Here is a 120,579-nt window from a genome sequence, read left to right on the forward strand (position 1 = left end):
ATGCCATGCCTTGCTTCCTTTTCTGGACTACATTTTTCTGAACGTTTGTGTGCATTTTCCAGTGCCATGGAAAAAAGTATTTGTGCAGGATAGCACTTCTACAGGAACAGATACTTAAAGAGATTAACTACTCCTGGTGTCCCCCAAGAAGGAAGGTCAAGCAGACTATGTGTTACCTACTTTTCTCAAAAACAGAGAAGAGAGATAGAAATTATTTATCAGAGGCCAACAAGGACAGCCAATAAGGTTTGAATGCCTTGTCTTGGTTGGAACATGGTAGGACAACATGGAAACACGGAAACATATATCCTTCCCCTAGTCAACTAAAAGAGAAGACCACAAACCACTGCACACTCTACGATACTTAGCTATAACAGGCAGGCAAAAAAAGAAACAAGAGATCAGAACCCCCTTCCTTCCACTGGGACAAAGCTCTGTACACATTCACGAGGGTCCTACATAGGAAAGGGGAGAAGATCCCTCTTTTTGCTGTATCCAAGATGGTTTGAAGGGTAGGAGCACTGATGACAAACTCCCTGTAACAGATGCCCTGGTTGCCTCTGCAGAATGACTGATCACGAGTATTTGCAATTTCCCCTTTTCAGATAGCATGATTTCATGATCTTCTGTCTTAATCTTTGGGCCTGTTTTGAGGTCAAAGTGTTAATTTTCCTGTCTTTTTAAAATTTGATTCAGAAGTGGGAGTTGGGGTATCATCTTCTACAAATATTAACACACTCCAGACATTTTGAACTGATTCAAATCACACTGGACATTTCCAGATTAAAGACCAGAAAATTGCAAATGCCTCTGTGTGTTAGACTTAGAGCTTTTCCTAGCTGAAGAACACTTAGCCTTAATGCTCATATAGGCTTAATTCCATACACTGTGGTGGCTCATTCTTTCCTCCTTTTTAAAAATCCGAGTTGGTAACTGTCATAAAGCAGCTGTAATATATATGTTATGCCTGTGCAACAGGCCTAGGTACTCTAAAACTTAGTTTTAGGTACTCTAAAACTAAGAATACTGTTTTATGATACATTTATTGTTTGAAAATAAAGGTTCTTTACTTTAATCCCCGCCCCCCCCCCCCCCCCCCCCATTTTCCCCTGTTTTGGCAGTATCCCTTTCTGCAGCCCCAAACATACAAGTCTTCTCTTTAGGATTCCTTGGTATGTCTCCAGCTGTGTATGATTCATTGACATGTCCACGACTACAGCTTCCTGTACATGCAAACCATTTCACTTACGTGGTAGGTAGAAGATAAAAGAGATTTTTGCAGCCTCTCTATCTCTTTCAGTTTACCAGTTACTGATTCATCCTGAATCACAATAACCAGAACCATTTAGGAAAGTATCTCTAAGACTGAGACCAACTGTTAACCCAGCACTAAACCTTGTCCCTAAGTGCCACATCTACATGGCTTCTAAATACCTCTGGGGATTGTGACTACACCACTTCCCTGGGCAGACTGTTCCAGTGCTCAGAAACCCTTCCAGTGAAGAAACGCTCTCTAATATGCAATCTAAACCTCCCCAATGGGTATTACATAAAGATTTTCACCATCTGAGTACAAACTTTGTTTAGAAAAAGAACAGTCTTAGAATCAGGTGTACTCAGGAAGCACAAAAAATTATGTTAAAGTTTCTAACAAATTTATTACTGTCTCACTATTTCTACTTATAAGTGTTTCTTAATCTGCAGTAACAATGTAAAAGCACATCCTTCTTCTTTTGCTGTTGCAGACATATAGAGTGATCAAGTTACTTGTACTTCTTCTCCATCTCACAAAAAAAAAGTTGAAAAATAATATCCTTGAAGTCAGCTGATTCTAAAAGTCAAGCATGAGTTGATGTCTCTTCTCTGGGCAGATCTAAGTCTTTGAAATATCTTTTGTAAGGGCTGCAACCTTTGCCACTGTGGGTCTCCTTTTCTGAATTGCTTGATGTTCCTGGTGTTGTCAAGGAGACAGTGGGATGATTACAGTCCAAACCCAAGGAGCTCGAACATAATGTTGTGTTCCAGCCATTAAAAAGTACTAGGCTTGTGATGTAGGAGTTTAGAATGAGCTTTTATACTTCAGTTGTTTTGTCAAATGTGTAATACCTGTGGGGAATAATGGTTAGAAATTGGGTAGTGTTCAAATACTGTTAAGGAAGTATGAGCTCTTCATTTCAATCTAGAGAATAACCACACACGCCTATTACAGGCCAGTTCTTTTCTTTCACATTCTCAAGATACTCCTAAGGAAGCAAGTCAGTGAAGTCAGTGAACTTTTAAAAATAATGTGTCTGATGACTTTTTTTATTGCTAATACCTTAAAAAATGTTTTAAACTTTTTTTTTTTTAACTAAAAACAAATATATTTTAAGAAAGGTAAATCACTTTTGGGAAGGAGAAAGATGAGAAAAATATTCTTGGCTTTTTTGCAAAACTTTTGACCTTGAATTCATTTGACCCATTTCCTTGCTGGTCTCTCCAATCATTCCATCCAAGCAGGTGGATGTAGGAAATCCTCAGCAATTTGTTCATCTTTACTGACGAAGCAACTGATAAATGTTAAGAAAAGAAAGAAAACAGGTTTTAGGTAGGAACGTTTAGAACAGCAGGGTATGAAAATCTCTGACGTCAAGGAGGCTGCATTATTATTGAAAAGAAAAATATTATAATAGGAAAAAACTTGAGGCGTTAGTCTAAATTTATGCGTGGAGTAAGTGTGGATACCCCAATATCTCTTTTTCCATCTTTATACCAGATCGAAATGTAGTCCAATGTTAAAGCAAAAGTGAAGGTTTTTTTAATACTGACCAGTAATCTTGCACTTTCACACCAGATCATTTTCAAGGATACCAACTGATGTGATGCCAGCTACATAAGACAATGCCCTGAACTGCACAAAATCAATTTTTAAAAATGGAACTGAATTACATAGATACTTGGAATGCTGGCAGTAGAAATTAAACATAGTGAGAGATGAAGCATTCTGATTAAAGAAGTAAATTTGTTGTTAAATAACCAATGAAGTCCAAAATCAGCTACTGTTTTCTGCATGAGAAAGCAGTGGCAGACGAAGTTGCACAGTAAGTCCTCCTCCTCTCACTGCTAAGAAATTTGCTGCTTTTCCTGGTCACCAGGACAAGACCAACACGTATCAGTTCTGACTGTGCTGCAGGGATTGGGTCACCACACTGCTCCCCTGGTACCTTGGCACTGTGCCATTAGTTTTTATCTTCCTTCTTCCTCTGCCTTTAGTCAGAGTTGGGATTGAAAGCACGAGAGACAGATTTTCGTGTTTGGATTCAGTTTATTAATTCTTATCCATAGCACAGTGAGTGCTACAGCACTTCTAGCTAACAAGCTAAAAGAGAAAAAACGTAGCTGTATCTCGCTCATTACAAAGTCTTTTAAAGCCAAACAGTCCAATTAAAAGCTAACACCTACATTATTTTTACTTTTGACCCAATGACCAAACATCCATGACCTGCAGCGTGGCACCCTCCATCCAGTCATAAAAATGCCACCTAAAACCAAGAAGAAGGAACACGAAAGAAGAAAAAACAATTCCCCAAAATCTCTACCCTGTCCCATGCCAATTACTACATTCTAAAACCCCAAATTCCAAACCCTTCACTATGTGATATTACACACTTCCATTCAAACTACACACCAGTGACTCCAACTCCATCACCCAAACTTGGAAGACCCCGCCAAGGCCTAAAGTCAAAAGCAGTGTTCCTCTGAGGATCAGTGCCTGACAGCACAGAAAGTTCAAAATTCTCAGGCTTCAGGGTTTCAACACTGTGGGAGATATTTCATGTTCCTCAGTGTGTAAATGGGGGACACTGGAAGGCACCAACCTCCCCTGCCTATGTCATGCTGAGGGAAGACTCTAAAAGTGAATAACTCTGTATTGCCTGGACTGCTTTTCTTGATCTCCAGCAAACCTTGCTTTTCCTCTCCTTTCTGACCAAAGGTCAGAAGATTATATCCTGCAAGCAAGAATTATCCATTACAAGGCTTCATGCTAGCTTTCAGTTAACTTCCAAGGAAAGGAAAGTTTACCTTGATTAGTTAGGAGAAGATTTATAAAGCAGGTATGGCAGCACAAACACTGAAGTGATTGTCAATAGGATTTAGCAGTACAAATAGTGGATCTAAATAGAAATAATAACAATTTCCAGCTTACTTTGAATTTGTTTATTTCATGATATCAACAATGCACACTGAAATTTTAGTAATAACCCATTTACATTTTTAACAATTTAAGTTCTTGGTGCTGGAACTGCAGAGCACTAAAGAACAGCTCAAAACTATAATTATGAGTCCTCAGACTACTGCTAAATATTTAATGGTGTAATGAGAAGGAGTGTAGAATGGGCCAATTTAAACTCTCAGTGCTTGGCTAAGATGGCTCTTTTGTTATCCTGTGCATGTGGCATCAGCAGTCGTGTGTCATTCACCAGAGCAGTAGATAACAAGCACACTACTCCAATAGCCTCTTTTCCTACAGCTCTAAAGGCCAAGTTTCTTTCAGATATTTTCCTCAAGTGAAGAGCAAATGTCGGGTTGACTTGAGAACTGTTATTTTCTTAATTTTCTTCGTATGATTTTTCTTTCCTGGCTAGTTATAGGATTTTTCTCCTAGCCAGACAAATACAATTTGTCTTTGAAGATAGCTATTATAAACTACCTCCCTGCAACTTGCTGTGCCAAAAAATTCTCACACACAGGTTTTTAGATTTTGCCTTCCTCACTGGTGCAAATGGTTGAATGTACAAATGTATTACTTCAAGCAGCCTAAATATGATACATATGAAGTGGTGACTCTACAAGTGGAGCCCAATGCCTTAAGCATCCTAAGATACTTTCAGAAACAGCAGTCCCTTGGGATCAGCTCTGCTGTAGTTTATCATCTAGCATGTGTCATTTAACTTCATATTTCTCTTTCCAAGTAAAGGAGGAAGTTAATGCACTCACCCACAAATTGTGCAAAGGTAACACGGCTGTGTGCAGCAGCAAAATGTTTGATCCTAAGGTGATCAGGGGCTCTGACATACCTGGAGGCATGATGCTCCTGAACTGACTCTGACAGGCTCCTCTCTCACATCAACTCCCCTTTGCCCTGGAGATGGTCAGCAGTTAAAAAAGGAAGAGAAATTGAGTACCATCTAATTTATGAGAGGAACATAAGGAATTTTTCATGCTGCAAATATAATCCCACACTGAAAGCTGTAAATCAATCCTGCTGTATTCAGCCGTGTTTTCAATGATGACAAGAATACTCTAAATTACAGATGATGAAATCAGCTACAGATTTACACAGAGAGAAAAGTGTAATAAAGTCTCATTCATTCCCCTAAAGACCCAGGGAGAATTTGATATACTGTGTGAGAAGGTGTTTCAGGGGCAAACTGTCCATCGAACATCCTGAGATGCTCTCTAAGGCCTCATCAATTCTATACTTAATACTTTCACCAGTGGAAGTCTGCAATAGACATTCATTTCCACTAAAACTTCATGCTTTTGGTCATTATCAGACTGTAAGAGTAATCATAAAACTGTAATGGTGAATCCTAAAACTACCTCTATAATTTACCAGACAGCCTGGGAAAAAAAGGTTTTGGGAAGGACCCTGGAGGCAGAGAGCAGAGGGTTCTCCTGGGGCAGAGCATTCGGACCTGGGCTAAGCTTATGTGCTGTTAGGGGTAGGACAGCCTTGTTAACTGGGCAGATTGTCTCTCGTGGTGCACAGCTAAATACATCTGCAGGGCTGATGCCTCTTAAAGAGCTTTTGGCTCAGGCACCAAAGGCCCTGGGCCAGGCTCCCTGGAAAAACAACTGGATTTGGAGAATTTAGCAGAGGCTGTAGTAGGATAGCAGTGATATAAGGACCTGGCCAGGGATGTGACTTGGAGGATAATCCTAAAGTGTCCAAAGATTATCAGGCTGAGGCCATCCTCACACCCCTCATATAGATAATGTGTGACAGTTCTCTCTGAAAGAGTGCCTTGCCTGGGAAACAGTGTCTTGGATAACAAAATACAAAAAGCCAGTTTCTGCTGAATTACATATGAACCTTGAGACTAACCACCGCATGAAGAATCCAGAGTAAATCATCTGTCTTCAGTTTAGCCCATGCTTGGCTTGATAATTTATTCTTTTTTGTCCTGCTACAACTCAGAGCAGAACATGGCCCGCAGCCTGACAAATAATAAAAATCAGAAAGTTGAGAAGGGCAAAAACAGGTTGGTTCATACCAGACTAGGAAAGTTGTCCTGAATTATTTGCCCTGCAGCTTTTCCTTCACTGTTGTTGCTGCACTCCCGAGTTCATGTTGTGACACTTCCAATAAATTTACCTCCAGTAAACAAGTAAAAGATCTGTAGTGTGTGGAACCAGCACTAAAATGTTTGAGTTCAGAAAACTTTCTCCCAAAATCTGTATTTCAGCACTACCCAGCCACCTGCCTGTTGTTCAGAGGTCCCAGAGGACCTGTTTTACTGCTGGCTTTCCACTTGCCCAGCCTGGGAGAGCTGCTTCCCTGCTGTTCCTTATGCTGTGCCCGCACTGGGGGGACACACTGGGGACTGGAAGTGTCTCACTGAGCACCTGTACAAGAAGGGCATCCCAAAAGGAGCCCTTTGTGCCAGGAACCCAGGAACAGGAGCAGTTGCCCCAGCAGCTGCCCACAAAGTCTTTGCATGGGAATCACTGTCATTCCTGTCACTGCTCACCCCTCTTCACACCTCACACTTCAGAGCTCTTTGGGCACAAGCTTCTACTCATTACACGAATACTAATTACAGCATTACATGCAAAATAATTGAAGTTGCTGTAATACTTCCCCATTTTTTCCAGCTTTGCCCTGGAGCTTAGAAAGCCTCATCATGACAACTCCCGTATCTGCCTGTTCAGTGTCTTTCATGCCCAGGGTAAAATTGGTTTCTCATAATGAATGCACTCAAGCACAGCCATGGAGCTGTTAGCTTTATCCAGCAGGGATTTTTAATATTTTTTAAAATGAACTGCTATTGTAATCACTATCCTAAAGTGGAGTCCTAGAGCTCTTATCAACATGTTTGGGTAAAAGGGGACAGGTAGCTGTTGGGAGAGTTCCCCCAAGTACATCTTGGGATTTTGACATTTAAACTGTTTCAGGATGTGTTTATCCCATGAAGCACTAAAAGTTCCCGTCCTGGCTATGGGAGCCTGACTTCTATGTTAGTATGGCCGGGTTTCACTTAGGTCACACCTTGCAGGCAGCAAAAATGAAGCATCAGTGCAGGTTTAATTTTCCTTGTGGATTCAAGACACAGCTGAGGTACATAACTAATTTCAGGAGCCAGGAGGGACTAAAGCAATGAACTTGAAATACTTAAAATACTCATGCAAATCCACAGCTTGGCAGAGCAAGTCCCCAGCAGAAGAGAGGAGGGGGGTTGACATGGACTAGGACTACAGGAGGATGCAGTGCAACAGATGCAGCAAAAGTCCACAAGAGACAGCTCATATCTTCCCAAAACACACATCCACATGAGGCACAAATACACACCAAAACCACCAGGCAGGCTGGATATGTTGGTGTAGTTCATCCAGGGTCATCTTCTCTATGGAGATCTGCAGACCTTACACATACACAGCCAGTGTAGTAACTACAGCCCTAGCCACTCAGTCTCTCCTAATTGTCATTCCAGACATCCTGTATCCGATACATTAATAGTAAGAATGATTTTTTAAATTACACAGATCTCTCAAGAGGCGCCTTCTATTTCTAGGGGCACGTTGTAAGAGACTCCTTAAGCCTATTACTTCAAGAGACTCTTTAAAGGCTCATCAGGAAAGAACGGTATTTCACTTTATTTAGTTCTCTCTTTTTCAGTGGTACTATTATTTTGGGGCCACGTTAATGGATCTTGAACATAACTTTTCTCTTGTCCAGGTAGTGGATTTGCCTAAAAACCCCTGAAATTTCAACTCAGTAGTCTTTGAGTGAGAATCATGAGGCAAGGGGATGCATTTCCAACTTCAGTAGCTGTACTAGTTTGAAAGCAAAACCTGTGAGAGGCTCCAAGTCAGAAATACAATTTAATAGAAAAAAAAAAAGAGAAAAAAAAAAATACGTGCAAGAGTACAAAAGAAAACCACTGACAGAGTCAGAATACAACCTGACACCCCGTCAGTCAGTCAGGGTGTTGGTAGCAGTCTGATTAAATGGTGGCTGCATCCTCCTGGATGACAGATGTGGTTCAGTTGAAGCAGTGCTCCTGTAGAAGATGCAGTTTTCCTCTAAAGGTCCAGTGATGATGTGGAAAGGTCTGGTTTTTCCTCTGGAATCCAGTGGAAAAAGGCTGCCTTGGTGTTCCATATCTCAGTTTTTATCTAAGTAGGAAAGGCTTGGCTCCTCCTCCTGGCTGGAGCACCTCCCAATGAGATGATGCAATTTTATCAGTCATTCAGTGGGACCCAATGGGCCATTAACAGATGATATCTTCCTGGAGGAAGGATGGGTTGTGGAAAAGATAAAGATGACTGCCTCACCTGGTTTTTACAGATGGCCCATTAGCAGAGAATATTTCCCACAGAGATAAGGATCACCGTCCCACCTAGTTTCAACACATGGTGATAGAATACATACTTTTGCACACATCTTTACATTGTAACCCAGGACAGTAGCCCTCATTTCATGATATAAAATAAGACAATAAAGTAACTGTCAATGGCAACACATTGTTAAGAGGTTCACTCACCTTCCTCATGGGGCAGTAATCTTTGCAAACTGACTCACAGTGGAAAAAAAAAGAACTTTTATTTTTCTGCCTCTCATAAAAAAACCTTTGGCTTTACTTGATTCCTGTCTCTGGGAAAGCAATTTATCTCACTTTTTATGAGGATACTGGAAAACAGAAAGCTGTGTGTATCTTTCTAGCACAGGCAGGATCTTTATGTATGCACCTTTCAGGGTGAAGCCATAGCGCTTGAAGCCATTTTTTATTAAGAGTGTGATCAGACATACAACCTACAAACATTATGCCAGCACATGCATCCAAATCATATGTTGCCTTAAAATTAATAATTGGTAAAAAAATAAATCTGTTGTTTTAACTCTGAAAGGAGGCTACTCAGAGTTAAGTGTGCCACATTTTAAGATACACATGATGGTCTTTGTTTAGAATAAATTGTATTTCATAAACATGGGCCAACAGGCATTCACTAGATCTGCAAAATTAAGATTTTCAAAAAGGCATATGGTATTTGGGCAGTGTATAGAGGGCATACATACAAGTTTTAGAAAAGAAAAGATTGTGCAAAACTTATCAGAAGAATAATACAGCTTCTTTTCTGAAGATTCATGAGGCTGTATTTTCACCTTGCTATAAATATAATCAACATATTACATTGATCATTTATGCATAGACTACTGCCAAGTACAGGATTTTTATAGTCCAGTTCATACTGCTGATGAAAGATAAAATAAGCTGCAGATGGTTTGCTCAAAGAAGACAGCAAAACAAACAAAAAGCCTACACCAACATATACAGCCCACAGAAAATGAAATAGGAGTATGCACAAGTATATCTACATTATAAAACACATTCTAATTACAGTACTGTTTCATTTGTAGGACAACAAATTTTAATACAAATATTTGATTTCTTGCTTGGGAAAAAGAAGTGATACCTTTGATTCACTACATTTCCACATTTCCCAAGTCCTTCAAATCTAAAAAACCACAGTTTGTTCTTTGAAGCATAACTAAAATAAAAATAGCAGCCTGGAAATCTCTACCTGAGGCTAAATAGTTCTTTGCCAAGTCCTTCAAATTTACAACTAGAGCATGTATTTAACTTTTGTTCTCTCATTTCTCTCATTGCAAGTTTAACCTGTCTCATTATATCCTTCCCAGATAAAAATAATGCACCTAAAACCATGCATCTCTGGCCTTAGAGGAGCCTATGGCCATAGGCTCAAATTATTAGAAAAAGGCACCTATGCAGATGGTGAATGAACTTCTTGGTTAGCTCTCCTCCATTTCAATGTATATTTCTAGTGCTTAATGCAGCCAAAGTATACAAAAAAAAAAAAAAAAAATCAGAACACATTTCCACCTAGAGAAAGAAAAGTAAGCATCAGTACCCAAGTAAAACAGATGGCTACAGCATGCACCTCAAAGGCCAACTCTCCCCTGAAACTGGCAGTCATTTATTACCAGGACTTCACAAGTCCCACTTGGTCACTCCACAACAATCCATGTCCCTCTTTGTCGCTCCACAATAGTCCAGTCCCTTGTGCGAACATCAGTGGGAACGTTCCTGTTCTGCCTTTGTTCACATGATCAAGTGCAGAAATATTTTGGATTACATCTTGGGAGGTCTCCTGCCTCACCTGCAAGACGTAGGATGGTGTGGTAGAGCTTGCCAGCTCTAAACATGTTTCCTTACTAATGGCAAGCTTTCCATTTTCATTGTACTATTATCAGGACTGACAATATTAGTGACGTTAGATTCTTCTCCAAGCCTCTCCAGTTTTCTTTGTGTTTTCCCAGAAAACAACACAAACCTGTGTGGTTCAGAAAGATTCAGTTCTTGCATATGAAGAAATTGCTTATGTTTCCAGTTACTGGTATTTTATGACTATTTTCATATAACACAGGTATTCTGGTTAAAAAAATCCACTGTTTTCCCTACAGTTCATATATAAATATCAGAGTTTATAACTTCTACACTTACACAGCAACATTTACAGTAATTTTGCAAACTACTTCTAGTCAAATGCTGATCCAACTCAAATATAGTAGAGCTCCACAAACCACCCCCAATTCCAGTGACAATTTGCTCTGGCAGGATGGTAGCCCTGTGATTGCCCGAAGCAGATTCCCACAGTACTGCTTTGAAGTAAGTCATAACACGCAGAGACTGAACCTAAGGATACAATCTGAGGAGAAACAGTGAAGACAGAGGCTAAAATACACTATAAAATGTATTAAAATAATTTACTGTTTTATCTCTGACAGCACATAATAGCAAAAATGATATAATTGCTAACTCATTTTTACCTATTAAGTAGCAAATAACTCAGAATTTCAGTACATGTTATTACAGAAATCTCAAACGGCATGTGGAACCTCTGAGATGTTAAACCAGCACTGCAAGGTACTTTAAGTAAGTGTTGTGGTTAGGAAAGTATTATGACTCCCTACAGAGATAGGTTAAGCTAATGCTAGATAGAGTGGAAAGAAAGAAAGGGCTGTTTTGAAGCAGAATGGTCCCTAATTTCCCTTTCCACAGTAATTGGTCATGCAACCCTGCCACAGTGCAGAGGAGAAAAATGAGCCTTGAAAGGTAGAGAGAGCTGTAGGCTGGTACAACAGGAGTCCAGAAGTCACGACTCAGTTTGTGGCTGCTGGGCTGTGCAAAGCTCCAGACCTGTTCCCTTGGGTACTTGTGGACTAAGAGGAAGAGGCCAGGGCAGCCATCCAGCCACACCTTAGCCCACCCTACAAACCCTTCCAACTCCAATGTAAATTCTGCTAAAATAGTAGCATGGTGCTGGGAATCACTGATTTTAGAAACCTGCTTGTTTTTCTCCTTCTTTCAGCTGTGAATGCCCAGGGAACCCTAGCACACGCTGACCCGTGGTGTTTTGGACAATGAAAGCTGAAGATAATTGACCCCTTTGCCCTCTGCTGTTCAGTCTGTGTCTGACACTACCTCAGTTATTTAAGCTCCTCATGCTAACCATGCAGATGTCAGCACTGCTCAGCACACACACCACATCTTACAACTTTCACAGGGGTATAGGCACCAGGGTTTGGGCCCAGAGGTGAACTGGACAACATTCCAACCTGGGTGAACTGCTGAGGCAAGCGAATGGAGTGGTTCTTAATGGAAAAAACCGAAGTGCCTTTTCAAGGAAAAAACTTGCCATTCAAGCCCTACCCTCGGCCTTGCTGCAAGCTCAGAGAAACACAAACTCAAAACAAATGGTCTGCTTTTGCCTTGTGCCATGTATGCACAGCTACCAGCCATCACCCCTAAAGGTCAATCATCTTTCTCCTTTGTTTTACTGCCCATGACGGCTTTATAATATGAATATGAAGTAATTCAATATTAATATTATTCATAAAGAGTTTGTTGTTAATTTAACAGCTAACTTTCTAGACAAAATCTGTATTTCAACCTCTATTAAACTTATTTTAATAAGTATTTTTAAATTGTTACGTGCTAATATGCTAATGCCTGCCCCCTTTTGAATCGTGGGAATGTTGAATATTAACTCACATCTTGAACAATACAACATGAAGCATCATCTACTGATAAAACTGGAAGGAAAAGCCATAGTGGGTAATGGAAGGAATCAATCCACAGCCTGTGCAGGAGGACCTAGGAAAGTGTCTCAATGCACAGTTATTATTTTCTATCCTGCAGTAATTTTTGTCAATGAGGAATCAGTCATGCAAGACCTAGTACATGCAGCAAACAAACAAGGGCCAGAGTTCAAATATATACAATCAGAAAGACAGCAATAGGTTTTTTTGTGTTTTTTTTTTTTGGTCTGGAATATTTATTGGAAAGGGCTGATTTGTTGCAAGTAAAACACTTGCACTTTGGAAGTTAAAATTGCAAAATAACTCCAAACCAAACCAAACCAAGACTTGGGGAGAACAAGGAAGCTAGGAGAGGATACTGGTGAGCATGGCAATCACATAATTAATATAAATCCAGCACCAAGCTGGTTTTTAGACTTGTAGACATGCAATGTTAATAATCTAATGAATATTATTTTTGTGTCAGGTCTCCACTATTCTGCACTTATTAAAAGAAGGAATATATTATTAGCTTTTATGTAAGTGTTTATTCATTGGACATATTGTATGTGTGCTTGTGTGTGTGTGTGTGCACACTGTGAAGAGCCTAGATGCTTTCTCTAACAAACAGTAAGATCTCCATTTCTTTTCCTCTTTTCCCACAGAAGTATTAGTCTCTGAAGCAGGATGCAGTATCCACAGCATCAGCTTTACCAAAGAGACAGATTTCCATTTAAAGCCGCAGGAGACTGTACATAAACAGTATCTCTAAAAATCCTGCTCATCAAGCCTGTATTTGTTTCAGTGAAAGCAGTCAGGATGACATGAAAACAAAACATTCCCCAGATTAATGAAATGGTGAGCACTTTAAAACGATTTTCCCATTCCAATAAGGAACTAAGAAGTTTCCAAACTAATTTTCCTAAATGTATGTTGCTTCACAAGCTTCACAAGGGAAAGTATTTCATTATTTTACTCCTTAATAAAATAAAATTGCTTTCAATTTACAAATCCCCACAAATCTGGCTGACAGTAATCTCGGTAACATTCTAGAGGCTTACCAAATGCAGTAGAATAGAGGCCATGCTTTCAGAGAACAACAACTAGGTGCAGAAGCAGCACCTCGTGATCCACTTGGTAGCTCACAGCAGCAGCAGCAGAGCTCAAGTGCTGCAGTTGAAGCCCAGATTCTACAAGGGTACTGATGAGGTGCTGCTGTCAGTGTGCCAAGCACTGGAAACTCTCAGGAGAGCACAGGAGTAGCATCACTGTCAGGTCAAAGCCTGGCTGGGGGTTACTCTTGGCTTTGTAAGACATTTTCTTGACTTCTTGATTTAGAGTGTTGGAAGCCAGCTGCATCTCTGACTGTAAATTCTAGGTTTATCTGGTGAGACACATTGAAAAGTGTCAGCTTATTTTGATTTACCAGATATTTCCATGCCACAGTCATATGGCACAAAATCCAAAGTGGCTTTAGATCCCATTTGCTGCTGTATTTTATGATCATGAGAATACACCTTCCCTGTCGTACCATTAACCTACTTCCTACAAGGCTTTCTTTATAAGGTAATGGCCAAATTTTCTGGTTTTCAAGATTTAATAGTTATGCTATTTTAAAAAAATATTTTCTTGATTCTGAACAGACTATATCCCTCTGATAAGTATTAAGCCATCCTCTTAAACATCCACTTCACTATACCTTCACACAAGTGTACAAAACTGTGCAATGAGATTTCCACCAGCAAAAAAACATTACAGCTAGTGTTGATGAAGATACTGGGACTAAAAACCTGAAGATGTCAGCAAACGAAAGGTGTATGGAATAGAAATGATGTCTAATCTCAGCTATTCTAGGTACAGAAAACGTTATAAGGAATATCTGCAAGTTGACCATCACATTCAAATTATTATTCAAGTCTTAATTTTAAATGGTTCAGGAAGCAAAAGGCAATACCTGCAAGGGTGAGGAGAGAGCTTGCATGATTTATTTCAATTTATTCTTTTTGGGGAGGAAAAATAAGCAAAGAAGAAGAAGGGAAAATAGTGGCACGTACTTTTAAACTGTAGAAATGCAACAACAGGGAAACCTGCCTGGTTCAATAGCTGCCTTATTTCTAAAAGACTGCAGTACAAAACTGGATATGACAACTTGCTAGACACTAACATTTTTGTGTTTATTTAAAAGTATAAATTCTTGTGAAAATAATGACAGAGAGGCCCTCAGGTTAAAATCTTCATCTACATTTCCAATAAAACATCTCAAGAGAGGTGGTGCAGCTTCACAGATAAAAAAAATATTTTATAAGGTGATCGAAGAGCACAAGGCTGGGTACAGAAGAGGAATTTATTTGAAAACATGGCTTCTGAAATTGTTGTTGGCAACACAACAAATCCTCTAGCAAGAACATTTTAAATATTAATTGGGGAAGATAAGGATTTTACTTTTTCCTCAGCTTCGTAATTGCATTTAAGTTGGTAGTAGAGTTATGATGAGTCTCTGGCTTCAACCATCTGCTGCTGATGAGGAGGATCTGCCCTCATTGAGAAGTTCTGCTTTCACCCTTTGGCTTTCCAACAGAGCTGTCACTTCCCAGAAATGCTGCCTGCTGCTTGATCTGCCTGCAGGGCTCGTTACCTCTCCCTCCTGGGTCTCCGAAGGCACCTCTGGCCAGCAGAGAATGACACGGTCCTGCCATTGTCTATTAAACCAATTGAGTAAGATGTTAAAAGAATAAAGTGTTTAAAATATTAATTAGTTTTTAGAAGCACATATATCTTCTTAATTAGCTTTGTCACTGGATCAAATTAACAAGGTTTTAATGACAGTAAGTGATACATTCATTAATTTAGGAAATGATTCATTTTCTCTGACTTTTTAAATTACCTTCTAATAAAATAATTTCTGGCATGAGTTTTTCAATTAGGCATGATGTCCTTATTTCACAGTGTAATACTGCAGATTGAACACCAGGATAGGGTGAGTTCGTTCAAGCAAAAAAAGTTAATAATTCCATATAATTGTTTGATCTCTGAAGTAAAGTTTTTATTTTACAAAAAAATTGTTCTGTTTTATGTAAAGATTTATCAGCACGTTTGCCGTACTTAAAATTCTTCCATACCAACCTAAAATATGCTTAAGTATCACTTGATTAATATTATTTCTTAGGCATTTTTACATATACACAACATCAGCACTATACAAAGAAAGAAAGAAAGAAAAAAGAAACATTTATAATCATAATAAAGAGCCATTATTTTATCATTATCTGTCTTGACCAGCTTCCTGTCCAAATCGGTCAAACTGCTCACATTAGTATCAGGCTAGAGCTTAGTAAAACACATTTATTATGATTATGCATTTTGTCAGTATTTAGGCAGAAACATGGAAGAAGGTCAAGCTAGCACTCTTCCAGTAATTTTGAAAACCCAAGAATTTCTGTTACAAAATCTCCAGCCTAAGAAATCACATAAGACAGTCTGGTCTGTGAGGGGTAGGAACCGGAGGAGTCCACAGTTTTGCTTTAAGAAATACAGATTTTCATTTTATCACATTATATGAAAAAAAAATAAAGATACAGTATTAGTTATGGTATTAACAAGCAAATACAAGCCCTATATATTAAGGTTGCTCTGATTACTCAGAAAGTTCAAATGCTGTGGGGTCTTCCATTAGCCTTTAATCAAAATGTAAAACCTTAAGTCTTGGCTCCAGAAATTTATAGTGCTTCCCAGATAGCTCTTGAGGTAACATCTTTCCATCCTTGAGAAACCCTCTATAGTTAAAAAATCGGTAATGATCGATTACTGAGATGTTAGAACTACTTTCGGTGACTGATTCAAGTCTCAGTAGACAAATGTAGCCACGTGACACTTCTCTGTGATTATTCTTTTTGACAGATGAGCAAAATCCTGCACTCCTTCTGCACTAAGCTATGCAGAGGCTGCTTTACAGGAAAACCCTAACATGGAAATGGGGGAGTTCCTGTCAGCCTAAGAACCTGTCAGATCTTCATGACTGTCAGACTTTGGGTTAGCACTGTCACAACAACCCTCAGTACTGTGCCTTATAGTGGCTTTAAAGGCACCTTCTGGAAAGTAGGTGTATTTAATATACTCAATGATATGACAGTGACCATTTGAGCTTCCTGAGATAATGTTTTTTCCTGTCCTAGAGAAAGCAAAAAAAACCCAGAAATTCTTGGGAGCAAAGCAATCTCCAAAATTACTTAGGGCAATTTCATGCCATAGAAGTGAAAGAAATTTGAGCTTTGCAAACTGCAAAAAGCTGACTTGAAAGCAAATTTTTTTAACATATTTTTCAGTTCATGGCAAAATTTGAAGCCTTGTGAGTAGAAACATATTGTTTATGTAGCTTGTAAGAAGCCATATAGTACACATTTTTGTTATAGGTCAAGTTTAACTTGGTACATTTGCATCTAGTTATTAAAAAATTCTCCTTACTGTTTCAAGAAAAAGGATTCTTTTTAAATATTTGATTATGTTACATTTCAGTAGCAAGATCTATAATATCTCTACAGAGAGCAGTGTACTGGAGAGACTTTATTTTTCTGAGAAAGGCACTGCAAATCTGTTAAAAAAATGAAACACAGTTTTATGCTTGTTAATAAACCTCCTACTCTGCTCCAAAGTATTGGGATGAGATTTTATTTTAACTGAAATTGAAGTGAATTGCACTTTTAAATTGGGATCTTCAGATCTTTCTGTAATACCTAAGGCAAATAACAATGAAAAATGAGCCTGAAGTGCAGAGGCAGTGCCTGTGCCCAAACCTTTGGTTGGCTTTTGTTCAGCACTGTGAGAGGCATTTACATAGACCTCCAGACCCCCCAGCTTTGTCTAACTCTGACCTCCTTTGTTTTAGGTTTTACTTAGCTTTGTAGTTGTGTGTGGTACAAGGCATACATTACAGCATTTGCTAAACCTATCTAGTTTAGCATAATTAAACATTTATAGAGGTGTCACAATAAAATTCTCTATGTTAATAATTTTATCTACCCCAGTTTTCCCTGTGATTTACCCTTTTCCAACTGAGCAGCGGTATCTGGAAATTATGCTGTCATATGGCAAATGTAAGGAGATCTGCAAAGGAAGGACCAATGTACTCATAAGGTGCTTGATTCAATTCTTTTTAATATCCAGAAGCCACAAAAAATTTAATTTTTTGGGGCTTCTGTCCTGCAAAATCCAGACTATTTTTTTTTCTAAATTAAATTGGATCCAGGGAAAGGAAGAAAATCTCCCTGCAAAGATTAGACAATATGAAATAACATTAGAAATGACCTGCTAAATACTTTATGACGTCTAATTTCATGATACATCTGCTGCTTAACTAAAACTGCATTGCACTGCAAAGCAAAGGCAACTCAATCTGATAATTTTCCTAGTGTCATTCTTTATAAATTACTTCATTCTTGGGGCAGTATATTAGGGTCCTTAAAGCAAAAGGGAATCAGCAAAGATTGGTGCCAAGGCAATCCTTCTCCCATATATATGGTAAAAAAGGAAGACTCTGGGTGTAACAGTAGCAACTAGAGAAGTAGCATCTTCTGAACTGAAGTAATTTTGTGTTTTGAATTTCATGGCCAGCTTGGTGGCAAGAGGACCAAGTGAATTTGAAGTGTCTGCTTTGAAAGAACAGCTCAAGGCATAGATTCGCTGCAAAATTAAATTTGGTTCTCACATTTTGTTTCTCACACACATGCTCTCAACACACACTCACAGTTCCTTCCGTAATACAGGAATAAATTGTACCCATTTTATTCAATTAGGTGTGTCATTGCATCTATTTGGACTTTTGCACATCCTTGATAATCCAGCCACGAGGCTATCATCCAAGAGCCTCCCAACTTCCAACGAGACAACAGCATGCTCAAAGCTGTGCTTGATCATGCAGCAGCGAGTCTGTGATCTTGCCGTGGCTTTAGAAGAAAATTAACTCTATCCTAGCCACAACCAGAACAGATGTATATTGGTGCCATCAAAAATACTAAGGCTTTTTCCTCACTGTATTTGAACCCACTGACCTTGTCTAAGTGACAGGAGCAAATTCTGTAAGACAAAAGGTAGATGATGTTCCCATTGCTGAGATCGGGAAGCAATGTCATAATTTCAGAGGTCAGCTAAACCAGTTTCATATGAATCGGAGCAGAGACGTATGTTGGGGTTGGCTTGGCCACACCTGCTGCTGCCAGAAGGCAGCTCTGTTCCCTTCTGTTCCCTCCCTTCTCATAGCATCCAGATGGATCCATCTGGCTCAGTGCTCTGCCCCTGCTTCCAGCAGCTGCCTGCAAGCCGTGGGCCAGAGCCACGTAACTGCATTATCATGGACTGTGCCTGTGGGGGAGAGGGGCTCTTGAGCCCAGGATGGGCTCTCACCAGCAGCCCCTGTCCTCCCCAGGCAGGACATGTCAGAGCACTGGGGATGATGCTCTGGGCTGAAAGCTCAGGTTCTTGCATCAGTTCCTGAAGAAAAGTTAATTTGTTGCTGAATGCTAAGCGTGCCCCAAGCTGTAATTTTCTCATAAATACGGCTGCCACAAACAGTTCAAAGCGCTCCACAGTGCATACAAGTATTTACGTTCTGTCCTGGTTTCCCGCAAGGACAGGGCTAAGTTTCTGCAGTAACAGTGAGGGAGCAGAGTCTGAAGCTGTGTGGGCATGTCCAAGACATTGTGCTGTTCCTTTCCACTCCATATGTCAGGCTGGGGAGTGGGGAAAAGGGACTTTCCCTCTTCCCAGGTCCCTTTTCCAGAGGAGCAAGCATTAAATAGAGCAGCGCAGTAACACTGATCCCAGATGGAGGGTCTGTCCATCCTGTGTTCATTGTTCCGATTTGTGAGCAATTTTTTGTCTGTAAAGCATCTTCTTTTTGTATATTTTTATTTATATTGATGCTGTTGCTATTTGTTTTCTTATTTCCAGTAAATTGCTTTTATCTCAATCTGTAACCTCTACCTCTTGTGTCTCCCATCAGAGAGAGAACGACTGTGGGAGGGATGAGGCACTAAATTAGGGAGTGCTGGTCCTAAACCTTGACAGATTCTTTTCAGATTAAATGTATTTGATGCCTGTACCAAGGAACAATGGTTGGCCTTGGTCAGCTTTAGGTAAATTTCTCCCTAGGGACAGTCAAGGATTTTAAGCACTTCTACACTTATTCCATCATTTTAAGTGGTATATATCACCTTGTCTAAATTACTTAAAATCACTCATAGAGACAGCATAGAACAATCCTATTGGTTTCTCAGTAAAATATTTCATAAAATTGTCAAATATATTATTATGTGAAGCATTACACTTTATTACATGCAAATAACTTAGTCAAATGAAGATAAATATCTTAGCACAGACACAGTAGAATAAATTTAATGTCAAATGTGGAGAATAAAATTGCCTATTTTTTGTACTTATTGGTTATATCTAGAAAAACAATTGTCATACTTATTTTTTGAAAGCAAAACCCTTTTCATTTAGAAACTTATTACAGTGCAAATATTTTAAATTTTCAAGTGATTACTTGAAGTGCTTTTATTATTTTTCAAAATGAATGAATGTTGCAGTAGGAGAACCCCCACACAGAGAAACCAGACAGAATTAGCTCCTGCCTCAAGTAAGGTTTATCTTAAGGAGAAAAACAATCTACATCTGCTGCAAGTATTTCCACTGGCAGAGAAGCGAGCTCTAGGAGACAGTTTTCATGGTCAGTTACAGTCACTTTTCAGAAACTCATTTTCACTTGAATTTGTCTAGTTTCAGTTTCTGGTCACTGTGATGCTTCCCGTGCTCACCTGTGCCAGTCACTGGTTTGCCCAGGGTGCAGATTAGCTGTGACGTGGATGCCAAGGGAACAAACCTGGCTCTGCAGGAAAACCAGCCCAAGCCAGCCCCCCCGACTCAGGCCACAGCTACAAGGGCTCACCTCATTCCTCCACATCTCTGGGGAGTCCTACTCTCCCATTATTTGACACAACACCAGGCAGATCAGGTTTTCCTGTTCTTTAACCTTTCCTGCAGCTCTTCTTTCAGTCTTTCAGAATTTTCAGTGTTATTCCTTAACTTGGGTCTTACTTGACATTCCTCTGTTTTGTACATTTGCAGAGTAATATTGGCTTTTCTGGTTACATGTCCAGTAGTTTGCAATGGGATTTCATGGTCAGTTGGCTTTCTCTCATAAAGCTGCAGCACTTCCAAGTTTCCTATTTTGTAGGATGCTATGCAACAGCCTGTAAAAATGCTCTGCCTACTCTCAGTCACTCAGTGCTTTTTTCCAACATCTTTAGATTTGGTTGGTATCCTAACTTTTGCTCAGACAATATTAGCTGTCCTAAGACCTCTGAAGTGAGGATACAATACCATATTCTTTTTTAAATTACTCCTCATTACTCCAAGAATTAAAACAATTTCTGCATTATCACAGAAAATATTATCTCCCTTGTATGAACTCCTTCCCAGAAGAGAACAGAGATATGTAATAAGCAATTCTTCCCTTGGCAGATTGAAGTTCAGAATTCAAGCAATTGCACCTAAAGGGCTCCAGTATCATCACCAGACAATTCAGACAAGCAGAATTCCTTTTGGTCTTCCCTAATTTGTTCATCTTTACCTTTGTCTTTCAAAAAATGTTCTCTATTTTTTCTGACTGTTCCTTAATTCTTGCTTTATGATTTTAAACAATACTTCTGGAAGAAGTATTTATTTTTAAAAAATATCTGGATTGTGGGTTCAGCATCTTGTAAAATGCACTTGAGCGACTGTTAATTGGTATTTTCATTGCTCTGTTCAAGCTCCCTCTCTACCTGATTTTGTTAACACTTAATTTTGAGCTTTAGGAAACCATTCCTTGTAAACCACCAAGTACAACTGTTCTTTAGAATGTTCATTACACAGATCACATCAATATAACACACATATAGTAGACACCAGCTAATTATGCACCTTGACTTTTCTTTATAACTTTGTACTAAGAGTACTCAAGACCATTTGTTACAAAAAAGCAGACTGAAGATTTAGAGTTTACCAGCTAATAATTTCCTTGCTGGGACTGAAGTTAAACAGCATCATTTCTTCACTAGAAAATATAAAAATAGAGTGGGCAATGTTGATGCCTAGTGGTGAAGAATGAAATAGAGCCACAGAATTGTAGAATGTTAAGGTTAGAAAAGATGTCTGAGTGTCCACCTGTTGTGTCCAACCATTAACCCAAAACCTGCCAAGTACACTGCTAAAACATGCAGCCCTTTTATTTGACAGGGTAGTAAGGAAGTAATTGGTGAATTAATCAGGACAAAGGCTATTATTGTCAAATCTTTCTTTTTTCTCTGCGTATGTTGAAAAAATGGAAAATCTCAATTGGAAGAAAATTGGTGGTGAGAGTAGACAATGATACAAAAAAGTCTGATAGTCAAACAATGGGATTTGAGAAAAGGCCAGAGATTGTTATCACAAAATGAAAACGTCTCTCCTCATGAGAAATACCAGTGTCAAGCAGATAAATTGAAAAATCAGTGACAAATAGATATAGGATTTTCAGCAAGGGAAACTACTTGGGAATGAAAAAAAAAAAAAAAAAGAAGGAATTTTGCCACAAAATGGTGGATTTTATTGGAAAAAGGAAAACATTTTGAAAAATCAATTTTTGCCTGTCCAAGTCTCAGACTGACAAGGACACCGGCACCCAGCTTCTTTGGAACAACAATGAAATAGGATCCATGAGCCCACAAATTTCTGATTTTGTTATTGCCAAGAGATCACAAGATCTCCCCATCCCTTCATGACAGTTCTATGTACAAACAATAAAAAGGGGAAAAACTCAAAATGTGTTTTTCAGTGGGATTCATAAGGCTACCTAAGCCCAGCTTTTCAAATGGAACCTTTGCAAAATCATTAAATCACTGTCTGCTTGAGGCACTAGGACATGGATTAGCATGAGTTGAAACCTGAAAGGAATGAATGCATAGAAAACACCCTCGGATGACTTTCTCCTCACTTGCTTCAGGAGGAATGCAGATGCAGTTCAAATTCATTGTAAGACATTAAACAATGCCCGCAGACAGACCTCACCCTGGGAAGTGCTTCCTACCCCCTCCAGTGCTGCTGCAGGTGAACCCAACCCTCCTGAGGGTGCTCAGCTCTTGGGCAGGTGACATGGTGCTGGAGGGACCAGAAGGCGTCTTGGTGTCACACAGGTCAGTAAGAGCCCTGCAACTAAAGCCTTCCAAGAATCCATAAGAAAACCTGTCCAGCACAAGGAAGCTTGATGGGTGAGGAAGCACAAGCAGAAGATGAGATTGGACACGTGTCTCAATGGGCATTTGAAATTATCTGCACTAAAAACTCTGGAGGCAGATTGTACAGCGGTTCAGTTATTACCTAATGATTAATTCCCAATGACAGTGTGGACAGCAACCTTTTATTTTCATTGAACTATGAAGCTATCAGCCTTTCTTTTTTGATCAATATCCTTATAAGTTTATTGTAGCACATGCCACATGAATCAGATCATTCATCTGTGGAGAGCTGAGGCAGGTACAAAATGCAACATTAAAAGTTTCATGCTGAGGTCATATATTACACCAGATTTCATTCAGGAACAGCAGTGGCTTCTGCTATCGACATAAATATCTGTATTTAATTACAAAATCAACAGGATTTGACAAGTCTAAATTATCATAATGAGGTGATGAAGTGGTTAACTGCTAAATACGGTGAGAAATTTTTACAAAGAAGTATAAGAAAAATTTTCGTGAATGTAACTGTTGTCTACTGAAGAATGAATATGTAACTACAGTTCTTAGATGTAATTATGAATATAGATTTTTGTGTGCTTATATAATGTGTAAATTCCTTTAAAACACATTATTCAATAGAGTTGCAATTTCTGTTTGAAATATTTAATTCTGCAGAGTTGCCATTTTTGTTTACATCTGCTTTCAACAGACTTAGGACAATATTTGCTTGTAAAATACCACGTCAGTTCTAAGGAAAAAAAACTCGTGTAAGTGATTGTTTCAGTTCCTGCTCCAATGACAGGACTACAGTCTCATCACCATTCCTTTTAAGAGACCTCAAACAATTGGTTTTTTGCTTCTCCCTGCCCAAGATGGGTCCATGAACAATCAGGCAGCACCATCTGCTGGGCATTTTTTCCTCTCTATGGCATCCAATTGTCTTTTTTCTTACATAATTTGGCAAGCAGGTGAAAGCAGAGCGGATCAGCTGAGGTCTCTGCAAAATCAAGCATTCTCATGGGCTCTAATCTGTTCCCCCTGTGTCTCTTGGATAGTAACTTCTATGTCAATTCATGTGTTTAGGTTTATTAACTAAAAGCTAATTTTTTGTTCAGTTTCACAGCATTATTTAAAAATAATTGAGGTGACCTAAAATAATAAGATTTGCCCTGCTTTCTACAAAGATATATGATCACACAGAGTAGTATTTAAAATTTTATTGCTATTAAAGATGGGGGGAAATCGCCTTCTATAGGTTACAAGATATTGCATCTCAAAGCTAGCCATGTATAGGAAGTAAATAAAAAATTAGCAGAGAACTTTCCAGTGGGGCATGCATCTGTTTTGTAACATGAGCCTAATCCCAGGCATAAACCTTTTTCCACCCTCTCCTTGTTACGAAAGCAGCATCAGCTTTCATCTGCCACGGGAATCCTGTCTGTAATCTTGGCACCAGATGTCACCAGCTGCATAATTAAAAATTGCAACTGCGTGGAAAGAAACCACTCTTCTGCTGGGAATCCCACACATATTTAGTAGTAAAGATCCTCTACTAAATGTGGTTTTGCTGCTCACAAAGGAACACGTTCAGTGTGCACCTACTTCCTTTACAATCATTTAAATATTTCATCAGTATTAAGGAGAATAGGCCTAATGTAGTCTAGAAGGGAATAGGATGGGACACGTGGTCTCATATTGGAAAAATGTTTAAAAATACTAAGCCAGCAAAACATATAATCTGTTTGCATTAATGAGAAGGACCTAAAATCTATGATACTATGCAAATCACCAAGGAAGATTTTGTCCACAAACACACATTTCTAGAAGCTTGGTTGCTCACCACAGATTTACTTTAAGATCAAATAAGCCAGAAGTTATTTCACCTCCTGCTGCTGCTGCTCATTCCCACATCTACATCAATCTCTCCTGCTGGCAAAAGAAATTATGAGGCCAAACTGGTCTGGGGAGATTATTGCTTCCTGCTGCTGTTGGATTGTTTTCAACTTGGATTAAGCCCTCAGTTCAGTTTCCTGCACAGCCAACACTAACTTGTGCTCTCACAAAGGAGGTGGCAGAGACAGGACAAGCAAATCTCTGCACACGGATAATATGCTGGTAACACACAAGCCAACACGACAAATTTGGACAGGATGACAGATATCAGTAACAGCAGCAATGGAGCATCTCCCTCTCTCCGGTCCCTCCTAGTCTCCTTCATTAGTTACACCAGAAAATGCCACATCTATTCCAAGAAGGAAAGTTTAAAGCTCTTATTTCAAAATATTACTTCTATTACAAGATGTGCATTTTTATTTCGTCATATGCATAGAGAAAAAAATATTATTTGATTAAATCTTTTGCCTTTACAAGTATTATATGAACAAGTCCAGTCACAACTTGCTGCCAGAAATGCCTGACATATTCGAGTTTTCTTAAGAAAGAGTGAAGTACTTCAGCAAAATAAAAAAGAAAAATTCTAAAGCCAGGTTTAAACATGTAATATTTTTTAAAATAATTCTGGGAACAAATCCTCTTACCTCAGCCAAGTTTGCTAAGTTACGGTAAAAAATAAGGCCACATCACACTGGGATTCAAATTACAAGTATACATCCGTAAGGTGCTCACATCTAAAAGCAAAACTAAACAGCAAATGTGGTAATGGAATATTAAGCATTAGGGATGGACATGATTTATGCTGCTTACTAGATATGCTTCTATCTGAGGTTGCCAAGAGCAACCCCAGGACATGCTTTGGACTTCAAGAAGGCTGAAAAGAGGTCATATAAAAAAGAGCCAACGGATTCAGAAAAAAATAATATTGTCAGGAATTAGTTCAGGAAGAATGTTTTGAATGGTTACAACTTCTGAGATTAGATCCCTTTTGTTCAATTTACAACCTTACTCCAGGAGACAGAAATATCCTAAGATCCTCAAGGCTGGAGCAAGAATTTGGACTGTGGAAGTTGTTCAGGAAATGTTTTCCCTTCAAATTCATTAACCTGGTTCCTTGTTTCTGATCAGGCTTTACAGATATCATCATCACACTTAAGGTTTTACACAGGGAAAAACCTGTCCAGGGTTTGTGTCCAGACCCTTTCCCATCTCTGGCAGCTACTACACAAACTAGGTAAGTCTATGAGAATATAGAATGAAATAATTGAAGAGATGGAAAAAAATTTAGAAGTACATAATGAAATACATCAGCAAATTGAAAGAATAATGATTAATAATTAGAGTAGCCATGCTACTCTAGAGTAGCCATGCTATCTCATTTAGAGATACATTGTTTTTTCTGTATAGATTTGGGGTCCGTGTATTTTTTGCAGTTTAAAACCCACCCTCACTTGTATCAAATTTTTGTGGGCATCTCTGAGTAATGGCACCATCCTTTTTGCACTCAAAAACAAAAAGAGTGAGAGGTCCTAGGTAGTGCTCTGTGTATGAGGTTTTGAAGTGTTTGAGATGTTATGGTAAAAAGACCACACTGACCCAGTTAGAGGAATGGAGGCATATGGTGGACTATATCCAGAAAGCAGGGGAAAATTATTATTTCCATAAAATTATTTTAAAATAAGATGTACTGCTATTAGTTGAAAGTCCCCCACAAAATCAGTGAAAGATACCAGAGACTTATGTGGCGGCAGAAGTCAGAAATCAGAAAATGGCAAGCTTAATATTAATACAGCCAGTTTTAAAGACTTCTGAATGCAGATCAGTGCAGAACAGACTGCTGTCATTTTGAGCTGTAAAGAGAACTAAAATTGGGATTTTTGTCTGCCAAAAATATGAAAAGTGTTGTCTTGACAACCTTCATTCAGTTTAAAGATGACTGCTTCTCTTTTGGTAAATTAAGAGCAATAAGAATATTTTAAAATCAATAAAAGTTTCTCTTCTGATAGTTTGTACCAGTTTAATCAAAGTGCAATTAAACCAAATTTTAATTCTGTTTGATTTGACTGATATTTGTAAATTGAGTGTAATATACCCATTTCCATTTATTTGCAACCAGCCAGTAGTGCAGGGCAGTTTATTACTATAAAGACTTTATAAATTACTGGATTATTTATTACTGGATTAATTATAAATTACTGGATGACATCATGACTATTGTGTGCTCTTATTTATATTTGAGATGTAACTATGGTGATATTAACACTATGGTGATATTAACAAAAAGAAATTTTAAAACCCCTGATTGATACAAGAAATAGACATTCCAAGCATAGCACAAAATTAAGATGCTTTAAAAATATCTGTTGTTTTCCAGGTTATGTTTCTCTTTCATGTTTCTATTATGTTGCTCCTTCAATTGTTGTATGTTCCATTACCTTGCCTTTTATCTTCAGTTTCCAAACCAGACACCTCGCATGAAATCAATGCTGGTTTTAATGCTACATGTGAATTTATTAGAAGCATCTCTTTGGAAGGGACATGGTTAAACTAGAGATGGATTTGGCTCACCACACAGAAATAGTTATCAGCACTCTGCAGTTGCCTATTCATTATGACCTGATTCAAACCCCAGCAGTCAACTAGAAGGCTCCAGTTATTATCAGTGGATTTAAACCTGATTGTTAATGAAGATAAATAAAATCCAAAGAAAACTAAGAAAGACAAATAGATAATTTTACTTGTAATACCCGGAAGTATTATAGCCAGGTAATCAAACATAGCAACTGTCTGATTGAAATCAGCTTTTTAAAGAAAATTTTACCTTGGAAAGTGCAGCGTTTTTCAAGCAGCAAATATGCAAGAACATGATTGAGAGAAATACTGAGATTAGCTCAGTATGCTGAGATTAGCTGTGAGAGCATGGTGCTAACAATGCCAAACTTGTGGATTCAATCCCTGTACAGGCCATTTATTTAAGAGGTGGACTCAATGACCTTTGTGTCCCTTCCAACTCAGAATATTCTGTGCATGCTGTGAACCTGCAAGAAAAAAAATTAAAGAGATATATGAAGAGTAAGAAACAAATATCAGTAAATCTCATGCTAGAAAAGCTGGTGTAAGGCTCCTGGGATGTGTTAATTAGTTCTATTGTTGGTTGTTCAAAGAGGATTATAAGAAGCAATATAACTAATATTGTAACACGAAAGTAACATGAAAGACTAAAATTGTATGAGGCCAATATCTGCACCCGATAAGAAGAATGAGAAAGGTTGGGATTAGTTTGTGCAGTCACCCATGGCATAAACAATGGTCCTTCTGTTCAAACTTCTCCAAACACATCACTGGGAATAAAGTGGCCACTCACAATGTTCACTTGCCCTCCAGGTGATGTGGTATCATGGACACCAGCCACCACCTGCAGAGCAGATGTACCCATGGAGAGTTTGAAAATTAACAGTTTCCAGAAGAAAAAAATATAATTACTTTATTTTATAGAATAGGAGAGAGATGTATAGTATGAAAAGGCTTGTTAAAGATGAGAGTATAATGCCAGGATTAAATTTTGGAAGTTCCTGAATGTCCAGTCCCTTTTCAATCTATTTTGCTGATCTTCTGCCTTATTTAGTTCATTATTATTGTTCTTTTATTGCTTATAACTTTAGAATAAAATTACACTGACATCTGACTTATCTCACACAATAAATTATGCATGTAACGCCATTTCCTTTCATAGTTTTTATTTAAAAAGTGAGAGGCATCTTACACACAAGACTTAGGTTTTGTTCATAAAGATACTCCAGTCAAATCACAGAACTCAGTTTGAACCTTGGTGAAAGCTCATGTGTGGTCGTTCATTCTCAAAATGAAAGAGAACTTGTTGCAGACAGGACGGTGTGTCTATCCTGACCAGATCACCTCACATTGAGGAGTGAGTGACCCACACTCCCCTATTAACCTGAGCTGGCAGCTAAGGTGCTGCACACCCAGCACGGCCTTAAGGCTGGGCTGTGCTGAGCCACATTCCTTGGCTCAGGACACCCTCAGCCACCTCACTGCAACACCAGAGCCTGTGGGCAGCCCCCATTCAGCACCAGCAATCAGAGCACCTGCACGACCTCGCCTGTGTCGAAAAGTATAGGAAGAAATGCTCACTTGAATATCCTTTATGGTTATTTTCTTGTTGGAAAAGTATACAGTAGCTCATATGTATAGAAAGAAAGAGCCTCTATACATGGAGGGGATACAGAGTGCCATGGGAATATCCATCTGGGGTCTCTCTGGTGCTGAAAAAATGCTGTGTGGTCAGAATCCGAAGGGAATTTACTAACCACCTATAATCCTTTTTTAAATGATATCTTATTAAACCTATTTTATAAAGTAATTTGTTATTAGTCATTTCTTCAGAAAGAGCACTGCTCCATCTCTCTCACCTCTGCTGCTGGTGAAGAATAGATTTAAATGTGAATTTGCACTATTTAAGAAAAATTATAAATTCATATATAACTTCAGTTTCAACTTTTGCCAAGAATTCTTTAACTCAAAGTTTACCTCTAAACCTGAGTGCACCTTTCATAGCCTTTTTTTTTTTTTTAAATCTCATGAAAGGAACGTCCAGCTACAGCCATAACAGAGCTTTGTGCTGCCTTCTGAAGGAACTTCACGGGCTTCAAGACCCCTCAAGCCCTTCATGCTTGGTTTGCTCCTCCAATTACAAACTTCTTCCAATAAAAACTTCTTCAAAGACAACCTAGCCTAGAGGTGACAGCATGCACTGAGTAATTAAAGAACAAAACCTGAGAAACAAAGCTTTAATTTAAAGAGCAGGTGGAAGCTACACGTTTCTCTCTGCCAGTGTGCCCAGCAGCAGGGCATGCCTTCAGTAAGACAGAACCTTTACTTTAAAAATGTGCCATCAGGTCTATTAGGGAAAGCATCAATAATTAAAGTTAATGCCTGGAAACTGGCATCAGCTACGGGCATGATGACTCAAGCTCTTGGAGACCCATTCATTACATTCAACTACAAAAGCTAGAAGTTATAAAAAATGCATGAATAAATTCTTTAAGTATTAACACGTTACTTCTTTAAATGTTTGCTCTGACCCAGGTGGCGCTGCTCTGACTTTTTCTGCAGGTTCTTTTCACTTAAATGGCTTTAGATTATTGTAGCTGTCTCTCAGGATTAAACAAATTACTCTCTTCAAAATATATTATTGAAGGATCCTACTTAGTAAGAAATAGAAAATAGTCTCTGACATCCTCTCCTCCAACTCATTATGAAATATTAGATTTCACAGCAAAATTTATAATCCTAAATTTAAGTCTTTTGAGCTAGATAATACCATTTGCTAAATTCCCTTCTGGGCTTGACAAAATTAAGTAAAAACAAGCTAAATGCTACAGAAGAGATCCCTGTTTTGTAAAACTCACCAAGGTAAAGCAGTAGACACGGTGTCACAGTAAAACTTTTGGTCAGAGGTGGTAAGGTGGTATTTCAAGATTCCTCATTGATGGGTTAATTTTCGCATTTTTTTTCATCCCTGGCAGGGTTTGGCTGAAGTTTCTAAAAGCATAGATTCACCGAATATTTTCCACTTCTTGAATTCTTCTTTTCAGGGCAAGAGAAGTCAGTAGCATTTTCCAAATGAAAGAAGAGCCAGATGTTTCAAAGAAAGAGAGTTTGAACTTTTCTGTTTCTGGTTTTGCAGCCAAATATGCAGAAGTTGCAAGCTACCCATCATTCTTTTTCAAAAAGATAATCTAAAAAGAATCAGAAATTTCAAAGGGTTTTGGATGGGCCCAGAAATGTCTTTACAGATGAGATTAAAAATATGAGTGTTACAAATTCAATGCTTGTAGTACTTTTGTAAAACAAAATTACATTTTAACTCAGCATGATAATTTTGCTTTACTGGAGCTCGTAAGACATATGATTTTTTTCATTAAATTCCTAAAGAATTCACATCAACAATCTACACATCTGAATAATAAACTCTAGAACATTTGCTGCAGTTACTAGCTGTTTATTAAATCTAATTATTCTGCATACCTTATTTGTTTAAAAGCAATAAAATGTATTAACCAGATAAAATTACAGGGAGTTGGCATTTAGCATTAAAAACAGGCACTGTCTGACCATTACATGACTAATTATAGGAAAAAGCCTATACTAGCCCCATAACTTCTTTAAAGAACATTTGGAGTTGAAAACAGGTTAAGATACATCCTATTTTGACTTCAAACACATTTTATATGTGGTTTGAAATCCCTTTAATTGACTCTCCTGCATTCTTAGTGATGGTCCAGGCATAAAAGGGCTGCCCTTGGGAGTGGGGGGGTCTGTCAGGATCTAGGGACCAGTACTTTGGTACCTAGAATTATGAAAGATACAGCATTTCTGGGTTTCAGCCCAGAGGCCAGACAATTGTCACATTATCATAATGTGGTCAGTATCACAACTCCAAGAACAAATTAGCTGCCCATCCTATCTGTTTTGTCTTATCTCTTATGAAAAGATATCCAAGTAAAGTGGTTCTAAAAACCTTTCTGCAATCAAGTTCCTATGCTCCACTGTCTTTATAAAGAGTTTTTGAGTACAAATGGAAATCTCTTTGCTCTACATTTTGTTTTGATCATTATAGGTATGACATGACAATTTCATCACCCTAGCCTTTACAGAAAGCTTCTATACACACTGTTAGTTTTATTTATTTATTTATTTGCAGAGGAAAAACTATGAGAAGATGAAGAAAATATTCTCCTCAACAGTTTGATTTTCTAAATCTCTGATGATAGTGTTGTGGACTCTTGGTATTTCTCTTTCCTGTGGATCTCAAATGAGATAGTGTGCTTCAGGCACCAGTAATGTCCAGGAATGTCTTCAGGATTTGAATACCACAGTGGTGGAAAGGATGTTCTTGCAGTGCTTATGGTAGAAAGTGAGCCAGAAATGTGTCCTTGCTGCAGAGGAGGTAAGTGGTATCCTAGGCTGTGCTAGAGAAAGCATTGCCTGCAGATCAAGGGGGGGCAATCCCTTACCCTCTACTGAGCACTAGGGAGGCTGCCTGCATACTGTGTCCAGTACTGGGATGCTCAGGACAAAAGAGGTGAGAACATACTGAAGAGAGTCCAATTAAGGGCTGTGAAGATGGTGGAGAGACTGGAGCATTTCTTCTATCAGAAAATTTAGCTTGTGAAGAGAAAGCTCAGGGGCATCTTACCAGCACATACAAATGTCTGAAAGGAGGCTGCAAAGAGGGCAGAGCCAGGCTCCATTCAGGGGGGCCCAGTGACAGGACCAGAGGCAGTGGGCACAAACTGAAATGCAGGACTGAATATCAGAAAACATTTTTTAAATGTTTAAATGTTTAAAAAAATTTTTTACTGTGAGGGTGATCAAGCACTAGAACAGGTGCCCAGAGGTGTTGTGGAGCTTCCATCTCTGAAGGTGTTCAGAAGCTCTCTGGGCATGGTCTGGGTAGCTGGCTCTTGGTGGCTGTGATTTAGCAGGGGGCTTGGACCAGAGGTGCTCCCCATCCTCAACCATTCTGTGATTCTGTGATAACAATCTTTATATCTTTCATGGAGAATTACATGGGGAAACCAAACTTGATCTTAGCCTGAATATGACAGAATCTTCTTTGCAATTTGCATCAGCTTTTACTGGACAGTGCTGACCACTATGTAGCAATATTGTAAAAGGGGGAGTTTACAGCAGATGCTGCTGCTTTGAGATCTCTCAAATATATCTACTGACTGTAATTGCCATTGCTATAGTGCTGAAGGAGTTTGTCCATGCTTTAAATTTCTTCTAAGTCAGTTTATTCATGCAAGAGGTGAAAACCACTGTACCTCCAAATCCCAAGAGGTGAGCAGGCTTTTAAACTCTTTTTCTATATTCCATTACCTAGTTCACCTTAAGTAGACAATTCTTACAGTGTTTAAACTTCAATCTCTTTCCCTGTAAAACAAAGAACCACAAGCCCTTGCTGGCTCTATGACATTAATAATGCATAAAGATATAGATGGACATCTACCATGAGAGTGGAAGACATTCTCTCAGCTTTAGAGGGTATTTCCCCATTAAAATATGCATAATGAAATTCATAAGGAGCAAAGAAAAACAGAAGAAACATTTCTTTAAAATGGCTAGACTACCATTCTTGATCTATGGATATATTAAATATAAGTAAATGCAACCAAAAAGGTAATTGTAAAAAGTTACATTTTTCTCAAGGCCACTTAAACTTTTAAAATGTATCTGTCATCATAAAGAGAGTCACAAAGAAGCTGGAGGGTTAGGCAGTTCTGGAAGATGGTCACTGTCCCTGTATGGATGACTCAAAGCACAGATGCCTTTTAGTGGCTGGGTAGTAGCAGATGGAAGAGATGGGTTTTTCTCATGGATATATCAAGTGAACAACAGAGATCTGCAGACATGACATCATACCTATCTTCCACATATACAGTCTTAGTTTGTCCTTTATGGAAAGTGATTTACACTACTGTGTGGGTCAATACCTGGCTTTTGAGCTATTATGAGGCTTTCAAAGCAACCGAAGCAGCTTCCCTCTGGAAGCTACAGTATTACAAGACTGGGGAAAGACTGAGGTTGCCTGGAGGAAAAGATGAGCCACTAGGCATTTTCAGCCTTCACTGTGGTGCATTAACTGGGACTAGCCCTATTTCATCTGCAAAGGAAAGCTGTGCAAGTACTGTCTTCTAGATTAGCTTCTCCTTTACTACCCAATTTTCTAAGGTGTATGAGATGCTTCTTTCAGTATACAAAGAATTTGGCATTCAGCTTGTAGAATCAGAAAAGTTATCTATCTTGGAAACAGTTAATACTAAGGGAATGAATTATTTAAAGTATGATCTTTTTGTCTCAGGGCACAGGCTGGTCTCCCACACTCATTCCTATCTCATGATGAAATGGGATGATTCTCATTCTCTACTCCTTTGAGCACCTCAAACAGCAATTTCAAATCAAAAATGAATCCAAAAACTTTGAAACTTAGAGCAAAATACCAAAAAATTTCATCTGGTTTAGTAAGTATGATACTCTCCAAAATTAAAATTAACATCTTTTTGGTTAAAAAAAAAAGCAAAACAAGAGGGGGAAGGAAAAAGATACTTTGCTTTTTCTGTGCCTCAAGGGCTTCACTGATCTCTTTTGGGTTTTCCTGAAGCTCTTCCAGTTCCTGGATGCAACTTACTCTTCAGGCTCCCCAGGGATGTGGTCACATCACCAAGCCTTATACAGTTCAGGAAGTGTTTGGACAATGCTCTCAGGCACATGGTGTGACTCCTGGGATGTCCTGTGCAAGGCCAGGAGTTGTACTCAATGATCCTGATGGGTCTCTTCCAGCTCAGGATATTCTGTGATTCTTTCTCCATTCCTCTCTACAGTATTTACATATGGAACAATGTAATTTCTTCAACAGCATATTCTGCAGCACAGGAGATTGTTATAAATTATGTACTACTTTCATAGTATTTGAAAAACAAGAAACTAGTTTTCGATATTTTGGTTAAATTATGTTTTTTTAAAATCCACAAGACCACGACCATCACGAACCAATACATTTTGCTAAAACTTACAACAAACAATGTTGCCATTGACATTCTCAGATTGAGTTACATGATTGTGGAGTAGTTTGAGCATTATTCAAAGCCTGATTTATCTCTGAGAATATTAAATATTGACTTTTATTTGCTTAGCATTGACAAAAGAGTCTGATTAAAAATACGTAACCTTTTATACCCATCCAGAACCATTATTTGATTCCATTAAATAACTCTGTGAAGTCTCTCCTTGCCTTCCTGTGTATGTCATTAAACACACCAATAACCAAAAGTACTTTTGGGCTATCACTGAAGACCGCAAAGTATCCTACAGATGCACAGCACTGTTCTAATAGGGTCAGTAAGTTCCCCCGTTTCTCTATTCTCAATGGAGATAAATCAGGTTTCTTACTTCAAAGTTTCCTACAGAGAACATAATCAATTAACTCCAGTACCTGGCATGTCTTGATATAAAACCTACTACTTTCATTAGAACAGGAATACACTGGGTAAATAGCATTAGAAAACTACTTAGGGAGAATTCTTACCTCAGGAACCCATCATTTGAATAACAACTAGGACACTTGAAAATGCCTTTGGTAAATAGATTAGAAATACAAAAAAGAATCCTGGAGTGGGCAACAATAACTTTTGCGTATTTATAATCTTAAAAAGAAAAATAAATCTTCAGCCTTATATCTAAAATGACTTCTATATTAAATTGTAGGACAAAGTTTTCCCCAGCTTGCCATTTCTTCCTGTACAGATGTTCTTTCTGTAGATGTAGAACAAATATTGCTGGCCAATGGGCTGCAATGCCATGTACTTGAATTTTCCCATTCACTAATATAAATGAAGTTGTGCACACTAAAATTATCAGATACCATGCATCAATATACATTCATGTGTGCAAAAGTACAGATTTCACTATTTTGATACTACTAATAGTATTCAATTTTTAATAAAAAGGACAGCAAGTAGTTTTTAAAGCACTGACCTACCTTCTTCGCCTTTGAAAATAAAACCTTAAAGATGTTAAGGGCTTTTAAATTAATTTTTTAAAAATCTATAAGTTCATACATAAAATCTCCCTCTTCAGCTTTCAGAAGCAAAAGCCTGAGCTTTGAAATTTTAACTGTTTCAGAATTTTCTGAACAGTATTAAATAGCATTCACCTGGTGCATGTCCTTGTCTTATAATAATGGTTCCAACTTCAGAGATAAAGGACACATACACAAAACCAAAAAATAAATCATGCTGAAATATCATTAATAAATAAGTATAAAATATTGGCAGGAAAATGTAGATGTTGGAAGCTAAGCATAATATTCCCTTTCTGAGATTTTATCAAGGGCTGTATGATGAGCTAGACTATGTCACACCAGGGTCAGAACAGTCCACATGGTCACTGATATATGCACCTCTCCTGTACAATTACTGTCAAATAAAACAACACCAAAACACTTGATTAGTAAACTGCAGTCACATTTACTTCAGCTGTTCTCCAACATATCAATCACACTTTCACATTAAACACATAAATACCAATTTTCACATAAGGCCTTAGCACATAGCATTTGATCTTTAAGGTCATTCAAAGACGTAAAAAAAGGAAATAGGAAAAATTCACTTATGCTGTCTTGAGATATGTCACACATGCAGGCCATCCTTTCAGAAATGTTCAAAAAGGAGGAAATTTTCCAGTGTAGTGGGTCCCCTAAACCAGAGAGGATAGGACAGGACAGGACAGGACAGGACAGGACAGGACAGGACAGGACAGGATAGGATAGGATAGGATAGGATAGGATAGGATAGGATAGGATAGGATAGGATAGGAAGCTAAGAAATCTCTTGAAAGGTTTGAAGGATTTTAAATTTATATAATAATCTTTAACATTTTAAAGAGTGTTTTATATGGCACACTGGTTTTGCTAAGCAGTATAGCATTGATTTTGCCAGAGTGGACATTTATTTCTTAACTACTTTGGACACAGTTTGATGGGATTGTGGCTTAATTGGCAAAATATCAGAAAGATATTTGTCAACATTTTACTTCACAAGGTCAAGCCTGACATATAATTAACATTTTTTTATAAGACTTCAGGTATGGTTTTATCTGAAAGTACTGCCTGTTTGGAGAGTGTTGCAATGTTCTTTCCTTTAACTTTCAATTAATTATAGCTTGGAGGTGCGTTTTACTAGATAAATATGGAAATGTTCTTCTCTTCTTTGGAATTATTTGCTTAAAAAAATATCAGTGTTTCTATTATAAAAGGGCTCTTTGAAACATAAGAAATATTAATAAATATTTTTTAGAACAGAGCACTGATTATACTGCCAATTCTGTGAACTGACCTAATAAAACAGCCAGCTTGCAAAAATTTGGGACTGTAAGCATTAAAAAGTGGTATCTACTTTAACAGTCACCTTCATGCTAAGTGAGACAGTTCATGTTGCAGCCTCTTAAAGGAGGCAATATTTGTCAATATTTGCCAAATGCTATACAACAAGCCTCATGCTTACAGAAAAGGTTTATCCTATTCATGTAACTAAACAAAAACCTATTAACTCTAAAAGGCCTGTTTATTTTGTATCCACTAAAAATTGGAATCAAAATTTCTTTATTCTGCATTTTAATAAAAGAGGATTACTCTATTTACATAAATGTATTAAAACTCAGACTGCAGGAAAATATCTTGTCCTTCTGTCTCTGTTGTCCTGCTTAATTGTGAGGAAAAAAACTTGATAAGGCTGTAGAGTGTCTTTGAAATTGTCTGAAAGTCTAAAATAATCAGATATAAATCTCCCAACTTGAATATTCATTGCCCTCGTGTCAAAAAACTGTTTTTATGCATCCTTAACTATCTCATTTCACCCTTATTCTCTCTCTTTACCCTCTGCAGAATGTAAAATAGCAGCAAAGACTCAAACCAAATTGCTGCTTCAATATGAGAAATAGCCACAGTTCTCTTAAAGACTGGCATATTTTAGTACTCTAGTATTTATGTCAAATAATATATATTGAAGGGCCAAATTTCCCCAGAGTATACACACTGCCAGTGTTCAATACTGTCATTTGCTCTTCTTTCATACCACAGCAAAGGCTGCCAAGTGCAGCTCCCTCAAGACTGGGAAACTGATATCAGCTAGGTTAGCACTCTCATACTCAAGGCAGGAATGACAGTTCCAACTGAGAGAGTCTAAAATATCAGAACTATCAATAATGTTGCACACTCCAAGCAAAGGCTCTTCCTCCTTCTAAATTATATTTGCATAAATACAATGGTTATGTATATGGGGCAACAGCATTATTGGATTAATTATTTACCAGCAGAAATTTATTTTCCTTACCTGCCTGCAGTCTTGCTGGCTTCTTTGCCTGGAGCAACAATTCAGTAAATACTTTAGCTTTTCAAAATCTGTGTTCTGAAACAAGGGGAACATGCAAACCTTGGGCCCTGCAAATATATGGGTTGTATCCCACTTTCCCCACAGACACTTAACGTATTTTAATTATAAAAGTTTCTACGGTAGTGATGGGGAAGTATCTGAGAAACAATTTTTTGATTTCTTCACAAAAAGTCCTGAGGTACATCTTAATCTATAAAACAGATTCTTTACAAAATACAATAATATACAGGTTGTCAAATATTTAATATTTAAATGCTTTCTACTACACAAATAAAGACTCAACCAACAGCTACAACCTTCTGAGTTTTAGCTCTTATACAGTAGCCGGTTTTTTATGTGCTCTGTCCACTACAGAGTCTGTCTCTGAAACATGTTGAACTTTCCGGTGTGATTTATTTTCCTACTACTCCTTCAAGAACATAGGAAAAAATAGAAAGAATTTGTTGTGATCTCTATACCTGGCCACATCTCCTGTAAATGAAGGAGCCTTTATACACATGCAGGGTCAACCAGATGGGCAGACTACAGCAAAGTTGGGGGCTGAATGGGTAAAAGGAGGAATAAATCTCCTTGAGTAGAGAACATTCAACAACATTTTGTGTCTGACATTGCATACCCCAAAAATTGGCAGAAACTATATTATTTCAAAGGATAAAAAGTAATTTATGAAACACCTATCATAGAAGAAACCATATGCTTTGCAGAGTAAGTCATGGTTGTACACGTTTTAAACTGTCCAAAAAAGCCGACTCCTATGGTCATATTCTCCAGTTGAAGGAGTATACCCAGGCTTTTGAGACATTTCTCTGAAAAGAACTAGAAATAAAGAGACTGACATAGGTAAGACTGTCATGGGATAAAAAGGAAAGGTCTCCCATGAAGCCATGAAAATAGATAAAACAAAAGGCAGAAACAAATGGTTAAGTTTTAACAAAAAGAAAAAACAAGCAAACAAACAAACAAACAACTTACTTCAGGTCTTTCAGGGACCATTGGAACTTAAACTGTCCAATAAATAGACAAACAAACTGGAAAAAAAAGGTGGCAAATAATTAGTTAACACAATTCATTGAGAATACAAACTTTTCCAGGTTGGCCAAATCTAGAGCTGACAGTGAGTGACAAATAACTGGCATTTTGATGGGCTGCTACATTCAGCTGAGAAATACTCTCCAACAATAGAACAAGAAAAAACTTGAGGCAAATGTAGAAAGACTGATCAGAGACATAAAGAGACTGTAAAATGTTACGGTCTTTCTGTTTGCAAATTAAATAACTAAGCGCAAGGATATAGCATAACCTACAAAATCACAAACCATTTGAAAACAGAAAGTAACCCTCCACTTCTTACAACACAAGCATGAGGAAATATCCAAAGATATTTTCAGATAGCAGGTTTAAAATGAAAAGGAAAGGAATACTCTTTTTATCCAACATATTGACAGAATTATGGAACTAACTGCCAAAGGATGCTAAGGAGGACAAAAGTATAAATTATTTTTTTAAAAAGTTAGATAATTTTGTAGAAGATAGGTCTAGTGGTGGTTACTAAACATAATGGACTGAACACAATCTCAGGGCTAGAATGTCCCTAAGGCATTGATTACCAGGATCTAGCTGATTTTAGGAAAGACGATTTGCATGGACCCAACTTGGATTCTTTCTCTACTGATACTCCTCTTTCTTTACCACTACTCCAGAGTCAAAGCAGAATATTGAGAAGCAGGTAAAACTCTCCCTTTTGGCTTAATATGTCTGTTCCATCTTCTTGGTATCAGAGCTACTGTTCCTGTGTGCTCTTACTGTGGAGAATAAATAGACAACAAGGTTAACCAGGTTATCTGTAAAATAATCACTGGCTTTGGGTAACAGAGCTTTTCCAACATGAGACAGCCTAAACTGAACATTGCCTAGGGCACTTGTGTCAGCGTGTCTAGCAAAAAGAAAAGCAGTAAAAACAAGTTATTGAATGAAAGAAAAATACTTCAAAACATATTTATATATGCGCTTTGTTTTAAATGAGAACAGTTAATCCAATGGGATTATTCATTTGCTTCACGGGTAAGCAACTGGAGAGAAGAGGAGCAAAGCAAAGCAATGAAAAATAATGCATCAAGGAAAACAGTGGCATACTGTTGCTATGTGTTCATTATTTAAAATGTACATTTATAATTTAAACCATCGCAATCATCTCCAACATTCTAGCCTAGAAAACATTTTTACAAAAGGCAATTGCACAAAAGGCACACATGCAGGTGCATGCAATCATTATTGCCACACACCCAATTTCCCCACCTTTTGGTTAATGTTATTGATAGATGTTCAAAAAAGCCACACAAGACAGAGCACACCCAGACCAGTATGTGCTTCAGCAGGAGCCCATGCTCAGTCAGGGCACCCACTCCAGAAGAAACTGAAACTGGGGTGATGTGGATTCTCTGGTGTCCTATAAGACATTAATTATGACCAAAACTTCTTGTCTGGCTAGGGATTCACAGCAGCCCTCACCAGCTTTGTCTGATGTCCAAGCAGGGGGTAGGTCCCCCACAACCATAATGCATGTCTGCTACAAAATCAAACACTCAGCAGGCAGAAATTCTTTGGAAAGCAGGTTTAATTAGTTGCAGAATAAATTAATTATTTAATTTGTTCAGTAAGAGGGCTTGATTCTGAAATGTTTTCATGTTTGGCAGACATAATGAATATTGATTAACCTGTTGCAATATGCGTGAATCCTCGGGGTAGGAGGACAGATATATTTGATATTTTTATTCAGTATCGTTTCCAGGTTATTGGGAAAAATTACCAAAATATTAAAACAAAATCAACAGTCTCTAGCTTGTATCCACTAAACTCCACTAAACTGCACTAAGTGCAATTGAATTAATTTTCTCATTATGCAGTATTCTCTAGTTCTAACTCAAATTTCAGATGAGAAAAAGTTATGAAGCACCTCGTAGTTTTATTTTATTGATCTTACACCAATATGTAGTTCTCTTTGTTTATTTTCAGTTCTGGAGTGAAATATAAGAATTGAATGAAGACCAAGGGAAAACAAAACCATGATGAATCCAAGCTTTCAACACCAAATTTTAAGGAGATCTCAAGTCATAAAAAGCAGAAGTTTGGCCTGGACACCTGCTCTGTTTTTCAAATATCCTGCATAAAATCTTCCTCAGTTTATGCACAGAGAGAGTTCCAAGGCAGGCAGAAAATTATCTACTAGTCCTGTGAATAGTTTCATCTTCGAGTAGTTTCTTCCATGTGCAGGACTCCACTAAACTGAATGATACAGAATAGCCATTTGTCTTCATTTCAACACTCCAGGAAGAGGAAGCTAGAAACTTGTTTAAAGTCAGATCACACAATTTGCAAATGCTTATCCATTTCCATTAATGTCATTACATCTGCATTAATTATCCTTGTACTGAACTCTGTACTTTATAATTGACCAGTTGGCCTCTTTGACAACAGCAGCCACCTCTGAAAGCCTTTGGAGTTGTGTCCACCATTCTCTTATCAGTATTTCCCCATGACGAATTAAATTTACTTTCAACATTTCTGTATTTTATTTCTTCTCTTAATGTATTTGACATTAGCATTTTTGAGTAACTGACCGGATAAGAACTTATAAATATCTATATGGAATAAAACATATTTTAAGCCACACAACTGTCAACTATGCGCTTATGGCCTAAATACAATATCCATACAAATTATGCAGCTGTATAGATTCCCGACTCTATGAATTTTTTAAAAAATGGATTAGATTTCCATCAGAAGTTTATAGTGTTCTAAGAGTGCTTTGCATCACGTTGATGTATTGATTTAAAATATAAATCCACATTAATCTGAAGTAATTGACTATCTACATTAATAATAATGTTCAATTTTCATGAGGGAAGAGAATGGCTCTTGTGCCAAGGCAAATGAAATTTATTACTTGCAACTACAGAGGTAGAGATGAAAATCATTATTAAAAAGTATAAAGAGTCTTTTGACAGAATATCTGTTACAGTTGCTCTGGGTAACTCTGGAAGAAAAAATCCATTTATTAAAAAATTTACAAGAAAATGAGAACATAAAAGGGCACTTTGATTGGCATCACAACCTAATTTACTTCTAATGTATTACCAAGATACTTCTTGACTTCTTGATCAATGTAACTCTCTACTATGTGTCCTCCTCTGTATTTTTATAAAATCTGCCACAGGTGTCAAAATCCTGAACTAAAATTTCAAAAGCTTTCATCTGTCAGAAGATTAGTGGTCATTTGTATGCGTAGAAATTCATAGGATTTGTTTTAACTATTTTTTTCCTTTTTTTTTTTTTTTGTTCTTTATTCTTATCTTTATCGTTTACCTCCACAAAGAAAACTATGATATGGAATGGGTTATATCTGAATAACAGAGTGCTGAATCCATCATGTCAGGATTTCACGCTGTTAATGAAATGTGGCTGCAATTCACCAAAGTGTTTTTAGGTGCTCTGCTGAACAGGAACTGAAAGTCTTATTATTTAAGTTAAATTACTTACAGCCCTATTTTTTAGTTCATACACGTATAAAATTCAACGTGTAAATTCTTCATAGAAGAGTGGGATATGCCATAATTTTATGTTATATTTCAAAATATGCTTTCAAACTCCACCCATGAAACAGCATCTGCTGACTCTTCTGTGAAGGCCACATGTTTATTTTCTATTGAAAGGAAAATTTTGGATGGGATGTTGGAATGATATGGGACCATTTATCCCAATGACACTCATGACTACATTTTGAAAATGATAAACCAGCCAAAAAGTCAATATAATCTTAAGGAATTTGAGCTTCAGTTGAATAAAATCAAGAATCATCTCTTTTACCTCCGTTCTTCCAAGGAAAGAGTACAGTACTGCTTTTTAAAACGAAGTAATTACATCATACTATTAGAGACGCCAGCCATATTTGGAGTTTAATGTTCTTTACTAGAACTGATGAAAACTTGAGTCATTATCTGTTTGAGCACCCAAATATCCTGGCATTGGTACGAGACTCTTTTAATGGGCTCCCCAAAACATTGGAGAGAATAGCAGCTCTGCAAGAACATTTTAACCATCTGATGTCTTCTACTTAATGTATTTTTATGCTTCTATTTTAAAACTGAGTGTCTCAAGCTGTTGCTTACTGAATAGCATTTCTGCATGAAACCCTGCTTGCCATCTCTGCAGTTTCAAAGAGTTTTCTGGACAACATAGCAACAACACAGCAAGGTTTATGTTTCACTGCACAGAGATCTAAATTTATTGGCACGGCTACAAAAACATGGGAATAACTAGCCATAATTAGGAGCCAGATCCTCTATAAACGCCAGTGGGGAAAGAGACTTAAGAAGAAATCATCAGTAAATCACAGGGAAAAAATGATGATCGTTTAGAACTAGTTTTCTGAAGTCAGCTTTGGAAACTGCTCTGTACAGCTATGTCACTGTAGAATATCATCTGTAATTTCTAGTTTACACTCTAAAATCTCATCTGTGATGTTAAAAAGTGGTCTGGAGGCTCAAAGCTGTGAAGAATATTTACAGATAATAAACAAACTGTTAACAGAAAAAACTGTACTTGGCTGAAAGCTCAAACAGAAACAGCAGCTATTGGAAAGTAAAACCAATTATAAATGATATTTTTCAGCCTATAGGGATTCTTTGCAGCTCTGAGAAATTATTCTGCATGCTGCAATTTCCTTCCCATTATTTCATGACATTGTCAAACAAGGGGCAATGGGAAAAATGCTTCCAGCAAACACTACTTTGTAAGGTGTGCCAGGAACTGAGAGAAAGATCAAATGTACATCTTCTGGAGGGCTTCAACATGCAGACCACAGAGAAGTCCCATTTAAACATGATAGCTATTCTACTGTGCCTGTAATGACTACTCTGAACCCACCAGAATCAAAGGCAATTTTGCTAGTGACAATGCATTTTGGATCAAGCCCCAAATAAGCACACTACATGCATATACTAATGCCCAATGGTAGATCCAAAGAAGTAGAGGGACCCATCACAAATATTGTTTCTAAAGCTGGTGAATAGATTTTTACCCTAACAGTGTGACTGAGAAACAATAAAGATTAAAGAGATTTATCGTTTCAGGATCTGCTGCTACATCTGTTAAAGTTAATATCCTGAGTACAGTAAAGAAAACTGTATTTGGACATGGGGAAAAAGTTGCAAGGGAAAAAGGTACAGAAGTAGTAAATGTTTAGCAGAAGGGTCTAAGACACTTCCCTGGTGACTACTCCTCCCTTTCTATACCACTGTGAGCCTGGGTTAGGGGCTCTGTGGCTTTCACAATCATCTGTAATTCATCTATTTGGACAGTTACAGGTAAATCCCAGTTAAATTTGGATGTAAATTCCTTTGTGGTCCTTGTAACAACTAGTTTAGTTTCTTCTGATATATGTCTATAAGACCCTCATTCAGGGGCAGTATTACCTGCAGTAAGGATGTCTGGCTGGGATGGTGGGTGTCAGATAAATTGTTCCCAGTCCACAGTAAATGTATCCTTGCTGGCTGTGCGAGTTACAGCTCAACTGTTGCCTTTCAGACTGTTAGGATTTGGGCTTATACTATCACAGCTAAGCTGGATCTGAAATCTGCTCTGTTGTAACAGAGGATGGGTGAATAAAGAATTGAAAGAATCAAGCAATAGTGAATTACAAATTTTTATGTTTCCTATTAAAACCTTCCCCATTAGAATCATTATTGCACCTTTCTATCTATATACTCAGAGGGGTTGTTTAATGCAGTACTTGAGAATAAAATAAAGGACATTGCAGAATAATATTAATACATCAAATCTCAAAACACTCTTATGGAAACTCACAGTATGATCAAACTGTGAAAAATGAATATATGATTCAACAGAGATCAGATCGATACACCACTTTTTCTTAGCTCCACGACATCCAGATGCCAGTGATGCCTCACTTGCCCTCTAGGTAGTTTCTCTGATACCAGTTGAATCTTTAACAAGCGGAAAACTGATTGAAAATTATTCCAGAGCTGGAAGTATTTTTCTGAAGGTATTTCTGTCTGTATTTTTGTTGCTTCAGAACTGAAAAAAATCTTGAAGAATCTGAGTTGCAACACGAGCTACAGACTGGCAGAGCCAAAATCAGCTTCCTAATGAGGAGTCTGGCACTGAGTATGAGCACTGAAACCTTCAGCCATGGCACTATTAACACTGGTGGTGATGAACTGAAGCCTGGGGTATCAGCCTTGACAATTCTGCCAACGTCTGGCAGACAGAGAGGGACGGTGAACTGCAAGCCAATTTGTACAGCAGTCTCACATTCAAGGCATGGCCAAGTCATCAAAATTGTGGGCAGGAACCAAGACATCCCTGTGCCTCAGATATCCTCTGGAAAGCCTCCATAAGAAGGCATTTTCCTGATATGCAGATATCTTGATTTGGAAGTGAACATCTTGCTCTTTTCCTAAAATAAAACTTTAAAGCTAAGAGATTAAATTTATCTCTAAGCCCTGAAGCTTAGAGTAACTTTACTCTCTCTAATCAGAGACGGAAATCAATCTATATAACTAAAAATCACAACTGTGTTTCCAAACACAGTTTGGGGCTAAAAGAAATCATAATAAATCAAAACATAGTTTCTTTTAAATCCTTTCCCACCTGTGAACCCAATATGCTTAGTATCTATAACAGAGGATGGTTCTCCTTAATTTTACATCATTTTAGCTTCATTCTATTTTGCTTCACATAATCAATGCACCATGTAGACCTAAGTCAGTAAATAATTTTTATATTGCCAATTTTTAAAAACCCCTTAGATTCTGAATCTTGTCTTCACTTCAGCACTCATTTTCATTCCAAGGTAACATTTATTTCTATGTTGCATTGAGATTACAAGAATTAAAAACTCAGTAAGGTATTCAGATATACTAAGCTTGAAGATAAGAATTAGAAGAGAATATCTAAACTTTTATAAGCAGCCAGAAACTAGTCCAAAGGGCAAAACTCTAACACAGGCTTCCATGGGTACTGGAATTAGAGGAGCACCTCAAGTCCAGGAACTTCACCCACACATCTGCAGAATGGCAGAAACAACCAAATGTTCTGCATATAGATTTACGTCTGATATGAAAGACCTCTCACAGAATGTGCAAACATTCCGGGGATGCTGCCCAGGCTGCACCTGCCCTCTGACAACTCCTCTGGACGTGAGTTCGCTTTCTGTTTATAAAGAGTTGCATAAGGTAATTTTCTCCTTAACGCTATTAATAGCCAAAAAGCTATTACTGGAGGAACATTGGTGACAGCCATAATGCTATCTAATTCCTTTATAAATTCTCAGCGCTTTCATCTACTGATAAAAAGAATTGCACTGACAGCTCTCTCTTTGTTTGGTAAACCGCCTCTCGTGTGATTCCTTTGCGTCCTTCTCCGGCTCGAGCGTCCGGGGACAGCTCGGGCGGGGGGCCGGACTGCACCTGGGGGACTTGGCTGCGACGGCGGCGGGGCCGGTACCGGGCGCTGCGCCCCGCTGGCGCACGGAGGGCGGGAGGGGCGGGGCGGGGAGATCCGGGCCCGGCCTCTCCCATCGCCGGCGGCCGAAGTTTTATCGGCGGCTGCCCGGGGGCGGAGGGCAAGCGGCCGGGAGGGAACGGGGCGGGTACCGGCCATGCCTCCCCCGCGCCCCGCGGCCCCGCGCGGCCGGGGCGCTGCCTCCGCCGTGGTGCCCCGTGGCGGCTGCGGGGCGCGGGGGGCCGGTGCCCGGCTCTGAGCGGCTCCGCGGGTGCGATGTCCTCGCTGGTGAAGGAGGACCTGGCCAAGAGGCTGTTCGGTCCCCGACGGCAGACGCTGCACGAGTTCATCGAGGTGGAGGGCGCGGGAGCCCAGCGCTACTACCTGTGCGCCGCAGGTACGGGGCAGCCGCCGGGCGGGGCCGGGCTCCAGCGGCTCTGCGAGGGAAGGGGGAGCGGGAGGGAGCGGGGCCGGGGCTCAGCGCGCCCGGGCCGGAGCGGGGCAGCGCCTCTCCCGGGCCCGTCCCGCCGCGCCGCTCCCCGGCGGAGCACGGAGCCCGGCTCGCTGCTCCCGCACCGCCAGCAGCCCCGAGACGCTGTTCTCTCCCATTTCTGATTCACGCCGGCTCCAATTCTGACGCCGTTCTCTCCCGTTTCTGATTCACATCGGCTCCAGTTTTGGCACCAGCGGAGAAACACGGCGTCTGCCCCGCAGCTGCGGGCAGTGCTCTGGCCGTGGCAGCGCTGTGAGCGCCTGAACTGCTCTGAAAAGAGCAAGCCCTTAAAATAGTTCTAATCAGATTTTCTGCAGAAAAGTGTAACAATGCATTAATATTGCAGGAAACATTTATAAATTTTTTGCACTATCCCTTGTCTTGGTCTGATGTCTCACATGTTGTCCCTATTACACTTTGAGCAACAAATTTGATTTGTGGTTTAACTAAACACACATTGGAGTTAGTAACTAGCACAAACTTCGAGTAAAACAAGATTACTTTAAATGGTAATTATATGGCTACTTTCTAAATTTCTTTTCAAGTGAATCATCTGTTTCATAGAGGTTTCATAAATGCTGATTTGTGTGGGTTTTTTTGTTTGTGTGGGTTTTTTTGTTTGTGTGGGTTTTTTCAGTTACTGTTTCAAACCACTGAAAAATACTAAAAAGAGAAATGTCATTTATAAGTAGCTAGGTTGAAGTGAATGATTCTTTCAATCTGTTTCCTCTTCAGGTTCCGAATACATATAATAGGTAGAAATAATCTGTGTACTTGAGACATAGATGGGGTTGGCATCCAGTATTCTATGTTAATTATCTTTCTAAACACCCGAAGTCCTTAGAATACATGAGCTGTTTTACAGATGATTGGAAACCCTGAGCCAGCTGTGTTTCCTGTACTCCTTTAATTTTGGTAGAACAGACTTTGTATGTTAAAACTGTAAAAATAGTTTTAAAGAATTAATTCCTGAATATCATAGGGCTTCTAAACATACAGAAATTCCAATCTCATTCATAGTTTATGAAAGTATCACTAGAAGTATGATCAGTTGCATATTGGAGATCTGTAAGTATTCATTGTTGTGAAACATCCAAAAAGGAGAAATAACATTATGCAACTTTAAAATCTTTACTAAAAATTTCTTTTTCAGGTAGAGGAGAACAAACCGTTAAAGAAAGCTTCTAATCAGATTTACTGATTAGAAGTCTCTAAAGACATAAAGGAAAACTCTTGAGTACTAAGAGTAGGATCTCTCCACTGTCCAATATTAAACTCTCTTAATATATTCAGGCATGGTCGAGTAAGTGGTGAGTAGAATGGAAATCTGATTCTGCAAGATGGATTGCATTTAGCTGCCAGCAACTCCTGTGTTCTGCTGTGATTCTGTAGGCGCAAAACACATTATCTAAAATCTTATCCCTGCAATGCAACCTCTGTGTGTTTCTGTTGATTTCAAATTACAATTAAAAAAAATCAGTCAAACTATAGGCAAAACTTCAGAAGTCTGTGCTTTTTGAAATATGTTTTACAACAAAATCCTGGTGTGGGTAACTGAACAATCTTTTTTCATGCCATTTGGCCAATGCTATTTCCTTTTTTTTCACAATAGCAGGTCCCAGTTCTTGCACAAAGGTGATAGTATCCTTTCATGAAACAGTTTACAAACCATGGAAGAATGTAGAACTGAAATGCAACCCCATTCAGGGTTTTTCACAACCCAATATTGGTAAACCCAAGAAAGAATGGTGGGGATAACATTTTATTGTCCTACAGAGACATTGGAAAAGGTGTTTAGTCCATGAAAGGTGTAAGAAATACTTCATCTTCTATAAAGGTATTAGCATAGCTGTGCCCTCCTCAAGCAAAGCTTTTAGAGCTTAATAGAATGACATGGTAAATCTGAGCTCATGCCCTCTATTAAAAAAAAAAAATCTTTGACTCTTTTTAACTGAGTACATGATCAAGCAGTACGTAAAATGCAGGAAAATTAGTTTTTCTTTCTTAACTGAAAATAGGACGGCCAAGTTTCATCACTGGGTTCATTATGTTTAATATCTGTGGTATGTCATTATGTCGTAGAATTTCTGTTGTCAGGGGCGGGGGGGGAGCAGTGGCAGTGTGGGGATCTGAGGGCTCCTAGGACATCCCTTTGTATTCTTGAGGCTTGTTTCCTTTAGTTTTAACTCTGAGGGAGACAACATATTCCCTTAAAAGCTAGCAAACCAACAAACAAAATGGGTGAGACTGAAAGTATGAGGAGAACTTCCTAAAATTAATCTGTTAGGTTTGCTTGCAAATGAAAACCATTGTAATTTCTCTGATAACATAGTGGTGGTCTTTTGGTTAAAAATTATTGACTAACTGTGACTGATAGGACCAGGGAAAAAATATCTGTATTTCCCAGGCAGGGAAGCTATAGGCTGAGAGAAATTATGATCAATTTATATATTTTCCACTGTTTTTCTTTGCAATGGAAAGAAGGAATATCTCCAATGTATATGCTTTGTTGTTATTTATAACATTTTCTTATAAGCAGGTGATAATAAGAACTGTTTTTACAGGAGGAAGGCAAAACTAATGAAGTTTCAAAATGGGATTTCAAAAATTCAGGCAGCGTTTAGAAATAAAAGCACTTTGCTCCTGTGTTCCTAGCCTTGTGCTGTGAAGTCGAAATGCTCCTGCCAGATGTAGGTGACTTCTTGACCATAACTTGTGCTACCAGATAGCTTGGAAATGTGGCCTGCCCTGCAGCCATCAGCAACTGGATGTGCAGGAGATTGCTCAGGCTCTGGTACCTTTTACACACATAATGGTCTGTTAAAGATATCCAGTCTCCTGCTCAGCACTCAAGGTAATCAATTAATAATGGTAGTTATTGCAAAGAGCCTCTTCATGCTCTTTTTAATCTCATTTCCTGCCTAAGTTGGAAAATAGTAATTTCTATACATTTTACATTACTGGACAACTGGAAGCTTTAAGAAAAAATTTCAATGTTAATTTCACTTACATACTATATAGGGAAATAGGAGTTTTGCTTTAAAAAAGTAATGACTTCATAAGAGAACTTCATTCACAGAATGGAAAGTATAGCACAAGTCATATAAACACAGAACCTCGGTAGAGGTTTTTACAATTTTCTAACTGCAGCACCCCAAAAGGTCTCCCTCTTGAAGTAAGCAGGATAATGCAGATCCAGTGCCAGAACGAGGATTTCATTGCAGTGCTAGGGAATTCACATGAAAGGATTTTGAACAGACAAAACTCTTTCTTCACAGGGTGGGTAAGGTAAGTCCTAAAAATCTAAAAAAAATCTAAATCTACTAAAATCTGACAGGTTTCATAGACTGACAACATGACACTATTCCTACTATGTGGGCAAAATAAAGCTATCAAGTCCAGTATAACCCTATAGAACTCTGCCTGTCATGGCTTAAGTATTGTAACTTTGGGAAGTACTTGCTTGCATATCTAAACTATTTTTTTTCTTGCAGTAACTAAAAGTAAAGAAGTAGAAATATGTATGGTTAAACACTGGCGAGTGGACCGAGAGGAGAAATATGAAATAGTTGAAAAGTGGTTTTTGAAAGATCTGGAGATGATTGATGGAAAAGAAGCAGATACTGTAAGTGTTACATTATATATAATGTACATAGAGAGTCATTTTCTTGTTTTGCAGTTTGGGATACAAATATTAAAATGCATTAACTGAAAAATAAAGCTATGTTACCAAGGAATTTTGGCTTTATTGCATGTGAGAGGCTCCACATCACATTTGCACTGTTGAAGGGGATGAAAGAGTTGAGATATTTTTGTTAGTTTATTGTAATAGCCTTCATCTCTCTGGTTAAGAGATGAGAAGCTGGGTGTTTTCTGACACAGAAGCTGGGTGTTTTCTAAATTGATCATCATAACTGGTAATAAAAGTTCTCCATCTGCAGCTTCCAGTGCAAACTGCAGTTAATGTAATAGATTTTAAAGTGTATTTGAAAACAAAATGTCATTAAAAATTTTTATGGAGACTTTCTTCTGAAGTGTTGTGCTAAAATATTCTTCAGAAATGATTCAGCCTTTCACAACTGGGATGATCAAAGTCTCTCTCATTTTTGATTAAAGAAAAGCCTAAATGAACATCAAACTCATGGGGTAATTAACACTGCTATAAATATTCATAATAGGTATTCATATCCATTGAATTTAAAAGAATTTAGCTGCTGCTAGGATTAATTGTGTCAAAGAGCCAGAAAGCACAAAGAAATACAACTGAGGCCAGAAGGGCAATCAATATTCTTCTCCTACAGACACAGACAGTTATAATCCAAGTCAAGTGCTTTTCATATACTGTTTTAGGCAACATAACAAATTGATTCAGTTCTAGACAAGACTGTACAATCCCAATAAAATACTGTGTATTGCTTGAGGAAACTTAGAAAATTTTACTGAGAAAAAGTTCCCAATGACAAAGAATTACAGCTGCTATTTTTTAAAGTTTTAAAAGACTGTTTAAGATGAGTAGCAGAAGTGTGTGAAGTCCTTTAGAGCCCATCATACTGTGAAAAAGCCCTGCAGATAGCTGGGCAGAGAACAACAGATTGCAATTCTAACACTGTAATGTGTGTAATAATTTCATTCTCTCTCAATTTTTTTTTAGGATAATCCATATTTTGATATGCATTTCCACAAAGTCTACAATATGGAAGCATATAGTTGTGCATCTAAATATACCTTTGCTCGAACACTAAACAAACTGAATGCAACGTACCTTAAGAAGGATTTCAAGATTGTGAACTTTGATGACACCTATCTAAATGATGATTCAATCTGGTCATCCAGCAATAGAGATTTCTTAGTAGTTATGAGGATTTGCTTCTATGCTTCCAACCTTTTATGTCTCTCCCTCTGTCGTTTTTCCTAAAGTTGTTTTTTCCAACATTAGGGTGACTGGCTGACTTTTACTGACCAGCATTTCATAAACTGTCTGATGAAAAAGTAAGTAATATGCAGTGTCTCCTTTTTAATTTTACATGTAATTAAAAAGTGGAACATAGTTTTTACATAAATAGTTGATAATTTGTTTATATATATTAAGAGGTCTTCACTCTAGCAAATACTTAAATATACAAGAGACTGTAAGCATAGAACCAGTAATTACTATGGTCAGTGGTGATTGCTTATGAAAGCAGAGATCAGCGTTTGCTTCTATGTTCATGGAGGTACAAATTCTTTTTCATTGATAGCTTGTATACTGCTGCAGCATTATGAGCATTAACAGTTAATTTATATCTTGGAAGTAGAAAAAAAACTGTAATCAGTTGAATTCTGTATGAGAATGATGCACATTTCCATTTCCAACTGTGTTGAAACACAGAACTCCATTAAAGAGATCACACCTACATCCCTACAAGGATCCAGTTCTCATCCTGATGAATAGGAGTATTGCATTCAGGTACCATGGGACCAACTTTTCACCTATGCAGCTGTATTATTTTTCCCACAGAACATTTAGCACTCCCTCTGGCCTTCACATTATTTGTGATACTGTCTTAGAAAACAAATGTTCTTAAGCAGTACTGCTTTATTTGTCAGGCTTTTCAGAACTTCCGTATCATTAATGTCTCCTTTCTTGCCCTTCATTGCTTATGAACAGGTGTGTTTAGGGAACAGAAATTGCCCTTCTCTCTTAATCAAAAGATAAGAAAGTACTATGTAAACAGGAGTTGTTGGCTGCTACAGTTACTTTTTAGGTAAGTGATAGAGTTTTCAAAATTCATAGAATTATGAGAATTATTTTCACCAGTTTCTAGCTAAGTATAAGCATATTCAGTGCACTGCTTACAGGCACATTAGTACTTAAAGCTACATTTACCATAGGGTGGAGTCTACTTGAGGGGTTGGGAACAGCTCACAAAACATAACAGCTGGACTTGTGATAGCAGTATACTATGGTAGAAAGAGAAGAGGAGAAGTGGCAGCTCTGTTGAACAGAAGCTGAAGAGAAACAGTGTGAATGATAAGAAGCAGTGTCAGTCAGCTGAGTTAGCTGGCTGTTCATCCCATAGTAAATAAAAAAATGCCAACCCCAAAGAAGCTCCATTTAGAGAAGCTTCTTGTCAGAATGTCCTGCAGGAGAAAATTAGCTTTCTCCTTTGGCAGCCAAGAGAGGTCAGGAAGGCAGGCTGTGGGCTAAACCGGGTATGGACCTGGAGCTGAGTGATGTCAGCTCCCAGTGAATCAGAGACTGGTTCATGTCCTCTTTCAGCACCTGCCATCTCTAAGATGGGATAGCTCTGCCAATACTGTACTTGTACTTGCTTTTGTCTTTCATATGAACTCCCATCTTTGAAAACATTTGTGTAAATGTACTTCGGATTCAAAATTGAAATAACATCAAGTAAGTGAGAATATATTTGAAAACATGTAAAATGTACAGCTTCCTACTTTTTAAACGTTATCCTACTGCATGTATGTAGGAAAGCTCATACCTTTGATTAGTTAATATTCTGAAGTTAGATATTTATTCTAGGCATATATTGCAAATTATATTGGTTCTAACACAGATCTTAGTAATTATTACTGTATAGTAAGACAGCTGTAAGGGCAGTTTATGTGGGTAACACAAATTCTCTTGAATTTGTAAGGACTTACATCTCAAATTTGCCACCTAAATAATACTGTTAGAGGGAAAGATTGTAATTTTAGTGATTGTTTCAATACAGTTGTTCTTTTGAGAATGTCTTTGGGACAATCCAGTGCAAGTAGGTATGTTGTGCCATTTGATTATTAGCTACAAGAATTTGCCCACTATCCAAGTTCCACAAAACCATCTTAGACAGAAAGTATAATTCATGCTACTGCTATCCATGATACATTGTCTTGTTTGGATTGTGTATTGATTGTTGAGGTCACAATGTTTTCCACAATATTTACAGTGTTTTCCACAATATTTACAAGTTCTTTGCTTAATAGGCACAAGGAAGTGTTTTCTGGGTGGAAAAGCTTTCATCATTCATCTTGTAACTGTAATAAAAACCATAGAACTCTAAAAATGAGCACTTCAGAGCACTCTTTTGAAATAAAGTATATATATACTGAATTCTTGCCCAATAATTGTCTGTATCATTTTCGAAACTGATGATAGGTAAAAAGTTACTATAACGTTCAACCATCGGTAGTTTACATATTTTTATTCTTGTACTATGTAAACCTATAATGGACTATATTGGAAGACACAGACCTGCATTTTATGTGGAAGAATATGTAATTAAAATCTCTCTGGCATTTCTTCTGTCTGATAACATACTATTTTAGACATTCTTAATTGAGCAGTCAGACTGAGCAAAGGAAATGGAAAAAACAGGGACATTGTCTATGTCAATTATTTCAGTTACTAACAAAAGGAAGAGCACTTTAAAAGACCTTTGTGGACCTAATCTCCTTACTTTCACACAGTTCTCTATAAGAGAACTACCCAGACACTGTAATTGCCTGATTGTGCTATGGGAAGTGTGAGGGACACTGTCACTTTGTGGTGAGCATAGCATAGCTGCACTACAGGACAGAGAAAATGCTAAATTACGAATGGAAAAGACCCAACAGGCTAAATAGCCCATCTTTCAGTTAATGTGGAACTATTTCCTACATCACATTTCCTGACCTTAGATAAATGGAATGTAATTTGAAAAAAAAGCATCTGGGGAGTCACCTAGTTCATCCTGGAAGAATTCACCAAAATTGAACAGGAAGAAACTGAGGGGAGTAAGGGATTAACATGAATGCATCTGTAGCATTCTTATTAACTTAGCATTCTTTCAATTACATGATGGAATGAATACATGAGATTGTGGATATAATGCAGATTTTCTTCAGAAGACAAGAATAGCTATTAGCCAAGTCTGTTCCAAAGAGAAGAAAATATACGGCAGCCTGAAAACAAAGAAGAGTGATCATAAGCCAACAGAAATTCATACCCACATAACAGGCAGAAAGGGAATAAAAAGAGGTTGTCATAAAGACAGGTGATTTTTAAAATATATATATATATATATATATATATATATATATATATATGTATATTTAAACACTTAAACCAGCATCAGAATTAAGAATACGGGAAACCTATGACAATAGACTTTAAATAAATTTTTTTATTTAAAGCAGAAATACTCCTCTCCTATGAGTTTATTTTTCCTGGATAACTAATCTTTTCTTCTGTCCTAAATTAAGCAAATACAGATCAGTGCAGAATTTTTAAAAAAACTTTTGGAAGTGAAACAGAGCAGGGAGCCTGTTCTGAACTGTGCCTTCTAGGTAATTTCTCCTACTGCTTCTCCTTTGTGTTTTGGAGTCGTACATATACTAATGTACCTATTTTCAAGAGAAGCCTATATTTCTTTCCCTGTCATTTATCTATTGCCCAATAGTTTCAGCATATAAATATTTTTCTAGTAAAGTGAATGATTGCATTATGTAATTTTTAATATATAATTTAAGAATATTTTGTCATGACTTTAAGTCAGTATTGGAAGATCAAACACCCTTTCTAAAAAGCATTTGTGGAAAACTGAAGAAGGAGGGGAGAGGATGGCACTGTGCATCTTGGTAGATGCTACTAAAATGTGTTTACATTTTAGCGGTAAAAAGTGCATTTTTGTGTGGTTTCTTTTTTTTTCTTTTACCATAATTAAAGCTGAAAGATAGGCAACTAGAGGGTTCCGTCTAATGACAACAGTTTTATGAAACCTTGTCCAGTTTTCATAGATCTAGGCAGGGACAGTTGCATTTTGTGGCTGAATTGAGAAATTACCGAATTATAATGTCTATTTTAACCATGGTCCTCATGAATGATATATTATAGAATTATACAGCACATTGTTTTGTAAGTCAGAAAATTCAAGTACATTCAGCAAGACTTAATTGGTCAGTCATACTTTAATCACAGAATATTCTGGGAAGGGACATGCAAGGATTATCAAATCCAGCTCTTAAGTGAGTTGCCCATACGAGGCTCAAACCCACAATGTTGGTGATGTTTGCACCATGCTGCAATCAACTGAGCTCATCTCAATCAATGCTTTCAGTCAGGTGGAAATATGATACAGGAATTACAGAATCACAGTTCTACATGTGAAAAATTCACATACTGGCAATTTAGAAAAATTACTTGGAAATTATATTTTCTGTTCTTTATTGGTCATGGCCTCACAAATACATTTTATCAGCTACATGCTAAGGTGAATAAATCATATACAATTCAAGTAATCTGGAATTATTTCAGTCTGTCCTTAACTCTGTACTCCTTGCATTAACAATGCTAAAAATTACATAAGTGTATTGATCGTGTGGAAAATCTCTGTCACAGCGAAGGTAGTTCCAAGTTTTACAGAATTCATCAGTGGTTACAGATAGCTATAGCCAATTTGGACATCAGTTCTCATGGTTAGATGCCAAATCCTAAATCTAGTCCCAGCAGAATTTTCCCATCTGCATTACCACTGACATCAAAGACTGTCAATTAGTTCAGATTCTTCTACCTAGGAGCAAAACAAAAATCTGAGTGCTGTTCACAGATTATGAATATAAACTGAATATGAGCCAGATGTGCCCAGGTGGCCAAGAAGGCCAACGGCACCATGGCCTGTATCAGCAATTGTGTGGCCAGCAGGACCAGGGCAGTGATTGTCCCCCTGAGCTCAGCACTGGTGAGGCCTCACATCAAGTGCTGTGTTCAGTTTTGAGCCCCTCACTTTCAAAGGGAAATTGATTCCAGTGAAAGACAACAAAGCTCATGAAGGGTCTAGCAAACATGTCCTGTGAGGAACAGCTGAAGGAGCTGGGTTTGTTTACCCTGGGGAGGGCTCAGGAGGGACCTCCTTGCCCTCTCCAACTCCCTGGAAGGAGGGGTTTGGTCTCTCCTGCTGTGCCTGCAGTGAGAGGACAAGAGCAGATGGCCTAAAGCTCACACAGGGGAGATTCAGATTAGATATTACAATTTTTTTTTCACTGTCAATGTTGTCAGACATTGGAATAGGTTGCCTGGGGTGGTGGAGTCACCATCCCTGGAGATGGTCAAAAGGTGTCTGGATCTGGTACTGGGGGATAAGGTTTAATGATTTAGGGGTTGCAGTGGTAGTGCCGGGTGGATGGTTGGACTTGACGATCTTAAAGGTCTCTTCCAACCTTGCTGATTCTATGAAGTGACGTTAGTCCTCACGCTGTGGCCAAATAGAATAACAATATGCAGTCATAGCTGGACATTCTAATTCAAAACTAAGATTGTGCGACACTATAGTGCACTGCATGCATCTTTGAACATAAGCTTACCTGCATTTCTTTTGTGGATTCATTTGTCCCCTAACAGACCTTACCCCCCATCAGTGCCTCTGCCGTGACGTCACTCCAGACAGCTGACGTCACTCTGCTTCGGCCGCCTTGCCCCGGGCCCGCCGCGCCTCACTCCTCCCCGCTAGGGGGCGCTGCGTGGGCAGCCCGGCCCGAGCCGCGCGCCGCCGTCACGTGGGCGGAAGCCGCGGCGGGAGGAGTCGCGTCCCTGCCCGGCGCTTCCCGGCCCTGTCCGGGGCCTGTCGCGGCGCTGTCCCGGAGCCGCGGTGAGATCGAGGCGGCCCCGACACCCTCCGCCTCTTCCCTCGGCCGTGGCCGTGCCGCCAGGTTCGGGGCGGGACAGCGGCAGGAGCGGGTCGGGGGCCGCTGGTGCGGGACTCGCAGGTGGGAGGAGGTGAAGCGGTGTCAGACGGACCGGACCCTCGGGAGGCCGCCGCTGCTCTAGGTAGCTCTTCTGAGTTTTTCTGTTAAATTATTGGTCTTTTGGCTGATTGCCGGCGATGCTGTGTTTGGGCTGCGCCCTTGTGTTACGTTCTGAGCCGGTCGGATGCAGGAGCAGCGTCTTTTCCTGTTCGCACCCTAAGAGAGGCTGAGCAGCCTTATCACATTGCTGTGCCCCATCTGGCGTGTATTTCCTGGACGGGCCGCGTCTGTGATGTGATGTCTCTGACAGATTTCACATCACAGATTTCCTTTGCCTGGAACATTACAGGGGAAAACGCAGCAATGTCTAAAGGGATTTATCTGAGTCTGGTGTGGTCTCTGCTTTTTTGAAGCTTTTTTTTTCCTGAGGAAGGAGCTTTATTTCCAGCTCCTTAGGGTAAATTCTGTGTTCCTTTGAGACAGCAGGATCCGAGTGTTAAAAGCTTAATTTTGTGCTTTATCCTAGCACACTGTGAAGGTTTTGGTGGCTGTGGCTAAAGGGAGTGAGTTTGTAACTCAGAAGTTGAACTGTATGTGAGAGCCAGTCTTGGATTTATGATGCTATGCTTTATGGCAAAGGTGCAGTCTGCTTTACGTAGACAGCTTGTGTTAGCACTGAAATGGGAGAGTTAGCAACGTGTAGCAGTTTGATCGTGACTTAGAGCAGAAAATAAAATCCTAAATAAGGAAGGAAAGAGGCATCTGAATCTGAAATGCAGCAGATTATCAATGTTTTGTGTGTTCATTTTATGCATCTGTTGAAGAGTAATGGGAATGGTAACCTGGTACAATTTGTGAGATAAAAGGTGGGCCCAGCATTTGATGAAGAGAAGGAAAGTTATTAACAGTTATGGATTGGTACATTGCCATAGGATGTCATATAGATAGTGCGCCCTGAGCTCGGTGCACTTGGCAATACTGTTTCCACTTCAGCATGGTGGCCCTCGTTTTCACAAACTTCTTGAGTACTGTAGTGCCCAGGATTTTGTTTTTTCTCTGAGTTTATCAGAGAAAGCAACGCAGGCATCTTCATGAGAGCAAGCCAGCCTGAAATTTAACTCCATATATTGTCTCAAGCAGCATAGCATGTCATGTGTACCAATCATGCTTTTAATACTCTGTAGCATTTTAAGGCACAGATAATATTGAAACTTATGTATTAAAATAAAACCAATGGAATATGATGTCTAATGTGTTTGTTCAGTCTAGATGAAATTTCTATGTAATGTGAGGAACTGTTCTGAATCAAGTGAATATTGCTAATTCCTTAATTTTCTGGAGCTTGGTGGGATTTTTGGTTTTGATTTTGTTTGTTGTTTTTTTGTGCTTTCTTATGTGATTAAATTCTACAAGCTTGAGCATTGGATGGTCCTTTTTTTAAATTCCAGTTTCAACTTTTTTATGCTAATGCCTTGTATTTCCCTCTACTACAAAGAAGCTTTTTGTACTCCATTAAATTAAGTTGAAGGATTATCCAGGTGTTAATAAATTACACTTTTCTAATTGAAATAAGCGAGTAAGGTGTTTTTTTAAAATTTTTTCCTAAAATGGTCTGGTCTTCTGCCCAAGTCACGCCTGTCTAGATTACAAGTCACTAAGTTACCTGTAAAATTGAATTTTAAAATCCTGTAGTTACTGTAAGTACATGATTGGGGTTTTTTTGTGTGTTTCTGTTAAATGGGCTCAAGTTTATTTTTACCTCCTAAAATTTTTCAGCTGAGAGAAAATGACTGCAATCAAGCATGCTTTGCAGAGGGATATTTTCACTCCCAATGATGAACGCTTATTGAGCATTGTAAATGTGTGCAAAGCAGGCAAAAAGAAGAGGAACTGCTTTTTATGTGCCACAGGTACATAGTAATACCACACTATTTCTTGTCTTCACTTTTGTATTTTACTTGGTTGCATTTGTTTTAGCTTTATGTACAATCCTTATTCTTGACTTGTGTAAAACAGGTGCTTTCCATTCCTAAAGGAGAAAATTAGTTATAGGTTGTACTTTCATTATTGCTTCTACTAAAAGAAGACACAAAGCCCACTACTTTTATTCACAGATCTCATTGTAATTTGAGAGGAAAGAATAAAAAATTATTCTTTTGGGACTGGTGGGCTTTTGAAGCAAGCTTTAGGTAGTGCTTAAAACAGGGTTTAGTAATCATCTAAGCTGATAAGCCTAAATGCTTTAAAGAACATTGGTTAGAGCCCAAGGAAAGGCAGAGCAACTGAATTGAGTTCTGATGTTCCTTGAAGTTTGTGTTTATTACGTTATATCTCTTAAAATTAGGTGCTTTGGGTTGATCTGACAATAAATTAGCTTGCTAGAATATTTTTTGACTGAAAAATGTCTGAAAATGTTCTTAATCTGACTCCACTCTCCAGTTATGTCCGTGCTTTGTCAGATGCATGGTCATGGTCCAAGATCTGCTGTATCAAAGAAATAGCTGTCAGTTGAGGTCATTATCTCACAAGCTGTATAGACGTGTATATCTGTTCAGTTAAGACTTAAGCTGAGCTGTGGTTCTTGGGGTGAAAATGTTTCAAAGGGTCTCTTTTCATCAAATAAATACTACAAAATCTCCCCCACAGATAATTTGTTTGAGAAGCTGAAGTACAGCAGAAACATATGTGAAAGTAGTATGTGTGTTTTGAAATAACTCTCTTACTTCATTTACAGTGACAACAGAACGACCAGTCCAAGTAAACGTGGTAAAAGTGAAAAAATCTGACAAGGGAGATTTTTACAAAAGGCAGACTGCATGGGCACTACGAGACCTTGCTGTTGTTGATGCCAAAGATGCTGTTAAAGTATGTGTCACTTTTTTGTTTAGTCCTCTGTTCACAACATCCTCCTCATTCCAAGTGAGACTTAACTTCCTTGATACTGCTCCTTTAAAAATTAGATTGATAACAGGTTAATTAAGGTACATATGATGCATTCCTGTGCTACCTGTGCCTGTGCTTGCTTTCAGCCTTTGCAGGAATATAACCCAGGTAAATTGAGTAAGAGTAGTCTAGATATGCTTGAGTAGCAATAGTCTCAATATGTGCCCTGTTAATTGTAGTTGATCTCTCAATGACAGTAGAGGGCATCTGCTAAGGACCAGTAGTACTTTTTTGTTTTGAGTCTTATCTGAATTTTTTTCACCCAAGCTTAATTTCCAGTAAGAAAATTTATGACTGTTCTACTAATGACAGTCATAAATTTGTCAAAATGTCCAAAATGTTCCACTATATGTAATGTTTTTTTTACTGGGACACTTAAAACGTTCTTAATGAGCAGTATATAAGCTTGAGGGTGAGCTGGAAGCGTACAGTCCTGATATGGTGGACTTTTCCATAGAATAACAGGAACAACATATTTTTGACCACTTAAATTCATTTGTTGTTACAAACTTTGTTGAAAATCTTACACATCTCTGTATTGTATTGTGTTATTTTTGTCTTGCCTGCCTTGACAAAATACTGATGTCATAGCATGGATTCTGGTTTTTCGTTATCACTATTAGCACCTTTATTAGGGTGCATGAGGGCCCTAAAGTTGCTGAGCTTAAGGTTGGCATCTGTGTAATTTAATTTTTATCCTGTCATGTAAATGTGTCGACAATCTCTGCTTCTTGGAGAATCATTTGACATTGGAACCTATAACATATTTCATCTTTTGCAGGAGAGTCCTGAATTTGATTTGCATTTTGACAAAGTCTACAAATGGGTTGCAAGCAGCACAGTGGAAAAGAACACCTTCATTTCATGTATCTGGAAACTCAATCAGAGATACCTTAGAAAGAAAATTGACTTTATTAATGTTAGTTCACAGCTGTTGGAAGGTAAATTTCTACAAACGTAGTTGAAGTCTAAAGTTTAGTAATTACTGATGTAAAACAGATATACTAAAAAAATACTTGTAATCCTGGTGGGTTTTCTTATTCTTATTTCTTTTCAACTTTATATTTTCTAAGTCTTCAGATAAGCAAGATGACTTTATAACAGATATTCTGTTAGAAAACTGAGAACCAAGACAAAATACTTCATTAACAAAGTTCTAAATATTGATAAACTTACTGTCTTTCTAAGACATTCTCTTTCTTGAACAAAATAAAATCTACCTCCAAGAACTGGTAAATGTGTAACAAATCTGCTTTTGTTCTCATTTACATTTGTCCTGATTAGAAAAACGCTGTAAAAAGCGAGGGTCTGTGGCATTCTAGAAGGCAATGGGGTTTTATAGGAGATTTCTAGTTCATTGATTGTGAAGCATGTGCTAAATTCTGCTGGATTCTTAAAATTTATGTGACTAATTGGTTGCTAAGAAGGCTTTGTATCTTGTTTGCTTATCCTGTAGTAAATATTTTTACGGTCACATTATCTTTTAATAATTAACGTTTTATATAAGTAAAGCTTAACAAGTGAGAGCATATCACATGGAGTCTGTCAGAAGTGATGAAACCACTGGTATTACATACTAGACTGGTGTGCACAGAAAAAACTGAATTAGAAATGTGAAACAGGAAGGATAGCATTTCTGTATTTTGGTGTTGATCAGAATTTGTTTTAAACCAACATCTAACATTTCAAGTTTGTGCAATAATAAAAATTCAAACTTACTGCCACTGAAATGTATACAAACTGTTCGTGCTTTGTCTAGCTAACATTCTCTGCTTCCTTTCCTCTGCTTTTCCATACCTTTTAATTCTTCAGAACTTCCTAAAGTTGCAGAAGGTGCGTAACACCTTTTTCCTTTATTTTGCCTTTTAAGCAGTTTTCTTAAATAATATGCTTTTTATTTGTTTGTTTTTTTAGTGCTTTGATTAGTTTATCAAGTTGCTAGAGATAAGAGAGATGTTTCAGATATTCTAAACACTTCCTTGCTGGACTGTATTAATATTAATTTGTCAGCCTCCGAGTGGCTTGTTAAATTCATTAAGCACTGCTGTGAGAAATCATAGTTAATGAAACCATTGTTTATTTGATTTTCACGTAACTCAGAACTGATTTTCCTGCTGTGAAACTCATCTCTAGCATCAAGATAACTTTTATTTATTCAGTGGTATATATCTTAATCAACTTTAGGATGTTTCTCTTATGCTCTTGTCAACCAAAAGAGAGAATCTAACTTGTACTGATTTTTCACTAACAAATGGAAGAGGTGAATAAACTAAGACAAGGTTTGTTCCTTGGAATAAAGGAAGGTGGATATCTGTATCATGCTTATGTTACATAATTTGGAAAACATTGCTGTTGGGAATCAGTTCTGGAAATTGTAATGAAGCGTGGAAGACTGAGACTTGAAAAATCTGTTCATAGGCAGTAGGTGCTTTTTAGGAGAGTTGTTTAATGGATTTGTATACTTACAGATAGGTAAACATACTGAAGTACTCTGAAAATGCTTGCGACTTTCTGGACTTGATAATGGATTTTATTTTCCTTCTCTGCCTAAGAATCTGTTCCAAGTGGAGAGAATCAAAGTGTAGCAGGAGGTGATGAAGAAGCTGTGGATGAATACCAGGAGTTAAATGCAAGAGAGGAGCAGGATATTGAAATAATGATGGAAGGGTGTGAATACGCTATTGCTAATGCTGAAGCCTTTGCAGAGAAGCTGTCGAGAGAGCTGCAAGTGCTGGATGGGGTAAGCATTCCTTCCAATGTACGGTGTGCCAGCATGTTGAACTGTTCTCTTTGATGGTGACCACATAGCATTCTCTGAAAAGGTAGTTAACCTGACCTGTCACATACTTAAATGTAAATGTTTTTTAGACAAGCCGGCATTCTAGAGGTCACTTGGAAAACTTAGGAAATGCAGGGGGTACAGACTTGAGGGAACCATCAACAACTTCCTCAAACTGTCAAGTTGTGTGTTTCTTGTGTATTTTGAAAATTGCTGCTTTTATGGCGATGGCTGATCTTGCAACAGAAAATCTGACCTTACCACCTATGCTCTTTTTTTTTTCTATTGGAACTAAAAATCTTCTGGCTAGTAGGGATTGCTGTTTGGCTTTTTGTTTTTCTGCAGACCTATACTTCAACTCCAAGAACTTGAGCAAAGTTTTGGCTTTATATCTTTTTTAAACAAGGAAGTGTCATAGATTGAGGAATTCTGTGTTCAATAACACTATGACTTATTTTGTTTTGTTGATTTCATGAAGTTTTGGAAATTATTTGACAGTAATAGAGGGAGAAAGAGGTATCAGAGTGCTTTTGAGATATAAAAATGTCTTTTAAAATATGACTTTCTTCTCTGTACAGGCAAATATTCAGTCCATTATGGCCTCAGAGAAACAGGTGAATATCTTGATGAAGTTGTTGGATGAAGCTCTAAAGGAAGTTGACCAAATCGAGTTAAAGCTGAGCAGTTATGAAGAAATGCTTCAGAGTGTAAAGGAGCAAATGGATCAAATTTCAGAAAGCAACCACCTAATTCATCTCAGCAACACAAATAATGTTAAACTGCTGTCAGAGATAGAGTTCTTAGTGGTAAGCATTTTTGTTATGTTTACTATGTTTTTTCTTGTCAGGTATAAAATTCTTTTAGGTTGCTACCCTCTTTAGCATGAGGTTCCTTTAAAAAATGAGCTTATTTTTCTATTTCATTGTTGCACTATTTTCATTAAGTCATAGTGACGAAATTGTATTTATCCTTCTTGGTTGTCTGGCATAGCAAACTAATTTGCTTTCAGCTTACGGACAATACTATCCATTATTTTGTAGAATCACATGGATCTGGCTAAGGGCCATATAAAGGCCCTTCAGGAGGGAGATCTGACATCTTCTCGAGGCATTGAGGCCTGCACTAATGCAGCAGATGCCCTTCTGCAATGTATGAATGTAGCTCTTCGTCCAGGTAATGTTTTTGTTAGACTACTGTCTAACAGACAAGATATATCATGGTAGTGCCTTGCCAACTAGTCTCAGATTTTGTTCTGTTGATGGAAGGAATTGTGACCCCTGGTCCTCTTGGTTCACCTATACAATATATTACTTTGTACACTCTAAAGTCCTTTTTGCTTGTAGGACACGATATGCTTCATGCCGTGAAGCAGCAGCAGCAGCGCTTCAGTGACCTGCGCGAGCAGTTTGCACGGAGACTTGCCAGTCATTTGAACAGCGTATTTGTTCAGCAGGTATTACTTCTTATTATTGAATATGAAACTTCTGGTCACAAAATTTCTGGAGAAAAGAAAACACACTATCTAAAATTGGACATATTCTGTGCTGTAATCAGTAAATTTTAGAAGGTCTTCTGGCTGAGATATTGCTAAATATACTAAACTATATCTGCCTGCAGAAGTCTCTTACATTTAAAAAAACCTCAAACATCTCTTTTTAATGGGCTTGCTGTCTGAGTTAAATGCATTATATGATATATAAGGATTTATTTTAATTGTAGAGCTTGATTATTGAGGAGAAAAAGCATTGACCTTTTTTAAGGATGTTAGCTGAAAATATAGAAGATCTTGCTGTCTAAACCTCAGAGACCATAAAAAAAAACCCCAAAACAAAACCAAACATACCAAACAAAATATCTTAACCTTGGTTTTGTTTCTTAACTTGAACTATTCATAAAACACTGTCCTGACTTGATACCTAGAGTCTGGGTGGTTTTTTTTAGCCTCAGCTTTTTAATTTATGTGTTTTTTATCTTCAATTAGTTTACTCAGACCTTCCTTCAACTCTATAACAGGTCCTCCTATCATTCAGTTCCAGTGAGTACATTGAGTTTGATACAAGGTTTTCTAACTCATTTTTTTCCTGAGCTTGAATTATCTAACTAGCAGCTGCATTTTTGACTTTGCAAAAAGAAATTTGTCCTTACTGATTACAGAGCATCAGACTTACGTCCCTTTTCGCTTCTATTATTTTTGTCACCCCTGAAGCTTTGTTTATATGTTTATGAGCTAACATTCCTCTGATCTTATCCCCAAAATTTGCTGAAAGACAGATTGACATGCATGAAGGAAAAATATTTTCAGGAAATAGTTAATAAATGTACAACAGTAAAGGTACTGCAATTGTGTGAAATTGCAGTATTTGTAAAGAAAAAATAATAATTCTGGTTTTATACATATTAGCACAATAAAAATTTTACAGTTCTAGATTTTATGTATTAGACTATGTGCCGAAAGTGAAATAGAGTAATGCTAGAAAATTGTAAAGAAAATTGCATTTAGAGCCTGGATTTTTATGGCAAAGATAACTGTTTCCTACATTTTCTTCACTTTGCGGAAGAATTCCAGCTCCACAGCATATTAATTTTTTTGCCTTTAGCTTCTGTTCTTAAGAAGGTATTTTTCTTCTGTCACTTTCCATATTTTGAAAACCTGGGTGTAGACTATGTGTCCCACTCTTAAATGAGCAAGTGGAAGCTATGTTGTCTTAAGTCCTGTGTAAATGAATCCACAAAATTTGAATATTGGACTTGTATATGGAAGTGGCTGTGTAACAGAATGTCTTTCTGATGTTCTCTTCTGAGGGTTTTATTTTAAAAAAGGATAAGAGTTTTTTTTTACTGTGTAATATTATGGGTATTAGATGAAATTATTATTCTTAAGACACTTTCCAGTGCTGTTGAAAATGCTATTACCAATTAGCAGTTTGCTTTTTAAAATTCTGATACTAGTAGTGGGCTTACATTGTTTTTCATACAAACTTGCCCTCTGAAAAGTTTTGGCTTGCTCTTAGCTGTAAGGTATTAATCAACTAAAAATATAAAAATATTTTTAAATAAAATTTAATTTTTAGATAAAAATTATGATTTTGCTGTTAAGTTTAAGCAGGAAAAGTTCATTAACGGCAGGAGATGAGACTCTGCAAAGCTCTTTCTTTGTTGTAAAAGAGGAAAAAAAAGGGTTTGTCCTTCATTTTGAGATACAGATTCAAGTGCTGGAGGTATCTCAGATTTTTGTGTAATCTTACTAAAATGTGCTGTTTGTTTGTTTGAGGAATATAGCAATTTCTTGATCTCATGTTGGAAGACTCAACTCCAATACTTTGTTACCTTTAACATCTGATGAGTTGCATTATTTGTTTATAATGTTTCTTTAAAAAGTAACTTAAAGCACTTCAGAAAAAAATAAGATAAAGGTAAAGAATTCTAAATGAAAAATATAAATGAAAACTTGATGATGTCTAGGCAGCTGTTAATATAAGTGAGACATTCTGATTTGTAAGTCTTTAGATGTAAAAACATAATTACATTGGCATTTGAGCCTAAATATATTTCCTTGAAAGTATGAAATTGCTCTTTATTTTTTGAAAAGCAAAATAACTCAATGCTTGATTCAAACCACTGTTATTAGGTACTAACGTGCTTCACCTCCTTTACATTAAAAGGAGAATAAATATTAAGAATTTTAAACAGAAATGCAACTTCAGATTGCCATTTGCTGCAGCGTTGAAAACTGTTTACTAACAGTTGATGTAGTTGTCTTTATTGTGTAATACTAATAATAAATTAACCAATTACTTTAAAGATTTTTTTAACAACCAGGTTCAGGACTCAATTTAAAGGCAACCCCGGGCTTTCTGCCTTTGAACTAAGAAGTGGGTTGAAGCTTTGAAACTATGAAATAGTTGAATAACAAATTTGAGGAGTCATTTGATAATAGTATAAATTTATGTGTAATAAGAGAAAGTCGGTTAATGAGATGGGAAAGGTACTCCTAGAAGCTCCATAATGTTTTAGAGCATCTTGGACAGGGCATAATTTACTGTAACCAGAATGCTTAGTCTCGTGGGAAAGTTGGCCTGGAGAGAGAAATTTACCTTGTCAGGGAATTTGTCATCTAGCTTGATAAGGAATGCAACTACTAACCAGAAAAGTTGCGTGTAATAAAGAGACATGAATAAAATGGTTACATGAAAGAAGAAATAAAAGCTTGGATAGCTGAGTATTTCCTAGCAGTAATATGAATGAGCATTTGGACTGCTGTAGTTGCTGAAAGCTGTGAAAGCCACTAGGTAAATTATGTTAAACTATAATGAACTTGAGCATTAAAAATGCATGGTGTAGGAATGTAACAAATAAGGGGTTAGAGGGAGTTTCTCTAATCTGTTTTTCATAGAGGCATATCAAAGATTTATTGAAAAGATTTGCTATATGTATGCCCAAAAGTATGCCCACAGTACTGAGTATGACCTCAGTAATCACAACAGCAGCTGTGTTGCTAATGCTGGCTGGATTCCAATTCCAAATTACACGTTCCAATAATTACACTATGTTGGCTTTTTGTTGATGTCAGACTACAGGATTGTTTTTTAAGCGAAATTTATAGTCTTATCCTTCTCCATTTTCTGTGAGCATCAATAAATGAAGTTGGCCAGGACTTGTTTCTTTGTATGTCAGTTTATGTAGTTAAAAGAGCAGGGCTCAGAGTAAGTTCACACCCATGTTGGATCAAAAAAGTACTGAAACGGATTGCCAAAGAACTTGTGGATGCCTCATCACTGGAAGTGTTCAAGTCCAGTTGTTCAAGGATAGGGCTTTGGGTGACCTGGTCTAGTGAAGGTGTCCCTGCCCATTGCAGGGGAACTGGAACTAGATGGTCTTTAAGATCCCTTCCAACTCAAACCATTCTATGATTGTTATGTAGTAGTTCAGCTTTATCCAGAAGCTGGCAGTATTTGTGTTGTGTTACTTAGTAAAAGTTAGTATTTTACAAATTAAATCTTAGATTTTTTTTTTTTAAACAACAAGTCTGTGAATGTATTGTGGAAGAGCTTTCTCTAATGAAAGGCTTGAACTGTTGTACTCAGTACAACAGAAAAAGGGTAAGACAAAGTTGCTTTAGTTTTGATCCAAACTGGCTTCCGTTCCAACTTAGAAACAGGCAAAGGGAGATTTTAAATGGTATAGCTTATTCTGCTGACTTGTCATGTCCAAGATAGAACTGTCAGGATTGCTTCCTCTCTCAGGGATGGGCATTGACATTGACTGACCTGCATAAACGACCTGCATGTGATGCAGGAATTAGAGACCAATTAGTGCAATCTTTGTGTGCTACCATGGCACAAACTCTAAGTTCTATTGCTGTATTTACTGCAAGCCCAGTAAGAAAAGACTTTACAGAAAATATTAAAGCCATGTGGAAATTAAGTCTCATCCTCCATTTTCCTAACCTAGGGATAGTGGTTGTGTGTTCTGCTGTGTGGCTGCACAGAGGTGTTACCTTCCTTGCTCTTCCTGCATTGCTCAGGAAGCTTGTGAGTTCCAGCAAGTGAAAGCTTAGAATACTAAAGCATGTTGTTCTAGCAATATGATGGGATCTTTGTGTAAAGGAGGAACATGAAATTAATAGCTTGTGTTGAATGGATTGGTTTATGCTGCACATTGTAAACTGTTTAGGAAACGTTCACTGACAGTATGTTGTGTGTGTTTGTTTGTGTGGAGGGAGAAGGAATGTGTGTGGTGTGTGCACTGATGTTTGTAAGATTTGATCAAGGAAGGCTTGGCCAAAGTAGACTAAAGTGTGTGGAATTGGACCAGGCTGTCAGAGGGGAGGTGTAAAGCTCATCATTAACACCCAGGCTACCCATTAACTGGGGACTTGAAAATCATATATGGGGAAAACATCTTTAAACAGAAACAGCCTTTTTTTTTTTTTTTTTTTAGAGGAATAATGTTATAATCTCTTAAAATTTTTCAGGAACAATTGAACGCTTGTCATTAAATTTTCATTCAGGTGCTCATTGCATTCTTTGCAAAAAGTGCCAAAGTGACTTACCCTAAAAGCAAAGAGCCTTAAAATGAACAAGCTTATTAAGATGCACTACCTGCCACGGCTGTAATAACTTGATGTCTATATTATGTTAGCTTTCAATTTTTCAGTCTGCATCTCTAGACCTTGCTTCTATGCAAGGTATTTTGAGGCCTTTCTGTTTGTCTGAATGAGATGCTGTCTTCATATGAAAGTTTTCAGGAAACTTCTAGTACATCTGTGTAGTGCTTCCAGATTTACTTTAATACTTTTTCTTATCAAGGGTCACGATCAGAGTTCCACTCTTGCCCAGCACTCTGCTGAATTGACATTACCCAATCATCATCCATTTCACAGAGATTTGCTTCGATATGCTAAATTGATGGAGTGGCTCAAGAACACAGATTATGGAAAATATGAAGGGCTAACAAAGGTATGTGAAGTGATGCAATGACACTAGAGAATGTACGTAATAGCTGGGCTTGAGAGTCAAAACAATGGCCTGTAGGTATGTACATGGCATTTTAATACTGCTGTATATTAAGTATAATTCACTGCTTCTTTTTTTAATTTCTTTTTAGAATAAGAAACTTTATTTTTTGTGGTCTCCTGCTCTGTTAGTTTTTTCTCCTCAAGCATTCTATGCTGAAGCATCACAAGATATTTATCTTAATATTTATGTAAAACAAGTTTGCTGTTATACAGCCTAGTAAGAAAAATAATTAAGCTAATTTCAAACTGGTGTACTTATTTTCTGTGTAACATCTCTATTTCAACAGACTTTCATTTCACTTGGGAGTGTCAAAAATTTCAGAGGTCTCTTCTACAGGTTAAATAGAAATGTTTTCCCCTTGTATATATGCAACTTTTAACTACCTTGTTTAAAACTAACATGGAATAAAAAAATTACTACAGAAGCATATAAAATGTTCAGGTAGAAGTCAAAGAAAAGTTAGTCCTTACAAAACAAGTATTTTTTAAATTAAAGTACTGTCATTCTTAAATGGAAGATTTAAATTAGACTTTGAAAATAGCTTTGGAATTGTTATTCCTTTGCCTTCAGTGTAAAGCAGATAGTGAATGGTTGGCATCTTTGTGATCTTCTAATAAAAAATGTGAGAATTACATGTTTACATGTGCTTTTGGGGGCACAGTAAGAGTCTGATCGAAGAGGGAGAATGGTGCTGAATTCTCTCTATTCTAACCTTGAATTGAATTCTGTGATGCTTTACCACTAGTAATCCTATCTGTAGGTACTGCAATGCATATTTTTCCTTATGAAGGAAAAGTAGAAGTTTCTGGTTAATCTTCAGTGAACTCACTATGAAAATGAATATAAGCTGTTTAAATATTGTTAATATATATTTATGCATGCTGCATAAATATATACACTTATGTAGTCCAAATCAGTTTGTTATTTAGTAGGATTTGAGTTATTTGCCTATAATAGAAGAAAATCGGTATGAACACCTGTTAACCAAATGTACATTTTTCTTTTAAGAATTATATGGATTATTTATCACGACTTTATGAAAGGGAAATAAAAGATTTCTTTGAAGTTGCCAAGATCAAGATGACAGGCACAACCAGAGAAGGAAAAAAGTTTGGTAAGCTTCCAGAAGGCACATATCTTGTGTTGAATCTTACTATTTGTGTATAAAAAAACCCATTACAACACCTAGGGCTAATTTTGTAATGGTGTAAAATTCTTTACTTTTGGGAAGATGGGAGAAGTTGGATGAAAAATATGACTGGTAAAACTTCTCACTTTCACGAGGCCAAAGTAGCACAATTGAAATCTTGGTAAATTGGTCAAAATAAAAGTATAAAATACAGTATTTTTCTCAGTTTTCAAATCTGCACTCACTTTTTATTATTTGAATTATCCCACTTTATTACCTGAACAAATTTGAAATATCAACTCTTGTAATTAAAGGGAGTTTGGGCAGCATTGTGTTCCTTCTGCTGTTATTTCTGCTTTTAGTAAATCTTGGGTGGATTTTTAAGAATCTAATTTTAATGCTAATTCTGCCTAGTAAAACTTACATATTTTAATGTGTTTTTGCAGGGGGATTTACCTATGTAGCCTGAGATTAGAAATCATAATTTGTTAACGTGTAGGTATTTATATTTAAGGGAGTATTCCTGCTTGGATTAGTCTGATGTGAATATGGCAGTAAAGCTTAAAAAAATCACCTGGATACTTAAAAAGCAACAGTGGTATAGGTGTGTTTATATATTGTCACTCTGTATTTTGAGGTGCAGTGTTTCAAAACTTGTTTGAAATATTTATATTTGCCACGGTTTACCAGTTTGCAAATTCTGAATTCTAAAATTATGTGCAGCTGTAAGTAGTAAGCTCTGTCAGCCTCTTTTGGGTCCTTAATTTATGCTTTGAAGTTAGATGGTAGAAACCAGAAAAATTTAATGAAAGGAAGAAAGCAGGAAGGTGGTAAGCTTGCTTGAGAGAGGGAAAACTGGAAAGATAAGTTTGGCAAGCTGTTGGACATGAAAAGCAAGAAGCGCCATAAGATGTCATTGTCAGAACATTTTAATTTATAAGTCTTGAAAAGCAATCTTACTGCAAGAAATAAAATACCCTTAGTCTAATACAAATTGATTTCTGAAACATTCTAAACACTTTGTCTTGACACTTGTTTTGTGATTTGTATTTGTGAAGAGACAGCTTTTGTATAAGTTCCCAAACCTATGTAAATGTTATGGAGCAATCAGACATTTTGGAGAAAGGTCCTTCAATTCACCAGAGTAAAAGCTGCACCTTGAGAAGACTTCTGTCATGTATCTGTGCAAATTTATTTGTTTCAGCATCTCCTAAGGATGTGTAATTTCAAAGGCTTCTGTGTTCATTGTAGTGATTGTACTACTACTAATGGCACATTTATGCAAAATACATCACTTCTTAATAGTAAACTTGTTTTAGGAGTAGTGTAGTGCATAATGCTCCAGTTGTACTCAAATACTAAAGATGATCTGTTTCCAAGTTGTGTTGGTGTGTGTTCTTGCCTTTTTTTTGTGCTTTGGGAATTACACTGCTATTTGAATGCCTCAAATGCAGAGGGGATGCTGGGAGAATTCTGGCATTCTGTGCTAGTGCAAGGTTCTTTGTCTGCATTTTTATGGCAAAAAAACCCAGCCTGGGTCATGAGCATTCACACTTGTCTTAAGTAGTCCTTTATTCTTTTTTTTTTTTTCTTTTCTGATGAAGCCAAGACTTTGATACTTAAATACCATAAAGTCAGTGTTGGAAAGAGTGCTACTGCTGTCATAAGTTTATATGATGTAGCTTGTCAAAAGCCACTAAGGCTCCCCTGATTATGCAGGGCCTGATCTTCGTAGTTATTCACATTGTGTAATAAGTCCCATGTGTTTAGAAATTGAGCATGATGAAGAAGTGGGACCGATGCATGACAGTTGCACATGCCAAATATATCATGCCTAAACTTTTTTTATTCAAAATCTGCCAAAACCCCCAAAATCTAAAAACTAGGCCGGAATTAAATTTGAATTTGATTACAGTTACAATTATCAGTAGTTTTGCCTACTTGAGAACATCTGGTATTTAAGACATGTTTGTGGCATATAGAAGTATCTACTCATTCTATTACAGTAGGCTCTGCTTGCCTGCTCCATTCTGGGGAGCTTGTAGCATCCATCCTCATCAAGATCTTTATAAAACCACATATTGCTTTTAGTGTATGTATGCAAATACCTCTTACTCTAGGGATTATATATTTTCTACAAACACCCATTTACTTTAAATTTCATATTGAAGTCCACTTGAGGAAACTTCAATTCTGAAAAAAAAAAAAAAACAGGGAAAAAATAAAAACCTCTTTGTAAATTTTTCTACTGTATTTTTATTATTTTTATCCTCTCTAAATTTGCAGTCATCTGTTTTTGTGCAGCATGAATGCAAAAGATGTATTCTTTATGTAAACATCCTGATTTGCATCAACTAAGAAAAGGTTAGCCTGTCTTACTGTCGATATAAATTATTTTGCATTAATTGTGTGTGATTTAAATTGAAAAGGTGGACAATATCTCTGACTCAGTAAAAAGATTCCATAAGTACATTTTGATTTATTCATGTCTATTTTTGATATGATTTTGATGGAAACTGAGTCTGACAAATAATTTAATGGACTTCTCAATTTGGGAGAACTTAAATACATGTTACCAAAAGTGTTATTTGAACGTATTATACAAGAAAAATCAAATTTTAATACCTAGAAACATACTCTATTTTTCATATAGTTTAGATACTGAATTTCTAGAATAGTACCTCTCCAACTAAATGTGTTTGCAATGTAGTTACTTGCTGCTTATAGTTCTCTGCATGTTTCTTTCCAGTTAGAGCTTAACTTGCATCTTGTGCATGGTTTGTGCAAACTGCATTTTAACTTGTCTTTGTCTTTGATGCTTGCAACCTAATCCATCCCAGCTACACTGCCTCGAAAAGAAAGTGCTGTCAAACAGGAAACTGAGAGTGAGTATAACTAGTTGCATTAGTTGGTGTTGTCAATGCATGTGTGTCCATGTTACAATGTAGTGCTGCATCAGGGAGAATCTACCTAACACTGAAGCACTCTGTTCAGAATGAAATAAACATTAGCAGAATCACTGGGCTTGCAAGGCAAAAAGGAAGCACAGCTCTAAGACCCAGTATAGAATTTGAAAAGATTTGCACATAAAGGAATATCTTTTGGCTTTCCCATGCTACTAGTTGATAGTAAAAAAATGTTTGTGCTTGAGCTTGTCATAGTTTTCCACATCTCCAGCAGGCTGAAGTGACAATTTAGATTAGATCTATGGACCTTGTCTTGTGTCTCTAGACTACATACAAACACAGCAGTTAAGTGAAGCTTACAGGATTACTTTTAAGTTTCTTTGTGGGTTAGATGTGAGATGTTTACTTGGAGATCAAATAATGATAATTTTTTGGTCTTTTTTGTTATTAGCTTTCTCTGTCCTGGTCCACCATTTCTGAAAAATTTGAGGGAAAAAGAAATAAAAAAGAAAATACATGCTCCTAGGAGAAGGCCCAGCAATATTATGAAGAAATCACTGAATGTTAATTATGATCAAAAGGAGGGGAGAGCAATAGCAGCAGAGCTACTATGGGGTTGTAGATATAGCAAAATAGCTGGAACAAACTGTAGATAAAAGGATGTTAACAGCAGAAAGACCAAGTTCATGATGAAAAAGTGCCTGTGTGTATATAGAACTTTTAAATTTTTTTCCTTCCTGTGGTTCAGTTCTGCTTGTGGCAGCCTTTGCCCAAAATACATTCACAAATATAATAACTGGTTTTAGCTTTCAAATCTTCAATCCCTGTGTTACTGTATTTTAGAGTTTTGTTCCTTTTATACCTTTTTGCCATACTTTACAATGAGAATTTGAATAGTTACAGTGTTACAATGAGAATTTGAATAGTTACATTGTACTTTGAAAGTTGCTGAAGAATCTCAGTAACCTTATAATGCGGAAAGAATACATTTACAGCAAAAGCATTTATAGCTTTGACAAAAGTTGTTTGATTTTAATATAGGACTGCTAGCAATTCTTGATCTCATATGTTCTGTAACAAACCTATTCTTCAGTATTTTATTCTGCCTTCACTTTCCTCCTTCATAGTCTCTTTATTCCACAGGTCTTCATGGAAGTTCTGGAAAATTAACTGGGTCTACTTCTAGTCTAAATAAACTCTCTGTTCAGAGTTCAGGAAACCGTAGATCTCAGTCATCCTCACTGTTAGACATGGGAAACATGTCTGCATCTGACCTGGATGTGGCTGACAGGACAAAATTTGATAAGGTAAAGCCAAAATATTGCATAGAATTCCTGCTTTGTTTTGTATTAGAAGTGTCTTACATATCCTTCTTGTATAGCTCAAAAATCTCTACTTTTTAAATCCTAAAACATGCCAATTTCAAAGTTTGTATGTACCATGCATCTAATAAAGGCTGTTCCTAAGAAATATGTAGATTGCAGTATTTTTCTCAGATTATAAGGTTCTGTTTAAATCCCTTATTTGCTGTGTGTAGTCTTTAAAGAATATCAAGCATAAAAATGGTCTTTAAGCCAAATATATGTTTTTAAGCAAATAGGAATGGAACTGATGGATTCTCCACTGGTTTTATTTTTTTCAACTCATTCAGTATTCTATGACATTTTGCCAGTATGTAAGCAAAAGTGAAAGATAAAGAAGATAAGAATTTTAGCCAGGACTTGAGTGTGACCCTAAAATTTTATATATAGTGGTTTCACATTAGTTATCATCAGTTTTCAATTTTAACCAATAGCACTAAGCTATTGGAGTGGCCTCATCCTGTTTTAAAACCTGCTGTCCTCAGCATCTGTTGACTTTTTTTTCTGAATCATTAAAAGTGTCAGTGCTCGCCATTTCTTGTGGAATTAACTCCTCAGTGCTGTGGAAGGAAAATGAGTAGTTATCAGTTGGAGATAAAAATAATTTTGTTATTCTTTATTGACTTACTTGATGGAGATGAATGGTTTTCTTCTGACCTGTTCGAATCATTGCTCAATCTTTTTCTGGGAGGAGATAGATACCTGAAACAATATTAATTTTAAGTTATTACAAACTTGTAGCAGCAACTTGTCTAGAACTAAAAAGCTAACTTGTTAAAACAGGTTTATACAATTATTGTGCTATTATTTTCAATTTCTCACTTGTATCTCACACCCATTGAGTATATATGAATGTGATTTAGTATACAAAGAGTTGTAAGCTATTGAGCTGATCTACTAGGTTGTTGGGTTTTTCCCTATGGGAATTTTCATCAGCTTGGATTTCCTATGTGGCTAGACTGGTTTAATTTATGTAAATTATTGCATGTCTTAATTTTAAAATACTTCCAGAGAAAACTCTTAAGAGAAATATATTTAACATTTGACTTAGAATTTCCTTATTTTGTATTAATAAATTGAAATTATTGTAATTACTTATTGCCAATATAGTGTTTTATTTTAGTTTAAATCTAAAAATTGTGTTGCATACTTCGGTACAAAACTTACTTGTTTCTGTAGCAGCTATGTAGAGACTTTTTGACTTATTCTGCAGAGCAGTTAACTTCAACATGCACAGTTGACCTGTTTTTCTTCCCTGAGGCTTTTAATTTTGTCTTCCTCCGCTCAGCAACCCAGGCAGAAAAGATGGTGGCTTTCACCATCAACTCAAGAACTCAAGGCTTACAATTAAAATGCAAATGTTCCCATTATAGCACAAAAGTGCTTCTTCAAGATGCAACTAGAAAACTTCTAGTTGTGGAAAAACATAGACTGTTGTTTTCTTCACAGTATTACATGGATAAGAAAGGATTATGTTGAAGATGCAGCTCTTACTTTTAGAGATCTAAGTACAAGCTGTTTCCATTTCTGTTTAGTAGTAAGCCATCTAAAGCTTAGTGAAGATAGTATATGCAACAAACAATAAAATTAATATTGCTAACTGTCCATAGTATTTGGTGTGTTGATAAAATATTTTGACTTTCTTTAGATTTTTGAGCAAGTATTAAGTGAACTAGAGCCTCTGTGTCTGGCGGAACAGGACTTCATTAGTAAATTTTTCAAACTACAACAACATCAGAGCACTTCTGGAACAGCAACGGTATGACTTACATTCCTTGTCACTGAAGTAAAAAGTATCAACCAGGCCTCAAAAGAGACCTGTTTAAAAGAGAACTTTGGAATTTATTGGCGATTATGTGATCCAGGTGATAAGTAATTAATTTTTCTTCATGAACTGGAAGGATCTTTATTTTTGACTGACAAATAGAAAATTTATGAAAGAAGGACTAACATGTTTCCTTTGCCGTGGCTTTGTCTCCTCATAAGATGACAACAAAAACTCTGTCATGCTATGTAGGAAGACGGTGGGGAGTAATTGTGGATAATACTGAATTTGGTGGAACGTGACTGGAAAATTACCACAAACTTGCAGACTGCACTATTTTCTACTCTGAAGGCAGGGGGTGCTGGGGGTATGGAGCTACTACTTACATTGGTTTTGTCAGATATAATAATTGCTTTGATACAGAATTGGAGACACCTCTTATCTTTACATACATTCCTTGTTCTCACAGAATGAAGTGGAGGAAGTGGATGGAGTAGCTTTATCTCGTTCATATACTTCTGGTGTTCCACAAACAGTATCATCTGAGTATGTGCTGCTATTTTTTTTTACTGATTCTTAAGCCTATGTTTGAGTTTATTTGAGATATAAAACTTTTTTCTCCAAAATCAGAAATTATTCCCTTTCAGTGAAATTGAATAGTGAACTCTTAATTTTTACCTAGACACTGAGTGTGTCAGTGAAAAGAATATTTTTTTGTATAGGGGATGGGTGTTTCTGTTTATAGTTGTTTAATTCTCTTAATGGTTTGCAAATTGAAATTAGGCCCTATAATATAGAAAATATGCTTAGCAAAGTTCTGAGAGTGTGTGGCAGCTTTCACAGAGAAAATACTTTTTGGAATATTCTGTGCCTGTGACAGTTGATTTTTACTGTGTGATACTGACTTTCGGAAAGTCATGAAACTTTTTGAATGTAAATGAGACTACTATATCAAATAAATATATCAAAAAACGTGTAAAGTAGCAGAGTAAACTGTCAGAATAATATTTTCCTCTTATGCATTTTTAATAGGAAGGACATGATCCGACAAATGATGACAAAAATATTTCGTTGTATTGAACCTGAGCTGAATAACCTTATAGCACTGGGAGACAAGATTGATAGCTTTAATTCCCTATATATGTTAGTTAAGATGAGCCATCATGTATGGACAGCACAAAATGTGGACCCTGCGTCCTTTCTCAGCACAACACTTGGAAATGTTTTGGTGACTGTCAAAAGGAACTTTGATAAGTGCATTGTAAGTTTTTTAGTTATTCTGATTAAGCTAACTGTAATAGTGTAAGAAGCTCACTCCTACCCAGTTAGATTTTACATTTCTGTATACTTAAATTCTTGCTTTAAATTTGAAGTGAAAATCAGTAATTTATTGCTTTTCTACTGGCCAAGCCTTCAAATACATGGTGGTTGAGTTTCTTTTTTCCTCTCCATTCCAGTTTTCCTCAATAAGTAGCTTTTTGTAACAAATAAGACCACTGGTTCACAGTTCTGAGCTGGTTAACATTCTTAGTTGTTTGTTTAAACTTGTACTCCTACTGAGATTACTCAAGTCCATTAAGTAAAATATAACTCTGCCTTTTTTACTTGCCAGAAGTAAACCTTGTGGACTTATGAGGGTGTGAGTTCTTTTGGCAGTAGCAGAGACAGCCTCTGCTGTCTGAAAATTCCTTTTGCTAATGCAGTTTATTATATACTTATAATGTAATATCACTACGATCATTATATTAAATATGGCAGGTTTACTGAAAGCAGAGTTGTTGGTATAACTTTGTTTTATTGTCATAAATGTAATTTGACTCCAGGCAAACATAAAACTGACCATTCTTGATCAGTTTCATACTTAAAATATTTGGAAACTGATTTTTTTTATTACACTCATAAATAAAATTTCTTAAAAAAAAATTAAAGAAACTTCTGGCAGCAAAAGGAATCGTTAGCTTGGCTGAATCAGAAAAGTGAAGTTCCTTGCTAGATTATAAAATGAAAATTGCTAATTGCTTCTGGTGCATAAATTTGGGATGGGTGTTTGTTTTCATAACACTGAGGAAATAAAGGGGAATAAAAGACCATCTTTCCTTTTTTTTTCCAAATATCTTACTTAAAAAATTTTAAGGGTAGAAAGGGTGAAAGACTAAATAGATGTAGTAATTGAAAGAATTATTTCTGTCTTTGGTGGATAAATGTCAGTTTTTCAGTATGTCTGCATTTTTCTTTTAACAGTTGCTATACGATCTGGTGCCTAACACTTGTTCTGTTTTAAATTAAAGAGTAATCAGATGAAGCAGATGGATGAAGTAAAAATCTCAAAGAAGAGTAAAGTTGGGATCCTTCCATTTGTTGCTGAATTTGAAGAGTTTGCAGCTCTTGCTGAATCGATTTTCAAAAATGCAGAACGACGAGGAGATCTAGATAAAGCCTACATAAAACTTATTAGAGCTGTCTTTGACAGTGGTAGGTCTTCTGAAGCTATCATAGTTACTAAAATAATTGTTTCCACCTGTTTATATATAATTTTGCCCCAATTAACAGGTGATTTTTTTTTAAGACCGTGCTGAAATTTTGCTTGTCTCTGTTATTGTTAGCAAGTGTAATCTCTTTGACAGTAATATATTTATAGATACTTCCCTTTGTACATCCTGTAAAGTAACTTTGAGTTGTGACAGAGGGAAGTGGTTAAGACTCTGAAAAGGGAGGGGAGATGGCAGCAAGCTGGCATGCTCAATATCAAGTGGTTTCTTGTCTTTTTTTTTTTTTTTTCCTATAAAAAATCATATAGGAAGAATAAAAATTGGCAGTAGCAGATTTTTCCTAGTTAGCATTCAATATTTTGACTGGAATGAACCTGTGCTCATTACTGATATCTTGGTGCCCTGGATCACTTTCATGATGGGCGTCTGGTAGTCTCAGCAAAATGTTTAATGGATGAACAGGCATGGAGATTTAACTGCTCTTGGTTGAAGCCATCCTCTTTCAGCAGTAAGGGAGGGTTAGGTAGAAATTTTTTTGCCTGCTTTTTGTTATTTTTTGGTTTGGAATTTTTTTTTGGCAGGGAGAGGGACAAGTAAAAGATCTGTCTGCAGGATTATCCATTTTTATTATGAAATTTAGGGAGTGACAGTAATTTTGACCATAAAACTAATAAACAAAAATGCAGATTAAGTACATTTTTAGAAACCCCGCTACGTTATTGAAGATTTTTGTCCTAGTGAAGATGGGAATTGATTTTGCTGTGACTTATCTTAAATAGTTCCATCATGTGCAATTTTTTAGGGATACTGAAAGCATGCTTGTAAGCCTCCCCAGAATGTGACTTGTTCCTCACACATATAAATGAGACTATATATACTCATTATTTTGTATCTTTTTGTAAGTGACTTTTTTGCCATACAAATTTCATTGTCTTCGAGCCTGTATGTATCTGCTGCTTCTCTTGAGTAGCGTTTTATTTAGGGGCAATTCTGACAATTACTCATACAAATGGTAATCAGTTACATGAAATTCAAAGTTCCTTTTTTGATAGTATTATGATTATTGGTTATTTTTTTCTGAATTTGGTTGTCCTTTTGCTGAGTATTTTGCTTCTCATTTCTTTTAGTTGAGAAAGTAGCTAATGAAAGCCAGAAGACACCTAGGGATGTCGTCATGATGGAGAACTTCCATCATATTTTTGCAACCCTTTCTCGCTTGAAAATTTCTTGTCTGGAGGCTGAGAAAAAAGAAGCCAAACAGAAGTACACTGATCATCTTCAGTCTTATGTAATCTACTCACTTGGACAGCCTCTTGAGAAATTAAATGTGAGTGTATTTGAGTACTCATTTAAATGGGACCAGATAGTTTTTGAATGTGTTATTTCCACTATTTGATCTCTTTATCACTGCATCTGTTATAATGTCTTATTTTATTATTTTGCAATGGAGCATGTCTGGCCAAGAGTACTCATGAGGGTAACAGTTTTGGATAAAAATAACCAAATTTTTCACAGCAATTAATAGTACTGACTAAACATCAATGCTGTAAGCAAATGATTTTGAGGAAGAAGAAAGTAAGGGGAAAAGTCATCAGGATTTTGAGATAATCTTGTTCACCTCAACTACAGAAAAATGCTCTAGTTGCTGAGCTGTTCAACAAGAAGAAAAGTTATAGGAAAATTCTGTATGTCTGAAGTTAAACTAAATGTTAAACTGAGTGGTGACTTAGGCTCAGACTCAGTTCTGTCCACTTGAATGTCTCGTGGCTTTTTCTATAAAGAGGATTTCAGGCATCCATTTTCAGAGACATTTAAGATGTATTCCCCTTTTGAAAATTAAAATGTTTTATTGCTGTTTCCCACTTGTGGATCGACTCTGACCAACACCTTAGCTACCACATAGCTAACTGCTGCTCAGTACCCCCTCTCCTGAGGAGACAATAGGAAGAGCAAAAGTGAAAAAGCTTGGGGCAAGGATAAAGACAGTTTAATCAGAGAAGGTGAGAGAGAAAGATAGAGGAATAAAAAATAAAGTAAATGATGCAAAACTAGTCATTGACTACCTCTCACAAGCAGACTGATGCCCAAGCAGTTTCTGAGCAACAGCTACCTTGAAGCCAAACACCAACCCTGCCTCCTACAACCTTAATTTTTATAGCTGAGCATCGTGTTACATGCTATGATTTGGTCAGGTTTGACCTGTCCAGCAGTAACCAAAACGTTGTGTTATCAGCCCAGTTTTAGCCACAAATCCAAAACACAGCAGCATACAGGCTGCTATGAAGAAAGTTAACTAGAGAGTTACCTCTATCCTATCCAGACCTGATGCACTGTTGAGCTCAACCTGCATGTTCATAGAAGTACTTCCTTCTGTTTACTAAAACTTTTATATTTACTATGTTGAGAAAACTGGTCAATGGCAGTGAGAAGGGAGGGCAATTGTCAACAAATATACTCTTGTGTAATTGCGGTTTAAAAGATGGTCAGGTACTTAGGGAGTTCATCCAGAAGATGCAGTATTTGGATCCCTGGCTATGAGCTCCTGAATTGAGGATTTTGATTGCTGAGTGGTAGTTACAAGGTTGCAAAGAGAAGCTCGACTGCTTCTAGGAATGATTGGTTTCAGTTTTATGATAGTACTTGGACTGCTGTATTGTTGGGCTGTGTTTTAATGTTTATGGCTGAGCAGTACTTCATGCCCAATTGAAAAACAAAAACTGGAAGAGCACAACAGTTATGAAGCAGAATCAAGATTTAACTACACATATCCTTTTCAAAATAAGTTAATTATTTGTGATAGTGACTAATCTATTACTTGTTGTTAGCATTTTTTTGAAGGTGTTGAAGCTCGTGTGGCACAAGGTATACGAGAAGAGGAAGTAAGCTATCAGCTGGCTTTTAATAAACAAGAGCTTCGTAAAGTTATAAAGGAATATCCTGGTAAAGAAGTGAAGAAGGGATTGGATAATCTCTACAAGAAGGTAGATAAACATCTCTGCGAAGAAGAAAACTTACTTCAGGTAAACTAAATCATGTCTTAAAAACCCTAGAACGTTACACAGAGGCTTTTTATTACTGCTTTTGCATATGTATTCTGTGAGAATGTTCAGCGTAACTCTATGTAAAAACATAAATTTTGAGTACAGCTTCTGGGGTTTTTTTATAATCCTATTCTGTTTCTATTTGTTTAATACTGGTTTGGACCAGAGTGGTAGAAAAACAGTTGAGAAAGAAACTTCATTTATGATTCCCTAGCTGACTATTAATAGGTGACATCTGTTCTGCAAAAAAAGAGTAGATTTAAATGAATGGGTAACCTGATGTGAAACTAAGCTGGTGCACTATAGCAGAATACTTTTAATTATATACTTTCTGATAGTTGTATTATCTAATTTTTCACGGGAATAAATTATAAGTGGACTTGAGTTAAGCTTGTTTAAACAGCTTTTTAAATTCTGCAACATTAATTATAGCACTCTTCTGGTTCAGGTTTTCCTGAAAGACCTCTCTATTAGGAAAACTTCCCCATCTTCTTTACTATTTTCTACTTTCCACATTTATTACAAGTCATGTCAACATTACAGATCTTAATGGGTAAAAAAACATCAATCTTCTTTTTAATGCAGTAACTCCAGCTATTGAACTTTATTAGTAATCTTTAACTGTAAAACAACACCTGAACTTAGACTCAATTAATGAGCCAATGTTTTGTAGTTCACCTATGTAGTGTACTGTGCCAGTTGACTTTTCCTAAAGTTTGCTTTCTTTGGCAGGTTGTGTGGCATTCCATGCAAGATGAATTCATAAGACAATACAAGCACTTTGAAGGGCTAATAGCTCGCTGCTACCCTGGATCGGGAATTACTATGGAATTCACTATACAGGATATTTTAGACTACTGCTCCAGTATTGCACAGTCTCATTAAGTTCTAGAAAGGGAAAGAGAAGCTGGGAAAGTGTGTACCTATGTGTAAGGGAATCAAACACTATACATGTTACTGGGTTTTAAAAGGTGGATTTCCATGTGTGTAGGTAACTGCCATGTATGTTGAGTAACACTCCTGCTTCAAATGCCTTTCAGGGGAAAATAAAACCTTTGGGCATTTGTTGTGCTTCTACTGGGCTGAAGTACTGTTTGAGAGCATTAAATCTGTGAAACACTTTGGATACAGTTTTTCCCTTTCCCTAATATACAAGTATTTTTATTTATAATCCCTTCTCTTGCCAAAAGCAGTAAGCACTACCTTTGTAGTATGCCAAAAGAATACTACTGTTTTCACTAATATTTTGCATCTTACAAATTATATGTAAGCATTGAAGACTATCAGATATTTTCCCTTCCTTGTTCTAGGAAGTACAGATGTAGAACTTTATGCAGTGGGAAGACTGAATTAATGTTCTGAGATGTAATGTGACTATGGCTGTAATTCTTAATTAAACCATGTTCATCATATTCTTTATTTCTGTGGAGAATTATTTCAAAAAGGTGAAAATACGTGAAGGAGTTAATTCCTTAATTGCTGCTGGCTATTAAAGAGTTTTTCCATTTCTGCACCCACGTTGTTTTTCTGTCATTTTAGTAAATATGATGTAATATCAGTATACTCTAACCTCATCTAAACCCTTTCTCCTGATACACGGAAAAGATTTTGTAAGTCATGAGAAATGAGAGTTATAAAGTAGGTATGCATTTATTTAGTGCTGAGGTGCACGGGGATAATTCCTCTTAAAGCATGCACAATGAAACTTTAAACTACTGCTCTATTTATTTCTTAAAAGCCTAGGATTATACAATACGCCTAATACATATTCATGTCTTAGTTCTGCCTAGTCTTGCCTACTTTCGCTTTGTATTAAAATGAACCAAAAGTTCTTTTGTGTTTGCACTTCTCCAATTTGGGGGTCGTTGGGGTTCTCTGATGAAGGCTTCTAAACTTTTCATCGCACTTGAATCTTTTGTCTTTGGAGCATGCATCTGAGCCCTTTGGGTGTATTTTAGACCTTGAGATTAGTTCTTGCTGGTTTAGGGGTTTGGATTTATCATTTATCACTGGTAGCCTTGCACCTCTTACTTTGTTTGCAAGTTCTGGCTCCATTTACCACAAAGCAGTCTGCCTCTCCTTTCGATTTTGCAAGCATAATAAATGTCAGGCATTTCTTATTGTCTTGGTTTTTGATGAACTATTTACTTTTCAATTCTGTCTCACTCCTCCTGGAGCTTCAGCTGCCGGGGTAGGTTTTCTGTACAGCTTGGTGAAATTGCCAAGTTGTTGGATAGAGATGGGGTGTGTAAATAGGATAGAAACAGGTGAAACAAACATGTAGACAGAGGTAAAATGCTTTTTGAGAGACCAAGGCAAGAATAAAAAACCAAACAAACCAGTATGAATGTGAGTTTTTTCCTCTGGGTTTTGTAACAAACTTGCTAGATGGGAACTCAGGAACATTGCAACACTGGATTTCACAGATTCATAGAATTGCTTGTGTTGGAAGGGACCTTAATGATCCTCTAGTTCCAACCGCCTTCCATAGGCAGGGACACTTCTCAGTACACCAAATTGCTCGACAGCCCATTTAGCCTGGCCTTGAACACTCAGGAGTGACGCATCTACAGCTTCTCTGGGCAATCTGTTCAGCGTCCCACTGCCCTTACAGTAAGAGCTTCCTCCTCCTATCCTGGCTAAACCTGCTCTTCTTTCACTCTGAACCCTTTGCCCCTTCTCCTCTCACTACATGCCCATGGAAAACATCCCTCTCCGTCTTCCTTGGAGGCTCTCGGGGCCGGGCTGTCGGCACGGGCAGCTCCGTCTGCTCACGGGCGAAGCCGCTTGTAGCGATTCTACCGGCGCCGCGGCCCGGACAGCAGGAAGCGTTCTGTCCGCCGCGCGAGGGCTGCTGGGGCGGGCCGGGAAGAAGGGGCGGGCCGGGAAGGGGCGGGCCGGGAAGAAGGGGCGGGCCGGGAAGGGGCGGATAGGGAAGGCCGGGCCCAGGCAGGCGCGTCCCTCCGTTGCTGCGGTGACGGGCCGGAAGCGGCCGCTGCTCCGCGCGCCATTTTCAAAGGATTTCAAACGCTGGGGCATCGTGGCCGGCCCGGAGGCGCCCCGCTCGCCGGTGCCTGCTTTTAGTGGTAAGTGTAGGGGAAAAATGGCATAAACCTGTTTGGAAAGGGGCAGAGCGCCCCTCTGTAGGTACAGATCGGGGTTGCGGGAAGGTCTGCAAAGCTTCCAGTTTAGGGAGACGGGTGATGAGCAGGCTCATAGTCGAAAGAGTTTTCTTGTGCTGTAGTGGGAACTTACAGGATATGGTGACAGGCTGCCCAGGGAGGTTGTGCAGTCTTGCTCTCTGGAGACATTCCAAACCCAGCTGGACGCGTTCCTGTCACTTGCTCCAGGTGACCCTGCCTTGACTAGATGATCTCCGGAGCTGCCTTCCAAGCCTAACCATTCTGGCATTCCGTGACACTTTAGCGAAGAAATCTGGTTTTGTCCATAGTGATTTCTTTGTGTTCAACGCTTAGCAATGTCGTTTTGTCGTCCACATAGCTCAATGACTGCATTGTTTCTTCCATGACCGAGATCCACCTTTGCTCTGCTTTTTTATTATTACATTTTCTTATTAATAACACAAGTATTGCATCTGCAACAGTTCTTAACATGTACTCACCATCAATTTTGCTGTGTCGTTCTCTGAATAGAAGGAGGACTCCAGTCTGCTAATCTAATACCTATAAACATTGCTTCTTTCACACAGTTTTATGCCACTTGATTCTCTACTTAAAGCCTAGAGCAGCTGGATATGAGGTTCCACTATTGCCCATCTTTCACATCAAGGTTCAATTTTAGACACTGGTGACTTAAAACAGTAGGAAACAGTTCTTAGGTGCTACATATTTCTGTTACATAAGCATTTATATCTACAAAAGACTGCTCACAGTCATCCAGACGTGTCATAAAATGAAGCATGTGAATGTTGTCACCTTCAGCAGTCTTCATTAGCAAAGGGGGAGGAAAAAATGAGGCTGTTGGCTCTGAATACTCTTCAGCAAGCAACTGAGAGATGTAATCATTTAGACATATTAATAAATCCTGTTTAGTAAATGGCTGATTTAAAGTACTGTTCATTTTTCTCTTTTCTATTTTCATCGAAAATGGAAATTTTATTTTCGTCACAGCACTAAATTGCAAGAAATATTTAGACGATAAATGATGTGAACTATTTATGCAACTAATGTAGCCTATCTAATGGGAAATATCAAAGCTGCTAAGAGTGCTTTCCAGTACTTTGCAAACTTACATACATCTTGTAGGTGTGACATACCTTTCATCAGGACTCAGCTGTAATTCTCAAAAGTACTAAGCTTCTTTAAAGAAAAGCATAATCTGCATTGTATTGACTGAGTGCAAATAATGTAGAAAACTTGGATTTCCAAAAAAGCTTTTTGAGAAGGTTCTTTACCAAATGCTTTTAAGAAAGCAGATCTCTGTTAGAAATGGAGAAAATAAGCTAGTGGTTAAAATAGAGAGTAGAAAGTACTACCTTACAGTGAATGTGCAGAAGATTGTCTGCTGTGTAAGATTTACTAATGATCTGAAGGAATGGGTTAAACAGCATGGGACAAAATTTGTCATTTTATAGACATGTTACATGCAATCTCAAGGGTTGCAGAAGAATTTCACTGGACTGAGTAATAAAGTATTAACACTAATTAAAGAATAGTGTTAAAGGCGAAGTGATACATTCTGTGGTCTAAAATGGCAGCAACTGCTCAGAAAGATGCATCACTGTGAATGCATCTAATCTACGCTTTAGAGCAAACAAACACTAAGTGCCCTGGTTTCAGCTGAGATAAGTTTGTTTCCTTCCTAGTAGCCAGTTCAGTGTTGTGTTTTGGATTCAGCATGAGAATAATGTTGATAACACTGGTGTTTTGGTTGTTGCTAAGTAGTGCTTGCTCTCAGCAAAGGACTTCTCAGTGCCAGTGAGGAGCTGCACAGAAAGCCAGGAAGGAACACAGCCAGGACAGATGATCTGAGCTGGTCAAAGGGGTATTCCACATCCTAGAACTTCATGCCCAGTATATAAACTGGGTAAGTTACCCAGAGCAGGGCTGATTCTGGTTTGGGGACAGGCTGGACATCAGTCATCAAGTGGGGAGCAATTGTGCTGTGCATCTCCTGGGTTTTATCAACCTTTCTTGTTCTTCTTCTTATTGTTATCATTGTGATTGTATTTTGTTTCAAGTATTAAACTATTCCTATGGCAATCCACAAGTTTTGCCTTTTTTTCCCCTGATTCTCCTCTTCATCCCTATGCAAGGGGGGCAGTAAGCAAACCAACTGTGTGGTGCTTGGTTGCAAGCTGGGGTCAAGCCATGACAAACATTGATCAGTAATGTGAAAGAGTGGGTTAAACAGCAGGGGACGAAATTTGCTCATTATGTGGACATGTTAAGTGCAGTCCAAGGGTGTCAGAAGAATTTCACTGGACTGAGTAATGATGCCAGAGTTAAGGAGCAGTGTTAGTAAAGGCAAAGTGATACATGCTGTGGTCTCTAAGTGGTAGCAGCCACTCAGTGAGAGGTGTCACTGTGAATGCATCTAATCGATGCTTTGGAGCCATCAAAAAGGCAAATGGTAAGTTAGAAACCAATATGAATAGTGAAGGCTACAGCCAAGCATCTCTATGGCTGCTCAGAGAAAGGTCAGTCAGGTGCTGTTATAATGATTTCAGTCCAACTTTAGGCCTTCCAGGCCCTGCATTATAGCCTTATATGAAGAATATGTATGTAGGAGTAAGATTTGACTCGTGTTTTTTAGTTTTTATACTCTTGCTGTGGCAACTGTCAAGAGACGCAGGATGTTGTGTCAGACAGGTCTTGGATTCAGCTGAATCTATGCATTTCATATATTGATTTTATATTCCCAGAAAAACAAATTTTCCTCATGTAGAAGTTACTACATACTTTTTCATGCCATGGTAAGACTAGTGGTAGACTAAGTTTAGGATATGAGATTTAAATTATGGTTGTGTGTAATGGCAGAGGTCTGGAATTACTGGCATATAATTTCTTTCCAACTAAGGGTGTATGACAATTATTGTCTTTGAAGACTCTAATATCTATGTTAAGTTCTCCGAAATAACAATCTCAATTCTTATATTCATTCCAAGATGCCTTTTGGACCTATACTACATCTGTTCATATCCTGGGCTTATTGTGGCTCAGATGTGGCTCTAGGGAATATAAGCTAATACCCTTTCTGGATTGATTCCAGTGGTAATAATGAGTTAAATTAAAAATTTCAGTTTTTAGGAAGGAGGGTGATTCAACCAGCAATTTATCAGTACTTCTCAATATTGGATTATGTTTAGGTTACTATACCTTAAATGCCCATTGCAGGGATTTAGTAAGATTATATATTATATATTTCCTAGCCACAGTTACTGAAGTGCTAACATATATCCATTTATTTTTCTTTGCAGTTACTGCAGAAAAACTCTCTTCCTGTACAAGCTGTGACACGATTTTGTTCATGATATTTCTTCTGTAAAACTTTCTCAATTCAACTATGAAAAAAATATTTGCTCTTTCTAAAACACAAGGTTTTAAACAAATCTGATGAACTATTTTAAGGTAATTTATTATTTTTAACTGATACAAATCTTCTTAAGGAAAAGGTGAGCTCAGGAGTTACCAGTTTTCTTCTATAGTAATATAAAATATATTCCTGAGACTCATTCTAGACATAGTAACACAATCACACTTTTCCTGAATTCAACACCGAATCTTCAGCTTTAATGCAGAAGTACCAAGAACTTGTTACTTTAATCTTTGGCTATCAGAGGAGTATGAAGAGCATTTACTACCCATCAGGACCTTGACTTCCACTTAGTACACTGGTGGAAAGAAAGTGTGCCACTGCCTCCTTCATCGCCCCCAGCACAGCATATAAGAGATTGTTGGTCATGCCATTCCTTAGTTAATATTCCAACAACTTGAACTTCTTCAAGCAAATATTTTTGGTAGTACCCAGAGCAGATGCCGTGCTTGTGAGACTGGTGATTCTCATCTACAGAGCAGTACTCAGCAACCACAGGTCTGTTGCTAGACTTCTTTTGTAGCGTTCTAATAAAATGAGATGAAATCTTAACTTTCCAGAATTAGATATGAGAGAAGCATGCACATTTTACTCACTTTATTATTAATAATAAATTTTATTTTCAAATACCTGCATGTATTAATTTAATATCTTTTTAAAATCTGGAGGATTGTGATCATAGTTTGGGTGATCTCTATATTCTTTTCTTTTCATATGAGATGCAAACAACACCTCCTTGAATTAGTAGTTTGGCTGCTGAGGTCTTTGAAGCCAATAAGTTAATACTGAAACTTCTGAGAAAATGTGAGGGAAGATGCTTCACAGAAATAACTACTTTTAAAAAATATTTCTAACTATTGAACAGATGTTTTCACAGATTAAGAAACATAAGCTTTAGTACTTGATTTGTCTTCTCATTCTGTGTCTAAATTCAGAAGGACATAATGATGTAAAAGTTCTTCTTAACTCAAATGTACTTGGAAAAAACAAAATTATCATTTGGGTTCAGACGCAGTAATGCTGATCCAGTCCCCTTTAAATCAGTTTAGTAATAAAAAGGTAACTAATCAGTCAATTGAAAAAACCCCAGCTCTCTGATCCTTGAACTGTATTTTCCAGGAAACTGTGCAAGCATGACTACAGTGCACCAGTATTTTTTCTCTTTGCTATTTTCTATCATAGAATATAGATATTGAAAGTTAATCTGTCTTTAACATTTTACACATTTTATGCAATTTTTGAAATGGTTGGCATAAATTCTATTAAGTACTGGCTTATAAACTTTGAAAGTAAGATTTATGTATGAAAGAAAAAAGTTTGAGTTTTTCAGAGTAATCTGTAAATTTGTATTGTGTAAGATACAATGATGACCGTGATTCAAAAAAATCAGAATATAATGAGAAAGCTAACTGCCAAGGCAAATATTTATTTTTAAAGGTATATCTAAATATGTTTAAAACTTTTCAGTTGCAGTGATTCTGTTTTGATTTACTTAAATTCTTAGGACATGCTTATGCACTGTATTTCCTAAAGAATAAAAATGTTTCTTCCATGACTTTTTTTCTATATTTTTCCTTCTCTGGAGAATAGATGCTATAGCCAACAGTCTTTTGCAGGGGTCCTGTTTTTCTTGACTGTGACCAAAGCAGCTTTGAGGTGTGTTTACAATGAGCGCAAATGCAGAGCGAAGGTTCGTTAATCTCAGGAAACGTCTGGATCAGCTGGGCTATCGGCACCCACTGGGAGTGGACAGTTTACCTTTGGTGGAAAAGCTTTTCAGGTATTCAAAAGGAGATTCATTAAAAAATCGTAATCATGCAGTAGGTATTGTTTGATTTTTGACATGTAAGGAAGAAGGCTTAATCTGAAGATTTTCTAGCAGTGTTATTTCAGAGCTAACATTAAGTTCCAGTGTCTGATGGGTTTGCTTAAATGATGGGAACATCTTAAGATTGAATTTAATTTACTAAAATTGCTTCTAAGGATCTATGGCATAGGAAAATTCAATTTTTCTAACCTCGTAAGAGAGCCAAGATTAGTCACTATTGACAGGTGCTTAAAAGGACACACTCTTATAATTGGTTGTATAAACCAGGCAACTGGTTGTTGCCTGTTCTGCAACTTAAAATAAAACATTCACATCTCCATTTATTATGGCCTCATTTAGAGAATTTTAAGTTTGTTGTCTCTGCCCCTTTTACAAGACACATAGCAGAAAAAACCCAGAAAATTGCAGATTTCCTTGTTACTACATCTGCCTTTTTTTGGCTTTGATATTATTAAGAGCATAGTAATTTCCCTAGTAATCCAGTTATATTTGACTAAACACGCAAATGTAACTATTCTGGTTCTCTTGCTCTCTAGTATGTAATACAGATGGAAGAACCATAGGTAGGCAAATATGGAGTAATCTATCTTCAATGTTAAGTCTCATTCATGTTTCTGCCACGTAGGTTTACTCTCTCCATCACTAGCTTTGATACTTATCAGATGTAAACTCCTGATATGCTTTGCAACTGTTATGTTTTCTCTTTTTTTGGCGTTTTCTTTTGTCCTGTTCTTTCCCATTTACTGGGTTTTTTAAATAAATGGTTCCTATCTTTCAGTTTTTTCTTCCGTGCCATGAATTTTTGTTGCCTTTGTTTGAACTCATTTGTTCCCCCTTTTGGGGAAAGGGTTTTGTTTCTTAGGTCATAATAAAAATTTGCATCTGCAGTGTGAAGGCTGGTAACATTGCTAACACATCTGATGCTCCTTTATCCTAGTGACTTAGTTCATACAACTGAGAGCTTGCGCAGAGCAAAGTTATCTTCTGGAAAAACGGAGAAAGAATGCAGCAATTATGATACTATTTTGGAGCCTTATAAAATAGAGAATGCTAGACTTACCAGGGAAAATAATGATCTGCATTTAGAAATATTAAAACTGAAAGAGCAGTCTGATCGTCGTGTTAAAGGTAATATACAAATGATGATTTAAAAATTTTTTTTTTTTTAATCCTTCCATGCCAAAATGAAATTGTGTCTAAATCCTTGATCTGCAGATTCTTTTACCTGTACTTTTAAGTGAACGTGAGTGGTCATGGAGTTTGGTGCCTTTAATGAATTAAGATTCATGCTCAGACATTTCTTCTTCACTCGAAAAACTTTGGAAGTTCTGCAAATTATCGTTTTAATTAGATATGAGGATGTTAGAAATCTTAACGTATACTTTCATACCTTGAAATGGTATTTTTTAATTGAAAATTAAGTACTGCTAGTAAGCATGCCTTTGTTCCACAATGGGTGTTTATTTGTAAAACATATATAAATATATATTTTTGTATGTTTGTTAAAGTATGCACAAATGTATGTATATTTGATAATTTTATGCTATGGAAAATGAATATAGGATTTTCTTTATGCTTATTTTGGTGCTGCTAGGAAAAATAATAGTGAATAAGAGAGATAATACTGCTTTTCTCTCCCTTGAAGATTTGAAAGCTTCCTTAAGGCGGATTGAACATGAAACATCTGACTTGAAATTTTTGAATAACCAGTATATACATAAAATTAAAGTGCTAGAAAAAGAGGCCAAAGCCAAGACTGAAAAAATTCAGCAGCTTCAGGAGAAGAATCTGCAAGCAGTGGTGCAAACGCCTGGTGAGTGTAAATAATGACAGATATTTCAACTTTTTTCTGGGCTTTTTTGGATCTTCAGGACACAACATATTTTCTTCTAGTAAGAGTAGTTACTGTAGTAAAATATCCAGTAGAGTAACATTACCCTTTGAAAGTTTGGGCTCTGAATTCTGTCATTTCTCTGTATGAAGTTTCATTAGGTCATCAGTTGTGTTAGGGACAAATTGGAATGCAAACTTAGATTCAACAGAAGACTAAGTTAAAATGTGACTAGAAAGCACTATTAATCAACTATTAATCAGGCTATTTCTTTTATTGCTGCACCTCATTAAGAGGCAGATTGACACTTGCATATTTTTGACAAGTAATTGATGTGTAAGTGACAAATCCAGATTTTTGGAAACAAGATCTAAATATAGCAAGATGCAAAATATGTCTGCAATTATTCCAATCCTCTATAAGCTTACAATATTTAAAGGATCTTTTAATAACTTAAAATGTTCTAGATGTTACTTTCAGGTTAATTTATTTCTCCAGGGTTTCCTTTTTCTTAATTTTTTTAAGCTAAGGGATATAGAATTATTTTGTGAAATTTTGAAAATGTCCTTTTTTTCCAAGTCATTGAACTATATATGCACTTTTGGCATTTGAGAAAAATCAATAGATAGCTAGGAAAAATTAAATTTCCTCTTTATTTTTCCATACATTTCTGCACTTCATGTTCTTTGCTTCAAAGATGACGTGTTAGGCATTTGTCTGTCTTTCTGCATACTTGCCCCTTGGTCACCAGTCTTCTAGGATTTTTCTGTACTACATCATCCAATATTGCATGTTCTTCATATGATAAAGAGGAAATGTTCTATCTGCAAATAATACTGTATTCTGCTTTTTCCTAAATATGTTATCATTCAAGCTAATAGCATACTCTGCTTGATAAGCAGTAGGATATGATATTCACTGAAATGAGCACAGTAGTAGAAGGTATAAAAATATTACTAAACAATGCAAAGGTTAGTTCAGTCATAAAATACCCTTTAAATACGAAAACCAAATGCCTTTTGTGGTGTTTTGACTCAGCTGTTTTAGTGAGCTAGATCACTAATAGCTTCAACAAGTTTAAGCTATAGAATATTTGGGATCTTAAACACTGGGGAAAATTACTTACACTAAACTTTCTGTGTTTCATTATTATAATAGTGAACTTTGGCACAATTGCAATGGCGTTGTCTAGAATATGTGAATTTTATCAGCTTATTGCAGAAGGATTAAAATGGTGAAACGCTCCCGTTCTGAAGCAGTGGAATAAATAGGAAGATTAATTTTGTATTGAAGAAGATGGCTCCCTTGCTTTAGCTCCAAGTAATATGCCTCTGGGTGTGGGCTTTTAGGTGGCAAGAAGAAAAGCATTCCCTTCAGGCGGCAGCGCATGCAGATCGACCAGCTGGTGCCCCCATCAGGTGTCAGTGCCTACCCAGTGCCTCAGCCAGAGGACCCTTACATCGCAGACCTTCTCCAGGTGGCTGATAATCGGTGAGCCCAAGAGCTGTTTCACTTTGCAGTGTAGGTGTGGCTTTGATTCTCACTGTCTTACTCCTTTTGATTGATAAGTTAAATTAATCTTCCCCTACTTGAGTCCCTCATGGTGACAGCAGGTGGTAGATGGTCTCCCTGTCTTTATCTTGACCCATAAGCTTTTTCATCTTTTCTCCCCCATCCTGTTGAGGAAGGGAAGTAATAGAGCATCTGGGTGGGGGACTGACAGCCAGACAGTCAACCTGCTACAATATCTCAAACAAGAGTTTCTGCATTAATATTTTGCATGAGCAAAACTGTTTCTCTGTGAAATATTTGCGTTCAGGAGCAAAGATAAAATGCTACTGTTGAATTGTGTACATACAATTTTTCTATGAATTCACATAAAAAATGTAGCGCTGCATTTCAGAATTCAAGAGCTGCAGTCAGAAGTAACAGAGTTACAGGAAAAACTGGAAACATCTGAAAGGGGAATAAAAAATTATAGCAAACAGGTATGTTTATATCATCAGTAGTAGTGGTATTGTTTTATTATTAATATTAATATAATTGCTATTATATAGGTATCATAGCCATGGCAATGGCCTTGGTTTCTTAAAAACCTTCTTGGGAATGCTTTGTAGAGCTTGTGAAATATAATTATTCTAACTTGCCTATGTTGAGTAGTTTCTCTCCTCTGGTTTTGGAGACAACAGCAGTGACAAAACACTTGGCCAGTGGTTTTGCTGATAAATTTTGTCAGTTGAAATTACATTAAATTAGCTAAATTTGACAATCACAAATATAATTTGTCTGCATTTTTTAGTGCGTAAGTGTTAACTTGTCCAAAATAGTAATTTGATTTACATTTATCTTAGGATAATTTTTTCACTGCTTGGACTGGTTATATTTTTAAAATTTTTGACAGTTAATTTATGAACAACAGATTTTACAATGTTTTGATAAGAGTGGATTGTAAGATATGTACAATCTTCAAGTAATGGAATTGCATCAAATGTTCATACGTTATGTCTTTCAAAATCTAGGGATTGGTGGACACTGTTGTTTTTCTTTTTCTTTCAAATCTTAGTTTTCCTCTTCCAATATTTTCTTTTTTCCAGTGACTGGAATAATCACTGAGTTAGCTTACTTAGAAATCTTTTCCCTAACTTTTAAGTGCTAGCCTCAATTAAGTTGTAGCATTATCTTCACTTTAAATTAAAATTGCTTGGTTTTTTCAAGAATGTAATCTAATAGGAACTGTTTCATTTTTTCCTTACAAATTGTGTTTAATTAATTTATTTCTCTTTCAAAGCTGTAACTTTTTCAGAAGAACTGAAAATTAAAAAAAAAAATACAAGACAGAAATTGCATTTTTAGTTGCATATCTTTTTACTGAATGTTATGTGGGTTTAAATGAAAATGAAATTTATTTAAATGAAGGGTCTATTAATGGTGCACAATGATACCAGAGCATTTCTTTTCTCCTTCAAAGGTTGAGATAAGAGACAAAGAAATCGAGCGCTTAACGCTGGCATTGGATGGTGGGCGTTCTCATGAGGTTCTCTCTCTGGAATCAAGAACTAAAAGTAATGAGAAGCTTATTTCCCACTTGAATTTACAGGTAATTAATTTATTACAGTTGTTTAGTCAAACCTAAAAACTTAGCGATCTAAAAAAAATCTACAAAACTTCTAGCTCTTCAAAAATCACTATAGATTTAAAAACAGTCGATGTCTTTTTAGGTGGCAATATTTCCTGTCTAAGGAAAATTCATTTCCTATTTTAAAAGTCTGTCTGAAAGGTTTTGGTAAAGAATTCAATGAACTCATATTTGTACATAGTATGTTAATCTGAAAGTATTCAGCAAATTTTTGTATGACGCACTGTTTTCAGCAAGTTTGAAAATCCTTTTATTTAGTTAGAAAGTTATCACATGTGCCATTTATGCTTTAGAAGGTAACAGTGGTATATGTAATTATGATAAGGAGTAACCCTGTAGATATACTCATGAGAAATGGATTTCAAATGGTCCCCACCTTCACTCCAACACAAACTTGTGAGTAAAGGGTAAGCTTAGGATAAAGGTGTTTTTGTTTACTGTGTGTATTAGCATGCACTCAATACTGGTCTCTGAATGAGAATTTAAAGATGGACTGGAGTACAGATCAAGTAAAGCCCATCTCTGGTTTTATACCATCAATTCTCAGGTTTTTCTCACGTGGGTTAGATGTTTTATGTACTGATTGTGCATGATGTACAGTGGCATGGGAGCTATGTTGAAGAGTTTATTAGTTTAGGTTCACTGCTGCAAAAATACAGAATGAGCTATGACTTGGAAGCAGGACAGCTGTGCTCAGTGATCCTGAATTAGTAAGCCATGATGAATACAAATCGATTGTACAGGGACTGAGCCCAGAGCTGCATGAAACTGGTTTTGCACCGTCAAGACTATTTTCTCAGGCTTGGTCCCCATATACCACTTCTATTTGACAAGAAATGAATGTATGGTTCTCTTTAGATAGCAGTATTCATGACTATGAGAGAGCTCATGACACGGTATTTATTCTTCAGGTTGATAAGCATTAAGTTCTAAAAATAGAAAATCTTGCCACTTTTAACAGAATATCACTTTTTTACTTTGGATGTAGAGATACCGTATTTCAGAAGGTTGGGAGGAACTTTTGCTACCTAATTCAACAATGCATATTAATATTTTAATGAAAAATGTCTTTCAGGTTGAGTATCTTCAGCAAAGAAACAAAGAACTTGAAAATCGCATTCAAGATCTCTTGGACACTAAACAAAATGTGACTAGTGAGGTAGTGGATTTAAGCAATAAGAATGAAGAACTGTGTCAAGAGCTGAATGAAATAGATCACTTGGCACAGCAGTTGGAAAGACACAAAGAAATAGTGCTTGAGACTGCAGATAAGGAAATAGGAGAAGCAAAGGTAATCACTAACGTGTCACAGAGTGAAGGATCTGCTCCATTTTACTTGGCTTTGTATCTTCTGATTGCAATGAGAGACTTATTGGCTTGTGAAAGGAAGATTGAAAAGATTTTTTTCCAGTTTTCTTAACATTACACTGAATTTCTCAAAGTGGATTAAACACAGCAATTTTGTCTCTTTACTGTATTAGGTTGAGATGATTTTAGTTAAGGGGAAATGTGTCTTTTTTCTTCTATTAGCTTAGTATGAAGTAAAATGCTGCAGTACTTAATGCTATTGCTAGGTAATGCATATTTACAACAGCAGTGCATATATTTGGAGGGTTTTTTCCTATGAGTCATGCAGTGATTCATTTAGTCATTGTGCTCCAAAAGAGCATGGGTGTTTTTACCACAAATTTTTAGTGCTTTCAATTCATAGGAGCTTTACTACTTTATTACAAGGAACTAACTATACTTCATTTCTTGCCAAAGCAGTCTGCTTCCTTATCTTTTAACAAAGGGATTTTTGTCATTTTGAATAATAACTCTTAACATATAGGTTAATTTTGGTTGATAGAAAGAAATTGAAAGAAAAGTCAGTGAAATACAGGATCTACAGGAAACAATAACAAGGCTTAAATCAGTAAGTAAAAATATTTTCAGTTCTTGTTTGTACCATTTCTGTCATGCTGTCATCCATGGAATTGTTTCATTTATTATTAAAAAAAAATCAATTTAACAATTAACAAGTACCCTGAACATCTGATGTAAAAATTACTAATAAATAAATGAAAGAGCTAGAAAAGCTACATTATATTGTTGCAAAAATAAGTTGAAGGAAATCTCTGTAGACAGTATGGTTGACCATGTCCTTATTGTACATTTCCTTATTTCTGCTATATGAAGTTATAATTTCCATATGACACAATCATTTTTATCACAAATGAGTTATAGCATCCTAGAGGATTTTCATTGTTTAGAAACTACTTTTTCTCTTAATTGGGATGTGAAAAATTATCCAATACTTGGCTCACTCAGAAACAAAGCATTGGGCCCAGGTGAAAAACATTACTATTATCAATTCTTTGAAGACCAAACTCTTTCCAGGATATATAGCAACTTGTACATTAGCTGAGTGCAGTATTTTGTTTTATTCTATCTAGGGAACCTGCAATGAAAATAAAATGAAAATATGAAAATACTTAATTTTCAGGACATCAGATTATAGGAAAGGTGTGCCAAATAGGATTTGACTGGCTTCAGAGTTGCATTGACTGAGATGCTGTATTATAATGTACTTTAAAACCAACAATGTTACCAAATGCTGTTAAATTTATTTCTTGCTTTAGTTAATTTATTTCTTGCTTTAGTAGTTAATTTATTCCCCATGTTTGTATCCCACTATCTTACTGGTTGGTTTGCTTTTCTTGTTAGTGATTGCAAACCATGTAAAAAGTAATGCTTACTTAGATTTAATAAAATGTAATATAAATACAATGATGGCCTGCAACAAATGTTGAAGCGTAAAGCATCTAGGTCATCCAGAAGTAAACAGTCTTGTATATTAGAAGTTGAACAAAATGTTAATTTTTTCCCCAAGTGTCTCTATTGGCACGTCTAATTTTTATAATCATGCTTGTTACTTCAGGAGTTGTGCTCAGTTCAAAAAGATAATGAGAGACTGAATGAAGAGCTCTTTGGGAAGACCAGTGAAAAAGGGAATCTTGAGCTGTTATTAAACCAGCTTCAACAAGAGAAGCAAAGGCTGACAGAAAAAACAGAGAACTTAGAAAGAAAAGGTAAATCATCACACATAGATTCTTGGAAACTACCTTTCTGTTATTTTTGAAATAGAATTCTAAAAGACTTTTAATATATGTAAATTAAAAGAAGACAGTAGGTCTCCACTCATAGTTGAAGTGAAAACTCTTGTCATAGAAAGGTATTTTCGTTCTCTATGTGAGAGCTGAAAGTTGAGCTTTGTACTGTTGTCCTACAGGGCATCCATATCCTAATTCTGTGGCAGTTTCATACAAAGTAATTTCCAAAACTCTTCAGACTCTGTTTCTTGAGAGATTTATCCATTTAGATTTTGAAAACCTCCAGGGATGAAGATTCCACAACATGTCTAATGTTCTCTAGTTCTCAGAGTGAAATATTTTTCCCCATATTGTTTGTAAATGCTTGTAGCAATTAATTGCCACTGTTTCTTATTTACCTACTATGCACTTCTTTCTGTGAAGAAACTGGCTCCATGTTATCTGTGAGTCCCTCCTGGTACTGTCAGCATGCTTTTGGCTCTCCAGCTCTTCTCCAGGCTGAATAAACCCAGTTCCCTCAGCTGTTCCCCACAGAGCAAGACCAGCTTGCCGGGCTTGCCTTGGATTTAATTTATCCACATCTTTCTTTTTGTAGGGGGGCAAACCTTAAAACAGTGTTTGAAGTACAATCTCATGGGTGCTAAAAAAAGGGGAATAATCACATCTCTCAGTCTCTGTCAATACAGCCCAAGGTGCTGTGAGGCCTCTGTTGGTCTGATGCTACTCACTTGTGTTTAGCCTACTTTGGCCTTTAGAACTCTTTACATCCTTTTCAGCAGGATTGCTGCCTGGATGGTTGGTGGCAGTTAATCCATCCCAAATGCAAGCGTGTTTGAGGAAATTCGTGACTTCCCTATAGAGTTGTTTTTCTTTTTTTTTTTCTTCAGAACGAGAATTTGTCCTAGAAATCGAAAGAATGAGATTGGACTATGGTATTGCCCTAGGAGACAAATCTCCATCTCGCCTAGATGCATTTGTAAAGACCTTAGAAGATGACAGGGACTACTATAAGCGAGAATTGGACTATCTTCAGAAAATGATGAAACTAAGGCCTAGCCCAAGCCGCAGGACTGCAGAGAAGGTAAAGTTCTTGCTGTCAAGATAAGTGAAAAAAATACTGTAGAAACATTTAAGAAGCCATCAAATATATTTTCAAATTCAGTGGCATTAAATGACTGTAGTAGTTTCATTCTTAATGCAAAAAATCAACTGAAACTCCAATGAACTTGCCTTTTTCTTTCCTTGTCACATTTTACAGTAACACTGATTGCTTATTGATCAGCTTATTTGAAATAAATAGAACTAGATAATAATCAAAAAAAGGCTAAAATCTTATTGCTAGCTCCTTTGCTTTTGCTTTTTAACAGCTGGTTCTTGTTGTTTAGGTTACACCACCAGTGCCAGCCTTTTTCTTGTGATTAAAATTATTTCAAATATATTGTTTATGTACTACTAATAGGAGGAGTTATTTTCTGGTATTATTTTTTCAGTTGTTTTAATTAGCAAATTTTAACATAAATTTATTGATCACTTTTCAGAGTGAAGAGCTTAAATCAGTCACCAGAGAAAGAGATGAGCTGAGGTCTGTGTTAGACAGATTTGAAAAACACATGATAGAAATTCAGTCCAATGTCAAATTATTGACTGCAGAAAGAGATAGATTAAATGTTCTTTATGAGCAGGTAAGAAGAAATTTTATATCGTTAACATTGAAATAACCAGTTTATGCTTCTTGTACTGTTGGTTATTTAAAATGAAAAACCTAGTAGAACACAACCAAGACTAATATAATACATACTAGTTTTATTACTTGTTAATAAAATTATGTATTCTAGTTAGTTTATTAACTTGAAAGCTATTAAAAGGTGTTGTACTGGGATTTTGAAATTATAGACATCGGGAAAAAATCAATAGAATGCATGAGAAAGTTGTGTAAAGATACAGCAAGGAAACAAGAAAGGAGTAGTTAACTGATAAGAGAACAGTGAAGTTAGGCTATACCTGGGTAAAAGAATAATGATTATTTTGACAGTGTAAGTCATGCCACTGAGTGACATAGGGAATATGTTTTAATTATCTAGGGAAAAATAAGACTATAATAGGACTTCTGTTGTAATTATAGCATTTTGTTAGTCTGTGCACTATATTGCAGTCCATGTATGCTAACAAACTATAATCTTTGAAAGTCTCAGAGTGAATTGAGCAGATTGAGAAGAGAAGCAAAACACAATTTAGTTTCTCAAAGTCAAATGGAAGAAGAAAGAGACATTGCACTGACTGACTTTAGAATACTAATGGCAGAAAAAGAAAGTCTTGGAGAAAAATTAAAGGTGAGCTTTTATGAAAAGGCTTATACAATAATGCTGTGTTTGTGTTTGTCAGTTCCCCTTTTCAATAACTTTTGATTTCAAACTCACTTGAGAGCTCAATGAATTATATTGTTATTGAATATCTATTATTATTAATATAGTTGTATTGTTACTATTATTGTTATGAATTACCAAGTTTTCCTGTAAACACAGTCCCAAGCTGGGAGCAGGGGTAGAGGAACATGCTTTAAAGTATTTAATGGCAAATATATCATCACTTTGTGTGGGAGACCTAGATATGGAGGCCCAGCCACAGAATACTTTTTGCTTATGCACTACTTTGAAGATGCTTGTGTGTCATTTTTGTGGAAGAAATCATGCACTTCATTCACAATAGAGAAGCAACAATATATTTTATTCGCTTAAGGCAATGAGTTTCAAAAATTCACTGGTAAATGCAATGGTGGTTTAACAAGATTTGATGGTAAGGTACATTTGAGTATTTGCTGTAGAGAGGCCAAGGTCAGATGAAACTGTCAGGGAGACTCTCCCATTGAGTCATGAAGTTTAAAAGGGTCTTCTTGCCTTCCAAACTCCTCAGAGAAGTGTGACTGGATCCATATTTGGTCAATAGTTTATGTCCAAAGGATTATAGCATTCTGTCATTTATATCACTTAGCTAACATTTCAGCATTCCAGTGCTCTCATTCCCAACTCATTTACTGTGTGATGCAGTAAGGATTCTCTCTGCCTAAACAAGTGACCTTCAGAAGCTTCCCAGCTCAGAGGGAAATCCTGGCATGCAGCCTGCTGCCATGCAGGAGAGCTCAGTGGGCCTTGGCCATCCACTATTCACGGACTGAGATGATGGACTTACATTTGCAGTATGATTCTATGTTTCCATGACCATGTGATGTCTGGTATTAATGTGCATTAATGTCTTATTTGGTTGTAGTCAAGAGTCTATGATTTCAGGAGATTTGTTTCCCTGACTTCTTTATTGGTCATTAATAAAATGTTTTAAAACTTTTTCAAAATTCAGAAATTTAAAATATCATTTTAATGAACTTATCTCAAGACAACATACATTAATAGTGACTGTACGATGAATGCTTCCATAGTTTGATTTTACTACCACAAAAATAAAGACCTGTTGTGTATCTGAATGCAGTGGCAGTAAATCTGACCTCTTTGCTTAAAGCATGTGCATGCAGTAGTAGAGATGTGCTTCCAGCTCCATCCTTTCTTCTTTTAGGTGACTACCAGTGTTTTATATGTGTGCCACTTTGAAATACATTTACAAACACACTAATCTAAGGCATGTTTAGGAATTTTGAGAGTTTCTTTCACTGCAGTGATGCACAGAAATCGGAATAGATAAGTAATTTTTAGAAGTTTCTTCATAGACTTAGGAAAAGGCCAGTTAGCTTTGTAATGTGCCTTACATATTGTAATTAATAATATTTGAATAAATTTATTTAAAATGTCTTAGGCAATAAGTTATACATGCATGCAACTTCGTGTAGTTCAGTAAACTCTACAACAACTCACAAATAATAATTTAGTTGGGATCAAATATAAATATACTGTTTAAAAAAAGTCAAAGAACCAAACCCAAAATCAGTGCTAATATTAAACTACAGTAATGTATTTTCAGAGAATATTCTGTAGTTTTACAGAGAGAGCTTTGCATTTGGTCATTCATCTAAGAATGTAAAGTTCGTGTTTCTCTGAAACTTGAAGCTTAAATTTCTCTGATTAAATCTAAAAATGTCTGTCTCGTTACATGTAATTTTATATTTCTCAGATGCATCAAGAAGCAGCAAACCATGAAAAATCAAAGCTGCAGCATGATATTTCAGAATTGGAGAATAATATTCAAGGAGTAAGTGCTTTTTTAGGAAGTAAGCTTTTATTATTTCTCAAGTAGGATAGACTGTTCCAGAAATTAATTTTAATATCTGTTTTCAACTCAAAAACAAAAAGCCAAGTTGTGATAGCTTTCTGCAATAATAACATTTGGTTATTTATTTTAAATTTCAGCTTCAGATTGAAAAGTGTGAACTAAGGACTACAGTCTCTATCCTGAAAGAAAGAATAAACTGTTTGGAAAATGAATTAAAACTGAAGTCAAGTAAACTTGCCCAGACTTCTGATGATTCTTCTCAATTTAAAGCTGAGATTTGCTCACTTCAGTAAGTCCAATACAAAATGTGGTGATCTTTTACAGATGCTAGAATAATTTTGTTTATTCTGTGTCTGTATAGCAGAATTGAATTCCTGGGAAAGACTATAATTATAAATATTTTAAAAATCACTTTGGTGCAGCTTGTATGTTAAGGAAAAGTAGGTCTAAGTAAGGAAAGTGCTGTGGTAGCTTTTCACAGCAAGCTTCTCCTGGACTTACCTGATGACCAGGTGTACTGATAATTTTTATGGCTCATTCTAGAATTGTTTCCTCTAATAACCATATTTTTTGTTTATGAATGTAGCAGAACTGAAAATTTCTAAAAGGATTCCCAAATGCTGTTTGTTCAAAAGAAGACAGATGCCTTTGCAAACTTCAGCAGTAGGACCTACAGTTTTGAGAACTGATACCTTATGATCTATAGACACAGTCTGTGAGGATTTGACCAGCTTGCTTAGAACTGGAGGATTCAAGTATCCTCATGTATTTGGAAGGCCTATTTAAACTTGCAGGATCATTGTGCTTTTTTAAACTTGTTTTAGTAAAAAGCTCCCATCAGCTGTCTAAATGTCATAGAACAAAAAAAGGCTTACAGAAAATGAAAACAAATTTGGGCAGAAATTTGAAAACAGAGATGGAAATGAGAATGCTGATGTAACAGATCATTACAGGATAGGTAATGCTGTAAATGACATTTTTTGGAGGTTTTACAAGAGAAACCAGGGTCTCTGTGGTATCCCCCATTCCCCACCTGATCAGTACCACACTGTACTCTGTAACAGCACAGCACTTGGGGGATTAGTAGGAAGAACTGAAGCTGAGCAGCAGGCCTTGCAGTTCATCTAATGCTCCCAATTGCACAGAGGACTCTTGGTAAAGCAGTTAGTGTACTTGTTGGTAAAATTGTGACAACAATCATAAAAATTAAAATTCTCGTTCGGTTTCTATAATTTCAGTGTAAAGCATTGATATTGCAAAAAGAAGAGGATGAGGAGTAGGGCTACAGTCATTTTAACATTTGGTTTTATTTTGTGTATGCTGGAAATGCTATGTTTGCCCCCTTGCTCTTTTCTTTCCCCCCTCTAAAGTTTCACTTTGAACTGGATGAAAGCAATCTTTATTGAGAGACATGCTGCATTCTGCATTGGTGAGGTTTTTAGGAATGAAAAGCTTCTCTAGCTTTTGTGGGATCCCACTTGAGAGGGATTTTTTTCTTGATCTGTTTCATAAATAATCCATTTAGTTACTTGGGAATTTTGTTTTGTGGGTTTTTTTTTCTTTCCTAAGTCACTTTGATATTTCTTTCCAAGAAAAACAGCTATATGATTTCAAATATCTTCCAGGCTCTTTATTTTTTAAAAGTAGGATCAAAACTGTAGCTGTCAATTTGGTTGCTTCTTAAAATGTGATGTAGCTGATAATCACAGCTATGAGCTACATATCAAAAACTTTATAAAGTGAGAGTCAAAATACAAATAACATTATGAAGAGTAACAGAAATCACAGGAGGTGAACGTTTCAGGTTAGCATGATTGCTCCACCAAGGTCCCATTGCTCCATTTTGCATTGCTGTTGAGGTGGACTTGCAGCCTCCTCAAAAAGTCCAGAGCAACCAAGTGGTGTTGGCCTCAGCAATCCTTAAGTCCTCCCTCTCCTCAAGGGAGAGAGGATGGTAATTTGGCACAACCCCATGCTGCTGGTTGGTGATACAACCCTGTCAGGAGGTTATATTGGAGCTGTTCCAGCACTTGAAGCAGCTTAAGAGCTGAAACTGAATCCAGAATAGGTCCCAAATGTCTTTCAACTGTATACTGATTTTCCAGGCTCTTAAATGACCAGCTCCAGAAGTCTGTTGAAGATTTACAGCACAGATTGTCTGTCAAAAAGGATGAACTGCAGACAGCTCATGAAGAAATTATAAAGCAGAAGGAGATAATAGGTAACATGTTACTATTTTTGTGCTTATTTCCTGTTTTTAAAATAGGAAGCACTTACTCTTTTGTTTTTAGATAGGTTAAACCAGAGGAGCACTTCACAGGATGAAGCAGTCAGTGTGCTGAGAAGTACAATTACTGTTTTGGACAAAGAAAAGGACAGTCTTCAAGAAACTGTAGATGAAAAAACAGAAAGAATTGCATGCTTAGATGACAACTTAGCTAACAGGGTATGTCCAGTAAAACTACTACTTTGCATTCCACCTGGGGATTTTTAAAGCAGTTATGTTTTAGGGAGACATTTTGTCTTGATGACAAAGTCTGTGCAGAGCATATAAACACTATGCTTGGACCCAATGCAGAGTCATTTGCCAAGTCTTTAATAATGAATGTGACTCTATTCCCCAAATACTCCAAGAAAATAATCATTTCTTTGCATTTTGCACGTGGATGAATTTATTGAGATATAAAGTACTAGCCTGAGGTGACAAAATCTATAGCTGGCTTCCATCAATGACAAGACAATCCTTTCTTGGTAAAGGAAAGAAACTTGGAAATTACTTATGGTGAAGAATTAAAATAAAGGTTTACATTAAAAGTTCTTTAACTGGAAGTATCCTCTTATGTTGCAATATAATACCTAATACAACTTTTGATTTTTTCCATAGGAAAAAACAATTGCTCATTTACGTTTAACTCTTTCTGAGCTGGAGTCCTCAACAGAGTAAGTAAGGAGTAGGATGACTTCTTTGGACGTTTTGTTTTATGTAGTAGCTTCAAAGTGAAAGTAGATAGCTATTTTAGTTATTTTGATGAAATTAAGTTAATTTTATTTGAGTCAAAAAGTGTATTGTGTTAAGGAAGATGTATACAACTTCTGGGGGACACTTCTGCAATTGTATTGCAGTCTGCTAAGAAACTGTTACAACGATCATTAATAATTGCTTCTCTGTATTAATTTCCCTAAACTGGTAACGTTTCCTAACTCTTGGTCAAGAAGTCCTTTTCTAGCACTCCACTAGATATTAGATTGACCTGGTTAAGATTCAGAGCTGAATTCTTAAGGATTTCTAATTCTTCTATCTTAAGATACCAGTACAGTCTTAATTAAAATGTATTTGTGTAGCTTTTAGTTGGGCTTCCTCTGATCTTTCATTCCTTCCTCTATTTAAGCATGACATTTTAAACTATAGCATCTTAAAAGCAAAAATTTAAACACCAATATTTAAATATTTGAAGACCAGTGTAACTGAATATTTGCTACATTGATGCATGAACTATATGTGACAAAAAATAATGCAAACGTTTACTTAAATTTATGGATATTTGTATTTCTATTTTTTTGTTTAATCTTTTCATTACTCTTTTGATAATTGTCCTTCAAGTGTAAATTATTTGTCTTCTTCCTTTATGGCTTATAAAATATGCAATTACCATAATCACTACCAAACACAGATAAATATAGGTGTCTGTAATAACTCTTTGTCTAATAAGATACATCTTACCAGATACATCTTCAAAACTGAAGATTTAATCCATCTTATTTCTGCATATTCACACTTTATATACTTGTTTTGCATTATATTTAGACTCAGTTTGTCATCATTCGGAGAGCAAGAATTTTATCTGATTATTTTCAGCACTATGTGGTATAGTATAAGAAGGGACAACTTTAATAATATTTTCACTTGACAGCCAGTTGCAGGGCATGCTGAGCAGCAGAGACCGTGAGATATCCAGCTTACATCGCCAGCTTGATACATCCCAGGTGGAGCTTGCAGAAATGGGAAGGGTGAAGGAAATGGCTCTGAAAGAAAACAGACGACTGCAGGATGACCTGGCTACAATGGCCAGAGAAAACCAGGTATAAGACAGTATGTGATACTGATGTATTATACCATTTGTGGCTTGCTTGCATCAAAACTGCTACATCCTCAATTTTGATTGGTGTGGTTAATTATTGGTATTTCTTGAGCGCTGGGATATTGAAAATCATTGGGCAGAAATTGTAAAAGCGATACTTAAGATACTTAAGTGTAGTTGATGCAGTGAGGGAGAAATAGGCAAGCTTTCAGTTTGGTAACTTCCTCAGATTAAAAAAGAAATCTAAATAAAATAAATCTAGGACTTTATTGCTTATAATACAATGAAATTATGTTAATTGGTTATATCACTTGGCAATTGGTATTTAATTGGTAAAGATTGAGTTTTATTATCTGTGAAAATGATTATTGAGAAAGAGAAACTCCAAAAACAGACATCAGATTATCAGGTGAAAGTGAGAGGGAGGGGAGGGGGATTGGTAGCACATCTGAATTTGTTCTGGTGTATGTTTCATTAATTTCATCCATCTAGTTTCCACGAAGCACTGGATTTATTGAGTGAGGTATGCCATATTTGAGCCTACGGTGTTGGAGAAATAATTAATTGGTTTTGTGCACCAGCTGGTTATTGCTGACCAAAAGCCTCCCAGCTCCAAGTGCATGACATGGATGTCCCTGTAGTATAGATTGTCTGTATGGACAATATATAACACGAATGTCCAGTGTTTTGTGAGGCAAGTAGCATCGTTTATAGGGCTGAGCATTAGAAAGTCTGTGTAGAGGGTATGTGAGAATTATCTTAAGAGCAAACCTGGAATTTTATTGCAACTCATTACATTCAATTTGTATAGCAAATACAAGTATTGCAGCTCCTCATGAGACTCAAATACCTTTTACAATTTTGATCCTGAGATACAAATGTTTGTCTGAATTCACTGTAAGTGCCAACACTAAAAACAATGCAGGCACTGTTAACTAAACCATTTATTTCAATTCCCCTCAGTCAACCCAGCTGAATCTGATGCCAGAGCATGTAATATAGCAACACATTTCAAGGAGGTGATGTAAGACCTTGAACAGTTCCTGCAAAACCTGTAGTGCAATATGTAAATATGTGAATGCATTATTGAAATTAGACCTGCTCTTCACAGGTGTCTAATAAGATGAAATATTGAATATTATCATAACGTGATGACAGTAGTTTTCCCAGTGTTTGGGAAGGCTACCACAGAGACAAGCAGACTGATTTTAGCATATGTTAACTAAGGCAGACAGTAAAAAGGCTAATGAACAGTAATGTACCACAAAAAGAAGAAGGGGAAGAAATAAGGCAGTATCCTTTACTTTCCCCACATTTGATCATGGAGATAGAAAAAGATATTTGTCGTTTTGGCTCTCTGGGCTAGAGGACTCAGAGAGAGATGAGAGCTGAACCTTAGAGGGACAGAATTAGCAGTTCAAATATCTCAAACAAATTCCATGGTGCATTTTTGATGTTTAGATATGATCTTAGTAGTACAAATAATTATTTTATCTTGCTTAACTTTAAAATAAATCTTATTTTGTTATGAAGTTGGCTTTCTGTTGATCTAAAACTTTCCTTTACTCAGGGATAGTGAATCTTAAGGGTGTAGAAATTCCAGCTCCCAACATCAGTTGCCAAATTTTCCAAAGATCAGTAGGGTGTGTGTCATCAGGGAAGCTGCATGTTTTGTGAACTGTGAGATAGTCATTGATTTTTGTGATTATTCTTGCCTGGAAACTCTTTGGTATATCTAAGGTGACAGGATATTTCTGAACCCAAAAATCCCAAAGAGCTTTATAAATAGAATAGAAAAAAATCTAGGGCATATGCAATTACTTTTATTTAATCTGATAGAATATTATATAGTAATTAATTTATTGCAAAGTACAATTTTGCCTTTATGCAATCTCTTTAGGCTATCAGTACCGAACTTGAAGATGCAATACGTGAAAAAGAAGAAATGAAAACCAGGGTTCATAGTTATATAACTGAAGTCTCCAGATTTGAGACCTTAATAGCTTCAAAGGTAAAAATATAATCTGTAGGCAGTCATTACTGCATTCAGTAAAACAAAGTAAGAATTGCATGGTTTGGGTGCTGTCCTCCCTGCCTGTCTCATTTACTTCTTTAATTTTTCCTTCTTTTCTCTGCGGTGTTTCAAGCTGCTAGCTGGGGACTCATATAACACCTTGTTAGAGCTGAAGCACTGATTAATTCTAGCACATCACAATTTCATCTGTTGCATTTCAGTTGGCCATAATGCTGGAGAATGACAAACTGTGAATGTTGCTTTGCTTTTTGGGTTTTTGACCAGGCAGTCAATAAAATGACGGGTACTGTTTCATGATTGTAGGCAGCAAGCAGCTTTTACAGTGATTTTAAGTATTTTACCTTTTTGGAAAAGAAAAAAAATTTTATCTGTTGTTCTGCATGAAAATGTAAAAGTTGTACTGTTAAAATAGTGCTCTGGTTAAATGTCCTTTATCTTGAAACTTGAATTCAAAAGTGTGATTTACGCGAGTTTAAACTTAAAATCATTTAAAACAAATAGGATTTGTGTCAAGACAATCTGAACTGGCAAATTTATCATGTGAGTTTGAATTTGGAAAAATAAGTTTTGATCTGACTTCAGCTTGCATGTCTAGATGAATGCATGTAAATTCAACCACATTTTACAAGTACAAACTGAAACATGGATCAAAAATTAAGGTCAGTTGTAGGTTAGTTTAGAGCTATCAATCTGAAATACTTGAAGTTTATTTTTTAAGAAATTTACAATAGATCGTGTGTCCAAAGTACTTCAGCTACAGGCGTGGCTACATGTTTGGCAAATGATAATCCAGTTATTCAAGTTGGGTACCAGGAAGCTACAGAATACACAGCCAGCAACCAATTATGAATGCTTGATTTCAGGGATTTTTCTAGTATTATATCTGGCTAATGCCTGTGGAGACAAGGATTTACTTTTCTGCACAGTGTTCCCTTGCTAAATCAAAAGTTTTTGTTTCCTAATGCTCCACCTGATCCCATCTGCACTTTCCAAGTTCTGCAGGATACACAGAAGGAATTTCAGAAACACTAGCCTTTTTCTTTAGATCTCATTTATACTATCAACGTGCATATCCCACTGCACATTACATGAGCAGGGAATGGAGGTAAATAAGAAAAATTTCTCACTGCCTTATAATACACACCATTTTTGTACATTGGTGATAGACTGGTTAGGCATATATGCTCTAGCAGATTACCAGTGTTTCAGGCACTGCTGTAATATAAATATTTATAAAAGCAAGGTAACTAAAAAAGCTGAAAATGGAATTTCTTGGAAAGGGCAGCATGCAGTGTATCTCAGTAACGTGACCCTTGACAATGCAGAGAGATCCAAAATAACCCCTCTCCTGGGGGCCTTGAAACTCATTAACAACTTCTAAGTGTAAGTATTTCCATTTTAATAAAACTGAATGCCATCGTTGTATTTATTTGTTATTTGGACTTGGAAAAGGGATGATGCCCTTTTGTAGTTGCCAGGTAGTGGGACTAAGAAAATGAAGGAAGTTCTACTTTCTGGGGGAAAAATAAAAAAAGATATTGTAAAGAGTAGGCATGAAATGAGATCAAACAACTTGAGGGTATGTTGATCATTGTAGAGCAATTTACTGTTTCACTAGGAAAAAGAAAACCAAGAATTGTTAGAGAAGTTCCGGATGCTCCATACGCAAGCCGAAGACTGGGAAATGAAGGCTCATCAAGCTGAAGGAGAAAGCAGCTCAATCCGACTGGAGCTCCTTTCAGTAGATACAGATCGGAGACATCTTCGAGAGAGAGTAGAATTTCTGGAAAAAGAGATTCAAGGGGTAATAACTTCTGCAATGAAATTCCATCTAGGAAAGCGGGATACATCCAAGTGCTTTTTAATAAAGTCAATGTACGATTTTTAACACCGTAATGGAAAATAATTTCTATATGTGAATGTTTCAAATATGAACACTGGAGTTTTTTAAGCAGTAACTGATTTTGTTTAGATATGTTTTCCTTCACCCCTGCTTGCCCAAAATTAGAATCATGGCGTATATTTTCATAGTTTTAGATCTCTTTTGTTGGGTTATCACTGTTCCTATGACGTTGTAAGAAACTTTTGTTTAGTTGCTTCAGAATATTTGCATATAGCTTTATGAGTATTTTGCAAGCTTAGCTCTTACGTTTCTTTGAAGCTTTCAATGAAGTGTTTGAAGAACTGGTGGCCAGAGTTGAGGTAAAAATCTGATAGACATTCAAATTCAGAATCGGGCTTCCATAATACTGAATCCCAGACCAATATCATAGAACATAATGAGATTGATATTTTAGAAGCAATAACTTCACAGAGACCAGAGAAGTTCTAGAGTATAATTGTGGTGGATTGACTATGTTTTGTCCCATACTTTTAATTATTCAGAAAGAGTTAGAGACTGTATTAAAAATAAGTTGTATGTTTGGGGTTTAAGTTTTTTAATTCTTGTTCCACCCTTTTATAATACTTGTATAATTATTCAAGTTGGTGATTAAAAATTGCGAAGATGGTTTATTAATTGCTCTTAGCTATGTTTTAGGGAGAGGGAAGGAAAACTAATTTTGAAGGGAAAATAAAGTGTTAAAAAACCCAGTTTATTCAACAGGAAACTCTTAAAATAACTCTTAATTTTATATTTGATTTTGTTTAGCATATTGTTGCACATCAAGTATATGAATCTCAGATCTCCTCCATAACAAAAAATATGTCCAGATTGGAAGAAGATTTTAAACGTGAAAATCAGGATAAGGCTTGTGTGTTGGCAGATCTCACTTCTGTGAGAGAACTCTGTGTGAAACTTGAGGCTGGTAAAGACCTTTTAGCTCGACAGCTGACGTCCAAAAGCATGGATTATGAAAGGGTAAGCAGCAATGGCAATTTTAATTTGCTATAACAAAGTAACTTCCATTGCTTTTAATAGTTTTTTGAGAAAAGAATTACTTCTGAGAGCAAGGTAAGTTAATTTACATCACTAGTTTGGTGTTTTTATATAAATTAAAAATTTTACAATATACGGAGCTGTAGCTGTGGGTTTTGTACAAAAAGAGGGAATTTCTTTGATTCATTATCCCTGCAAAATGTTGTAAATGTAGTTTTAGCTGTAGCACAGACAGATTATATATATTTATTTTTGGTTTTTAATTTACTCAAACTTTATAAAAAACAAATAGTGCACTTCATGTTTAGATCATAAAGACCTTACCCTAATAGTTTATTTTCATTTAAGAAATTTAGATATGGCTGGAATTCATTGACTATTTTGAAATAATTTAAACAGTCCTAAATATTCATATTTTATGAACCTTTTTCTTTACAGCTAATTTTGTCTTCATTTAGTGACTTGGTCAGCCTTTCTGGGACTGTAATATTCAAGACCTTATATTCACAGAACTGAAGAGGAAAACAAGTATTTCTACCTTTTCAAAAAAGCCAAGAGGCTAATTGTGAGCTGACCTAGTCAAATAGAATGAAGTATAGTAAATACTACTTTTGTACTTGTGCAAAGTTCTACTGTTAAAAGCCAATTCATGTTCTAGATACTTACCTAAACGTTCCCAGCACTCAGTAATGCAGCTCCCAGTAAAACATGTGATAGATGTACAGCTTGAATAATTTTAAATTAAGTTTAGTTTAAAATAACCGTAGGCTTTACATTATTTTGTGAGCTCAGTTTCCTATTCTTTTTTATGAAACTTTTGATCGTTTCAGTTTTTGTAACAACTCTTCACAAAATAAAATTCTCTGCGTTTATAAATTAGTGTATTATTAATATATAAAATTTGTGCCTTAGGTTCTAGGAGAATTAGAAGATATGAAATCAGAAGTAGAGTTGCTGAAAAAGCAGCTATCCAGTGAGAGACTTACAGTTCAGAATCTTGAAACATTACTGTCTACTAGTAGAGACAAAGAATTTCAGAATCAATTAACGTCCCAAGACAAAGATACCGAAATTCAGTTACTGAAAGACAAGCTAACACTGGCTGAGAGCAAACTGTAAGTTTTAACAAATGTGTGTTACATGGTTTGTAAAAGAACTATTTCTGTGTGACAATATTTCTTCACAAAATCTGGGTGTTCGGTATGGCTGAGCAAATTTTTGCAGTGATGTCTTTGGCCTTTCATGGTATCATTTACTTAAAGTTTCTTTACAGGTCTTTCATGTTGCTTTCAATTAATCAGCATTTTGGTAGACATCAGTTTAGTGCAAGCAGTAAACTTCAACAGGAGTTCCAAAAGAAACATCCTCTACATAAAATTTTAATATGTGTTTACTGCTCACAAAAAAAACTTAGTGTATTAAATTAATGGTAAATATGAATTGCTGATTACTGAAGATGCCTGTTGTCCTTGGTTTGATTAGATAATCGCTTACATAATAAATAGTGAAGTCATAGTGCTTTAAAAAAAACAAAAGTACTTTTGCTGCAGTTGATATTAACTATTAAGGAAAAAGTTCGGTATCACTTATTATTCCTTTGAAAAAAGAACAGAACTAAGCCTGACACCTACACTAAATGTGGCCAGCAACTTCCTCTGCTGTAGATCTGCCTAAAGAAGCAATAACTTCTAGCAACACTTCTATAAGAAAGACTAATCTGTTTGGAACAGTTAAGAGGGAAGGTATTTTGTGTCTGTGAAATTCGAGTACAAGTGAATAGGGAGATTTAAAAATTTCTCTTCCATGTTATGGAGCAGGGAATTTGAAGTTTCCATGATGTGTCATCTTAGAATTATTTGAATTGAAAAAGACCTTTAAGATCATTAAATCAAGCTGTTAAACAAAACCTGCAACTATCATGACATGATAATTCTCCTAAGGATACATCAGCAGGGACTAGTGCTAGCTCTGCATTAAATAGCAATAAGGAGGAGTAGCAGCTGAATGCAGATGGTGGTGAAGAGTAAAGTCAAAGCAGAATTTCACATGTAGAGATACACCTGTTTAGTAAACACTAATGTAGGAAGAGAAAGGAAACATATGGAAGTTAATATAACAAGTAATACTCCTTATGAGATATAGAATATAGCCCAATTAAACTGTCTGGAACTTGGTGTCACAGATGTGCGAGAAATATGCTTTTGGTTGATTTATGGAGAGGCTACTACTTGTGGCTTATGATGGTCCACCTCAGTGGATCACCTAGGTGATCTCAGTGAATCTGGAGATGATGACATTATTAAGTGCCCCCGTGCAACTAATTGCTTTTTTTTTAGTATTGTTTTTCATTTACTTGGGGAAAAAATGTTAATTGCGTACAGCGAATATAAATAGAATGTCCTGATTATGAAGTTCAACGTGAAAGTTAGAAAAAACACAAATCAACAAAATCCCAGAAAAGGAACAAAAAAAAGGGGAAAGTTGTAAAATTAAATTGAATTTTTTTTTAATTAAATTGAATTCAGTTACTTTGTATACAAACATTATAAAGCTCTGCTTAACTATTTATATAGTAATTTTTTCACTATTTTTCTTTTGCATGCATTGTAGGGTTCATTTGTTTTTTTGTAAAGGTCAATACTTTCAGTGTTAATAGGGTGGGATATTGCAGGAAGAAAGAAAATGTTCTCTTGGAGGAAGAGTGGCCATTCTGTTGAATTGCTTTCCACTGTTTATCTCAAAGGTTTTGCGTGTTACTAGGCAAGTGTTCAGGTGTGAGTTAGTTGTACATACCTTATTTCCTACTCTTTGGTTTGCAGTAGTTGCAGTCTAAAGAGCAGGAACTTTAAACGCTCACAGCTGTGACTGAACTACGTGACAATTTAAGTTTGTGTCTTGCAAAATACAGAAATTCATTCAGCTTGGCAGAATTTCAGCTGACAAAAATCATGTGCCAATATTTTTGAACATTATTTAAAGTTTTGCCTTTATAGTACCTGTCCTTCCACTTTATTTAGAAAATGGCATTGCTACAACCTCTGACTTTAGAAGGATTCTCAGAATTAAAATTAACTTGTGATGTTCTCCAGTGCTGTAATGATGAGTTATATAAAGAGTAAGTAGTGTGTTACTTTGAGTACTACATGGGTGATAGTACAGTAAATGAGACTTTGATGCTCTAGAGTGATTAAAGAATTAAATAAACAGAGAATATGGAATATATAAACTACTTGTTGAGAGCTGTCTGTATCTACTGTGAAAGAGACAGATGTCCTCTGAAAACTGTGTATTATCATGTAAACTTATATGATGATTACTGTGCATAAAGGGTTTCAAAATATTTCTGAATTTTGGAGTGATTTACTTAATGCTCTTAATTTTATTTAAATGTTGTGGACGTGGAATAACCTCAGAACTCACAAGCTGTTTACTTTCTTTCCTTATTTTACAATAATGATATTGGGCCCTGAATTCTTATCTCCATCCTGAAAGGATATGCCTGTCTTTGAAGGATTTATAAAATGTCATCAAGATGTCTTGTCTTCTGCATCTGTTCTCAACATACTGGATCAAGATACCATTCTAGGAATGTTACTGATGAATAGGGAACACGGGGAAAAAAATATTCTGCGGCTCTATTTGGAGCAAATCTCTTGAATAGTTTTCGTCTTCCTGGAGTCAAAGACCAGTGGGTGCCAGCCAGGAAGTCTGTGACTGAGCTGGGAGTGGAACTCATTTTTCAGAATTCCAATCCAGTGCTTTAGCAATAAACTAGTACAACTTTGTTTCTGCAGAAGCGACTTTTGAACACTCCACCTCACAGTGGCTTTGAAGACTGTATGGAATGACACAGCTGTCTAGATTCTTGTTCAGACAACTTATTTTACATGCAATGATTTAATTTTCTTCTTTTATAATGTAACTGATGGAGTTTTGCAACCAAACATTGAATTGGCCAAGCTGATGATTTACTAAGAAGTATACTAATCATGTTTCTTAAGATTTTCAAGACTCCTTTTAATTTTGATTCTTGCAAATGAAACAGTTGGGCCCAAATACCAAGGATATAGTTAACAAGCTTTCAGACACTGGGTTTTGCTGGTCTGGTATTTGCTTTAATACAATTCTTGCTTAGATTTGTTTCAGTTGTGTTCATGGCTAGCCAGGTAGTTCTAGCCTACTTGATAAAACTTTTACTAAAGCTATATCTGTTAAGTTTGTAATTTTTTGTGGATATTCACTGCTTTTTTCTTCCTTTTCTGCATAAAGACCATCTCAAATTGCAACAGAGGACAGTAAAGCAATAATCGAGTGTTTTAATTGTTTTGTCTGTTTTTATCGAACATATTTATGTTTACCTGTGTCTGGAAAAGAGCCTGATGTAGTTAGGATGTCGTGAGAGGCTTGCCAGCTTCTTGCTTCATTCTCACTTTAGATTCTTCCAGAAACGTTCTGTGGCATTAATTTGGTTCTTGCTGCTTCTAATTTGTCTTTGATTTCGTCTGTGAAACAACATGTTCAGTATCTGGTTTTGTTTTACCTTGCTCTGACTTCTCTGAGCTCCTAGCTGACATTGTTCAAAGAAAACTTTGTTGCTTCTCATGATTTTTTTTTTAGAAGCAGCAATAATAGAGAAGTTTCCATGCTTCGAAGTAAAGTTGCACAGATGCAGACTGACTGTGATGTTTTAAAAAGGAAACTGACAACTGAGAGATTTGAACGGTAAGATGGCCGTTTTACAGTGAGTTGACTCTCCCTCCGTATTTCTTCTTTCTCACTTTTAAAACTGTTGCTTTTTTCAATAGTGAGGAGCTTTTATGGAAAACTCTGTTCCTCTTGTTGGGCAAAATCTAATATTTTCTTCTTGAAAACGGCATAATTAAAAAATAGATCTTACACAGTGTCTGGATTTCTTCATAAGTTTTGTGAGTTTACCACTGCCTCTAGAAATAAAAAAAGCCCTTCTCATGAAAATAGAAATAGAATTGAGAGATTTTGGCAAAGCTGTTTTCTGCCTTGAACGTAGTGCGGTACCGAGGCGTTGTGTGACGGGGCGTTGTTGCTGTTTGTTGGCAGAGAGCGAGCGATTCAGGAGATGCGGCGCCACGGCCTCTGCACGTCCTCGCTGCGGGCGTCGCCTCCGCTCACCTCCACGCTGAGGTCTCCGTGCCGTTCCCCAGAGCGCAGCGCCGGGAGGACGGCTGAGCCGGCAGCGGCTGAGAAGTAAGCGGTTTGATTTTAGCAGGTCATTTCTATTCGAGAGTTAGGTTTGAACTGTTTCTAAATAATGCCTTTGTGATTATATGAAGTTGTTACACACTTCAGATGTTTCTGTGTTCTGCTTTTGCTGTTTCTCCTGCTATAAAATATTGATTGCAACCAATAAATGCGAAGTGCTCTCCAAAGACGATATAATGGATTCTCATTCCTCTTTTTCTTAATGGTCTTGCACCACCTGACGACTTTCAAATATACTTTGCCTGTGTATTTCTACCATTAATGATATCCAAATATACTTTACTAGTTTATTATTGTTAATAGTTATCCCCAAACAATGAATGGTTCGTATTAAGAGGAATGCCATGAAATTCTCCCAAGTACAGCAATAAAGGAAAGACACTCCACAGAAGAGTCCAGCTAAAATGCATTTGAACCTTACACTAGATTAAACTATCTCCTAAACAAGTGCATAAAAATAATTAGTATCTTTTTCATTGTTAATGCTTGAATCTATGGATAACTAAGATCATGCTCACTATAGTCCATAAAAAAGAAATCAAAATCAGCCTCTTACATGTTCCTTTTCACTGTCATTTTTGTTCTTTAGAGATCGTTGTTGTTTTAGATTATGCCAGTTATGTGTTACAGGCCTGATTATTGACTGTATATCCCACCTGGTCTATATTGAATAATAAATTGTAGTGAAAAGGGAAAGGACAGGGAGAGGTAAAGAGTGATCGTTGTAGGAAATACGTGTGCTGTGACAGCTCATGAATATAACAGATTTTAAAGTTTATTTTTGCTGCTAAATACATATGGCTTGTTCTAAGCTTACTTCTGTTAACAAAAACACAGGTTTCTTGAGAACTGAACTCAGCCTGGCATGAACCCACATTGTCAGCAATTTTTCTCTTCTGCGAATTTTTGGGCAAAGCAAAAAGTGGAAACTGTAGCAAATGAGATACTGACAGTGGGGATGAAACAGCAGATATGCCTTTTGCTTTACTGGTGAGCCCCTAGGCGTACCCTGTTATGTTGCAAAACAACGTTGTGACTGAGATGATGACAGATAATATATTTCTGAGAATGAGTATCATCAGTAGAGAATTCCCTTTAGTCTTCCTTGCTTTCCAGTGAGAGAGCAATAAAAAGTCCAGTTGCTATGCTTGGAGGATACCATGTAGTGCACTATTTTCATCTAATATTTGTATCCCTAGTTTTAACAATGTCAACTCTGTACCATAGAGCAAAATATCTCATTTTCATGAAGCGTGTATTTTTAAAGAAGGTGGTTTTTAACAGCTGAATTCACATGCAATTGTTATGCATATCTTGCCTTTTAAATGTATCAATTACAGTAGAGTGATCTCAGCAGTACTGTTACCATCTATCATCCTTGTTTATTCCTTCTTGGGAGCTTACCAGAGTGAAGTGTACTCTGTAATTATTGTTTTGTGGTATTACAGCTGTCTCTCTCTAACCTGATTTAATCTTCTCTTCCTCATCCCACTTCTACTTTTGTAGATCATTTTAGAAATAGGTCAGTGGTGTAGAGTTTTAAGTAATATGATAATAGTTGTTATTTGGGGATAACAGAAGAGCATCTGAGGAGGCTAAAGCTAATTACTACTTTTTATACTAATATTAATTAGTAAAATTTTAATAGTTACCCTTATTTTGACATCTTTTCTTTCTCCACAGAAATGTGACCTTCAAGGAGTAACCAGTACTTGAGTAACTGAAGCATTACCTTGTTACAAGGACAATTTTTATAAATTATTAATACTGTCTTGTATTTTACCTCTGTTTTCTTCAAATCACTGATTACCATTGAAACCTCTGAGAATGGGTGAAGTAATCAACTTTGCAAAATTCTGCTTTCCCAATTGGCAGGAGTGACTGCCTTTTTGCTGGCTGTTTGACAGGTTTTATATCAAGCCTGGCTAAGTTTTGTTACTATTTTGGGAACATAGTAACTGTAAGAATGAAATGAGTACTTGATTTGACAATCTCTCAGTTTCATTTTACTATTTTATTTGTTTGCTTATCTCATATAATTGGAGAAGTTTATTCATCTTAATTTGAGTTAATATAGAATAACATCCTCAACTGTGTTGAAAATGCTGAGCCAGTGTATGTTTTTTATTCATTATGATTTCCTATGTTTGTGCTTCTAACAAGTGTTTTCTGTTTTCAGGTTATTCTTTTTGCTTTTAAAAGTATTGAGTATCTATTTTGTGAATGCATTTTGTTTACTGTACCTTTTCTTAATAAAAAATATGTATCAGTTATTCTTTATTACTGTTTCTGTCAATCTCCTTTTTTTAACCTTTGTGTGAAATTCATTTTAAATATCCCCATATTTAATAAAAAGTGAAGAAAAAAAATTTTAAAGATGCATTGAAAGACCTTAAATATTTAAAAATTCTCAAAGCATCTTATATTCAAACTTTTGAATCATATCTGGAGATGTTTTCCAAATTTTGGGTTTAAAAGTTCAGAGCAACACCTGGAATCATTCACACAGGCTCAAGCTGTTGGAGAGGTGACAAAGGACTTTATAGTGTGACATACATATTAAGTAAATAAAGTGAGAACTTATAGGTAGATGAAGTCACAACTAATCTTGAAAATACCTGGTGTATTTAGCAGAGGAGTATTTTGAACTTAGGCTTTGAAGTAAGATGCAGTTAAGAACATACAGTTTTCTAATAATTACACGCCAGCAGGGTGTGACATGATGTGTATTCATAAGATTTATACAGAGCACTAGAAATGGGAGAATGCATTGCTGCACATCCTTGCACTGGCCATAAGGTCCTGTTCTGCTTGCCTAACATCCAGTGAAAAACTGTGATTACCAGCTATCATTACAAGCATCTCTAAGGTGTAGAAAACAAATAACATAGGCAAAAAAATCTTGTTTTTGCTCTTGGATTTTATCTAGTTTGCAACAAGATTGTTCCGCTTAAAAATGTGAAGAATGTTATGTTAACTGGAAATATTGTATTATATATTAAATTTTACTGATTAAAACCAGCTTAGAACACCAATTCAGAAGTACCTGAAAATACTTGTATCACTTTAGGTTTCTCAGCCATGTAGGGAACTGTGTATTCATGATGGATACGTCTTATATATTTTACTTTCTAGGTCTTTCATTTGCCAGTTACAGGAATGAGGAAGTTGTTGTCTCTAACTGCTACTTACTTATTAATACTGTTTGTAATTAAGTCAATAGTTTCCACTGATGCTAATTGGTGTTAATTATTCAGGTTGATTTAGTAAGAAGGAGAAAACTCGTGTCCTGCTCTTGATGTCTTCAGTGGTGACTTTTAAACATCCTATTTTGTAAATAAGCTCTTTTAAATTGGAATTTTTTTAAAAGCTAGTGTTCCACTTTATTAAAAACATATTAATGAAAAATGCATATTTTGGAATTACAATTAAAACCATAACATTTCGATTAATAGTAATTCCTACATGGATATATCAATTACAAAAAAATTAGAACCTCATTGAACACAGGTGTTATAATAAAATTGGTATTATTTTGGTGACCAAGGCCTGTGCAGATTTCCAGTATTAAAACAGTACTAATATTCAGACTGTAGTATAGCTGTCAATTTGCCTTCTTATTTCTATTC

At 36.7% G+C, this 120,579-nt stretch overlaps 3 protein-coding genes across 17 annotated transcripts; all 3 read left to right on the forward strand.

The window, feature by feature from the left end:
* Positions 1 to 46,214: 46,214 nt before the first annotated feature.
* On the forward strand, positions 46,215 to 53,538 carry EXOC1L (exocyst complex component 1 like). Of its 2 annotated transcripts, none has more exons than XM_088163386.1 (3): positions 46,215 to 46,335; positions 49,926 to 50,056; positions 51,083 to 53,538. In XM_088163386.1, the coding sequence occupies exons 1-3, from the start codon at positions 46,215 to 46,217 to the stop codon at positions 51,344 to 51,346; spliced, it is 516 nt and encodes a 171-aa protein (XP_088019512.1). In that variant the 3' UTR covers positions 51,347 to 53,538. The 2 variants fall into 2 exon arrangements, with proteins under 2 accessions (XP_088019512.1, XP_088019513.1); XM_088163387.1 differs by lacking the exon at positions 46,215 to 46,335 and adding an exon at positions 48,572 to 49,285.
* A 3,400-nt stretch (positions 53,539 to 56,938) lies between these two features.
* On the forward strand, positions 56,939 to 83,576 carry EXOC1 (exocyst complex component 1). 7 transcript variants are annotated; one of them, XM_088163388.1, is made up of 21 exons: positions 56,950 to 57,214; positions 58,909 to 59,042; positions 59,867 to 59,997; positions 60,857 to 61,016; positions 61,888 to 61,908; positions 62,628 to 62,815; positions 63,433 to 63,660; positions 63,895 to 64,027; positions 64,198 to 64,307; positions 64,836 to 64,889; positions 69,163 to 69,312; positions 70,381 to 70,486; positions 73,342 to 73,386; positions 74,551 to 74,714; positions 76,417 to 76,527; positions 77,003 to 77,079; positions 77,566 to 77,794; positions 78,822 to 79,005; positions 80,150 to 80,349; positions 81,848 to 82,042; positions 82,796 to 83,576. In XM_088163388.1, the coding sequence occupies exons 2-21, from the start codon at positions 58,919 to 58,921 to the stop codon at positions 82,946 to 82,948; spliced, it is 2,763 nt and encodes a 920-aa protein (XP_088019514.1). In that variant the 5' UTR covers positions 56,950 to 57,214; positions 58,909 to 58,918; the 3' UTR covers positions 82,949 to 83,576. The 7 variants fall into 7 exon arrangements, with proteins under 7 accessions (XP_088019515.1, XP_014728913.1, XP_014728914.1 ...); XM_088163389.1 differs by lacking the exon at positions 61,888 to 61,908 and having other exon boundaries at positions 56,939 to 57,214; XM_088163390.1 differs by lacking the exon at positions 73,342 to 73,386.
* Positions 83,577 to 85,041: 1,465 nt separating this feature from the next.
* CEP135 (centrosomal protein 135) lies at positions 85,042 to 119,230 on the forward strand. Of its 8 annotated transcripts, XR_015803092.1 has the most exons (28): positions 85,042 to 85,149; positions 88,503 to 89,116; positions 90,235 to 90,398; positions 91,384 to 91,574; positions 92,092 to 92,259; positions 93,627 to 93,768; positions 94,181 to 94,265; positions 95,246 to 95,374; positions 96,489 to 96,704; positions 97,263 to 97,328; positions 98,334 to 98,484; positions 99,393 to 99,586; positions 100,044 to 100,187; positions 100,692 to 100,835; positions 102,622 to 102,699; positions 102,858 to 103,009; positions 104,826 to 104,941; positions 105,012 to 105,166; positions 105,605 to 105,660; positions 106,632 to 106,800; positions 108,700 to 108,810; positions 110,453 to 110,638; positions 111,485 to 111,694; positions 112,625 to 112,827; positions 116,330 to 116,434; positions 116,789 to 116,935; positions 117,788 to 117,940; positions 118,634 to 119,230. XR_015803092.1 is itself a non-coding variant. In XM_014873420.2 (27 exons), exons 3-27 carry the CDS (start codon positions 90,286 to 90,288, stop codon positions 118,653 to 118,655), a joined length of 3,453 nt encoding a protein of 1,150 aa, XP_014728906.2. In that variant the 5' UTR covers positions 85,042 to 85,149; positions 88,503 to 89,116; positions 90,209 to 90,285; the 3' UTR covers positions 118,656 to 119,230. The 8 variants fall into 8 exon arrangements, 6 of the variants coding, with proteins under 6 accessions (XP_014728906.2, XP_088019519.1, XP_014728908.2 ...); XM_014873420.2 differs by lacking the exon at positions 117,788 to 117,940 and having other exon boundaries at positions 90,209 to 90,398; XM_088163393.1 differs by having other exon boundaries at positions 117,788 to 119,230.
* Positions 119,231 to 120,579: the final 1,349 nt, after the last annotated feature.

Source organism: Sturnus vulgaris, chromosome 4 (genome assembly GCF_052056855.1).
Source record: "Sturnus vulgaris isolate bStuVul1 chromosome 4, bStuVul1.hap1, whole genome shotgun sequence".
In the NCBI taxonomy this organism is placed as follows: Eukaryota; Metazoa; Chordata; class Aves; order Passeriformes; family Sturnidae; genus Sturnus; species Sturnus vulgaris.

Coding starts and splice junctions, on each gene's coding strand:
- CEP135 (XM_014873420.2), top strand. CDS start 90,286: ATGAGCGCAAATGCAGAGCGAAGGTTCGTTAATCTCAGGAAACGTCTG. Junction 91,575..92,091: donor GTCTGATCGTCGTGTTAAAG/GTAATATACAAA, acceptor TCTCCCTTGAAG/ATTTGAAAGCTTCCTTAAGG. Junction 100,188..100,691: donor TAAATGTTCTTTATGAGCAG/GTAAGAAGAAAT, acceptor AATCTTTGAAAG/TCTCAGAGTGAATTGAGCAG.
- EXOC1 (XM_088163388.1), top strand. CDS start 58,919: ATGACTGCAATCAAGCATGCTTTGCAGAGGGATATTTTCACTCCCAAT. Junction 59,043..59,866: donor CTGCTTTTTATGTGCCACAG/GTACATAGTAAT, acceptor CTTCATTTACAG/TGACAACAGAACGACCAGTC. Junction 63,661..63,894: donor CAGAGATAGAGTTCTTAGTG/GTAAGCATTTTT, acceptor ATTATTTTGTAG/AATCACATGGATCTGGCTAA.
- EXOC1L (XM_088163386.1), top strand. CDS start 46,215: ATGTCCTCGCTGGTGAAGGAGGACCTGGCCAAGAGGCTGTTCGGTCCC. Junction 46,336..49,925: donor CTACTACCTGTGCGCCGCAG/GTACGGGGCAGC, acceptor TTTTTCTTGCAG/TAACTAAAAGTAAAGAAGTA. Junction 50,057..51,082: donor ATGGAAAAGAAGCAGATACT/GTAAGTGTTACA, acceptor ATTTTTTTTTAG/GATAATCCATATTTTGATAT.